This window comes from Camellia sinensis, unplaced genomic scaffold (genome assembly GCF_055761805.1).
Source record: "Camellia sinensis isolate YWXY unplaced genomic scaffold, ASM5576180v1 Unanchor2, whole genome shotgun sequence".
In the NCBI taxonomy this organism is placed as follows: domain Eukaryota; kingdom Viridiplantae; phylum Streptophyta; class Magnoliopsida; order Ericales; family Theaceae; genus Camellia; species Camellia sinensis.
The window spans coordinates 22728675-22835000 of record NW_028129079.1 but is presented as its reverse complement, the minus strand read 5'-3'; the positions used below and the strand labels follow the sequence as shown (position 1 = coordinate 22835000).

The 106326-nt window shown below is 35.9% G+C and overlaps 10 protein-coding genes across 13 annotated transcripts in view; 4 read left to right on the top strand and 6 right to left on the bottom strand.

The window, feature by feature from the left end:
- LOC114292258 (putative hexosyltransferase MUCI70) overlaps nt 1–2243 on the bottom strand; it is a gene marked incomplete at its 3' end in the record, with an annotated part of 3560 nt that extends 1317 nt beyond the window's left edge. Inside the window, exons 1-2 of the mRNA XM_082912232.1 lie at nt 1252–2243; nt 27–98 (exon numbers count right to left, since the gene is read on the bottom strand). Coding sequence (XP_082768358.1) covers nt 27–98; nt 1252–1321 — 142 coding nt within the window. The remainder of the gene's footprint in view (nt 1–26; nt 99–1251) is intronic.
- Nucleotides 2244–2381: 138 nt separating this feature from the next.
- Nucleotides 2382–11128, bottom strand: LOC114292245 (uncharacterized). Its single transcript, XM_082912231.1, has 16 exons — nt 10727–11128; nt 9822–10594; nt 9085–9360; nt 8260–8339; nt 7793–7934; nt 7570–7650; nt 6417–6521; nt 5302–5394; nt 4704–4768; nt 4547–4576; nt 4155–4452; nt 3928–4047; nt 3732–3830; nt 3433–3492; nt 3243–3337; nt 2382–2714 (listed from the first exon to the last, which is right to left on the bottom strand). Exons 1-16 carry the CDS (start codon nt 10872–10874, stop codon nt 2630–2632), a joined length of 2550 nt encoding a protein of 849 aa, XP_082768357.1. The 5' UTR covers nt 10875–11128; the 3' UTR covers nt 2382–2629.
- Nucleotides 11129–13419: 2291 nt separating this feature from the next.
- LOC145815483 (V-type proton ATPase subunit B 2-like) lies at nt 13420–14777 on the top strand. The gene is made up of 4 exons (XM_082912230.1): nt 13420–13503; nt 13884–13937; nt 14031–14114; nt 14216–14777. The coding sequence occupies exons 1-4, from the start codon at nt 13498–13500 to the stop codon at nt 14399–14401; spliced, it is 330 nt and encodes a 109-aa protein (XP_082768356.1). The 5' UTR covers nt 13420–13497; the 3' UTR covers nt 14402–14777.
- A 1322-nt stretch (nt 14778–16099) lies between these two features.
- LOC145815482 (putative hexosyltransferase MUCI70) lies at nt 16100–20408 on the bottom strand. The gene is made up of 6 exons (XM_082912229.1): nt 20211–20408; nt 18986–19057; nt 18699–18898; nt 17680–18095; nt 17122–17306; nt 16100–16718 (listed from the first exon to the last, which is right to left on the bottom strand). The coding sequence occupies exons 1-6, from the start codon at nt 20278–20280 to the stop codon at nt 16345–16347; spliced, it is 1317 nt and encodes a 438-aa protein (XP_082768355.1). The 5' UTR covers nt 20281–20408; the 3' UTR covers nt 16100–16344.
- Nucleotides 20409–21340: 932 nt separating this feature from the next.
- Nucleotides 21341–30074, bottom strand: LOC145815481 (uncharacterized). Its single transcript, XM_082912228.1, has 16 exons — nt 29688–30074; nt 28783–29555; nt 28044–28319; nt 27219–27298; nt 26752–26893; nt 26529–26609; nt 25376–25480; nt 24261–24353; nt 23663–23727; nt 23506–23535; nt 23114–23411; nt 22887–23006; nt 22691–22789; nt 22392–22451; nt 22202–22296; nt 21341–21673 (listed from the first exon to the last, which is right to left on the bottom strand). The coding sequence occupies exons 1-16, from the start codon at nt 29833–29835 to the stop codon at nt 21589–21591; spliced, it is 2550 nt and encodes an 849-aa protein (XP_082768354.1). The 5' UTR covers nt 29836–30074; the 3' UTR covers nt 21341–21588.
- Nucleotides 30075–32378: 2304 nt separating this feature from the next.
- LOC145815480 (V-type proton ATPase subunit B 2-like) lies at nt 32379–33736 on the top strand. Its single transcript, XM_082912227.1, has 4 exons — nt 32379–32462; nt 32843–32896; nt 32990–33073; nt 33175–33736. The coding sequence occupies exons 1-4, from the start codon at nt 32457–32459 to the stop codon at nt 33358–33360; spliced, it is 330 nt and encodes a 109-aa protein (XP_082768353.1). The 5' UTR covers nt 32379–32456; the 3' UTR covers nt 33361–33736.
- Nucleotides 33737–35128: 1392 nt separating this feature from the next.
- On the bottom strand, nt 35129–40871 carry LOC145815479 (putative hexosyltransferase MUCI70). Of its 2 annotated transcripts, none has more exons than XR_014358402.1 (8): nt 40584–40797; nt 39455–39575; nt 39166–39345; nt 37945–38016; nt 37658–37857; nt 36639–37054; nt 35771–36265; nt 35129–35677 (listed from the first exon to the last, which is right to left on the bottom strand). XR_014358402.1 is itself a non-coding variant. In XM_082912226.1 (8 exons), exons 2-8 carry the CDS (start codon nt 39534–39536, stop codon nt 35304–35306), a joined length of 1509 nt encoding a protein of 502 aa, XP_082768352.1. In that variant the 5' UTR covers nt 39537–39575; nt 40584–40871; the 3' UTR covers nt 35129–35303. The 2 variants fall into 2 exon arrangements, 1 of the variants encoding a protein (XP_082768352.1); XM_082912226.1 differs by having other exon boundaries at nt 36081–36265; nt 40584–40871.
- A 4514-nt stretch (nt 40872–45385) lies between these two features.
- Nucleotides 45386–47978, bottom strand: LOC145815404 (uncharacterized). Its single transcript, XM_082912052.1, has 4 exons — nt 47508–47978; nt 46279–46827; nt 45916–46107; nt 45386–45520 (listed from the first exon to the last, which is right to left on the bottom strand). Exons 1-4 carry the CDS (start codon nt 47976–47978, stop codon nt 45386–45388), a joined length of 1347 nt encoding a protein of 448 aa, XP_082768178.1.
- An 8338-nt stretch (nt 47979–56316) lies between these two features.
- LOC114297638 (uncharacterized) lies at nt 56317–61208 on the top strand. Of its 2 annotated transcripts, none has more exons than XM_028242094.2 (5): nt 56317–56596; nt 58379–59073; nt 59172–59357; nt 60503–60587; nt 60842–61208. In XM_028242094.2, the coding sequence occupies exons 2-4, from the start codon at nt 58402–58404 to the stop codon at nt 60518–60520; spliced, it is 876 nt and encodes a 291-aa protein (XP_028097895.2). In that variant the 5' UTR covers nt 56317–56596; nt 58379–58401; the 3' UTR covers nt 60521–60587; nt 60842–61208. The 2 variants fall into 2 exon arrangements, with proteins under 2 accessions (XP_028097895.2, XP_028097894.2); XM_028242093.2 differs by having other exon boundaries at nt 60497–60587.
- Nucleotides 61209–70856: 9648 nt separating this feature from the next.
- Nucleotides 70857–94199, top strand: LOC114297653 (transportin-1). 2 transcript variants are annotated; one of them, XM_082912188.1, is made up of 29 exons: nt 70857–71250; nt 73931–74218; nt 78251–78340; nt 78454–78531; nt 78671–78751; nt 79441–79491; nt 79701–79786; nt 79942–80008; nt 80110–80166; nt 80258–80287; nt 80397–80456; nt 80612–80725; nt 82852–82965; nt 84143–84241; nt 85316–85441; nt 85517–85591; nt 85786–85857; nt 86125–86235; nt 87237–87320; nt 89633–89740; nt 90153–90254; nt 90531–90593; nt 90678–90752; nt 92071–92142; nt 92259–92383; nt 92706–92757; nt 92837–92905; nt 93012–93071; nt 93319–94199. In XM_082912188.1, the coding sequence occupies exons 1-29, from the start codon at nt 71074–71076 to the stop codon at nt 93400–93402; spliced, it is 2670 nt and encodes an 889-aa protein (XP_082768314.1). In that variant the 5' UTR covers nt 70857–71073; the 3' UTR covers nt 93403–94199. The 2 variants fall into 2 exon arrangements, with proteins under 2 accessions (XP_082768314.1, XP_082768315.1); XM_082912189.1 differs by lacking the exon at nt 70857–71250 and adding an exon at nt 74741–74831 and having other exon boundaries at nt 74102–74218.
- Nucleotides 94200–106326: the final 12127 nt, after the last annotated feature.

The following is a 106326-nucleotide window of genomic DNA, read 5'->3' as shown; positions in this document are numbered from 1 at the left end:
AACAACAGACATTGCTGTGATCTTACGGTGTGTTGGTTTTGGTACAAGTCCCATTGTGTCTAACATTACAAATACCTTGCTGTCTCTGTTACAAATAGCTGCAAATGAAACAGAAAAATTATAGTACCATAATTTCAAACAAATAAAATAGAAAAATATGTGAATTTGGGGTAGAAATTTGAATTACATGTGAATTTTCAATTTTGCATCTAGCATGCATAGCCCAATCTCCTAATTCATACAAAAACTTTTAAGAACTAGAAAAAAATGAAGCCATGACAACAGGAACTGACAAAGAAATAACTTTCTTTGTGGCATTTCCTTAACTTTATAAGTTCACTTCCAAACACTTAAAAATCTTTCATACTGCTCCTTCCCAATAACACCAACCAAGAAGAAAAAGCGACCTTCCAAGGAGAGGCTTTGTATGGGCCATCTAACGCTAATGTGGCCAAGTATATTTTTGCCAACTGCCAGGTAATTTACCCTAAATATTAAATGTTTTGAAGAAGGATTGTGTCAGTCCCACGTTCAGGACTGTTAATTTCATAGATACCACAAACAAACGCTTTTGACATCAAACCTTCTAATAAAAGAGCAGACAAAGTCCGCATTAAGGCAGTAATTGCATGTGCACCATATTACCATAGAATCAAAATGGGCAGCTGCTTCTTCTAGCAAATTTTCCTACTAGTGCACATAATAATGACGATCATTTATAAAAACTTTCTTTGATATGTCTGCTTAATTATTTGCCTTCATAATGAAAGCACGGAACCAACTTAAGAGATTGACCTCAGATGTTAATGTCAGTTAAAATATTATGCTAAATATTCTATCATTTACATCCTGCAAAAACTTCCTTTGAAAGGTTTCCATATCATAATATGAAGACAAGACAGTATAAATTGAAAACTTATATTCAATTAATATTACCTCTCCATCCCAAAATATTAGCCCCATTTGGAGAATTTAACTTTTTTTTGTAGTACAATTGTTACACTTCAAAAATATTAACTTTCTAAAACTACCCCTTGGTAGTACAAGTATTACACTCCAAATAATGCTAATGAATTTAAAAGAAGGGTAAAAAAGGAAATTCATGTTATTTTAGTTATTGAATTTTGAAAAGAGACTAATATTTTGAGATAGTGAAAAATAGAATAAGAGACTAATATTTTGGGGCGGAGGGAGTAACAAGAAATAATTACAATTCTTTGAATAAGAGACGTACTGATGTCTCCAAAATACCTGAAAAGAAAGCTAGGGAAGATTGGCAAGACCAAACATGAAACAATAGTACAATGAGAATGAGCAGCATCCACAAGATGCCCCCCACAAGAACCAAACGAATAAAAGCCTTCTTCCAAAGAATCTTCAATGGGTAATCTTGAGACAACTTCAGTCACAAATTGATTAAACAATGACTCCTGAATTCGATCAAAGAAGGTGCTGACATGGAATGAAGACGCGAGGACCTTAACCACGAGGGTCTTCACTAACCATAACAATGCACCAACCAAGAAACAAACCAAAACCTTATTCACAAACAGAAGGAACTTAATGTTTGTCTCTCTCTCAATCCTTTTATCAAACAGATAATGCCAAGCAATCAAAACCATACCCAACCAAATACAATTCTGAACCGGCTTCCTCACTCCATACACGAAATACAGAACCCTTTTTCAATACTATCCTTATATACTTGTATGTTGTAACATTTTCGATACTATCCTAAAAACACAAACCATCCCAATGAGTCAAATTTTATCCTGTGTTTTTTTCCCTTCACAATTATTGTATTTTTAAATTAAGTTTTGTAAAGGAGAATGCTTGATGAAAGTCATTTTGATACATTTGAGATTTTGTCTCCAAATGTGTATTTACATGGTGAAAGCACAAAAGCACTTTATGATTTTAAAGGGCTTCTTAGATGAACATATACCAAACATTCATTTTCTCTAAAAAGTCAAGTCTTATGAAGTTCTTCTATAGAGTTGATAGGAAATGCCACGAGTATACAAGGATCAAACTTTTCAAGAGCGAGTGAATTAGAAAGGTAACAGGCATATTAATCACCACCTTTTCTTTTCTTTTTTTGAAGGTGGTGTGAACTAAACTTCATTATTCCTGTCCTAAGTCCTAACTACCCAAGTTTACCTTGTCGTACACTAGAAGAAGTCAGCAAAATGTGTATATTGAGGTTGTGCTAATTAAATATATAGGCTTTGTTTGTATTTCTATGTGATTAGTCTAACCAACACGTATCTAAAAAATGCTCAAACAAACAAAGTGTAAGAGCAAAACTTCAAATAAAGATGCATACATGACTTGTGCTTCAAAGATAGAAAAAAGAAAACAAGGTAAATAACAATACTAGAGAAATGAATGATTATGAGATAATATTCATTGAAATAGCACACAATTGTGCATATAGCACTACCGTCACTTGTTTCATCAAAATTGCAATTAAATTGATTGCTTTCATATACACAAGGAATATTGGAGACCATATAAAGAAGAAAAAAAAGTTCAGCATTATTAAGCAATTGACAACAAAAAAAATACGCAAAATCTTGATTTTTCCTTCCTTCTATGCATTTCATTGTTGGTGTGTGAACATATCATCTCAACACATGCCACACTTGATCTTCTTGTGTCGTGGTGGTATATGGAACTTTGGCTCTTTGGGTATAGTGCAATGCTTCATCGACCTGAAAATAACCCGAAACAAACAAGGGACATCGTTATGTTTACACCACTTATGCCAATCAAATGATGCATTAGAAAACTTCTAGGTTTGAGGTTTATTTTACAAAATTGGAGATCCAAACAACACCTGATCAATAAAATGTGCTGGAAAAGTTGAGCCTACAGTAAGTGACACCGAAGGGAAAAAAATGTATATAAAAAAAGCAGAAAGAAAGCAATGTATACAAACTACATATTGCTTTTTAAGAATCGTTTGAAGGAGAGGGTCTATTTGAAGTCTTTAGTAGGAGAAGTTATCTGGCAGGTTCAGCTTTCCGCACCCACCAAAATAGACATGATATCTTCTTGTATAAAAAATAGAAACAAGTGGATCATATGTTTTTCTAATATTGAAAAGACACACCATGTGTCCTATAGGCCAAACCTACTAGATAATTTCTCTATTCAGTAGGTTTTTGGTTATCCATATTCAAATGGAAAGCCATGTATAGCAAAAGAAGTTTTTAAAAATTCTGGATTTTATCTGGTACCTTCTAGGGATGAAAGTCCTGTCGAAATAGGGCATGAGTTGAGCTCTTGGAATGAGCTCCTTTCTTAGTCTCCTGATTTCCTCTTCTTCTGCTAACTACAGGAGCAAAATCCAGCATGCACATATATATCAGTAAACTACCAAGACTAATATCACCAAAACACACCCATAAAATTTTTTCTGTCATGTACCTTTTGTTGTCTTTCCCTTTTCTCCCTGTACTGTTCAATAAGGCTCATCTTCTCAGCCAGCTAATATGCAATCACAAAAGCAAAATTAAACGGTAATTCAATAAAGGGAATTTCATTATTGCCATGTAATATGCGCGAGAACGTGGAATCTTGTAGATTCAGTGAATGGTAAAGACTTTAGTAATGACACAATGCCTACTTTATATGTGATACGTGAGTGAAGTTATGGTCATTATGCCCAAAACAATTAATACATGAAAACCCTGAGTAAAAATATTTAAAGAAAGTTAAAAATGCACCTGTTGGTCAAACTCAGCACGCTTCACAGCCCTCACATCGCTATGCAGCACCAAATCAACCGGTCTTGTGATTTCTTTGACGGTAGGTTTTACTAAGCACTGTAATATATAAATCCAGTAAGTTCCCATTTGGACATTCCCAATAATATTTTATTTTTTTCGGAAGTCGATAGCATTTGAAATTAAATGGAATTACCTCTGGCTCATCTGTTGTCAATGGGAGACCTTGTGCGATTGGTATCCGTTGCTTTTCCTTCTCCATCGTCATTTGTTGTAATTTCTTGACGAATTCTTCCTCCTTGAATCTTCCCCTTTGCTGCAATAAAAATCAATCACCAAAATTAACATGATTTCAAGTAAATTCAGGCAAAGACAGAAGGATTTAAAAGCAAAAGTCAATTTCACAAAACCATAAACACACACCTCTGTGCGAAGATTGAAGGGCTTTACTTTTGATCTAGCATTTCCTTTTCGATTTCCATTGCTTGGTTTGGGTTTTATTTTCTCACTGGAATTCAACCGTGAAGATTTACTGATTAAATTCTTGATTGGGTGATGCTTATTTGATGCAACGCCACAGCAATTGCTCTGTCCCCAATCCTTGATTCTGTTGTTTTTTGAGACCGATCGTGGAAGCTTTGGAGAAGATGTTTTGTTTGTATTCCCCTCACCAACACGAGAAAATGCAGAAATTAACTGTCGGGAAGAACTTTGATGGGACCTGAAAGCCATACATTTAGCCATTCTCATTTAATTGACTACAATTAGAAAACACCCCAACAAAATTTACAATATAGCGAAGGTGAAGTACTTACAAATGGCTTATTTTGAACCAGTTATCATCACTGCAATGTAACAGAAGAAGATTACACTTGGATTCAAGATGTGGAGTCTTACAATTGACTTACAAGAAACGACTTTACAAGAAAACATGGAGGAACCATTTTTAGAACCAGTTGTAAAGAAACTCACTTGTCTTTGTATCCAGACGTGGCTTCTAGATCGAGATCTACCCACATGGGAGCTTCGATTTCATCCTGTATATGTGAAAATCAGCAATAATGTAACACCAGACTCTCTTGGAAATTAATACAAACACAAAAGACACATTTTAGATTCTCACAATTATTGGATTCAAAACAAGACAAAATGCAAAGTAGACATGATGAATATTTAAAACAAAAAGGAAGAGAGATGAAGGGGGAAAAAAATTATTAAAGGCTGGAAAAGAAAGAGGAAAAGGGGGTCAATAGTATGAGACAAAAAAAACAACAGATTCAAAACAATAATTAATTCCAAGAAGATCAAAACCTAGTTTTAAACATGAACCCAAACAGACCAAGATCAAGAATCCATAACATATTGAAGTGAATATACCATTCCCAGATCAAAAAATAACCAATCAACAGGAAAAGAAAGAAATAAAAACCTATAAATTTTTTTCTTCAAATCATAAGAAACACTAGTGAGTTCAATCATTTCCAAGATTCAAACCAACCAATAATCAATGCGGGTTGAGATTAGCGAATCAACAAGTAAACCATGAAGAAAATGAAGAACCAGAAATTACCAGAAAAGCCCACGGATCGACTGGTTCAACAACGCTCTTCCTCGGAGGAGCAACTACTGTATCTCTGTTTTCGGCGATTTCTGGGTCTTGTGTCTACATATCCAACATGTTAGACTACCAAATGCTGGACAAACTTGTAACTTGTAAGTAATAAATAATAATACTCATAACATAGAATCATATTCCAAAGTTATATATTCTGCTGGCATGGGCATTTCTCACCCTTTCGTTTTATTTTTAATGTTTACATTAATGTTGTGCTTAGAGAAGAACACAGCTGCCAGAATTATAGATTATAATAGTATCAGACAATCATTAAACCAAAAGAACATTAAGAATAATCACGATGAAATTGTAAAGGTTTTCCAAAGATCATAGCACAATTAACGAGAATCTCTAGACTAATTAAAATTTTAAAAAAAGATAAAAATAATATGCACAGAAGCATCTGGAAAGTGAATTGCCTTGCTAAATCATACTGACATAAAATCAGCCATGAATGAGAGAACTTTTTATTGTGAGAAGATTTTAAAATGATTTGAGGAGCATTTGAATGATAAATAACACAAGTTCATTTTCCCATATAATCAACATTTGCAATGCATGAAAGTAAATGGAAATGGATGTCTTACACCCATCTATTGTACATGTGCACTTCACACCTAACAAGCCCCTGCCCTACTAGGTGCACCTTTTGTCTTTCATATCTCTGTCTGTGAAAACAAAAATGCATGTCCCCATCCAACCAAATACAAGTGCCTCACAGAACCGAGAGAAGGAGCAGCAATAAAAGCATACAACTAAAAAGAGGTTGACTAAAATTTCAAAACCAGTGAGAATATCCATCCAAGAAAACATGTCTTTTTTTTTGTTTTCTAATCTCTTTTTTTTTTTGGTAAGCAAGCAATTATGAAGCTTCAGGTGGTTTTAAATAGATTTACTAAAGGACATCACAATTTTGACAAGAGAACCTTGTGTGCTTATAAGAGTCTACCGGAGAAGTAGCATTTAGGTAGCAAATCAGCTAGGCCAATGAAGGCACATGATGAATTAATGACGGATGGCTCAACATGTAAAAGAATAAATAAAGTTCAACACCTAATATTGTCACAAACCTGATTGACTTTATCAAGTTTGCTTATAATGTTGAGGCGTACATCAGGAAATTCATCTTTCAAAAGGGAAAGGAATATTGGCAGAAGCTGCTCAATTGTTGCATCCTGCATTAACCACCGAACCAAAGTTTAAAAGTTAGCTGCAGTCAGTGCAGCATTAACAAAACTGCATTTTTATATAAATAAGAAATCAGAATATATTGCACAAACAAAACCACCCACACTTCAGCAATCGTGTACACAATATTTTGTTCCCCACACACAAAAAAAAAAAAAAAAACTAAATGATAGACCACAAAGAATTTTGGGGTAATACATGAGAAATTTAACAAACTTCATAACATTCAAAACATAAATGCCAACCTACAAATGTAGATATTTATAGCAATAAAATAAAACCGCAAACTCAAAAGATGAACAGATTAAAACACACAACTGCAAGTGTGATGGAAGATGAAATTTACTCAACCATATCTGTTTCATATAAATATAAGTCAAAGGGGATGGTGATATCAACAATTTAAATCCACTAAATGCCAATCTACAAAATGTAGTTAGATAAAGACAAACCTTCTGAGATTTTGATCAGAGGGTGCCACAAGCACATATAAAATCAAAATAAAAAGGAAAAAACCTCAGATGTTTGGACCAAGTGCTATTTGGTAATATAGAAAACATTCAATGTTGCTAAATCTATAGATAGTGTCAATGAAGAACAAAATATCATTTTGTAAGGGGTAAAAAAGTAAGGAATAATAAAATATTGAACCATCTTTGTAGAATGACAACAACATCCAAGTCAAGGCACTAATTAATCACTTCAGCAACCCCACAAGTGGTCAGACTGACCTGGAACCAAGTAGGCAAGTACAAAACAAAGCAACACAAAAACATACATATTGGTGAAAGGTTTCTAATGCTTTAGTAAAACAATGCCCTCCCCATTATTTGGGGCTGGCAGCACATTTACTACAACTAAAAGATTTAAATCGTTTCTCACAATTAGTTTCTCCGACAAAATTTAATCAATATAGCCATTAAAAAAATCCAAAGTATGCATCGTTATTTTCACCTTTGCATGCACAAATTAGAAACTAATGAATCCCTCCCTAACCGGAGTTAATGAATAAGACTTTCCACAGGAAGTTCTTACCTTTCCTAAGATAGGAGCCATTCCCATTATAACTGAAGCCAAAGCAGAGCGAACATGCTGAGAAGAATCTGACGACAATTCCTACAAAATGTTGTTGCCGAGTGATAAGACACAAGACATTAATGGCACAATGGGTAAGGAGTAGGTCCACAAACAAACAAGAAAATTTTCATATGCATGATCATTTGTGCTTGTGAAGACAGAGAGAGGGAGAGATATGCACCTTTACACAGGGAAGAATGTGCTGAATAGCAAGTTCGGGATTAAGAATCTGGCAAAACTTGGTGACTTTGCCAGCAGCTGCTATACGTACTTCAGCTTCATTATCTCGAGGTAAGCGCACATATGCAGGAACCAAATCCATCCTTAAATAGTAATATGATCACATCAATTAAACATTTCGAGGAAAAAAAAGAGCAAGGAGAGCCACTACTGAAACACCAAGACATAAATAAGACTCAAATCTAAAGAAAACAGGCAAAACACTACATATATATACGTGTCTATGTTATCAGTGATAAAAAAGACCAATAATATAAGTATATATAGCTATTAAATTCTTTCAAGACTGCCCAAGATGGTACATGATCACATGGTGAGTAGAATAAAATGTAAGTGTAGTCAACCTGACAAAACAGAATGAGAGCTGTGTGCAGCCAACATAAGGAAATATTTACAGTAGATAAATACCTGGTAGGTTCAGGCGCCACAGCTTCACAAAGTTCATATAACTGATTTGCGACCATATAGCGGACACGCCAAGACTTATCCTATTTAAGAATAATACAGTGGACAAAATAAATATACAACTAAGAACATATCTTAAGTAACAAATGCTTCTGAAAATCAAATATTTTTTCAGCAATCTCAGTCAAAAATTTAACAACTCTCAAAAGCATCATATAATTAACTACAGAGCCTGGAAGCAACTGACAGCAAAGCACAACGGATAGAAACCCAAGTACTAGAGTTGCCTATAATGGGATTGCATGCATTTAGGACTAGACAATATATCATCATTAAATCCATACACAAAAAGTAAACATGTTTAGACACAATCACTTTAATAGGCATATGACACGTTATTTAGAGTGATTAAATATAACATGTCGAATGAGGTTATAGTCAGCTAACTTAGCTAGAGTAATAAAAGGAGTTTTCACTGTATTTAGCATTATGTTAGAAACTTTTTCGCTGAAAGTGGTGGAAAATAAATCAGCATTCAACTACTCTATAACAGAAGCATACACAATGGTCTCTCACAAATTAGTTTATTAAGTGGTGGAATTCTATAATTGTGTTCTTCAAATACATGTAAATATATGTTTCTTTGGTTCTGATTTTTCTTGTTTAAAAAAATGTTTGTGGACTTAATATGCCAAGTGTTTAGTCTGCTGAACTTATGCAGGATTGAAAACTAAGTAGCAGATTGAAGGTGAATAGATGGATTTCAAACAGAAGTAAATTATATTGAAAACAAGACATGAGAGATCAATTAACTAACAATTGATATACCTTTGGAACAATACTCTTTTGCTTTGTCACTATCTGAACCTGTTGAACCGTGCCTCCAGCTCCAATGTTGGGTCTCTGACTCGTAACGTTCTCTTTACCATTTCCAAGTCTATTATACTTGTTGACTACCACTTTGTCATCTGCTTTTGTAGCACCATTCACAGAATCTTGTGCATTGACTCTATGTAGCCTCATGGCTTTTGTAGCACCAGTCACAGAATCTTGTGGATTGACTCTATGTAGCCTCGTGGCTTTAGAAGGCACAACTTTGTTAACCTGAAAATTTTATGCATAATTCAGCTTACTAACCATGATTCTGGTGCCAAAGTCAAGATTCGTTCATTGTGATTATCAATCCAGAATCCAAATAATTAACAAGGAAAATTTTTAATGATATGATATCAGCTTGTTTTTGGAACCTACTATTTTGGTCAAAAAACTAAAAAATCAACTATTCTCTGCTTTTTTATACGTCTTTTTTTATAAAAAGTCAAAAAACCAATAAAATAATCAATTCCCAAAACAACTAGAATGAATTTGAGTGGGGTATTTTGCAAATCACATTTATCATTGAGAAGTAACTAGCTCATACGAGAAATTTTCTCAACATTCATGGTATTTGCCACTAATCTGAAAGTTTAGAATTGCATATAGTAAAATTGTACCGTGTTTGCTGATAAGTAATTCAACAGTAAGGCTAGTTTGGTGTCATTAATCAAAATGTTGCAGCTTCTCACCTTTGATTTTGCAGTTTCCAGGTGGGCTGACTTTGCAGCAGCAATGATTTTACTTCCACATCCAGATTTAAAAGTCAAATCCCCAGTCTTAGCAGTAGATTCCTTGGACATATTTGACTTTCTTGCTTTGTCGCAATTTGCTTGAGGCGCTCTCGTGGCATTTCGATTATTATCAGGTGTTACATCTTTGTTCAGTGATGCACGAAGTGACGGGCTCTTAACATCATAACCAGGGTGTGAAGAGGAGCCCATACTGGATTGTTTCTCATCCGTCTGATCTGAGTCCTTCGGTATCGCAAGAAGCTTCTCAAAGGCCTTAACCAAATGCATCACTCTTCCAGACCCAGGTTCAGGCATACTCTCTCTTGCTTCTTCCAACAATTTCTCTCTCCTTCTCTTGATATTCGAACTACCCATTTCAGATGACAAAAACCCACTCGTGCGACTAACATCATAACCAGGGTGTGAAGAGGAGCCCACGCTGGATTGTTTCTCATCCGTTTGATCTGAGTCCTTCGGTATCGCAAGAAGCTTCTCAAAGGCCTTAACCAAATGCATCACTCTTCCAGACCCAGGTTCAGGCACACTCTCTCTTGCTTCTTCCAACAATTTCTCTCTCCTTCTCTTGATATTCGAACTACCCATTTCAGATGACAAAAGCCCACTCGTGCGACTAACTGTTTGACTAGATACATTCAACAACTTCCGATGTTGTTGCTCACCACTTTCAGATGTAATCGTGCTTGCTGATTTGCTCTCAACTTCCTTAATTGCTGCAGGAATCGAATTGAAGTTATTTAATCTCTTTGTAACATAGGAAATTAATAACAGTGAATGAAATGAAATTACAGGCAACAAATAACAGAGAAACCAATATACTATCTAATCACAGAAGAGAAGAGAACCTGAAAGTCGAAAGCTATCGCAAATAAGAACGAAGAAGAACATCATCGTCTGAAGACATGTCGAAAGAAGCATCATCTTCTGAAGGAACATCCAAACACCGCAAATAAGAAGCAAGAAGATCATCTTAAGCAATAAGAAATTCTCCATAGCGTATGAATACTGTACGTGTATGCGAGTATATAAATTTCACTGAATACTGTACGTGTATTTGAATGCGAGTATATATACATGCATTTAGATATATATATATATAGAGCGTCGGAGCGAGAGAGAGACATTGCAGAGAGGAATTCCTAATTTCAGGATCAATGAATAAGGAAAGAGAGAGAGAGAGAGAGGGGGAGGAAGATTGCAGAGGATTTGAAGATCAATGAATAAGGAATGAGTTGATTTTTTTCCCCTTTTTTTAAAAAAAATTAAAGAAGTTAAATTTTTGAGATTTTTTGTGAAAAGCCCCTCTTATTTGACTTATTTCGTGTGAAGCCCACAAAATGTGAGTTTCTATTTGCACATCACTTATTCTCTCAATTCACACTATTATCCCAATTTTTTTTAATTACCATTATATCTTTTAATTAAATTACCTACACACCACTCCTTCCCTCTCAATTTACGACCGTCGGCTGCCACCTCCTCCCAACTCCACCAGCACCGATTGCCACCTCTCACTTCTAATAATACCATTCCTACCACCGTCAGTTGCCATCTACCCCACTTCCACCGCCTCCCCCGCTGCCCCCTACCTCTGGTACCATCTTCCCTCTGCAACAACTCTCAAGCGTCTCCTTTGGCAAACCTCTTTCATCGCGACATCTTCTTCTCTTTTTCGCTTGCTCGCTTTCTCTCTCTATTTGATTGATCATTCGTCGATCTTAGTCAATCGCAAGGATTAGGGGTGGCGGTCACTAAGGCTGCGGTAATGGCGAGATGTGGTTGTGGAGGTGTCGGAGTGGGGCAGAGTTGAGGCAAGGAATGGTTGAAGGAGTCTGGATGAGGGACAGTAGCAGTTGGGATGGGTTGTGGAGGGTGGATGAGGACAAGGATGGGTCGCTGGATCTGGTGGTGGCTGGGTTATGGGTAGGTAAGGTTAGGGTATTTTGGGAATAAAGGGTGTAAATTGAGAAAATAATAAAAAAATGAAGATGGTGTGGAGTTGTGAACTAGAAACGGTGTGTATTGAGGCAAACTATGGTATGTAAATAGAAGCTCCCCCACGAAATTAAACAATGATACCAAAAGTCCCTCAATTAAAAAAATATCATGAATTGACTGAAATGTCCTTCCATATAAGTCGGGAAATATGAAACAATTAACAGTAAAAATTTACTATCAATCAAAGTAAATTTTTACTATCACTATCAAAATAAAATTTTACTGACACCACAAGTCCAAAAGTCAATTTGTATTGATAAAATTTTATTGTGGTTTAGTGTAACATTGTACTATATTTTAGAGTTAATTTTTACTATTAGGTTTGCCAAAGATTGACAACTCATACAGTGTGTCACCAACATAACCTAAGACATGAATGCAAAAGTAAAATTTTACTCTGCATAAAAGTAAAATTTTACTCTAAAATAAGAATAAAATGTTACACTCTGAACCTAAGAGTAAAATGTTATACCATGAATTTAAAAGTAAAATATTACACTCTGAAATTAAAAGTAAAATTTTACTCTGTATAAAAGTAAAATTTTACTCTAAAAAACTAGTAAAATGTTAGACTCTGCAAAAAAAATAAAATTTTATTCTGTATAAAAGTAAAATTTTACTCTGAAAAAAGAGTAAAATATTAGACTCTGAATCTAAAAGTAAAATGTTGCTCTGCACAAAAGTAAAAAAAGCAGAGACAGTATTTGTGGTGGCTGAAGTGTTTGGCAATGACCACCTCTTGACAGTAAAATTTTACTGTCATTCTAACACCAGAGTAAAATTTTACTCTAATTCTCTCAAACAAAAAACAGAGCAATAGAACCAGAGTAAAATTTTACTCTCATTATCTGAAATAAAAAACAAAGCAATAGAACCAGAGTAAAATTTTACTCTCATTATCTGAAATAAAAAACAGAGCAATAGAGCCTCTGGTTCTATCAAATGAAATCAGATCAGAAACAACAAAAATAAATCCAAAAAAAAAAAAAACAAATTAATCAACAAATCAACATATTTAATTGAGAAAAAAAACTTCTAAAACTCGATCAACAATCACAAATCTCAATGAAACTCTCGTTTGATTGAGAGTGTTGATCGTCGGCGACGAGATCGTCTATTGTTGACCAAGTGAGAGATCTTTGGCTGCGAGATCTTTAGATTTGGAGATCGTCTTCATCGATTTCATTCCTGATTTCGTTCATGCGAGATCTTCAGCCCAGATTTCAAATATTTCAAATGTATGATACGTATATATAGAAGAGCAATATTGTGATAAAAAAAATAGAAATTATAAAATGCCCTTATTAAGGTAGGCATTTCCTACTCACGGATTTTTTGAAAGAAAATTGATTGGGTTATGCTTTACCCTGATAAAAAGGCCAAAAGGAAGGTTTCACCAAAAATCTCATAACATGGAAGAAATGAACTTTAACATTGAGATGGTTTTTTTCCAAATTATAGAACTTACCAAAATCCATCGAGAAAGCTTGCCTCTGATTCTTATTAATGATATATTGACAGGGATTAGCTTATAAATTTTTAAACTAAAAGTTGCCTTCTTTTTGAACTTGGGCAGATTTACCCACCAATCAATGTACTTCCATCCTTGTCTCGGCTAATGAAGGTAAGTATATAACTCTGTTATTTTATCATTGTTATTACTGTTAGTAGTTGTATGAGAAAATTACACTGACCATCTCTATGGAATGTTGAAAAAAAGTAAAGCACCCTTGTGGTCTCTGAAATTACACAGGCCTCCTCTGTTAGAGTTTATTAAGGGATGGAACTATCAAAAGATATAATTTTAAGCCTTTAACTCTTAATATAATAAGCACTTTAATTAAAGCACAGATTATAAAATAAACCAAATGGATGAGAAGATAACATGCAGAAAAGGTAGTGTAGTGCTGCTTGGCATGCTCGAGGCTTACACCTGAATGAGCAAATAAAAGCATTAGTATAATTGAGGGGTTGCCTTAAATTTTATTTTTGTTATCATTGCAGAGCGCCATTGGTGAGGGCATGACTCGGAGGGATCATTCTGATGTGTCCAATCAGGTTTGTTGCTGTAGTTGTATAAAATCTAGTTCACTGACTGAAGCCATTTTTTTCTTTTCTTCCATTCATATACTTATCATTTTTCACTTTCAGTTATATGCAAATTATGCCATTGGGAAAGATGTCCAGGCAATGAAAGCCGTGGTTGGAGAAGAAGCACTCTCATCCGAGGATCTGGTCTGTCACTTGGCATAATTACCATGTTGTTTTTAATTATAAGAATTGTTTATCATTCTTGTTAAAAATTTAACATTGTTAAATCTTCATGAATAAAACAGCTATATCTGGAGTTCTTAGACAAATTTGAGAGGAAATTCGTTGCTCAAGGAGCCTACGATACCCGCAACGTCTTCCAATCGCTTGACCTGGCATGGACTCTGCTCCGCATATTCCCACGTGAGCTTCTCCATCGTATCCCAGCAAAGACCCTTGATCAGTTCTATAGTCGGGATGCAACTAATTGATGGAGTAAAGGAAATGAGCTCATATAGGCCAGTTTCTTGTTCAGTTGCTTTGGCATGAGTTGTAGGAGATGATTTTTCACCGTAGTTTTCCTTATTGTCTTGCATCTCTCTCCTCCATCAGGTCCCAAGTAATAATGTGTGCTTATCAAGTTAAAAGACTGCAATATTCTTTCAACGATAATCGTCGCTTCAATCGTGTAATCTCTATTTTTCTTATTAATTAAATTTGCGTTATCCGGATATATGAGATGGTTGGGATTTTACATGTGTGTTTCGGGAACAAACAGGCTGCTAGAATTTGATAAGCCCTTATTTTTGTGATCTTTATTTTTACATCTCATTTGAGAAGTATATATATCTTATTTTTGGGATTTTATTTACTATTTATTATTATTATTATTATTATTATTATTATGCTTTCATGGTTTGTGGCTTGTTCTGTTTACATGTTGAAATGCATTTGATTCTTGATTGAGATGGAATGAACATCTGGACAGTCCTATGCTCATTGGGAAACCTTACAGGTGGGGGATGTTGGCGATGGGCAAATCCTGTCAGCACTGTTAAGCCCTGTTTGGTGCATCTTATGGGTGCTGTTTATATTTTTTATGTATTTATATTTATATTTTTAAATTCATGTTTGATTGTTTAATATAGTTTTTAGGTATAGCTTATTAGATAAATTTACTTTGAATAATCTGTAAAAAAATTATTAATTGGCCAGTTGGGAGAGGATTGTTATGTTTTTTTGATTAATTAGCTTTTTATTTACAAAAAAATCGAACCAAATAACTGTTTTCGAACTATGTACATTCTTAATACCCAGAAAAAGTAGGTGTGAGTACCTCTCGGGGGAAGAATTGTGTTTATATTTTGCGTTTTAACCTGTGGAACCTTGAGTGTTTTTTTTTTTTTTTTTTTCTAAACAAGAAAACAATTTAGAAAATTGACTTCCTTTTCAAACTATTTGAGAAACTAACATGTTTTTTAAAATCTAATTTTGAAAATGCAATTTTAAAATTAAAATTACATTTTCAACATATAATTTCACATTGAAATAACATGTTAAAAATGTAATTTTAAAAAGTGAAGTTCATGTCATCATAAATTGTATTTTCAACATGCGATTGGAACCTTACCAAATTGGAATATGTTTGAACATGTTTGTTTTTTGGGATTTATTTTCCATGGTAGAGGGTATCATAAATCCATGAAAGGACAGACAAAATTAGCATGTAAATAACATCAAAACTATTAAATTGAAGTAGAACTGTTTTTTTTTTCTTTCTCAGAACGCAAATAGAACTGTTAAACGAATTAAATTAGTCAAATTTGTCCCGTTAAAAGTTCGGTTGAATTAAGTTTTTAAACCAAACTTAAACTTAAACAAGGTATAACTTGGCTTAACTCCATTTGATGCATTATAAAGAGCCAAGCTACTCAAGCTTGGGTCATGATAGATTGCTTAAAATCAGCTCAGAACATAAACAAATTATGCTTGAATACCATCTGCCCAAGACTTGTAACCTGTTGTACGCAAAAAAGCCTTTAACAATCACAAGATCCAAAATTATATTTTTTTTATTGTCACAGAAAATGATCAACTTTCAATGAATTCATCAGCATCCATAGATTTCAGTGATCCAAACAGATTATTGTGTTACAATTCACAGATAAATATCATTTCAAGGGACATCAGAAGTGAACTCTCTCATTGCCATTTAAACATGATGCAGTAAACAACAATTTTGGAACATGAAATTGCAACTTGAAAAAGAAACATTGACCCAAACTTTTCCTTCAAAATATTATACAAAGATCCTTATAGGGCCTAATTAATCTTCCAAATAAACCAGGATTTTTTATTTTTATTTTTTAATAAAGTTTGTAACTAAGAATGAAAAATAAAAATAAAAAAAATTGAAAGAAAAAACAAAATTAACTCATCCTGCTTTTGATGTTCTTGTTACATGTGGCAGTACAACTGAATCAAGGTTCCCAGGATAAGGAGTCCACAACCCTAACCCTCCCCTACTCTCTTTCAAACCACTATTCTTTCCCTTAAACTCATCCAAGGATTTCACCCATTCGATTTTGGAAGAATGCTCGCGAGTGTGAGGGTGCAACACAAAGATCGAGTTGTACTCGCAGTTTGGAAACATAAAGAATTTGAACGGGTGCCCTAACCTGTAACCGACGTAGCCAAAGCTTAACTGATCTCTCGGTGTAAAGAGGTTGACCTCGTTGAACCACAAGCAGCTAAATAAATCATTCAGCGCTGTATGTTCACGCATAATTATGGCTCCCTCTGGCACATCTGCATTTTACCACCAAAAAAACAAAACAAAACTGTCAATATAGCACAAATATGAGCAGAATACTAGAATAATAAAACGAGTTCTGAATTTACCATTATGTTGTATGGTACTTCTAACGGAAATTAAAGTGATTAGTCAAGAGCATTCATTATGTACAGTGTGCCTCATGACTTTGAGAAGATTATTCCTTCTTTTTCCTCCAAAAAAAAAATACCGCAAAGCCCATATCTCAGCAGAGATCCATGGGCATTTATTTTGAGGTGATCCACAAGTGATAACATTTCTGACCTTCACCTCCCTTGTGGCTTTGCTTAAAACCCAAAAAAAAGAAAAAAAAAAGAAGAAGAAGAAGAAGAAGAAGAAGAACAATTGAACTAAAATACGCTGGGATTTCTTTCTTACCACTGACGGTTTTTTTCTTTGGACTCCATGGCTTCATCCCTTCATAACGGTATATTTTCATGTGAAGATCAATAAGAGGTCGAGCATATCGCTTCCTCCGTTTGTTTGCATCAGCCTCCTCATATATACTGTGATGGTGCTTGTGCTGAGCAATGGCAAATGTGTGCTTTCCGCGCCACAAGTATCTGCGAAATCGTGACAAAATTTGTCTTAATCAAGAGGCCCCATTAGTTAAAGGTTAACTTGATTAGATCATCTCAAAAGTCACAGCATTATTGCAGTTTTGAACACTAGACTAAGATATCAAAACTTTTAAGGGCATAAGCATACTCTTCATCCAATTACATGCATATGTTTTGTTCCAATAATTCGCTTTACATATGCCAATAGAGATGCACTATGCATTAACGCACAATGTGCACACCATTACGCACACATTTGACATTTATGCAATCAATGCATCGACACTTTAGTTTTGTGTTTAACTTAAAGCTTGATTGAATATGAAACATTACAAATACAGATTTGTCCACATTAAACAAGAATAGAAGACCAGACCTTTCTAGCATAAGCAATGGATCGACTATTAGCTCCATTTTACCATCAATCCATATGCTGTACTGTGCTTGAGGAAATAATCTGTGGGTTAATATTTTGGGAACTTTTCCATTCCTCCTGGGTTCATCATAAGGTTGATGTTTCAGCAGAATAATACGCCAAATACCAACCCATTGTCCCCCATCATTGTCCTCTCTGACAGTAACATTCTTCTTGATGAAATCAATGGATATTTCATCCACCACCATAAGAAAACAGAAGAGCTGTTGAGATCGTGAGCTGACATTGGAAGGCTGATGAGGCACATCATATCCATCAAAAATGCCAGATGCAACCACAAACCTACACTTCTCCACATATTTGACGTCTTTTGGAGCCATCTCTGCACCGCCACCTTGAATGAAACCACAGTGCACCTAAAGATAGAAAACACAAGAAACAAGTAAAATCTGATACATATTCAGAAAGGAAGGCAAGAGTGACACTGTGTTCTCATAAAAATAGATTACACAGTAAACAATTAAAAGCTGATATAAGTTTAGAAGAGAAGGCAGAAGCGACGGTGTATATTTATTTACAATAATTCACTCACAAAAAGTTATGGTTGAATCATGTCCAGATCTACTTATCTCTCATTTTTTGCCATTTTGTTTAGAAGCCATCATCAAACTCAGCTAACATTATACATACACATTTAAAGAACAAAGCACATAATAAGCAATAGTACCATAATATTTTAGTTGACTGCAAATTGCCTCCAAGGTTTTTCATTTATCTAGATTGCAGGTTTTTCATTTATCAATGGGCCTTTAAACATAACACATATATCCAAAAGGCAGAACATCTGTTCATTTAATGCAATATGCTCATAACATTTGGCTTAGCTTTGCATTAAGAATGACAAATAATCCTTTTGTTCCAAAAATACTTACTTGACCAAATGATATGGAGATTTGGTCAAGAAAATAAACAAAAATAAATTAAGAAGAATTGAACTGTAAATTGGGGTAAATATTCACCTTCATGATTGATTTTAGTTTAAAACTCTCCTCTCTTTGCAACCAGCTTTGATGCCCTCCAAATAGTGGAGGTGACTGAGATCCATTATTTTCTACCTCATCCTCCAAAATATATGATAAATGTCGAACAACTTTGTCAGGAGTTCTTCTCTTCGGCATAATTATTTTGTCCGGGTCATCCACGATGGGAATACGACAACCTAATTGTATGCCAGCACAAACAATATCACTCGTCTTCTTTACATTGAGATGAAAAATTCAAACAACAGACATTGCTGTGATCTTACGGTGTGTTGGTTTTGGTACAAGTCCCATTGTGTCTAACATTACAAATACCTTGCTGTCTCTGTTACAAATAGCTGCAAATGAAACAGAAAAATTATAGTACCATAATTTCAAACAAATAAAATAGAAAAATATGTGAATTTGGGGTAGAAATTTGAATTACATGTGAATTTTCAATTTTGCATCTAGCATGCATAGCCCAATCTCCTAATTCATACAAAAACTTTTAAGAACTAGAAAAAAATGAAGCCATGACAACAGGAACTGACAAAGAAATAACTTTCTTTGTGGCATTTCCTTAACTTTATAAGTTCACTTCCAAACACTTAAAAATCTTTCATACTGCTCCTTCCCAATAACACCAACCAAGAAGAAAAAGCGACCTTCCAAGGAGAGGCTTTGTATGGGCCATCTAACGCTAATGTGGCCAAGTATATTTTTGCCAACTGCCAGGTAATTTACCCTAAATATTAAATGTTTTGAAGAAGGATTGTGTCAGTCCCACGTTCAGGACTGTTAATTTCATAGATACCACAAACAAACGCTTTTGACATCAAACCTTCTAATAAAAGAGCAGACAAAGTCCGCATTAAGGCAGTAATTGCATGTGCACCATATTACCATAGAATCAAAATGGGCAGCTGCTTCTTCTAGCAAATTTTCCTACTAGTGCACATAATAATGACGATCATTTATAAAAACTTTCTTTGATATGTCTGCTTAATTATTTGCCTTCATAATGAAAGCACGGAACCAACTTAAGAGATTGACCTCAGATGTTAATGTCAGTTAAAATATTATGCTAAATATTCTATCATTTACATCCTGCAAAAACTTCCTTTGAAAGGTTTCCATATCATAATATGAAGACAAGACAGTATAAATTGAAAACTTATATTCAATTAATATTACCTCTCCATCCCAAAATATTAGCCCCATTTGGAGAATTTAACTTTTTTTTGTAGTACAATTGTTACACTTCAAAAATATTAACTTTCTAAAACTACCCCTTGGTAGTACAAGTATTACACTCCAAATAATGCTAATGAATTTAAAAGAAGGGTAAAAAAGGAAATTCATGTTATTTTAGTTATTGAATTTTGAAAAGAGACTAATATTTTGAGATAGTGAAAAATAGAATAAGAGACTAATATTTTGGGGCGGAGGGAGTAACAAGAAATAATTACAATTCTTTGAATAAGAGACGTACTGATGTCTCCAAAATACCTGAAAAGAAAGCTAGGGAAGATTGGCAAGACCAAACATGAAACAATAGTACAATGAGAATGAGCAGCATCCACAAGATGCCCCCCACAAGAACCAAACGAATAAAAGCCTTCTTCCAAAGAATCTTCAATGGGTAATCTTGAGACAACTTCAGTCACAAATTGATTAAACAATGACTCCTGAATTCGATCAAAGAAGGTGCTGACATGGAATGAAGACGCGAGGACCTTAACCACGAGGGTCTTCACTAACCATAACAATGCACCAACCAAGAAACAAACCAAAACCTTATTCACAAACAGAAGGAACTTAATGTTTGTCTCTCTCTCAATCCTTTTATCAAACAGATAATGCCAAGCAATCAAAACCATACCCAACCAAATACAATTCTGAACCGGCTTCCTCACTCCATACACGAAATACAGAACCCTTTTTCAATACTATCCTTATATACTTGTATGTTGTAACATTTTCGATACTATCCTAAAAACACAAACCATCCCAATGAGTCAAATTTTATCCTGTGTTTTTTTCCCTTCACAATTATTGTATTTTTAAATTAAGTTTTGTAAAGGAGAATGCTTGATGAAAGTCATTTTGATACATTTGAGATTTTGTCTCCAAATGTGTATTTACATGGTGAAAGCACAAAAGCACTTTATGATTTTAAAGGGCTTCTTAGATGAACATATACCAAACATTCATTTTCTCTAAAAAGTCAAGTCTTATGAAGTTCTTCTATAGAGTTGATAGGAAATGCCACGAGTATACAAGGATCAAACTTTTCAAGAGCGAGTGAATTAGAAAGGTAACAGGCATATTAATCACCACCTTTTCTTTTCTTTTTTTGAAGGTGGTGTGAACTAAACTTCATTATTCCTGTCCTAAGTCCTAACTACCCAAGTTTACCTTGTCGTACACTAGAAGAAGTCAGCAAAATGTGTATATTGAGGTTGTGCTAATTAAATATATAGGCTTTGTTTGTATTTCTATGTGATTAGTCTAACCAACACGTATCTAAAAAATGCTCAAACAAACAAAGTGTAAGAGCAAAACTTCAAATAAAGATGCATACATGACTTGTGCTTCAAAGATAGAAAAAAGAAAACAAGGTAAATAACAATACTAGAGAAATGAATGATTATGAGATAATATTCATTGAAATAGCACACAATTGTGCATATAGCACTACCGTCACTTGTTTCATCAAAATTGCAATTAAATTGATTGCTTTCATATACACAAGGAATATTGGAGACCATATAAAGAAGAAAAAAAAGTTCAGCATTATTAAGCAATTGACAACAAAAAAAATACGCAAAATCTTGATTTTTCCTTCCTTCTATGCATTTCATTGTTGGTGTGTGAACATATCATCTCAACACATGCCACACTTGATCTTCTTGTGTCGTGGTGGTATATGGAACTTTGGCTCTTTGGGTATAGTGCAATGCTTCATCGACCTGAAAATAACCCGAAACAAACAAGGGACATCGTTATGTTTACACCACTTATGCCAATCAAATGATGCATTAGAAAACTTCTAGGTTTGAGGTTTATTTTACAAAATTGGAGATCCAAACAACACCTGATCAATAAAATGTGCTGGAAAAGTTGAGCCTACAGTAAGTGACACCGAAGGGAAAAAAATGTATATAAAAAAAGCAGAAAGAAAGCAATGTATACAAACTACATATTGCTTTTTAAGAATCGTTTGAAGGAGAGGGTCTATTTGAAGTCTTTAGTAGGAGAAGTTATCTGGCAGGTTCAGCTTTCCGCACCCACCAAAATAGACATGATATCTTCTTGTATAAAAAATAGAAACAAGTGGATCATATGTTTTTCTAATATTGAAAAGACACACCATGTGTCCTATAGGCCAAACCTACTAGATAATTTCTCTATTCAGTAGGTTTTTGGTTATCCATATTCAAATGGAAAGCCATGTATAGCAAAAGAAGTTTTTAAAAATTCTGGATTTTATCTGGTACCTTCTAGGGATGAAAGTCCTGTCGAAATAGGGCATGAGTTGAGCTCTTGGAATGAGCTCCTTTCTTAGTCTCCTGATTTCCTCTTCTTCTGCTAACTACAGGAGCAAAATCCAGCATGCACATATATATCAGTAAACTACCAAGACTAATATCACCAAAACACACCCATAAAATTTTTTCTGTCATGTACCTTTTGTTGTCTTTCCCTTTTCTCCCTGTACTGTTCAATAAGGCTCATCTTCTCAGCCAGCTAATATGCAATCACAAAAGCAAAATTAAACGGTAATTCAATAAAGGGAATTTCATTATTGCCATGTAATATGCGCGAGAACGTGGAATCTTGTAGATTCAGTGAATGGTAAAGACTTTAGTAATGACACAATGCCTACTTTATATGTGATACGTGAGTGAAGTTATGGTCATTATGCCCAAAACAATTAATACATGAAAACCCTGAGTAAAAATATTTAAAGAAAGTTAAAAATGCACCTGTTGGTCAAACTCAGCACGCTTCACAGCCCTCACATCGCTATGCAGCACCAAATCAACCGGTCTTGTGATTTCTTTGACGGTAGGTTTTACTAAGCACTGTAATATATAAATCCAGTAAGTTCCCATTTGGACATTCCCAATAATATTTTATTTTTTTCGGAAGTCGATAGCATTTGAAATTAAATGGAATTACCTCTGGCTCATCTGTTGTCAATGGGAGACCTTGTGCGATTGGTATCCGTTGCTTTTCCTTCTCCATCGTCATTTGTTGTAATTTCTTGACGAATTCTTCCTCCTTGAATCTTCCCCTTTGCTGCAATAAAAATCAATCACCAAAATTAACATGATTTCAAGTAAATTCAGGCAAAGACAGAAGGATTTAAAAGCAAAAGTCAATTTCACAAAACCATAAACACACACCTCTGTGCGAAGATTGAAGGGCTTTACTTTTGATCTAGCATTTCCTTTTCGATTTCCATTGCTTGGTTTGGGTTTTATTTTCTCACTGGAATTCAACCGTGAAGATTTACTGATTAAATTCTTGATTGGGTGATGCTTATTTGATGCAACGCCACAGCAATTGCTCTGTCCCCAATCCTTGATTCTGTTGTTTTTTGAGACCGATCGTGGAAGCTTTGGAGAAGATGTTTTGTTTGTATTCCCCTCACCAACACGAGAAAATGCAGAAATTAACTGTCGGGAAGAACTTTGATGGGACCTGAAAGCCATACATTTAGCCATTCTCATTTAATTGACTACAATTAGAAAACACCCCAACAAAATTTACAATATAGCGAAGGTGAAGTACTTACAAATGGCTTATTTTGAACCAGTTATCATCACTGCAATGTAACAGAAGAAGATTACACTTGGATTCAAGATGTGGAGTCTTACAATTGACTTACAAGAAACGACTTTACAAGAAAACATGGAGGAACCATTTTTAGAACCAGTTGTAAAGAAACTCACTTGTCTTTGTATCCAGACGTGGCTTCTAGATCGAGATCTACCCACATGGGAGCTTCGATTTCATCCTGTATATGTGAAAATCAGCAATAATGTAACACCAGACTCTCTTGGAAATTAATACAAACACAAAAGACACATTTTAGATTCTCACAATTATTGGATTCAAAACAAGACAAAATGCAAAGTAGACATGATGAATATTTAAAACAAAAAGGAAGAGAGATGAAGGGGGAAAAAAATTATTAAAGGCTGGAAAAGAAAGAGGAAAAGGGGGTCAATAGTATGAGACAAAAAAAACAACAGATTCAAAACAATAATTAATTCCAAGAAGATCAAAACCTAGTTTTAAACATGAACCCAAACAGACCAAGATCAAGAATCCATAACATATTGAAGTGAATATACCATTCCCAGATCAAAAAATAACCAATCAACAGGAAAAGAAAGAAATAAAAACCTATAAATTTTTTTCTTCAAATCATAAGAAACACTAGTGAGTTCAATCATTTCCAAGATTCAAACCAACCAATAATCAATGCGGGTTGAGATTAGCGAATCAACAAGTAAACCATGAAGAAAATGAAGAACCAGAAATTACCAGAAAAGCCCACGGATCGACTGGTTCAACAACGCTCTTCCTCGGAGGAGCAACTACTGTATCTCTGTTTTCGGCGATTTCTGGGTCTTGTGTCTACATATCCAACATGTTAGACTACCAAATGCTGGACAAACTTGTAACTTGTAAGTAATAAATAATAATACTCATAACATAGAATCATATTCCAAAGTTATATATTCTGCTGGCATGGGCATTTCTCACCCTTTCGTTTTATTTTTAATGTTTACATTAATGTTGTGCTTAGAGAAGAACACAGCTGCCAGAATTATAGATTATAATAGTATCAGACAATCATTAAACCAAAAGAACATTAAGAATAATCACGATGAAATTGTAAAGGTTTTCCAAAGATCATAGCACAATTAACGAGAATCTCTAGACTAATTAAAATTTTAAAAAAAGATAAAAATAATATGCACAGAAGCATCTGGAAAGTGAATTGCCTTGCTAAATCATACTGACATAAAATCAGCCATGAATGAGAGAACTTTTTATTGTGAGAAGATTTTAAAATGATTTGAGGAGCATTTGAATGATAAATAACACAAGTTCATTTTCCCATATAATCAACATTTGCAATGCATGAAAGTAAATGGAAATGGATGTCTTACACCCATCTATTGTACATGTGCACTTCACACCTAACAAGCCCCTGCCCTACTAGGTGCACCTTTTGTCTTTCATATCTCTGTCTGTGAAAACAAAAATGCATGTCCCCATCCAACCAAATACAAGTGCCTCACAGAACCGAGAGAAGGAGCAGCAATAAAAGCATACAACTAAAAAGAGGTTGACTAAAATTTCAAAACCAGTGAGAATATCCATCCAAGAAAACATGTCTTTTTTTTTGTTTTCTAATCTCTTTTTTTTTTTGGTAAGCAAGCAATTATGAAGCTTCAGGTGGTTTTAAATAGATTTACTAAAGGACATCACAATTTTGACAAGAGAACCTTGTGTGCTTATAAGAGTCTACCGGAGAAGTAGCATTTAGGTAGCAAATCAGCTAGGCCAATGAAGGCACATGATGAATTAATGACGGATGGCTCAACATGTAAAAGAATAAATAAAGTTCAACACCTAATATTGTCACAAACCTGATTGACTTTATCAAGTTTGCTTATAATGTTGAGGCGTACATCAGGAAATTCATCTTTCAAAAGGGAAAGGAATATTGGCAGAAGCTGCTCAATTGTTGCATCCTGCATTAACCACCGAACCAAAGTTTAAAAGTTAGCTGCAGTCAGTGCAGCATTAACAAAACTGCATTTTTATATAAATAAGAAATCAGAATATATTGCACAAACAAAACCACCCACACTTCAGCAATCGTGTACACAATATTTTGTTCCCCACACACAAAAAAAAAAAAAAAAACTAAATGATAGACCACAAAGAATTTTGGGGTAATACATGAGAAATTTAACAAACTTCATAACATTCAAAACATAAATGCCAACCTACAAATGTAGATATTTATAGCAATAAAATAAAACCGCAAACTCAAAAGATGAACAGATTAAAACACACAACTGCAAGTGTGATGGAAGATGAAATTTACTCAACCATATCTGTTTCATATAAATATAAGTCAAAGGGGATGGTGATATCAACAATTTAAATCCACTAAATGCCAATCTACAAAATGTAGTTAGATAAAGACAAACCTTCTGAGATTTTGATCAGAGGGTGCCACAAGCACATATAAAATCAAAATAAAAAGGAAAAAACCTCAGATGTTTGGACCAAGTGCTATTTGGTAATATAGAAAACATTCAATGTTGCTAAATCTATAGATAGTGTCAATGAAGAACAAAATATCATTTTGTAAGGGGTAAAAAAGTAAGGAATAATAAAATATTGAACCATCTTTGTAGAATGACAACAACATCCAAGTCAAGGCACTAATTAATCACTTCAGCAACCCCACAAGTGGTCAGACTGACCTGGAACCAAGTAGGCAAGTACAAAACAAAGCAACACAAAAACATACATATTGGTGAAAGGTTTCTAATGCTTTAGTAAAACAATGCCCTCCCCATTATTTGGGGCTGGCAGCACATTTACTACAACTAAAAGATTTAAATCGTTTCTCACAATTAGTTTCTCCGACAAAATTTAATCAATATAGCCATTAAAAAAATCCAAAGTATGCATCGTTATGTTCACCTTTGCATGCACAAATTAGAAACTAATGAATCCCTCCCTAACCGGAGTTAATGAATAAGACTTTCCACAGGAAGTTCTTACCTTTCCTAAGATAGGAGCCATTCCCATTATAACTGAAGCCAAAGCAGAGCGAACATGCTGAGAAGAATCTGACGACAATTCCTACAAAATGTTGTTGCCGAGTGATAAGACACAAGACATTAATGGCACAATGGGTAAGGAGTAGGTCCACAAACAAACAAGAAAATTTTCATATGCATGATCATTTGTGCTTGTGAAGACAGAGAGAGGGAGAGATATGCACCTTTACACAGGGAAGAATGTGCTGAATAGCAAGTTCGGGATTAAGAATCTGGCAAAACTTGGTGACTTTGCCAGCAGCTGCTATACGTACTTCAGCTTCATTATCTCGAGGTAAGCGCACATATGCAGGAACCAAATCCATCCTTAAATAGTAATATGATCACATCAATTAAACATTTCGAGGAAAAAAAAGAGCAAGGAGAGCCACTACTGAAACACCAAGACATAAATAAGACTCAAATCTAAAGAAAACAGGCAAAACACTACATATATATACGTGTCTATGTTATCAGTGATAAAAAAGACCAATAATATAAGTATATATAGCTATTAAATTCTTTCAAGACTGCCCAAGATGGTACATGATCACATGGTGAGTAGAATAAAATGTAAGTGTAGTCAACCTGACAAAACAGAATGAGAGCTGTGTGCAGCCAACATAAGGAAATATTTACAGTAGATAAATACCTGGTAGGTTCAGGCGCCACAGCTTCACAAAGTTCATATAACTGATTTGCGACCATATAGCGGACACGCCAAGACTTATCCTATTTAAGAATAATACAGTGGACAAAATAAATATACAACTAAGAACATATCTTAAGTAACAAATGCTTCTGAAAATCAAATATTTTTTCAGCAATCTCAGTCAAAAATTTAACAACTCTCAAAAGCATCATATAATTAACTACAGAGCCTGGAAGCAACTGACAGCAAAGCACAACGGATAGAAACCCAAGTACTAGAGTTGCCTATAATGGGATTGCATGCATTTAGGACTAGACAATATATCATCATTAAATCCATACACAAAAAGTAAACATGTTTAGACACAATCACTTTAATAGGCATATGACACGTTATTTAGAGTGATTAAATATAACATGTCGAATGAGGTTATAGTCAGCTAACTTAGCTAGAGTAATAAAAGGAGTTTTCACTGTATTTAGCATTATGTTAGAAACTTTTTCGCTGAAAGTGGTGGAAAATAAATCAGCATTCAACTACTCTATAACAGAAGCATACACAATGGTCTCTCACAAATTAGTTTATTAAGTGGTGGAATTCTATAATTGTGTTCTTCAAATACATGTAAATATATGTTTCTTTGGTTCTGATTTTTCTTGTTTAAAAAAATGTTTGTGGACTTAATATGCCAAGTGTTTAGTCTGCTGAACTTATGCAGGATTGAAAACTAAGTAGCAGATTGAAGGTGAATAGATGGATTTCAAACAGAAGTAAATTATATTGAAAACAAGACATGAGAGATCAATTAACTAACAATTGATATACCTTTGGAACAATACTCTTTTGCTTTGTCACTATCTGAACCTGTTGAACCGTGCCTCCAGCTCCAATGTTGGGTCTCTGACTCGTAACGTTCTCTTTACCATTTCCAAGTCTATTATACTTGTTGACTACCACTTTGTCATCTGCTTTTGTAGCACCATTCACAGAATCTTGTGCATTGACTCTATGTAGCCTCATGGCTTTTGTAGCACCAGTCACAGAATCTTGTGGATTGACTCTATGTAGCCTCGTGGCTTTAGAAGGCACAACTTTGTTAACCTGAAAATTTTATGCATAATTCAGCTTACTAACCATGATTCTGGTGCCAAAGTCAAGATTCGTTCATTGTGATTATCAATCCAGAATCCAAATAATTAACAAGGAAAATTTTTAATGATATGATATCAGCTTGTTTTTGGAACCTACTATTTTGGTCAAAAAACTAAAAAATCAACTATTCTCTCTGCTTTTTTATACGTCTTTTTTTATAAAAAGTCAAAAAACCAATAAAATAATCAATTCCCAAAACAACTAGAATGAATTTGAGTGGGGTATTTTGCAAATCACATTTATCATTGAGAAGTAACTAGCTCATACGAGAAATTTTCTCAACATTCATGGTATTTGCCACTAATCTGAAAGTTTAGAATTGCATATAGTAAAATTGTACCGTGTTTGCTGATAAGTAATTCAACAGTAAGGCTAGTTTGGTGTCATTAATCAAAATGTTGCAGCTTCTCACCTTTGATTTTGCAGTTTCCAGGTGGGCTGACTTTGCAGCAGCAATGATTTTACTTCCACATCCAGATTTAAAAGTCAAATCCCCAGTCTTAGCAGTAGATTCCTTGGACATATTTGACTTTCTTGCTTTGTCGCAATTTGCTTGAGGCGCTCTCGTGGCATTTCGATTATTATCAGGTGTTACATCTTTGTTCAGTGATGCACGAAGTGACGGGCTCTTAACATCATAACCAGGGTGTGAAGAGGAGCCCATACTGGATTGTTTCTCATCCGTCTGATCTGAGTCCTTCGGTATCGCAAGAAGCTTCTCAAAGGCCTTAACCAAATGCATCACTCTTCCAGACCCAGGTTCAGGCATACTCTCTCTTGCTTCTTCCAACAATTTCTCTCTCCTTCTCTTGATATTCGAACTACCCATTTCAGATGACAAAAACCCACTCGTGCGACTAACATCATAACCAGGGTGTGAAGAGGAGCCCACACTGGATTGTTTCTCATCCGTTTGATCTGAGTCCTTCGGTATCGCAAGAAGCTTCTCAAAGGCCTTAACCAAATGCATCACTCTTCCAGACCCAGGTTCAGGCACACTCTCTCTTGCTTCTTCCAACAATTTCTCTCTCCTTCTCTTGATATTCGAACTACCCATTTCAGATGACAAAAGCCCACTCGTGCGACTAACTGTTTGACTAGATACATTCAACAACTTCCGATGTTGTTGCTCACCACTTTCAGATGTAATCGTGCTTGCTGATTTGCTCTCAACTTCCTTAATTGCTGCAGGAATCGAATTGAAGTTATTTAATCTCTTTGTAACATAGGAAATTAATAACAGTGAATGAAATGAAATTACAGGCAACAAATAACAGAGAAACCAATATACTATCTAATCACAGAAGAGAAGAGAACCTGAAAGTCGAAAGCTATCGCAAATAAGAACGAAGAAGAACATCATCGTCTGAAGACATGTCGAAAGAAGCATCATCTTCTGAAGGAACATCCAAACACCGCAAATAAGAAGCAAGAAGATCATCTTAAGCAATAAGAAATTCTCCATAGCGTATGAATACTGTACGTGTATGCGAGTATATAAATTTCACTGAATACTGTACGTGTATTTGAATGCGAGTATATATACATGCATTTAGATATATATATATATAGAGCGTCGGAGCGAGAGAGAGACATTGCAGAGAGGAATTCCTAATTTCAGGATCAATGAATAAGGAAAGAGAGAGAGAGAGAGGGGGAGGAAGATTGCAGAGGATTTGAAGATCAATGAATAAGGAATGAGTTGATTTTTTTCCCCTTTTTTTAAAAAAAATTAAAGAAGTTAAATTTTTGAGATTTTTTGTGAAAAGCCCCTCTTATTTGACTTATTTCGTGTGAAGCCCACAAAATGTGAGTTTCTATTTGCACATCACTTATTCTCTCAATTCACACTATTATCCCAATTTTTTTTAATTACCATTATATCTTTTAATTAAATTACCTACACACCACTCCTTCCCTCTCAATTTACGACCGTCGGCTGCCACCTCCTCCCAACTCCACCAGCACCGATTGCCACCTCTCACTTCTAATAATACCATTCCTACCACCGTCAGTTGCCATCTACCCCACTTCCACCGCCTCCCCCGCTGCCCCCTACCTCTGGTACCATCTTCCCTCTGCAACAACTCTCAAGCGTCTCCTTTGGCAAACCTCTTTCATCGCGACATCTTCTTCTCTTTTTCGCTTGCTCGCTTTCTCTCTCTATTTGATTGATCATTCGTCGATCTTAGTCAATCGCAAGGATTAGGGGTGGCGGTCACTAAGGCTGCGGTAATGGCGAGATGTGGTTGTGGAGGTGTCGGAGTGGGGCGGAGTTGAGGCAAGGAATGGTTGAAGGAGTCTGGATGAGGGACAGTAGCAGTTGGGATGGGTTGTGGAGGGTGGATGAGGACAAGGATGGGTCGCTGGATCTGGTGGTGGCTGGGTTATGGGTAGGTAAGGTTAGGGTATTTTGGGAATAAAGGGTGTAAATTGAGAAAATAATAAAAAAATGAAGATGGTGTGGAGTTGTGAACTAGAAACGGTGTGTATTGAGGCAAACTATGGTATGTAAATAGAAGCTCCCCCACGAAATTAAACAATGATACCAAAAGTCCCTCAATTAAAAAAATATCATGAATTGACTGAAATGTCCTTCCATATAAGTCGGGAAATATGAAACAATTAACAGTAAAAATTTACTATCAATCAAAGTAAATTTTTACTATCACTATCAAAATAAAATTTTACTGACACCACAAGTCCAAAAGTCAATTTGTATTGATAAAATTTTATTGTGGTTTAGTGTAACATTGTACTATATTTTAGAGTTAATTTTTACTATTAGGTTTGCCAAAGATTGACAACTCATACAGTGTGTCACCAACATAACCTAAGACATGAATGCAAAAGTAAAATTTTACTCTGCATAAAAGTAAAATTTTACTCTAAAATAAGAATAAAATGTTACACTCTGAACCTAAGAGTAAAATGTTATACCATGAATTTAAAAGTAAAATATTACACTCTGAAATTAAAAGTAAAATTTTACTCTGTATAAAAGTAAAATTTTACTCTAAAAAACTAGTAAAATGTTAGACTCTGCAAAAAAAATAAAATTTTATTCTGTATAAAAGTAAAATTTTACTCTGAAAAAAGAGTAAAATATTAGACTCTGAATCTAAAAGTAAAATGTTGCTCTGCACAAAAGTAAAAAAAGCAGAGACAGTATTTGTGGTGGCTGAAGTGTTTGGCAATGACCACCTCTTGACAGTAAAATTTTACTGTCATTCTAACACCAGAGTAAAATTTTACTCTAATTCTCTCAAACAAAAAACAGAGCAATAGAACCAGAGTAAAATTTTACTCTCATTATCTGAAATAAAAAACAAAGCAATAGAACCAGAGTAAAATTTTACTCTCATTATCTGAAATAAAAAACAGAGCAATAGAGCCTCTGGTTCTATCAAATGAAATCAGATCAGAAACAACAAAAATAAATCCAAAAAAAAAAAAAACAAATTAATCAACAAATCAACATATTTAATTGAGAAAAAAAACTTCTAAAACTCGATCAACAATCACAAATCTCAATGAAACTCTCGTTTGATTGAGAGTGTTGATCGTCGGCGACGAGATCGTCTATTGTTGACCAAGTGAGAGATCTTTGGCTGCGAGATCTTTAGATTTGGAGATCGTCTTCATCGATTTCATTCCTGATTTCGTTCATGCGAGATCTTCAGCCCAGATTTCAAATATTTCAAATGTATGATACGTATATATAGAAGAGCAATATTGTGATAAAAAAAATAGAAATTATAAAATGCCCTTATTAAGGTAGGCATTTCCTACTCACGGATTTTTTGAAAGAAAATTGATTGGGTTATGCTTTACCCTGATAAAAAGGCCAAAAGGAAGGTTTCACCAAAAATCTCATAACATGGAAGAAATGAACTTTAACATTGAGATGGTTTTTTTCCAAATTATAGAACTTACCAAAATCCATCGAGAAAGCTTGCCTCTGATTCTTATTAATGATATATTGACAGGGATTAGCTTATAAATTTTTAAACTAAAAGTTGCCTTCTTTTTGAACTTGGGCAGATTTACCCACCAATCAATGTACTTCCATCCTTGTCTCGGCTAATGAAGGTAAGTATATAACTCTGTTATTTTATCATTGTTATTACTGTTAGTAGTTGTATGAGAAAATTACACTGACCATCTCTATGGAATGTTGAAAAAAAGTAAAGCACCCTTGTGGTCTCTGAAATTACACAGGCCTCCTCTGTTAGAGTTTATTAAGGGATGGAACTATCAAAAGATATAATTTTAAGCCTTTAACTCTTAATATAATAAGCACTTTAATTAAAGCACAGATTATAAAATAAACCAAATGGATGAGAAGATAACATGCAGAAAAGGTAGTGTAGTGCTGCTTGGCATGCTCGAGGCTTACACCTGAATGAGCAAATAAAAGCATTAGTATAATTGAGGGGTTGCCTTAAATTTTATTTTTGTTATCATTGCAGAGCGCCATTGGTGAGGGCATGACTCGGAGGGATCATTCTGATGTGTCCAATCAGGTTTGTTGCTGTAGTTGTATAAAATCTAGTTCACTGACTGAAGCCATTTTTTTCTTTTCTTCCATTCATATACTTATCATTTTTCACTTTCAGTTATATGCAAATTATGCCATTGGGAAAGATGTCCAGGCAATGAAAGCCGTGGTTGGAGAAGAAGCACTCTCATCCGAGGATCTGGTCTGTCACTTGGCATAATTACCATGTTGTTTTTAATTATAAGAATTGTTTATCATTCTTGTTAAAAATTTAACATTGTTAAATCTTCATGAATAAAACAGCTATATCTGGAGTTCTTAGACAAATTTGAGAGGAAATTCGTTGCTCAAGGAGCCTACGATACCCGCAACGTCTTCCAATCGCTTGACCTGGCATGGACTCTGCTCCGCATATTCCCACGTGAGCTTCTCCATCGTATCCCAGCAAAGACCCTTGATCAGTTCTATAGTCGGGATGCAACTAATTGATGGAGTAAAGGAAATGAGCTCATATAGGCCAGTTTCTTGTTCAGTTGCTTTGGCATGAGTTGTAGGAGATGATTTTTCACCGTAGTTTTCCTTATTGTCTTGCATCTCTCTCCTCCATCAGGTCCCAAGTAATAATGTGTGCTTATCAAGTTAAAAGACTGCAATATTCTTTCAACGATAATCGTCGCTTCAATCGTGTAATCTCTATTTTTCTTATTAATTAAATTTGCGTTATCCGGATATATGAGATGGTTGGGATTTTACATGTGTGTTTCGGGAACAAACAGGCTGCTAGAATTTGATAAGCCCTTATTTTTGTGATCTTTATTTTTACATCTCATTTGAGAAGTATATATATCTTATTTTTGGGATTTTATTTACTATTTATTATTATTATTATTATTATTATTATTATGCTTTCATGGTTTGTGGCTTGTTCTGTTTACATGTTGAAATGCATTTGATTCTTGATTGAGATGGAATGAACATCTGGACAGTCCTATGCTCATTGGGAAACCTTACAGGTGGGGGATGTTGGCGATGGGCAAATCCTGTCAGCACTGTTAAGCCCTGTTTGGTGCATCTTATGGGTGCTGTTTATATTTTTTATGTATTTATATTTATATTTTTAAATTCATGTTTGATTGTTTAATATAGTTTTTAGGTATAGCTTATTAGATAAATTTACTTTGAATAATCTGTAAAAAAATTATTAATTGGCCAGTTGGGAGAGGATTGTTATGTTTTTTTGATTAATTAGCTTTTTATTTACAAAAAAATCGAACCAAATAACTGTTTTCGAACTATGTACATTCTTAATACCCAGAAAAAGTAGGTGTGAGTACCTCTCGGGGGAAGAATTGTGTTTATATTTTGCGTTTTAACCTGTGGAACCTTGAGTGTTTTTTTTTTTTTTTTTTTCTAAACAAGAAAACAATTTAGAAAATTGACTTCCTTTTCAAACTATTTGAGAAACTAACATGTTTTTTAAAATCTAATTTTGAAAATGCAATTTTAAAATTAAAATTACATTTTCAACATATAATTTCACATTGAAATAACATGTTAAAAATGTAATTTTAAAAAGTGAAGTTCATGTCATCATAAATTGTATTTTCAACATGCGATTGGAACCTTACCAAATTGGAATATGTTTGAACATGTTTGTTTTTTGGGATTTATTTTCCATGGTAGAGGGTATCATAAATCCATGAAAGGACAGACAAAATTAGCATGTAAATAACATCAAAACTATTAAATTGAAGTAGAACTGTTTTTTTTTTCTTTCTCAGAACGCAAATAGAACTGTTAAACGAATTAAATTAGTCAAATTTGTCCCGTTAAAAGTTCGGTTGAATTAAGTTTTTAAACCAAACTTAAACTTAAACAAGGTATAACTTGGCTTAACTCCATTTGATGCATTATAAAGAGCCAAGCTACTCAAGCTTGGGTCATGATAGATTGCTTAAAATCAGCTCAGAACATAAACAAATTATGCTTGAATACCATCTGCCCAAGACTTGTAACCTGTTGTACGCAAAAAAGCCTTTAACAATCACAAGATCCAAAATTATATTTTTTTTATTGTCACAGAAAATGATCAACTTTCAATGAATTCATCAGCATCCATAGATTTCAGTGATCCAAACAGATTATTGTGTTACAATTCACAGATAAATATCATTTCAAGGGACATCAGAAGTGAACTCTCTCATTGCCATTTAAACATGATGCAGTAAACAACAATTTTGGAACATGAAATTGCAACTTGAAAAAGAAACATTGACCCAAACTTTTCCTTCAAAATATTATACAAAGATCCTTATAGGGCCTAATTAATCTTCCAAATAAACCAGGATTTTTTATTTTTATTTTTTAATAAAGTTTGTAACTAAGAATGAAAAATAAAAATAAAAAAAATTGAAAGAAAAAACAAAATTAACTCATCCTGCTTTTGATGTTCTTGTTACATGTGGCAGTACAACTGAATCAAGGTTCCCAGGATAAGGAGTCCACAACCCTAACCCTCCCCTACTCTCTTTCAAACCACTATTCTTTCCCTTAAACTCATCCAAGGATTTCACCCATTCGATTTTGGAAGAATGCTCGCGAGTGTGAGGGTGCAACACAAAGATCGAGTTGTACTCGCAGTTTGGAAACATAAAGAATTTGAACGGGTGCCCTAACCTGTAACCGACGTAGCCAAAGCTTAACTGATCTCTCGGTGTAAAGAGGTTGACCTCGTTGAACCACAAGCAGCTAAATAAATCATTCAGCGCTGTATGTTCACGCATAATTATGGCTCCCTCTGGCACATCTGCATTTTACCACCAAAAAAACAAAACAAAACTGTCAATATAGCACAAATATGAGCAGAATACTAGAATAATAAAACGAGTTCTGAATTTACCATTATGTTGTATGGTACTTCTAACGGAAATTAAAGTGATTAGTCAAGAGCATTCATTATGTACAGTGTGCCTCATGACTTTGAGAAGATTATTCCTTCTTTTTCCTCCAAAAAAAAAATACCGCAAAGCCCATATCTCAGCAGAGATCCATGGGCATTTATTTTGAGGTGATCCACAAGTGATAACATTTCTGACCTTCACCTCCCTTGTGGCTTTGCTTAAAACCCAAAAAAAAGAAAAAAAAAAGAAGAAGAAGAAGAAGAAGAAGAAGAACAATTGAACTAAAATACGCTGGGATTTCTTTCTTACCACTGACGGTTTTTTTCTTTGGACTCCATGGCTTCATCCCTTCATAACGGTATATTTTCATGTGAAGATCAATAAGAGGTCGAGCATATCGCTTCCTCCGTTTGTTTGCATCAGCCTCCTCATATATACTGTGATGGTGCTTGTGCTGAGCAATGGCAAATGTGTGCTTTCCGCGCCACAAGTATCTGCGAAATCGTGACAAAATTTGTCTTAATCAAGAGGCCCCATTAGTTAAAGGTTAACTTGATTAGATCATCTCAAAAGTCACAGCATTATTGCAGTTTTGAACACTAGACTAAGATATCAAAACTTTTAAGGGCATAAGCATACTCTTCATCCAATTACATGCATATGTTTTGTTCCAATAATTCGCTTTACATATGCCAATAGAGATGCACTATGCATTAACGCACAATGTGCACACCATTACGCACACATTTGACATTTATGCAATCAATGCATCGACACTTTAGTTTTGTGTTTAACTTAAAGCTTGATTGAATATGAAACATTACAAATACAGATTTGTCCACATTAAACAAGAATAGAAGACCAGACCTTTCTAGCATAAGCAATGGATCGACTATTAGCTCCATTTTACCATCAATCCATATGCTGTACTGTGCTTGAGGAAATAATCTGTGGGTTAATATTTTGGGAACTTTTCCATTCCTCCTGGGTTCATCATAAGGTTGATGTTTCAGCAGAATAATACGCCAAATACCAACCCATTGTCCCCCATCATTGTCCTCTCTGACAGTAACATTCTTCTTGATGAAATCAATGGATATTTCATCCACCACCATAAGAAAACAGAAGAGCTGTTGAGATCGTGAGCTGACATTGGAAGGCTGATGAGGCACATCATATCCATCAAAAATGCCAGATGCAACCACAAACCTACACTTCTCCACATATTTGACGTCTTTTGGAGCCATCTCTGCACCGCCACCTTGAATGAAACCACAGTGCACCTAAAGATAGAAAACACAAGAAACAAGTAAAATCTGATACATATTCAGAAAGGAAGGCAAGAGTGACACTGTGTTCTCATAAAAATAGATTACACAGTAAACAATTAAAAGCTGATATAAGTTTAGAAGAGAAGGCAGAAGCGACGGTGTATATTTATTTACAATAATTCACTCACAAAAAGTTATGGTTGAATCATGTGCAGATCTACTTATCTCTCATTTTTTGCCATTTTGTTTAGAAGCCATCATCAAACTCAGCTAACATTATACATACACATTTAAAGAACAAAGCACATAATAAGCAATAGTACCATAATATTTTAGTTGACTGCAAATTGCCTCCAAGGTTTTTCATTTATCTAGATTGCAGGTTTTTCATTTATCAATGGGCCTTTAAACATAACACATATATCCAAAAGGCAGAACATCTGTTCATTTAATGCAATATGCTCATAACATTTGGCTTAGCTTTGCATTAAGAATGACAAATAATCCTTTTGTTCCAAAAATACTTACTTGACCAAATGATTTGGAGATTTGGTCAAGAAAATAAACAAAAATAAATTAAGAAGAATTGAACTGTAAATTGGGGTAAATATTCACCTTCATGATTGATTTTAGTTTAAAACTCTCCTCTCTTTGCAACCAGCTTTGATGCCCTCCAAATAGTGGAGGTGACTGAGATCCATTATTTTCTACCTCATCCTCCAAAATATATGATAAATGTTGAACAACTTTGTCAGGAGTTCTTCTCTTCGGCATAATTATTTTGTCCGGGTCATCCACGACGGGAATACGACAACCTAATTGTATGCCAGCACAAACAATATCACTCGTCATCTTTACATTGAGATGAAAAATTCAAACAACAGACATTGCTGTGATCTTACGGTGTGTTGGTTTTGGTACAAGTCCCATTGTGTCTAACATTACAAATACCTTGCTGTCTCTGTTACAAATAGCTGCAAATGAAACAGAAAAATTATAGAACCATCATTTCAAACAAATAAAATAGAAAAATATGTGAATTTGGGGTAGAAAATTTGAAATGCATGTGAATTTTCAATTTTGCATCTAGCATGCATAGCCCAATCTCCTAATTCATACAAAAACTTTTAAGAACTAGAAAAAAATGAAGCCATGACAACAGGAACTGAAAAAGAAATAACTTTCTTTGCAGCATTTCCTTAACTTTATAAGTTCAATTCCAAACACTTAAAAATCTTTCATAATGCTCCTTCCCAATAACACCAACCAAGAAGAAAAAGTGACCTTCCAAAGAGAGGCTTTGTATGGGCCATCTAACACTAATGTGGCCAAGTATATTTTTGCCAACTGCCAGGTAATTTACCCTAAATATTAAATGTTTTGAAGAAGGATTGAGTCAGTCCCACGTTCAGGACTGTTAATTTCATAGATGCCACAAACAAATGCTTCTCAAACCTTCTACTGAAAGAGCAGCCAAAGTCCGCAATAAGGCAGTAATTGCATGTGCACCATATTACCATAGAATCAAAATGGGCAGCTGCTTCTTCTAGCAAATTTTCCTACTAGTGCACATAATAATGACGATCATTTATAAAAGCTTTCTTCGATATGTCTGCTTAATTATTTGCCTTCATAATGAAAGCACGGAACCAACTTAAGAGATTGACCTCAGATGTTAATGTCAGTTAAAATATTATGCTAAATATTCTATCATTTACATCCTGCAAAAACTTCCTTTGAACGGTTTCCATATCATAATATGAAGACAAGAAAGTATAAATTGAAAACTTATATTCAATTAATATTACCCCTCCGTCCCAAAATATTAGCCCCTTTTGGGGAATTTAACTTTTTTTTGTAGTACAATTATTACATTTCAAAAATATTAACTTTCCAAAACTGCCCCTTCGTAGTACAAGTATTACACGTCAAATAATGCTAATGAATTTAAAAGAAAGGTAAAAAAGGAAATTCATTTTATTTTAGTTATTGATTTTTGAAAAGAGACTAATATTTTGAGATAGTGAAAAATAGAATAAGGGACTAATATTTTGGGGCGGAGGGAGTAACAAGAAGTAATTACAATTCTTTGAAATAGAGACGTACTGATATCTCTAAAATACCTGAAAAGAAAGCTAGGGAAGATTGGCAAGACCAAACATGAAACAATAGTACAATGAGAATGAGCAGCATCCACAAGATGCCCCCCACAAGAACCAAACGAATAAAAGCCTTCTTCCAAAGAATCTTCAATGGGTAATCTTGGGACAACTTCACTGGAGAAAAGAACCCACCTTCAGCATCTGCATCCACCACCCACAAAATTTTACCCACATTTTGTGCCCTTCATAGATCCAGGAAATATCTATATATATAATATACAAACATATTGTGTGTGTATAAATGACTTGCCTTTAGTTTGCCGGTGTTGATTATGATGTTCTGATCTCCGGCTTGCCCGTAAAGAAACGGAGCGTTGGAAGTCTCTATCCATATTCAATGACTTTGGCTACTCATAATAACAAACGAAATCCTACAAAAGGAAAGAAATCAAACAATGATCATTTTTTCAATATGAAATCAAACAAGGTTCAATCTTTCTTGAAATAAAAATGTCTTTAAAAAGCAATTAAAATATAGTATTAACAAGATCAGACAATACAGTCCTTACAATCTATTGAAACATACAAATTACCAAGTAGTTCAGTGATGGCTTACATTTAGAAACTCTGCAAACTTTCTTGCAAAGTGTTTAAATGTATTATACATATATATATACACTATAAAGTGTGCAAAGGCACGGCAAGTGCAATGAAATCTCAGGAATAAGAATACTACAAACAAACCACCACCCGTGTGAAGCAATGATATTAACCCATTTGTTTCACATTTTGACAATGAATACTATGTAAAACTTTGGAGAGTAACGCTCCGTTTGTTTGGGCAGATTTTTTTTGTCTTTTCATATTTTATGGCATTTAGTACAATAGAAAACGAAAGTTAACGGAAAACATTTTTCATAGTCAACCAAAAATAAGACCAAGACCATTTAGGAGAGAAATATTTTCCACTCTTAAAGAGTTGGAAACAAAACAAAAATCTTACCAACCACATTACCACCGCCACTCTCACCTCCACCACCACACAGCCTATCACCACGGCCACCATCAACGTTGCCATCACCGCCACCGCCACCCTTCACCTTCATCCCACCACCACCAAACATATCTAGAAAAAGCTTTCTGGTGAAAATATTTTCCATTAGAAAATGTTTTTCGCGCAAACAAACTATGCGTAAGTAAAACATTTTGGTGCCCGTTGCATCAATGGCGTCTTCAAATGCAACGAATTTCCACAACAAAAAAATTCAACACAGATCCATCAAATTGTAATCGTAATCAGTTTTTAAGTTTCAATTTCTTTGAAATTGTTAAATTACAGAACCAAACACACAACGCGAATTAAGCTGCAAACAAACAAACAGAGGGAAAAAAAAAATGAAGAGATAATCTGAAAGAGAAAACATATACAGATCTCGTACCTGACAAACGGTGATTTGTGGAATTCAATTCAGCTCCGTTCTCAAACAAGAAAGCAACAGCCTATAATCGACACAGAAACACATACACGAAAAATTACACGCATATATGTATATATACATGATAATGTATCAATTAATATATATAAGAATGAGAATTTGAAGCAATCTGTTCTTGAATCTGATGATTGAGAGAGAAAGTGGAAGACAGGTAAACGAAAGCGAACAGTCCAATTCCAAGAAACCAAAATGTGGTTTTCACGGTTGAAACGACGTCGTGGACATCGCTGTGAGTGGGGAGCATCTATTTACAAACATCAAATACACCCATTGCACTTCTTTCTCACTACACACGCCAAAAAATTAATTCCTAATTAGTTTAGAGTGCTACTATCAGTACCTATTAAAATTCTTTAAACTCCTCATTTCTTTAGACTCCAATCCTAAACTCTAAATTTTAATAATATTTTTTTGGACACCCCACTTATTACCAAATCTACCCATATTCATAATATTTTTCACAATGAAATGCACACCCGCCTAATTTTTCATCCCTCTCCTTCCCTGACTCACTCAATCTTCAGAGTTTGGAGCTTTGGTCCAGTATAGAATTCTTGGACCCCAACCCTCCATCACTCTCATCGCCATCTCAACCGTCAACAGAGCATTCCGACGACTCTCATCTTCTCTGAACGCTCTCTGTATCGCCGAATCAGTAACCTCTCTCATTCTCTTATCATCATCTTCTTCGTTACTTTTTGTATCTTCGTCATCGCTGAGATCGATCAAAGATACTCCAATTTCTACGGGATTTGCATAACCGTTTGCAAGATAAGAAAAAACAGAATCATCGTCTAAATCGCCATCAGAATTCTGAATGTAGCACAAAACAATTTGTTCACCACTGTGTAGCCGAAAAAATGTATTTTGTTCAGAACTTTTTTGTCGAACAATAATGATCATGTCAGCACTGTATGTCCGAACAAAATTCGTTCATCACTGTGTAACTTGAATCCATTCCAATTCACAACTTAAAATAACATGAATTAAATCCATTCAAAACACATAACTTAAATCCATTCAAATTCACTCTTTTCCATTCTAAGTTAGTTTGACAAAGAAAATTACATAACTGACTATCTGCATTAATGTTCGGAACCTATGTATTGAATGAAAGGATTATGTTTAGTACTGTATTACCGAACATAATTCTAACAGTCAGCAAACCAGTACTGAACAGCTCGAACGAAACAAAAACGACTGAAAACGACCGAGAATGTTAATACAAGACAGATAAACTTATCAATGGAACACCGCTCTCACTAGAATTGTTGTCATTGTCCTCCATTGCTTTACACAGTGAAATAAGTGATGAAGTATACGTTATACTTGAAGCAAAACTTTCAAGTTCAATAGCATTGATGATGGTGATGAAGATGACACATTCAGGATTTAAGATTATTTGAAAAATAATGTATTTAGGGTTTATGTTAGTTGGTTATGAAAAGTAATAGGTTTAGAGTTTACAAACATGGAATACATATAGTTGGAGTTGGAAGTGGAGGTGGGGGTGGGGGTGGGGATGGGGGTGAGTGTCCAATATTATAGAGTATTAGTTCTTATTGATAGGTGAGTGTTCCATTTAATGATGTCTTTTAATGTAATTTTACTTTAGGATATAATTGTAATAAAAAAAAATTATAAAATGGGGGGTCCAAAAAATTTTGCCAAGTGCTCATAACAGCACTCTTAGTTTATTCACTGCACATACGGTTCATTCCACATCTACCCTCATACACACACACACACCCCTGACCCCAAACCCAGCTCTCCCAACGGTGCAAATACACCCATTGAAACTGAAGCTACATCTTCAATCCTGAAGCTTACCGTGTTGAAGACATTACCCCATAGCTGAAGTTTACCTTATTGAAGACATTACCCCATAGTAGAAGCTTCACACAACTTTCATCCCCAAAGCTGCATCCATCAAGACATCCCATTGAAGCATTCCAACACATTTTCAATCCTTATTTTGTATTTAGGTGAGTTTACTTTTCAATCCCCATTCCTATTTAATTTGCAATGTAGAGTTTTGTTTTTATCATTTTGAAAACAAACGAAGGCCCAGGAATGTAAACAAATTGTTCGAAATTGGTTTTCTGAAATTAAGGAATTTGTTCGGAAGTAGGAATCCAGTAGGTTTCTGAATTTTTTTTATTATTTCGGCAGTCAACTTTTGAATATTTTAAATTCGGACAACAATCAACTTTCGAAATCAATTTTTTGTTTCGGTTTTCAACTTCCGAACATTTTTTTTTCTCCCTTCTTTTGTATATTCTTTTTACATTTGTATAGTCATCAAACATATTAATTTTTGCAGATAATATGGATTTTGAATATCAACAACGTGTCCCACCTACTGCTTCAAATAGACGACGTCATGAATTGGATATTGACCATGAACGGGGACGGTGGCGTGGGCGAGAACGAGGTCGAGGTCGTGGTCGAGATCGTGATCCAGTTTCGATAGAATATGATATCCCCAGTGCCAGACAAAGTCGAAGTCGAAGCCAAAGATGAGTTCAAGGTGATGATATGCCTGACATTGCTATGGATGACGTCTCTTTACCCGATTCTCTTACTGTCCAGGAAGAGTACCTTACTCATGCTTTTCCAGGTGGACTGAATGATCCATCAATACTGCGGAGTTTCAATAATCATGTCGTTGCAGCTATTTGGCACAGGGAGGTAAACATTCCTGAGTATAAGTGAAATTTATTTGTATATGATTTTTTTTTTTTTGTGTATGTGTGTGTTGTATGGTAGTTTCTAATGAGATATCATTTGTGTTATAGGAACGAGAGCCCCTAAAGTGTCATAATCACTCTTCGAAGATCCTTGCATGGCCATGGTGGTCAGTAGACAAAAACACCAAATTCAAAGCCATTATTGAGCAGTCTGGGCTGTCACAATTAGCTCGATGCACTTATCGGTTCGTCAACAAGCTTCTAACCTCCAGTTTTGTTGAGAGATGGCAACCTGAGACGAACACATTTCACATGACAATTGGTGAGATGACATTGACTTTGGATGATGTTGGCAATATTCTTAGCCTTCCCATTGTAGGCAGATTAGTTGGCGTACCAAATGTGACGGATTATCATGGAGTTACACTACTAGTTTTTGGCTTGGGGATTACTGAACTTGTAGCACATGAAGAGATTTCTACTACTGGTGTTAATTCAGTCAGGCTTGAGTGGTTACGAAGTCAGTTTGTTGGTATCACAGATTCAGACCCCAATGAGGTTATACAGTGCGCTGCTAGAGCTTATTTGTTGTTTCTGTTGGGATGTACACTTTTCAGTGACAAGAGTGGCGGCAAGGTTCCTGTTGTTTACCTTAGCTTATTAATGGATTTGGGATCCATTCGTACTTATGACTGGGGTGCTGCTACATTAGTATTTTTATACAGGCAATTGGGGTATGCTAGCCGGTCCGGGGTTAAGCAGATGGGTGGTTATATGACTCTTTTGGAGGCATGGATTTATGAGCACTTCCGAGCATTTCGACATCACCAAAACATGGGCTAAAATGAAGACATGCCACACGTGTAACATTGGGCATCTAGGAGAGAGGCAGGTTCCTCCATTGATCATTTGAAATCTTTTCGAGCCGGGCTTGACAGTTTGGTAGCGACTGATGTAAGTTTACTCGTCCTGAGATAATTTTAACACTTTCCATTTATCTTACCCTTTATATACTTTAATTTAAAAACACTTTACGTTTACAGGTTATTTAGGATCCATACCACAGTTACAGAGACCGGCATCCATGTAACCCGGTTACGTTCTACCGTGGATGCTTAAAGTGCTTAGACGCGGTCAAACCCTATCATCCAGATAGAGTTCTGAGGCAGTATGGCAGGGTTCAAACCATCCCAGATACACTGCTAGCTCCCAGTCGTAGTGCTCGAGACAACATATCTGCACGATATACAATCATGTATAGATACTTGGATAGGATTTGGGAGGCTTAGGATAACCACATGTTATCTGAGCAACGGAGGAGCATACCAGTTCGTCAACCTTAGGAATGTATACCGGGTTACATGGATTGATATAAGAATATCACGTACCTTTATGTTGAGCACACTGATGAACCGCGTGTCCATGACCATCAGGATTTCAGCCAACATGCCGATGTAATATATTATCCTCTTTTATGCATTTGTAACTTACTTTTTATTTTCTAATATGTTCCTTAAAATGTGATATTCCTTTCAAATGCAGCGTATTGCACGTGTACTACAGATTTCACATTCTATTATTGACGTTGGTTATGAGGAGGGGATTTGACATCCTTGTTGACTTTACCAGGCTATCGAGAGTATAATGCATGTCCTTGAAGGTTAGCACATTGACAAAACTGGACCTAGTTCTGCTGGACCTAGTTATACTGGAGGTCACTTTTCATCTCCGACATTGACATATAGTCGTAGGCATACAGCTGATTCGTGACATGTTATTTGTTAATTGATGAATTTTTAGTGGTGTTTTTTGTAAGCCGATATTGTTGTAATGGTAACAGTGGTTAATATTTTCTTATTAAATGATATTGTTGTAATAATATTTTATTATTAGAATGGAATGGTAACAATGGTCGTTGATTTTGTAAATGATATTTTCTTATTACAATAGAATGGTAACATCAACATCAAAAACACATCCATTAATTTCTTCCATAATTCTAACATTGTCAAATCCATACAAGTGTCATGCGACATCAACAACATCAAATGTCTCTCAAGTAGCTACATTATCATGAATAATGTCCTTGAAATGTTGAATGCGATGCACATATGCATCATTCCAGTCGACAGCGCAAGGGTGATGGTATTTTCGCCAATTAGTGGCTATAGGAGGAACTGGATGACCTGACTACAACAAAACCTGCACCAAATATCAATTGAGTTAGTGGTCATACCTCATAACTTCTTGTACATGCACAAATTGATAAGTTTCTGTTATACTTGGACGAAATGATTTCCGTTGACAAACCCAATGGCAATCTCACGTCTATCAAGTTAAGGTACTAGCACTGTTCTAAGAGGTAAGGTGAGACATTGCTGTAATGACAAGTGGTATAACACAAGATTGTAGCACGATGCAACAAGATGCCCCATATCTGGCATAGTCATTCAATGTGAGTATCCGAGACTGTCTTCAAAGTATGACAATATGCTTGTCAATTCTTCAAACCTTTCGTAGGACCCATAAAGTGAAATGTATTCCTCTTTGTGTGTGTGCAGCTCACCCAACAAATCGCGCCTAACCTGAGCCCAATCATCTTCTATATGACCAATTGAAGCAGCTATAGCCCTGAAACCACAATTCCCATCTGCAGCTTCATCCTTGACAAACTTAATGTATGTTTTCAACCCAGAAAGGAAAACATCAACATATGCACCAGGTTTCACTGTTCTAGTAATGTATACTTTCCCTTTCGCATTCACCTTCTCCTTTCCCTTAACAGGTCACTTTTTCTTGGTTTCCAGAGTACAAGCTAATGTAGTGATTTGAGTGTCCCTAGGTGAGAAGGAATCATGTCCAGATTGCACCAACTCAAATGCACACAGGTCACGACGGGTAAAAACATTAATCTTCTTATGATCCCGAGGACGTGTTTTGGGCTTCACCTCCGGCTCAACAAAAAAAGTGCTTCCCGGATATACAATCTCTTTCAACTTCTTCAAAAGCTCTAACCGCATGGTTCTATCACTTTCATTAAACTTGTTCACAAACAACTCTACTTCTGCATGACAACTCATCTCCGTTTCCTCTTCTTTCTTGCATATGGAGATATGAAGTTGCCTCCACTGTGAGTGTATGGTAGCAAGTGGTATAGGACGATATTGTCTGATATAGTCAGCAATCTCATAGGCACAAGGTAAACCATAAGTGTGGTGAAGGACGCATCCACAAGCTTCCACGTGAATACTAATGGAATTGGCTCTCTTACTCTCTACAAGCAGATACTCCAATGTAGAAATAGACACATTACCCCGTAGCTCCCTGAATTGAGAAGGTTTAAGTTGATGTTGCACAACAGTTAGACTTTTCTCAAATGAAGCCTTGATATCAGTGTGTTGCAACTCAAGCAGACTGTGTATTTTCTCAAATGATGCCTGAAATAAGACCTGACATGAACCCAATTGTCTTTTAAGTTTTGCATGTGCACTCTCAGCCTTGTTCAATTCAATGTAAGTCAAATTAAAATCAAGTACATGGCACTTATTAATAACATATTGAACAAAAGTAATCTTACCGGTTCGTTGTAACATTGCCACAATGCATACACGTGTCTATCCATGCCGCCACAAATTTCCACTTGTAAGGAACCAACCAAGTATCCATAACGTATTTGATTGCATCAGGATAACTACTGAATTCCTTGAGTAATGATTTAAGACGTTCATCGCATTGAATTTCAGAAGATGAATACACTAAAGAGTTCTACTCATGGTTGAACTTCTTCCATTTCTGCTGTGTCTCAAACATTTTCTTGCATTTGGTCAATACATTCTTACTAATATACCAATGACATAATAAATGTCTGTCACTCGGGAATATCTTCTGTATGGCATTCATCAAGGCTAGCTCTCTGTCAGTAACAATAATTGTTAGCACAACAAAACCATCCATGACATCACGCAATGTAGCTAACACCTACATAGTTATCGACCCTCTCATACTGTAAGTATACGAAAGCTACAAAGAAAGTCATTTTAGTTGATGTCACTCCCACAATTTCAAGAAGAAAAAGACGATATCTGTTGGTTTTATATGTGCAATCCATAATTAATATACGCGGGAAAGATCGAAATAAGTCTAAACTGGTAGGATGTGCCCAAAACAAGTCTGTCACAGTCTTCGTGGACCCTTCAGACCGATGGCGCTCAATGTAATTATACTTGGCCAATTCACCCAATAAGTGTTGCATCTGTGATCTTCCAGCTCTCTGTACCACCCTGTTTCGATGGCGTACATTGTAAATGGTTTTAAGTGTGCATACATTGAGGGTATCTCGTTGTTTCAAGGTTACTAGGATTTCTTTTGGCCGAACCATGTTTTTTAACATATCCATTAACAATGCTTTCTCATCCTTTGATAGCCTCTTCGCATATGAATGTCCCTCAAGGTGCTCTGCTGGTGGATGGTTATGCAACCCGCATACTACAGTCAATGTCCATTCATCATGTGTGGTAAACCTGTGAGCCCTCATATCAAAAGGACAACCACACTTCTTCGTACCGGTTATTCTTGATGTATTGTTGCCATCATGTTTTAACTTCTGTGTCGCTTTATATTGGCCGCTCCTTTCACAAGCAAGATACATCCTGGGTGTTTTTTTCCCTCCACCATAGTCTGATGTTTTGATTACAATAACCAAACCATTTCTCTTTTCAACTTCACGTACCTAGTTGAGCAATTCATCCTTACTTTTGAATACCTACAAAGTCAAATAAATATTATCAAACATTTATATTTGTTGAGCAATTCGAAACATAATCATTATAATTTTGTAGAGTGAACCTGTTCAGTTGTGAATTGAGTAGTGTAATCCAATACAAAATCCGCGCAAACTTGACTTCCTTTAGTTGACACATATTCTTACATGTTTTGAACAACATTACAATTTTTTAATGGCATTATAAAGATTAATTTGCAATTCGAAACTGTAAATTTGGTATGCAATTTGCAAATTTGGAATATAAAATGAGAAATATTTTTTTTTTACTTCATTCGGAAGTAGTTGTCCGAATTCATTTTAAAATTTCGGAAGTTGAATGTTGTAAAAGTTAACTTATTTCGGACAACAACTTCCGAAATTAAATACTTTTTTCGGACAACAACTTTCGAAATTAAATACTTTTTTTGGACAACAACTTCCGAAAATAAATATTTATTTCGGTAGTAGATTTTCGAACAAAATAATATAATTCGACTCTGGTTATCCGAACGACGCTGGAAAAAAAGAAGAAGAGAAACTCACATTTCCTTCGCTATGTTTCTCACAAGCATTTATTTGTTGCTTTTCAGAAGACAAATCCTCCATAACAATGATGAATGAGGAAGAAGCTACGAATGAGGAAGGTTGATGCTTTCCCTTCTAGCTTAATGTATGATGAATCAGTGCATTGAGAAGCTACGAACCTGGAGCTTAATGGAAGAAGTTACGAACTTGGAAGAAGCTACGAATGAGTGAATGAGTGCTTTCACTTCTAGCTCAATGGAAGAAGCTGAACTTGTAGCTTCAACGTGAAGTCTGGATGGATGCGTGCATTGAGACGTTTTGAATTGGGTAGATGTTTAAAATAGTAATTACACTTAGGGATAAAATTATAATACAAAAAAAATATCATTAAGTGTGTGTATAGAGGGGGTTTGGTGTGTGTAGATAGAAGCTCCCCTGTGAGTGCCGACAATGTAGCCTGGAAATGACAATTATACCCTTACGCTCTGGATAAACTCTCAGAACTGCCCTTCTTTCTTTTTAGAAAAAAAAGTTTTGATTGGTTTGAGAAGTATGTTAAAAATTAATTTTTTTTAAACGTATATAAACGTAGATAGGTAATGTGATTCAAAAGAAATTAAAAACTAAAAAAAAATTGATTTATACGCATCTTACCCAAAGTTTAAGGAAAAATATAATGAGTCCCACAATTTTTTTTTATATATAATTATATTACCATGTTTGGTTTCACTTTTTCAATTAATTTTTAAAATTTAATTTTGAGAAGTGATCATTGTTTGGTTGTTCTATTTTCTTGAATTTTGTAAGTTAAATTCGATAATCTCTTCAGAAAGTGCGCTGTTTGGATTTTGGGTCAACACACAATAATCATTCACCAATAAAAAAAAAATTTTTTTGATTAAGTCACATCAAAATATATAGTGAAGAGGAAGAAGTTTGGTTGGATGAGACCTAGAGGTGTTTTGGGAAGTTGGTGAAAAATTAATTTTTAGTTTTTTATCAAATTTTTTAGTTTTTTGAAAAGTGATTTGGGAAGTTGGTAAAAAGTTGACTTTTTATTTTTTAGTTTAATATTTATTTGTAGTATCAAAATCAAATTAAAATGACCAAAATACCCTTACCCAACATAAGAAACTTTTTTTTTTTTTCATAGGTCATAATTTGTAATTTTATACTTGCGTTTTTGGCACTTCCCTGTTAGATAATGTCTCAATGGGACCACATAATTAAATGTGGTGTTATCATTTATAAGAAGTCTACAATTTAAGTGATTCAATTTAGTTAATAGGCTTAAGGGTATATGTGTTATGGACCTAATGTGTAGATACTAGTTGTATAATTTCTATTTCTATGAGGGGCAGAAATAGAAATTAAAACATATTGGTTAAAGTTGGTTTTCATTCTTTTTGAACTTCCACAATCTTTCAGTTTTGAAAACCAATAAATAGAAATTAAAACCAATAATGGTTAAAGTTGGTTTTCATTCATTTTGAACTTCCACAACCTTTCAGTTTTGAAAACCAATTACAACCTTTAAAAGGTTATGGTCCCTATTCCTTCCCAGGTGAAAAAAATAAGAACACTGCCATTTTTCCTAAATCCTCTCAAGGAGAAACATAAGGCACCAAAGGGGAAAGGATTAGAAGGCAATAACATAATCAATAACAAAGAGTTCATTGATAATCACGCTTCCGTTTAACCGTTCATCAATGCATTCAGGTATGTCATTTTGTCTTGATTTCTTGATAATACACATGGTAAATGATCCAAAGTGTAAGGTTTATGTTCTGAAATTTATGTTAATAATTGGTATCAGAGCATGCATATCATGTGTTTTATCAGAATTGATATGCTTTATTCATTCTATTTAGTTTCCTGGAATCAGATTCTGAATTTTCTTATGGATGTAAATTCTGTTTTTTCCTGTTTTGTTCTGTAAAAATGGCAATCTGTCTTCTGGAATTGTAAAATGATTCGGTGGGCAGTTTTTTTTTTCCTCTCAAATGGATGAACATCATGTATTTATATATATATATAGATATATCTTGCGATTTGATCGGTTTAATTTTGAACATCATAAAAAAAAAAAAAAAACTATTTGTTTTTTGACCCGTCAATTCTATTTATATATGTATATATATAATTGGAATTGCTGCAGATTATATAACATATACGGAGTCACAAATTTAGAAATCTTTAAATTTAATGTAATTTCATACAACGTCTACAGAAATTTAATTTTCTAACATTCTCAATATAAGTCAATTCAAACAAGATGTCACAAAAGTGATCTCTCTTGTCTAGATTGTTTTATATGGAATGTTTTGAAGTTCATGTCTGTGTATCTCATGCGGGTATTTATTGGTCCAAAGACATGATTAAGACTTGGCAGAATTACACACACATTTTGTGGTGATAAACATGTGCCAATTGTCAAGAAAACCTAATGTGAATAATAAATCCATCAAAAGATAGATTTGTTATTTGACATAACTTATTGTCAATGTTTGATCATTACAACAAGAATACCACTTACAGTTAATATCACTACCCAAAGGCTTGGTATTAATGTTGTGCTAGGTATCTTGAGATGTTGTCATTAAATTAATTTATTTAGAGATTATCTGTTTGGTAACTTAATGTGACTACTTCAATCTCTGCCAACATGAACAATGTTCCAATGTTAAATGGAACAAACTTTAAGGACTGGAAAGAGAACATATTGATTGTTCTCGGCTGCATGGACATAGACTTGGCATTAAGGATGCCAAAACCGAATGCTCTCACTGCACAAAGTACTCCTGAGGAAACTGTGTACTTTGAAAAGTGGGATCGTTCTAACAGGCTAAGTCTTATGATCATGAAGCGTGGGATTCCAGAAGTTTTTCGGGGTGCAATAACAGAGGATGCTACCGTTGCCGGTGAATTTCTTTTAGAAATTCAAAAGCGTTTTGCTAAAAACGATAAGGCTGAAACAAGCACGCTTTTAGCAAGCTTGATTTCAATAAAGTATAAAGGCAAGGGTAATGTTCGCGAGTACATCATGGAAATGTCTTATCTTGCTTCAAAACTTAAGGCACTAAAGCTCGACAAAATTAAAGCATATTGATATGAAGTTCCTAGTTGTAAAAGAAAGAGTGCAGAGTGGACAGATTTCCATAGAGCACATTGGGACAAACTCCATGATAGCGGATCCACTTACGAAGGGACTACCACCCAAGGTCTTTCATGAGCACTGTCACGACCCAAACCCGGCCCTATGGGTTTAGCACCGTAACCGGCCAGTAATCCGAGATTACCGAAGGCCTGCTTAACAGAAATACAGTAAAACAGAGTACAGGGCCTGGCGGAAGCCAATACAGTAATTAAACAATGTCCAATGAGCTGTGACAGTCTGTATGCAAAAGATTTTCCATGCATTCATACATAAACGGTACAGAACAGTATGAACAATATTCACATCCATTCAAACTAGGGACTCAACCCTACATAACAGTACAGAAAACATTCCGTCTGTACAAAGCAGTACGGTCTATACAAAATTTACAGTCACACAGTACAGGGACCTAATCCCTGTATATCAGTACAGTAAACAGTCAGTCTATACAGAACAGTTAGACAGTACAGAAGACAGGCGGGGGAAAACAACCAAAACACCCCCAAGCCATAGCATGGCAACTCGGAACCTCGCAGTGAGGCGCAAAGGCTGGCTTGACAAAACTGGAGTTACCCTGACGCTCCTAGCTCCGATCTGGTGCCTGTACACCTACATATATATATGAGCAGTGAGCTAAAGCCCAGTGAATAACATAAAGCGTAAAGGGGTTTAGAATGAATGTCCTTACAGTAATGAAAACAGTTCAATTCAATCAGTATTTCAGTTGTTCAGTACAGTAAACAGTCATATGTGGTACATCCATTAGCACAACAGTAACAGTAGGTCTTAAAAGACCGAACAGTAATGATGGCCATCAGTCAATAAACAGTAGTGGTTCCACGAGGGAACCGGCAGAGATCTCTGTAACAGTAACAGTAATAGTAAACCGTAGGTACTAAGGATGCCACAGTACAGTTCAGAAATAAAGGACATACATTCATTCAGTAATACCAGTTCAGTAAACAGTTCAGTTCAGTATTCAAAAGATATCAGTTGAACATATCTTTACACAATTGTTACTCACAGAGTTCTGGGCTACAGTATGCTAGAGCGTGTCTCCCCAGTTGCCAACCCTACACAGTTCACAGATTGAACACACTAAGCTACACAGTTGGGAAATCTCATAACTTAATCCCTAATTTGCCTTGGTGTGTTCTACAATGATATCCTCATCAAGATGCCTTAAACTAGGCCTAAGAATGCCTAGGATGGGATGAGGATGCAAAAATACACTTAGAAAATATTTCGCAAAGTTTGCTGAAAATAGGATCCTCGCTCGAGCGAGACTTTCTACGCTCGAGCGTAAGCCCAAAATCAAAGGCTTCGCTCGAGCGAGGAATCCTTCGCTCGAGCGGTCTGCAAAACAGTAAAAGTACTGGATGTTGAAATTTTACGCGCGATCGTCGCTCGATGGTCGCTCGAGCGGGGCCCTGGACAAAGGTTCTCGCTCGAGCGGGGAATCCTTCGCTCGAGCGAGGAAGCCAAATCTGGAATTTCCAGATCTGCCTCCCAAGCTCAAACCAAGCATTCAACCACTCCAAACTCGACCTCTTGGGCCCAAATTCTGGAAAACATCATTAAATTCAATGTATAACAAGTTTCAAAGCTCAATTTATGAATTCAAGCCCCAAAGGTGAGTCAATTAAAACCACATTCAAACCCATTTTCAAGAACAACATTCAAACATGTCATGTATGAGTTTTAAACCAAATTAAAGCTCCAAAGCTTGATCAAATGAGCTCATTTCTTTTCAAACCAGTTGGAAACATGGTCTATAACAACAATATGAGCATGCATGCACTAATGTCCATGTAATCAACCTCAAAATGCAACAATACCAACATGCATGCAAGAAATGATCTTCAATCCATCATTAATGAACCAAATCATGACTTAGCTCTACAAATTAACATGAATCATGCAAGAATGAACTCAAGAACAGCAACAAGAAGATGGATGTCCTACCTTAGTCTTGTAGAATTAGGAGTGAGGGAGCTCAAATATGCAAATACACTTCAATTACCAAGCAATTCTTCAAGTTTCCAAGGAATTCAAGGTGAATTCACTCTAACTCCCTACCTCCCTCTCTCTAGTCGGTGGTGTGCTCAAAATGAGCTGATGAAATGTGTATGTGTGAGCATAATGAGAATCAAAGATGATCCAAGTAGTGGGCCACTTAAGTGGCAAAATGGTAATTAAGTCCAACTCTTTAATTAGCTTAATTTAATCTAATTTAATCATACCTAATCAATTTTCAGATAATTATACTATAAAATCACATAAATTATGAGGGTCACAAAACACTAATCGGTTTCAGATTCGGCCGCCGATAAGGCCTTCAATTAGCAGTTTAAACATATGAACATGAACAGATAATCATACAGTCAAACAGATATAATGCAATTTAACTAACATATACTCAATCAATTCGGTTTCCAGTTTCAGTCAGTCAGTTCAGTACTTTTAATCAGTTCAATTATCAGTCAGTTATCAGTCATTATCCGTTTCGTTTAACAGTAATCGGTGATTATCGGTAATCAATCAGTCCTTAATCAGTAAACAGTATGAGGGTTGTTACAAGCACACTGCTCAGATGGGTGTTGTTCTATTTGAGAACATTCTGGTTTAGTGGGAGTTTGTATTTATATTACTGCTTTATGTCAGCCTTGGGTTTTATCTATGTAATTAGATTAATTTCTGTAGAAATGAAATATTCAGTTTATTACGCTCTGTTACGTATTGTGAAGTATTGATCTCCATGAAGTTAAGTAGGACCAGTTGGAAATAGGCATGTATGGATCACATCACATGTAATTTCCATGCTACGTATCCATGATTGATCTATGTCATTTAGCTGTATTAGTATACGTGACCATTGGTGGGTCGAGTTACGATTGATGTAACGAAGACCGCTTTGATCCTATATTAATATAGTTAATGGACAAGATTGTTTGGATACCCTCAAGTTATGATAACAAATTTCTGAGCTCACTAAAGTTAAGCACATTTTTCAGGATACATATGTGGTCCAGTGGGAGATTGTTAGATAATGTCTCAATGGGACCACATAATTAAATGTGGTGTTATCATTTATAAGAAGTCTACAATTTAAGTGATTCAATTTAGTTAATAGGCTTAAGGGTATATGTGTTATGGACCTAATGTGTAGATACTAGTTGTATAATTTCTATTTCTATGAGGGGCAGAAATAGAAATTAAAACATATTGGTTAAAGTTGGTTTTCATTCCTTTTGAACTTCCACAACCTTTCAGTTTTGAAAACCAATAAATAGAAATTAAAACCAATAATGGTTAAAGTTGGTTTTCATTCATTTTGAACTTCCACAACCTTTCAGTTTTGAAAACCAATTACAACCTTTAAAAGGTTATGGTCCCTATTCCTTCCCAGGTGAAAAAAATAAGAACACTGCCATTTTTCCTAAATCCTCTCAAGGAGAAACATAAGGCACCAAAGGGGAAAGGATTCGAAGGCAATAACATAATCCATAACAAAGAGTTCATTGATAATCACGCTTCCGTTTAACCGTTCATCAATGGATTCAGGTATGTCATTTTGTCTTGATTTCTTGATAATACACATGGTAAATGATCCAAAGTGTAAGATTTATGTTCTGAAATTTATGTTGACATTCCCAACCCACATTTGTTACGTTTTTGGCACTTGTATTTTTAAATATTTTATCCAAAAATATGACTTTTTATTTTGTTCCCAAAATGACACGCAATAAACATAGCAATAGAGAATTGCTTGATGCAAGTATAGGTGCCTATTCAACAATTTAATCACTTTTGAGAAGACATAACATTTTTTCCAAAATTGGATTTTTTATTTTTATTTTTTGACTTTACCAAACAAAAACTCAAAAATTTTCTAAAAATTGAGCTCAAAAAGTGGCACCAAACATGGTGATTGATTTTTCTATTTGTAAGGTTTAACTAATTTGAACTAATGTAAATATTGAAATAAATAAAAATAAATATACATTTTAGTAGATAAGAGGTGCTAATGTCAGTTTTTATTCATACAACTAACAAATTATTTATAAACATTTTATCCATATATATATGGAAAATGCTATAAATTTCAAATAATCTACTAAATATTTTACGAAATCTCTCACATGGGTGTGAGACCCACATAATACCAAATCTCTCACACGAGTACCCACATGAACCCACATGTGTGTGGGTCTCACACCCATGGGAGATTTAGTAAAACATTTGATAGATTATTTGAGATCTCTAGCATTACTCTCTCTATATAAATATTAAGAGAATTTATAATTCTTCACATTTTTCTTCAATTAAATTTAAATTTGATAAAAAAACATTTAAAAATAATTTTAAATTTGATAAAATAAATTTGTTTATCAAATTTAAATTTGATAAAAATTAGAAACAAAAAAAAAAATTCTTTATATTTTATGAAAAAAAATTGAGTTAAGAGATATTTAAAAAAAAAATTCAAAAAATTCAAATCAAAATTTGTATTTAAATTAACAAATATAAGTTGATAGATTTGGAATACCCTCACCATTTTTAGTTCCCCCAAATCCATCAACCAAAGGCATCTTAAGAAAAAATAAAAAATAAAAAAATAAAGAAATAGGCAGGCGATTTGGGCATCGGGTGGGGTGGGTAGTGCGGTAGAACGGTTATATCAGTTAGCTTAGCTTTGCTTTGCTCTCTGAGTCGTGCTCCTAGGGTTTTAATACGCGGACTTGAAGAAAACTGCCTTGTGATTGAAGTCTAATCCGCACTCAACTCGCCCGTTCGGCGGAACAGACTTTGAGTTTTAGAGGTATGTATGGATTCAAATTTTCATGCTTTTTACAGATTTTGATTATTTAGTCAATTCAATCCAACGCCTTCAATTTCTGATACGATTTAGGGGAAATTTTAGGATTTTCAATTTTGGGTTATGGGTTTTCAAATTCGTAGGAATACTGGTGCCTTTGTTGTTAGTACTGAAAAGAATGGCGACTCTATTGAACTACACTAGCGTAAACACAGAACATAGCCTGATGATTTTACCCAATTGCCTTATAACCCCATTGCCTCATATATGCATTAGAGAGAGGTACGCAGTGACCTACAGTTGAGTTATCAAATCAATCCCAACAAGATGAGCCCTCGGAAATAAAGGCTATTTCCCTATACATATTGTTATCCAGACTAATAAAATATATATTGTTACATACATTAAAAAATGAAGAAAGATTACTGGATTCCCCAAAATCCCACCAACCAGAGAAAATTATAAGTTAAATAGATTGAAGACCAATGGAATAAGCATAGTGCTATTTGTGCTCCCTGTAAGTTATATGTAGATGGGTCAAGTGTAAATCAATCTATAGACTTTTCTACTTCCTTTATAGTTCACAAATCTGGAAAATAAACCCAACCCAAGATCCCTAAAGAAAATGAACAAAAAAAAGTAAAGAGAAGTATCATAAGGATTTACTTGAGAAGTATTTAGATCTACAATGAAGATGAATACAATGAAGAGCCACATGATTAGAACATGCTGGCTCCTCTATTACCCTAAAAAAATGGAACACAACCCACCAACCATACCCACTCCTTCCCTAACTTCCATTAAAGTGTTCTTGTTTTGCTGATTTGGGTAATTGGGTCCCCATTTGTGTCCTTTTTTCAGTTGCTTGATTGGTACCATTCTTTGTTTGGTTTCCGAGAAAATGACTTGGATTTGAGAAAAATCAGAGGCACAAAACCAAGTTTCTTACAGTCATATTAATTGAAGATGAAGATCCCCCAGTACCCTTAATAATCGAGTTGGTACCAGTTAAGCACTGATTTAAGAACAAACAAAAAAAACCCAGAAAAACACTTGAAACTAGAATTTCTTTTAGTACTAGTAGTGGGGTTGGAACTTGAATTGTCTGGCAATGTAGAGGAGGGCTTATCCGCCATTAATGCAACTAATTTTGTCAGTTACAAAAAAAGAATCGATTAATATACTGTGAATACACATACATATATATACAACTCGTATTCTGGTCCGCCATTGGAGAGACTCTGAAGCTCAAAGTAAAAAGAGTGAGGGAGAGAATAGGGAGTGAGTGTGATAAGTGTGTTAATATATACAATTCATAGTGTGGTTAATATATACATGTACAAAGATTACAATTGTATAACCTTTGTATGTAAGATCACAGAAATTAAACACAACCATCGAATAAAGCATTGGAAACTACTTTGATAAAACAAATCCCAAGGTTATATAGTTGTCATGGCTAAATAATCAATACAAAATAAGGAACAAGATTTGCCCATGGTTGAACCGGAATCAACCATTATTGATGAGAACTTCATGAATCTGCCTTGAAAGTTTATCTTCTCTACCTTTTTAGCCGTTCTCTATGGTTGAAGCGCCCTTTTTTTCCTCTTTCTTTTGAGTTTGGAAACCATATATATAGTCTCCAGCACATTCAGGTCACTTAAAAGCATGAAGCATGCTTTTGGAGGTAGATCTGCACGTGCGGTGCCCAGCCTCTGCTCGAGCGGATTTGCAATATTTGTTCAAGTGGGTCTTCATAAACTCCCATTTCTTGAATTGCAGTGCCGTAATTAGCAGCGAGAGATATGGATGATGCAGTTGATCATTATGTTATCCTGGGGCTACCATCGGGTGAAGAAGGGGCTAAGCTTTCGGAGAAAGACATTACAAAAGCATATAGAAAAATGGCATTGGAATTACACCCTGACAAGAGGCCTGATGATCAGAATGCACATGCTAACATCCAGAAGCTCAATGCATCATATGCGATTCTCAAGGATGAGAAAGCTAGGAAGTTGTTTGATGATCTCCTCCGAGTCAAACATAAGAAGGTTCGCCACCAATCACAACAGGATCCCAAGCGTAGGAAGATGATGTCTGATCTTGAAAAAAGAGAACGGGATGCTTTTGCTCCCGATTTGGAAGCAAAAGCTCGACAAGAAGAAGAGAGAATTGTTAGGAAATTTAATGAAGAGGTTGCTAGAATTCGGGCAACCTTTGCCAATAAAGTTGCATCAGCGACCCCAACCCCAAGGAAGGAGACGGCTGTAAGAGGAATGGAGGGTACAAATGGTGGTGGGAGTGGGTTGGACAAGGAGAAGGTTCTTAAGGTATCGTGGGAGAAGATTGGTGAGGATTATAGTGCTCAAAAACTCAGGGAGTTGTTTGAGAAGTTTGGTGAAGTCGAAGATATTGTAATCAAGAATTCCAAGAAGAAAGGTTCTGCACTTATTATGATGGCATCTAAAGATGCAGCAGTAAGTTTGTTATAAGCTTGTTACATCTTTTGACTGCTGCTTGCAGTGGTACTCCGGATGTTGTTTTACTGTTTACACAAAATTGTTTTATTTTGCAGGTTGCTGCTATTGGAAGTGTGTTTGGGGATCTCTCAAATCCTTTGCTCGTCGTGCCTCTTGAACTAGCCAAAACTACTTTTCCAAGCACCCAAAGAAGTGTTGAACCTGATGATCCAAAGACAAGTAATCTTGTTGGCATTGGACACCAGGTGTTTGAAGATTCAGTGTTGAGTAAACTCCGAAAGGTTTGGATATGTTTAAAGAAGTATTTTCAATTCTTTTTCCACCTTAATGAATTTTGTTTTTTCCTTTAGTCGATTGCTTCGTGAATAGTTGGAACATGAGCTAAAAGTTTATTTCAGTTAAATATTTATTTGTTTTTTCTCCTTCTTCGAAAAATTGGGACATGAAATTATATTTTTGTACTGAATGATAATACACTAGAAAGTACATAATTACCTTAATCTTAACTGTGGATATGACACTTGAACAGAATCAACGAAAGAAATGGATCGTATATGCCAACCTCAAGTAATTGGGATCTTGTTGAGTTGAGTCAAGTTAAGCATTTTGGGTGATACATTATTCACATCTTGGGTTTCAGCCATTAATCTTAGTTGTTAGTATCTTACGATTAAGATGCACCATTACTTCTAAGAAGGTGGTGTGTGCGTGTTGGACATTGGCACTCATCCGACAATGAACACTTCCTGATATGTGTCAGATACTCATCCAATATGTCCTTTTATTTAGGGCACTTAGGGTAACATGTGTCACATAAAACTAATTATAAGTTTGAACTAAATAACTTAAGATACAATGATAAAAGAAAAACAATGTAGATCTATTGGAATTAGTGTTATGTCGTGCATTTTTTTAAAATTGTTGTGATGGCGTGTCTGTGTCCATCATTAATGTATCTTATGATACATATACAATAAACAATATGTGATACAACTGATATGCTCACACTTTGATTTTTTTAAAACTGAAGCAAAACGAACTTGCTAAATAGAATATCATTATAGTACAGCAGTACATTGAATTTAAAAGTAAACATTTACTTTTCTTTTTTTGGCCTTCAAAGTTGGGAATATTTCTTTTGGTATGTGTGCTGCAATCCATTGTACTTAAATTCTGATGCAAAATTTGTATTTTGTATTGAAGTGAACCATATTTTATATATACAGGCTACATATATGAATTTTAGCCTGAACTTTTGTCACGATATATGGCAACACATTATTGTGTTTCAAATATGCATTGTGCATCTTTATTGTTCTAGTCCAAGTTTGCATTCTATTCTAGATAATGGGCCAAGTTGGTTGGTTTCATTTTCGTTTATTTTCTCTTATTCTAATTATTATTCTTTCTTCTGAGCAAGCTGCAGAGGAGCCAAAAGGAATGAGAGAAACTTTTAACATACCATTTAAAATGCAGCACGTGACTTCGAATCTTCCTGGTTTGGAGAAGAGGTAATAATGAAAAGTATTCTATTCATGTCCATACTTCAATTTCATTATAGTTTCTCTTAAACTTGCCTTCAACCATATTTGAGATTGTGAGGCAAGCACACTTTGGGTTGCACCTGAACTGGGCACTATATTCCCTTGTGATGGGTAATAAAATCTTGGATCATTTTAATTTTTTCAGCCCTTTTATTTTCAAAGCTGTGTGGAATTATATACAGTATCTTGATAGTCTAACATAATTTATTCTTGAAATGCAGACTATTGTGTCTATTGTCTTTCTGGAGCCCATATTTTCAGCAGGACCCGTTGTAGCTTCGATTGTGGGAGAGCATGCCTTTGTAACTTGCCTTCTGATTTGGTGTATTTCTACCTGTAAAACCAATAATTAGTGTTAGATGTGAACTTTGTCATGCTTAGCAACCCTTCAAACTAATGAGGGGAAAAGGATTATCATAAACTTCAAACTTCTATTTGAATTTTTCCAGCACACTAGATTTTTTAGGTAAAACTCAGAGTTTGCTTCTTGAAATATAAGCGCTGAAGTAGAAGAAATATTTGAATCGTGTATGTAGCCATGTATAATGTGGTAATGTTTCAATTGAGATGATTTTTTACTTGGCAAAATCCAAGTTCTTGTTCCCTTCTATAACGCTCGTTTGATGATTTTCTCATATTCTGTGTTGAAGGCATGCTAATAATGAAATATTGGAATTTGTTGATTGATTAGGGTTTCATTTTAAAAAAAGGAATATAAAGTGCTTATGTGGGTAGTATCTCTGTTCATTATTTAAAGGGTAGACGAGAAGCTATTGAGTTGCAAATGTAGGACTTCTTATTTGATGGTATTTTGGAAGGGAATGGCTATATTTGTATCGAATCCACATGCATTGCAAATGGTCTTTGTCACCTAAAAGATGTGATAGCTCATTTTTCTTCTCCATTTTTAGCTTTGTCATGGTTTGCTATCATATTGGGGAGATTGGATTCATAAAGTAATTTGATTGGCACTTTTAGCTACAGATAGATGACATCTGGGCAAGGAGAGAGAAATTATCAATTGGGTATGGTCAAGGAGCGAAGGAAATTATCAATTGGGTAAGCAAAATAGTAAATTGACATTCCTTTTTAAACTGCATCAATTGCATTTGGCATTTATGTACTTGAAAGGGTAAAGTGTATTTTAAAATATTGGGTAATAATAGGGATATCAAGTTTTTTACTAAATAAATAACCAAATATTTGGGGTTTGTAATTTTATGGACTCTACATCCATGTGAGATATTTAGTTACTAGTGTATGCCCGTGCCTAAAGGCACGGTGTAAATAATATTGAGATCGAAATATATTTATAATATATATACGTATCATGTTAAAACATGTGAAGGCTGTAACATTTTTTCTTCTTAAAGAACTTTTAATAATTTTGCTTGTACCATACCCTTTACAGAATTCAATTAAAAATAACAACTCTCCCTAGTCTTAATGCAAATTAAGAAATAAACATATAAAATTTATAATGTTCACTAAAATTAAAATGGTAAACTAATGTTCTGCAATTATAATAAAATAAAATTAACCAAACAATGCACACCAGCTAATATTCTACAATTCTACAAAATTAAAATTAGATGCCAAACAATGCATGCTAGTGCTCTGCGATTCTAAAATAATTTAATTAAAACAAAACAACAAACAATGCACACCAACCAATCATCTGTAATTTAAAACCAAACAACAAACAACAAAATGCACACCGGTGCTTTCCAAATATGAACGTAAGTTCAAATAGTCATGTGGGGGTGTATTCATTCTGAAGGCCAACCTCCACTAAAGCCTTGTAAATGGTCTCATACATCATTTGCATTGTTTTGTTCTGTACAATAAATGAGAGATTATTTCAAAATCAAAAATTGATCCTTCTGAAGTATATACACTGATGGGCAGATTAATAGAATTTTTTGATTTCCCATATTAATCTAATGAAAAAAAAGGCAACAAAGTTATCCATCTCTGAAGCTGCCTTTAAAATGCAGAAGCACAATGCTATGCATTGAAGTCATAATTGGTTCCTACTTGCCAAAATAAAATCCTTTGTGTAGCAGCACCTGTTGGATTGCCTTCTGGCCACATCAGAATAACAATATAAGCAGCAAACCTCTCACGTGCTCTGATTTTCTCAGCAATTTTAAGTGCAATTTCCATGGGAATCAAATTGTTCGCACCTACAGTAAGAAAATATGCTCACAATAAGTATTCAGTAAAGGAATTTCAGGCATAAAAGCTTAGGAAAGCATTTATTTATTGTCATATCAAAGGTCACTTCACTCTCAACTAAAACACGATCTAGCAAATCAAAAGAACTACCTAATCTTATTAAACCGTCTACCATAAGTAAAGACACAGAAAAAATCCTCAACCAGTCTCCTTGTTTGCTACAACCAAGCAAGTTTCACTACCATCACATTGAAAGCTTATGCTGTTAGAGAAAGGAGTAACTGCATCAAGATGTATGGGTAACTTCATTATATGTATCCTTAACACTCCCACTCACATGTGACCATACTCTCATTCATTAACAGATAGAACACCAGTTATCCCAAAAGCTTAAATTGTCAATAGATGAGCCCAATAATGTACGTTAACACTCAATAAATAGTGTTGAAAAAAAAGAAGCATAGTAACATATCCTCCTCCCATGGCATCCCAATCAGCCTTTTTTCTTTCATTCTTAGCTAAAACAGTAAAGCCCCAATGCAAGGGCAATTGAACCCACAATTTTTAAAAAAATATGAAGTTATCACCCCAATTAATTATTGAATAGGTCCTTAGAAAATCAATATTCTGTAAGTCACTATTGAACCTCACCTCTGAAATTCATTAGACATTCCACCATAATCTACTCCATATCCACCTTGATAAATGAGAGCTTGCTCTGCAAAAATTGGCTCATAGTTTAGCATCCAAAATAATATGCTATAGTCTAGTACTTGCAGGGAAGCAATTAATGAAGCTATGTTGCCATATTAGCGTTCAGTACATCACAATGTGTTCTAAACAGAAACATGTATTGAAACTATATAAAGCTGGCCTTTTTAAATTAAGCAGTGAATCTAATTAATTCAAATCGAATAGTCCATGTAAATAAAACCCAGTAGCCTAATCAACTATACACTGCCCATAATCACTTCAAGCAATTGTCTATATGCCTAAACACTTCATTCGTGACTCCATTGTTTTACTAATCCTTGGTGAATGTAGCTCAAGAAAACAAATAATTTAAAACACCTCTAATAGGTCAGATTTGTAGATTGCTGCCAATTTGTTTTCTTTAGTTTTTTCTTGATTTTGATTAAAATTTAGCAGAGTGATGCTACATTATTGAGAGATTTAACTCACATGTGAGTTGCAAAATTCCTTTCTAATCCCCCTGTTTTTTCATTTCTTTTCTTTTCTTTTGCTAGGCTAAGAAAATGCAAATTCAGGGAGGCCAAAGCTAACAGTAAATATCATATCTCTGGCAATGTTAAACATAGGGATGAGATCAAAATCCAATTTGAACCATAAAACTTCCTCAACCAGTGATTTAGTAGAAACACCAAATTCAACACTTGAATCGAACATGTTTCACTGTTTAGTGAATCCTACCAAACACAACTTTCCTTTCCTAAAATGCAGCAACAAAATTCACAAATTCTGAACCACAAAACACCACCCAAAATATTTAAAAGCAAAAAATATCAAAACTTTCTTCTGGGTATTGTAGTAACCAATTGTTAAAACAAAACCCTCTGCTGGGTTGCTGAGATTTCAATGTAACATTAATCTGTACTGTTTCTGTGATTGTTCATATCTATATATATGCCAAAAGTGACTTCAACTATCTAGTTTTGAGATAATCATTAACCATGCTCAAGTCCACCAGGTATTCTTAAATTGCATCAATTTTTTCACACCATAATATCTAATATTGCATAACATAAACAAAAATGCCAGATAAAACTTTTTTAAGTTTTGGTTGGGTAGTCTTCGGTCTATAGAAGATTCTATCATTTGTCCTTTTAGAAAAAGAAATATAAACATCATGATTTTTGCATGTGAGGGAATAGTTCCTTACCTATGTCTTTATGGGAGCTCCAATTGTATGAAGACCCTATGATATATTGATTTACAATATAGATGAAATGCTGAGCAGCGCCAATAGCCTTTACATATGCATGGCTACTAATAGAATTTTTATTTTATTTTTTTAAAAATTATAGAAAAAAAAGAAGCAAAAAATCATATGCATAAGGTAACCATTCCCTTTGGAATTATACCACCGGGATTTTTATTAACCCAAGAAAGACAAATTTAGTGATGTACTAAATTTGTTGTTAAAGTGGCAGATAACATCAAATTTTATTGCTAAAAATATAATTGAAACTACAAATATCTTCTGTTTATTCTCTACTACAAAAGTTTCTCTTTCTTTCTCCGATTCAAATCTTAGGAAAGTAAATGCAACATATCAGCCTATACCCATTTTTTATATAATAGGGATATGAAAACAGAACAGATAATTTCATGAAGCAAAATACCCATGAATGGCACCTTAAATTTCACAAAAACATCAAAACAAACAAAACCCAGTAGAAATTATAACCCGATAGATATATATGAAATAAGAGGAGGTGAAATATGGGGTTTCATGAAACTAAGAAGAAAACAATTTATACACTGGACTATACATGAACCTGCTAAATGACACATAATATACTGTCAATAAATTCAATATAACTGCATCCATTAACAGCTAATGAAAGTTAAGTAAACATAAAGGATAACCTGATAATCAATAAAGAAAGAAAGAAAACAAATAAATAAAGAAAAGAATAGGTTCAGCTCTTGTACAAAATAAGGGATGATTTTCACCCAACGAAACTAAAATATATTGAGTTGAGTCACAGGGGTAAAGGGAAGAAAAAAAAAATTGACTTTAACCCATCCAATCAAAATTTTAATTTATTATAATCATATTTGTTTGTCACCAGCCAGTGCCTAAAGGCACGGTGTAAATAATAATCTAGCGTATACCCATACCTAAAGGCACGGTGTAAATAATATTAAGATTAAAATGCAGTTATAAAAATATATTTAACAGACTGTATTCTACAATTCCAAACAAATCAAATATAAAAAAAATTAAATATCAAATAATGCACACCAGCCAGTGCTCTGCAATTTAAAAGAAATTAAAACTAAAATGCACACCAGTTAGTGCTATTGCTGCCAATCAAATTGGTATCTTATATATATACATATATGCATATATCTAATTGAAACAGGCCTAACTAAAGTTTTCATAATTGGTATCTTATATATATACATATATACCTGTGGGATTGCAAGGCTTGCAATGGTGAGACCAGAGATGACATCAGACCTTAGAAGATTTAGACTATAATTGGGTCCCCACTGAAAAACAGGGAAGAAAAATTGAAGACCCAAAAGCAATTTTTGACAGCATGCTTGGTTCTTGAACCTGTGAAGAGGATCATCTTGGAAGAAAATCTCAAACAGTCTGTCTCTGAGTTTCTCAAGGGAGGTTTTGTGGGGTGGCAAGCATACTGTGCAATTCCCAAAGATGATATGAATAAAATTTATTGATACAAAGAAATTTTGTTTGATAAAATTTGATATGTGCAGATTTTATTTTATAACATATCAAATGTTGATCAGAAATGATGATAAACAGAAATGAACCCAAGTCAAGGATTTCAAAGCAAACTCAATATGTTCGCAATTAGAATCTCACCTAAAAACTTTCTGCTTTCTTCGCAAGCCTTTCAAGCCAAAATCTGAAATTTCAAGCAGAAACTGGAATCATTAGATTTTATTTTTTAACATATCAAATGTTGATCAATAGATTTATACTATATAGCACAAAGAATCCCAATTGTTGTGAATTCTCTATGGTTATTTGCATTGAGATTGTTTGTTCATCCTATTGTTGCTTTAATTATTGAAAATTTAGTTAATTGTTTGTGGTTTTGACGATTTCTGATTGTGATGCGAAGTTCGGTGATTCTCTGTAAATTCATGTAAACTATGTTTGTAAATTCATGTACACTATGTTTGTAAAAATATTTTGAATATCGTTTAATTAAAACCGGCTACTATGAAGAATGAATAATGCCTCTGCTCTCATGAGTCATACCCCCAGTTTAAGGTGAGTACACTATGAAATCTATTGAAAATTTTATTACGCATGTATAGACTGACTATGCATTTTTGTGGAGGAGTATTTGAAAAAAAAAATGTGACAATTGTTGCTTTTGTTTTCATTTTTATATTTATTTTTTCTAAACTCGAACAATGATCATTAGGTGAATCATTTAGTGATTTTAAAATTTGAGTAATGAGAAAGACTCAAAAACTGTGATCTAAGACTCAAATATTGATTAAAAAAATGAACAATTCAAATCTTAATATTATTTTAGTCCGTTATTATGATAATTTGAATTGTTCATTTTTTCAAATCCTATGTACAAATTAGTTATGAGAAAAATTAGATTGATAAGATAATTATAACTACATTATTTCATCATATATATTTATCTTAAAAAAATAGACGATAAGTATAATTTTAAAAATAATCCACAATTTTTTTTATATATAAAATCACATAATTATAATTACTAAATTAATATAATTTTGTTTATGAATAATTTACAAATAACAAATAAACAAATTAAATAATTTTATGGTATATCTATACCCCTACAAAGCCTCCAACTCACACAGTGGATTGGGAAGAATTCTCCCCTTACTATAAATAAGACAATAAAAGACTAATAAGGAGATTCAAACCGAAAAGCAAGTCCATTAAAATTATACTCACACCATACTAATAGATGCCGTTATTGTGTATCCAATTGTAACACCTATGAGATTACCATACTGAGCTATTCCACATAGCTTCACCTGGATGCCTCCTGAGAAAAACAGAAATGACCCAAATCCATGAATATTTGAAATTTCTACCTTTACCCATATCATAGTTTCAACAACAATAAAACTAATCATAAAATTAATCACAAAAGATACACGGGAAAAAAATATAACTACAGATATTAAACATTGGAGCTTGTCATTGAATAATTATAAACTACTACACTTAAATTTTGCCCCTCATAATTCTAAATTGTAACTGTATTTTAGTGGTCAATTCTGTATATAAATAAAACAGTACTTTTCTTTGCATAGAAACCAATTTAAAAATCAGAGGCAATCGCTATATGATTAGTTTCTGTGTTTCTAAAAATCGGACATAATTTTCATATGATCAGTATATGTGTTTCTAGACTTTTTCATTAATAAAATTATGGAATTGAAATTTGAGAGGTGGGGCTACCCCTCTATTACAGCCCATTCCATTCTATTTGCTTTTGTGTTGGAAAAATGTGAGGTGCCTTCAGATGGTGTTCCCCTGTGGGTACATGACAGACCTGTCATTGGCTAACTGATTGTCTAACTGATCCAAACACCCATGTCTTCATCCCAGATGCTTCCTTTGTGTGGTATTGCCAACGAATTTGATTTACTATCAATCTGGATTATGTAGTTTTGAAAGTAGTTTGGGACAACACTAAAAACATACCTATAAAACCCATGAAGAAAAACACCTTTACAGAGTGTTCTTTCTTTGGCCATCACATTATTCACCAAACTTTAAATTTTCCCTCAGTCACCAAGTTATATTAAATCATAATTGAAAATGGCAAAAATGAACAGCAAGAGAACCAAATGTTGATCAGCAGATTTTTTGCCCCTCAATCAATGATATTTTTTCAATCAATGGCATTTTAATGGTCCTGATTTATTATGATATTTTTAGGCAAAATGGCAAGAGAAGACAACGAAGGGGAACAGAGAGAGAAGGGGAATAGAGACATAAATCTTACATTGCACAGATGATATGAATAAACTGTGAACCAGAAATGATGATAAATAGAAATGAACCCAAGTCAAGGATTTCAAAGCAAACTCAACATGGCATTTTGTAACATTTCTGTTATGGCAGTTTGTGTGTTGTTGTTGTGTTGATGCATAATCTATAATGACTATAATGGCCATAAGTTAAGGCAGTTTGTGTGTTCCTGTTAAACTACAAAATGCCATTACAGACAGGGGCCATAAGTTGATGCAGAATCTTCATAAACAGGGGCCACATAACAGGAACACAAAAAATGTGAGCCATTATAGATCTGCAGCGTACCCCTAGTAGCCCAATACTCCAACACCTGCAAATAATTGATTGAAATCAATCCAAGATAATGTGAGCTTTGTGATAAACCAAAGGGTTTCCAAGCTAAGGCTTTACCCAAAACTTGGCATGCAAAACCAATAACTACAGCGTAAGCTACGACGATATGTTTCATGTAACCGGGTAGCAAGTGAATAGGTTTTATGAAATTTGTAAAATTTCCACTATAATCTCATGTAACCAACCAAGATCACCTTCTGAAGGATAGTATGAAGAAAGTGAAATCTGGACATTCAAATTTCATACAATTTTGTATTATATGGACATTCAAACATTTTGTATGTTTCATCTCTAACATTTTGTATTATATGGACATTCAAATTTCGTAGAACAAATTAAAATCCAAAATTAGAAAGTAAACCTTCTAGAACTTGATGACGAATCCCCATTCTGTCTCGACAACGACCACGAACATTGCAATCACAACCGCATAGCACCGAAATATGCCATCAAATATCTACAAATATCCACAAAATAATAAATTTACATACAAATCCAAAGAAATATATCTAGAGAGAGAGAGAGAGAGGGGATTACATACATCAGATCCATCTTTAAAGGAACGAATGGCAGAGAGAATGTTGACAGAGATGCAGAGAATGACAGCCGCAGAGGTTACGATGCTGAAGCATCGACAAACGACCAAGAAAGGATCGGGTCTGGATCTAACTCTGATAGTGGCGGAAGCGGAGACGGAGGCGGAGATGGAGGCGGTTGAAGCGCCGGAGTGTTGTTTCTCGCCCTGTGCGTTGTTTCTCGCCATTTTCTGGGATTTTCTCAGCCCCGAGAAAATTTCTGTGTAGCTCTCCCAAACACACACGGTAAAAGAAACCCTAAGCTTGAATCGAAGCCATAATATTTTAAATTTCTGTGTAGCTCTCCCAAACACACACACTCACACACAACATCACATAATATGAAAGAGATAGGAGGAAGAGAGAGGCGTATGTGGGTAGGTGGAGAGAAGTCACGGGCGGGAGATCTAACATTGGAATTAATCTGAGCCATATATTTTAAATTTGGAATTAATTTCAGCCATTGGATCAAAATGTATCTCTCATATATTTTATACATTTTTAAAAAACTCCCTTCCCTTATTATATAGATTTGTTTGATAGAAAATTTGAGGCTTATAATATTTTCTGAAAATATTAAGGAGTAAAGTGCAAATATGCCCTAGTCAAAAGTACGAGTTCTATTTAACAATGCCAAAATCCCTCAGTTTTGGTATGTGATGAGCAAGATTAAAAACTATGGTAACGATATTAATATTTACGTATATATATGAACTACCACAAAAATTTATAAAAAAATAAAAAATAACAATAAAACATATATAAATAAGTTTATTTTTTTTATTCAAGTTGAGTTATAAAGAGTAGAAAATAGTAAAATAATCTATCTCCTAAAAAATAAAAAGTGAGGCACATATTAGTTAGGACCATCTTATGTGTTATTAAAAGTATTATGATAAAATTAGAAATTCTAAACAATAGCTTTATTAATAAATATGATTAAATAACTTGTTGAATCCTCCTCCACCATCATCTTTTTTTCATAAGCTAATACTTATAGTTGACATTAGGTATGAGAAATTAATTTATTTTATTATTTTTATTCAAAATTATAAATTTATAAGCTAATACTTTGACGTCTATGGTTTATAGATACATGGATTAGTCTGCATAATTCAGAGATAGTTATTAATTAATATTTAATACTACCACGGTAAATAAGTTATTTGAAATCGTAAGGGACGATCGCTCCCTCTTGCTGTGCAGTTGAGGGGAAAGTGTTATTGTATTTTAAATTTTAATACTATGTGATTTATATAAATATAAAAAATTGAGACGTGTTATTGAAATTTACCTAAAAAATTGAGCCGCCCACATATCGCGGCGACCAATAACAATACACGGTCCTTGATTGGGTCTACAGTCATTATACGGTAGACCCGTGTCTACTTCATCCAATCCCACCAAGAAAAAAAAAAAAAAATTCTCTCTCTCTCTCTCTCGCACATTTTGAACAGTCATTGAAACACAGCTTTCTTCCCTAAAACTTGTCTGTACTGTGTCCGAATTCTCAACCCTAGCCAAACCCTCGATCACTCTTCTCTTTCTCTCTCTCTCTCTCTCTCTCTATACTCACTCTCCAAAAGTAGCACTGAATCCACCGGAAAACATGGCGGCGACGGCGTCGTGGCAGCCCCAGGAGGAAGGGTTTAGAGAGATCTGTGGGTTACTCGAACAACAGATATCTCCGACTTCTGATAAGTCTCAGATTTGGCAACAACTCCAGCACTACTCTCAGTATCCCGATTTCAATAACTACCTCGTTTTTATCCTCGCCCGTGCCGAGGTACGCTACCCCCCACTCTTGATTCTTCTTCGTTTTCTTGAGAAAATATCTGATTGGATTGATTTCTTGATTGGCTGTCAATTGTGTCTGAACCCTACAAGTGTTGGTTTTTTCTTGTTAGATTCGCTTAGGTTAGTGTTTATTGGATGATGGGGTTTCTGGTTATTAGAGTGTTTCTTATTGATTGAGTAATGATGTTACTGGATTGGGTTTCTTCAATTGGCAATGCTTTCTTCCAGTTTTCTTCATGTTCACTTCAGGCCTAAGAAAACTCTATACCTATATCTATCTCTCTCTCTATATATAGATAATAGTGATATTTTTACTCCACTTTTAACCTTTTCCATTGTTGTGAGAGTCTAAATGACAAAATGACAATGTGAGTGTTTGTTGGATATCGGCATTTGGAGTGTTCATGTTTCTGGTGGATATTTAATATTTGGAATATTGAATGCATCAAGCCTCTTGGAATCAGTTTTTATGTCGTTTATTTATTCTTAGCGTTCGCATTGCTTCTATAAAAGGAATCTCTTTGCATCGTTGCCTCATGCTTAGGTCTCAGGAGGCCTTGTCACCTCAGATCACTTTTCGTTTCGCCTAAAAATATTACATGGAACATAATGGTATATCTATCTATTTATCTATCTATACTTATACTATGACAAAGTGAAGGCTTCCCGATGGTGTTGAAACAATGTGACATTTTCATTTCCGAAAATGCCCTTCTAGCCTATTAAAAATACAAATTTTTTAAAGAGGAGGTGGGTACTCGAACCCAAGACCTTTGGTCTAGAAAATAACATGTTTACCAATTGAGCAACACACAACATATATACTTTTAAATAAAAATCAAATTTATATTTTACAGATTTATAGGTTAACCTTTGATGTCTTTTCCTTCAAGCTCACAAACTTAAACTCTACTTACAAGTGGCTCTGACCTAGTTAGACTATTTGGATCCAATAGCTCCCCATGAAGCTCCTTGCTCCGATCTCTATACCACTGGTTCCGTTACTAACGACCAAAGATTGATATGAAAAAGTAATGTGAGTGAGGTTTTTTGCGCACAAAATGCAATCTTTGTCATATCGCTGGATCTGGCCGCTTGAGTGCTCTGTCAAAGCACATAGCAAGTGTGTTTAAAAAACTTTGATATATATTTTGATTGTAAAAAGAAAAAAACTCTGATTTTTAATGTCATTTTATTTTATCGTTGAAAAACATTCAAAGTAAAAGGAATACAAGTAAAATCTGTCTCCTAAAGATAATGCATATGCTAATGCAAGGTTATACATTTTATTTGTAACGGACTGATTACTTTGCGTCAACCACTAACATGTCTTGAACTTGAATGGTTCTGCACCAACAAGCTGAACTCAACAACCTTTAAAATGTAATCCAAATCCGATAAATAGACTCAATATGTTTTGTGTTATGAAAATTGGCAACCTAAACTATACTCTAATATTTTCAACTATGAACATATATGCTCCTTTCTTTCTTCATCTTCAACTGCTATTGAAAAAGTCTTCTTTTTTGTTTTGTTTTTTTAAATTTTCTTTTTGGCGTAGTACCATATTCGATAGCTTGTGAACATTGCTATGCTGTTAATTGACTACATGAATGTATACTATGTATATGCGTTTTTGCTGTTCTTCATAGTTTCGAAGAAAATTGGTACAAGAATGTTCTCACCAAGTAGAAGTTTATAGGAAACTGCGTCGTTTTATATTAATTTTAGCTGTTGCCATATCCCTACATTTTCAGTTTGAAGCATGAGGTGTCATCAGCGTACCTAACGTAATATCTCCGCACTAGGTTTTGTCACATGCCTATAAAACTGTTTTGGCAGATTGATTGGCTTTTAATTTTCTATTGTCTTCTGTTTGTACTGGTCCCTTTAGTAGAAATTCAGTGTCATCCGGAATTTGCTTCATTTGGAAGTAGTTACATTGTTTTTCTTTCTTTTTGCGATGAGCCAAAAGAAAAGAACAAAGGGTAATCTACTTGTTTGCATGCCTTTTCTGTTTTTTTTTGGGGGGGTCCTATTTTTGAAGCAAAAGTGATAATGTGTTTGGTAAATTTTTTTGATAGAAAATGGAAACAGTATTTGCTGAAAACTAAAAAGAGTTGTATTCTTGCAATATTGCATTGTCATTGAGAGTGGATTTGTGGTCGAAATAATGTTCATGATGTGGATATTGTGATGCCGCTGATTTAGGAAGAAACATAGAGTTATGCTCCAAAAAGAAGTAGCATTTTCCATTGATTGAAAGTATTTTGCTCAGGAAGTGGAGGTCCCCAGATGCCAATGGGTGCTCTTTTCCAGATCTCTTGTTAGCAAAAAAGGAAAAAAAATAGAACGTAATTTTTTGTTTTGTTTTCTTAAAAACACTCCTTTGTTATCCTCATGGAATATATTTCTTAATCTTCTTCGGCTTTTCCTACTCATTTGGTTGCCCATTTTACTTCCAAAGCAAAATGACAGTTTACAATGCTAATTAGATAGCCTCTTTATTGTCAGTTACAAGAGCGTATAGGTACACTGGAAAAGTTTTTATATTTCTTCTTGTGTATGTACTAGGAATGAGTTTTTCACACTGATGATTCCTCGAATTTTGGTCTTGATTTGTTTTATTTCATTCTTGTTGTAATGAAAACTCTTGAACTTTTAAACAGGGTAAACCAGTGGAGGTTCGCCAGGCTGCTGGACTGCTACTAAAGAATAACCTTAGATCTGCCTTTAAGTCAATGTCTCCTCCATATCAGCAGTATATAAAATTGGAATTGTTGCCTTGTTTGGGAGCATCAGATAGGCAAATAAGGTCTACAGCTGGGACCATTATAAGTGTACTTATTCAGATAGGGGGAGTTTTTGGATGGCCTGAGCTGCTTCATACCCTTGTTAAGTGCTTAGATAGTAATGAATTAAATCACATGGAAGGTGCTATGGATGCTTTGTCCAAGGTATGTCCTGCTTCTGAATAATTGTTTACATGGTCCTCACGATTTTTTTTTACCTTACTTTGTTTTTATAATGGTCAATTAGAGCGAGCAATTATTATTGCTATGGAGTTCTTGTGTAGCAAAGCGTAGAATCTCACAATGGGTTAAGAGACGGGATGTATTGGAACTCCATTACTGTGGAACATGAAGATTTTGAAAAAAATAAAAGAAAACTTTTTTTATCTTCCCTTAAACTAATATGCTAGAGTTGCTTTTTTTTTTTTTTCTTTCTTTTCCTCTTTCCCTAAAGAATTCAATCTCTCTCATTCTAAATTATCCCCTGTTAAATGGGTGTGGGGAAATTTCCAAATGATACTATATTGTTTTCAGTTGCCTTGGGTTGTATGTCCTCATATGACATTTGCTATTGAAAACTGACAATCAAACCATTCTAAAGTGATCAAGGCCTAGATTGTAAATTTTGTCAACATCATTAAAAACATGAATATCTAATTTTTAACCTCTTTTTGTTTGCATATATAGGTATGAGCCTCTGTTCAATTGATTACGTCTTCATACACTATTTTGTTGTGATCTTATGCTTACTTTGAACGTTGAGGGGTTGATTGCACAGGTTCTCTTTATTCATTTGATTGTAATTTGCAATGCCATTTGTTACTAGAATTTGTTGTTTCTTTTTGTTCTAATTCGAAAACATCATTTATTGATTTTGGTTGTTATTAAGTGCCAATATGACTCTTCTACTAAGAAGCACATACACTTCTAAAAAGGTGGCATACCCGTGTTGTGTCCGTTTCGGACACTGACACTCATCAGACACGTCCTCTCGACACGTGTCCGACACTCATCCAAATGTGTCCTAGTTTTTTAAAAAGAATTTAGACTCGGACAGTTTTTAGACACTCTTTGGACACTTAGAGGACATGCGTGTCCGTTGCTCAACCACACGTGTCCATTGACTAGACACACACAACTAATTATAAGTTTGAATAAAATAACTTAGAATAAGATGGTAAAAGAAAAATAATGACAATTTATAAAAGTTAACCAAAGTGTCACAACAACATCCAAAGGTTGCCTTTGTCAACGCTACTAAGGACCGGGGTGAGCGGAATTTAGTAGAGGCTCGAAGAGGGGCTTACTAAGCGAAGGACCAAAGGCGGCTTTGCTATCCATCCTACTATACCATTGAAGGGCGGCAAGCAAAGCTGCAAGGAGATAGTGCGGCTTTCTCTGTTCTCATGGCAGAGTGAGGGGCGCTATCCATTTGCCAATAGAGCCGGCTTTTAGTGAAGATCCACTCATATGCTGCATGAGGGGCAGCAAAAGACGGCTTTGCGAGTTAGCGGTCAAGCGGAAAAGGTCTTTCATAGCTTGATGTGGCAACAAGACTTTTGTGCCTATCCATTAGTAAGCGGGTTCCCTCGAAGCTCGGTAACTCAGCCATTTATAGTTAGCCCGGTCGGTAAGCCCGACAGCTTCCTTTCCAACTCAATGATCTGCTCCTGCAAAGATGAGTGGGCGGTCTTCAGATCCTTGCGTACAGCGTGGCATGCATTAGGCAAGTTACTCTTTTCCTCCAAGGTCTTCTAAAGTTCTTTAGCTTGAGCTACTACCTCTGCCACGATGACGTTCTTCTTCTCCAAGATCACATCCGGATCGAACTTCTTCCATTTGTCTCAAACTCAACACTTGCAATGAACAAAGGAACGACTCTACTTAGAGAATGGCGATGGATCGAAAAAGGTGGCGTATTCGTGTTGTGTCCGTATCGGACACTGCCACTCATTAGACACTCTCCCGACACATGTCCGACACTTATCCAAATGTGTCTTAGTTTTTTAAAAAAAATTTAGAGTCGGACACTTTTTAGACACTCTTTGGACACTTGGGGAACATGCATGTCTATTGCTCAAACACACGTGTCTATTGACTAGACACACGAAACTAATTATAAGTTTGAATAAAATAACTTAGAATAAGATGATAAAAGAAAAATAATGGCAATTTATAAAGTTAGTGTTTTATTGTATTCATTTATTGTCTTAAAATGATATATTCATATATATGATTTATAATAAACATATAAAATTATATATTATGTGCGTGTCCCCAACGTGTCTGTGTGTCCGTGTCGTGCCACGTGTCTGTGTCCGTGCTTCTTAGCTCTTCTACAAGCTGTGAGGCTAACTTTGATGTATAGCTGTGGAAAAGTATGGCTTTGAGGCTGCTTTTAATTGGGTTTTATGGCTAAATGGGTAGTAAATACATAGTGCTTAAGGGTTTGTATGGGATAACAAAAGGCTTTGAGAATGAGAGAACAAGGTTTAGGGCATGTTTTGAGGCTGTTCCCATGATAGCGAACAATGTTTTTGTAGCTTTGGGTTGTTTTACTTGCACCAGGCTGAGAGAATTAGGAAGGGAAGCGTCATGTTATGATCCCACATCTGTTAACAATAGACTTGACCGTGTGAATATAAGCCTTTTGGCACCCTTCCCTTGCAAGCCGATTTTCAAGGGTGAGTTCTATGCAATAGGATTGTGTCATTTGGTATCAAAGCCAACCACAACATCGAGTATGGGATTATACGTAACCTATACGAGTATGGGATCGGATGGGATAACTTTGTGGTTTGAGCCTATGTTACCAGAAAACGCTAATATCCTAGCAAATTATGTATTGGTACGCATGTTCCGAAACATGGTACACTTTCATTCCAAAATAGTAAATTTAGTGATTCAAAGCGATCCCAAAAGTTTTTTTTCTTTCAATATATATCCTTAAATGTTATCTTAGGAGGAAAAAATTCAAATATAATGAACTAAAATTTAAGGTGGGTTAAGATTTGACAAGACAAAAAATCAAGAAATGGATCATAATGCTCATAGAAAATATTACATTTTATTGCATATCTAATAGTTAAAAAAAATTACTCGAATTACTTAAATTCTTAAGTATAATATATACAAGTCTACCCCAATCATACCACATTTTAGAGCATGTGGCGTACCGCGTTCCCGTTTTTGTTTCACGTACCGGAACGATCCACATTCCAGGTAACATAGGTTTGAGCAGCAGTGGGGGCAGCCTATAGGTTTGATTAACATACTTTAGTATTGTGTATGGGCATAGTACTATTGTGTTGAATACTAATAGGTGAGTGAAGCTGCCAAAAGGGTAAGGGCTATCATTGAGTCAGTGTCAACAGATTGGACCGTCGCGGATGTGGGTTGTGGACTATGGTGCTGGTATGTTATGATCCCACATTGGTTAACAATAAGTTTGGCCATGTGAATATAACTTGTTTGGGCATCCTCCCCTTGTAAGTCAGTTTTCTAGGATGAGTTCTACTCAAAGCGATTGTATCCATTTGTGAAAAAAAAAAAAAAAAAAAAAATGAAAGAAAGGGAAGAAAAGAACCGCTTCTCTGGCCAATGGAGACGACGGTCTCCATTGTTGTCTCCAACTATGTTTTCGACAAGCTCTGATGGGAGAGAAGGATCCAGTGAGTGACAATAACACTGTATGTTTGATAAATGTTTGCTCTATTACCAAAATTGGTGTAGAAGACAATAGGGGAAAGAGAGAGAAGACCACAGAAACAGGCTGCTGCCTAAAACTCTCACAATATTATTAAACCAAATCTGAATTATATAAAGCAAAGCCTAATATTTAATCGCTAACAATCCTAGGAAACTAAACCTAATATTATTTGGAAATATAATCAAAATATCCTACTAATGTTTATTCATTTATATCTATCTAAAATACTAATATTAATAATCTACCAATTACATTAATTGGACAAAAGTATTCGGTCCTCACAACGGACCGTTGGGCTTCACCCTAGGCTGCCAAAGCTTATAATCGGCCTCTAGTCTAGTCAGTCAAGAGCTGCACTTTCTTGAACAGAATCCACTTTCTTAAATAGTGCTCTTCAACAGAATCCACTTTCTTGTACTGGTTATAGTATTTTCTTCTTTTTCATAAATGTTTTGTCTTTAACACATGGATGATGTGGTGTAATGCAGATTTGTGAGGATATCCCTCAAGTGCTTGATTCAGATATGCCTGGATTAACTGAGCGGCCCATCAATGTTTTCCTTCCTAGATTACTGCAGGTGACAGAAATATTTCCTTTGTCAGAGTCGCATGTTATAACTTCAAAGTTTGCTATAAGACTTGACCTTCTTATTTCTTTTTTGTATTTTGACATGGTTTTTTTTTCAAGCAGTTTTTTCAGTCACCACATGCCTCGTTAAGAAAGCTTTCCTTGGGTTCTGTCAATCAATACATTATGTTGATGCCCGACGTGAGTGCATCTTTTTGTTTATTTATTTATGTACTTGCTTCAATTTATTTTTTAATAAAGAAAATCTCTGTTCACATGGGACCTAATTCAACTATTACCAGAGGGATTGATACTTATTATGAAGTTTTATTTCTTCTAGGTCTTATACATGTCCATGGATAAATATTTGCAAGGTTTGTTCATTCTTTCTAACGACCCTACTGCGGAGGTGCGGAAATTGGTAAGTTTATGCAATTGGTATCAACTATAATTGTTGTTGTTGTTACTACAATTTTTATTGTTAAAATTCTTCCTCGTGGGTTACACTGCAAGCCACTTGACAGGCATACCTTGCTTTCTTGTTTAACAATGCATTTGTATCCATTTGTCCAGGCAGGTGTGCTGATCACTTATTGCTCACTTGTTTACTTAAATGATGCTTTCCAGCAATAAAGTTAGTTGAGAATGACATGTATGATGGTTTATGAGCATTTACACTGTTTAATTTTAGAAATGAATAGAAGCGTTAGTGTATAGTATTTGTTCCTTGGGGTTGTGTTGGTGTAATGTGATTCTATCATTATTGGAGTCATTGGACACTGTTGAAATTTTATCCACTTTCATTTTTCCCCGGGGAGGGCTGGGGGTGGGAGGTGGTTGCAATTGGGGCTAGGCATTGGTTTTTGGTATTGAACTACTATGATATCTGGATTCTTGGGTTGTTTTTCATCTTTTCTACTAAAGAAACTGAATGGGTTTTTGTTCTGTAGTGGTCAACAATTGCAACCTAAGAAGCACGAACACTTCTTAGATTGCACCTTTTGCTTCTTAGTGATTCTGCAAATTGGAATGGTTATTGAAATCTGTTTTGTTTTATGCAAGGCTTTGTCGGGATTTCATCTATTTGTTGCTTTCCTGTTTGTTAAATAGGTCTGTGCGGCATTTGTTCAGTTAATTGAAGTTCGTCCATCCTTCATGGAGGTTTGCATTTCCTGTTGTATGGCAGTCTGAATAATGTTTCTTGCTTTGTTATAGCGTTTCTTGTACTGCTTCTTCTGGGTGTCAATAAAAAATATTGAATTAATACAATTCACTTCTTTTACATCTTACCTTCTACATTATACTATGTACTCTCGCCTCTTCCTTGTTTCTTTGTTTGTTGCTCCTGATGTGATATTTATATTATGCAGCCACATCTGAGGAATGTAATTGAATATATGTTGCAAGTCAACAAGGACCATGATGAGGAGGTTGCCCTTGAAGCCTGTGAATTTTGGTAATCCTCTTCTTTGTGAGCTCTATTTCTAAATGATTTGGGAAATGGGTAGCTGTCATTATTATTACGTGCATGACTGGTAGTTTGCTTAAGTCAACTTTTGTATTTAGAGTTGTTTCCAAAGCTGTTTTTCTAATATTGATTATGGTTCACAGGTCTGCATATTGTGAAACTCAATTACCACCTGAGAACCTAAGAGAATTCTTGCCACGTCTAATTCCAGTATAGCTCAAGCTGTCATTCTTATTTTTTTTCTGTTGCTAATCATGTTTTAACTGAGAACAATATTCAATGTTGGTGACATGTCTGCCACAATTTTCTAGGTTTTGTTGTCAAACATGGTTTATGCTGATGATGATGAGTCCCTTGTGGACGCGGAGGTTTGGTTTTCTGGGTCATCCTGTGTTTTCAAATTTTTTCTCAGTTGGCACGTGAATTCATTCTTGACCTGATATCAATATATAATTGCAGGACGATGGATCTCTACCAGATCGAGATCAGGTATAGCTTTCATTGTTGATTTTGTGGTTATTCTCCTTTAATCATCTCAAAACAGCCGTTTAGTTTATTGTATTTAAACAAATATTCTCATTGAAACCCTTCCATACAGGATCTGAAGCCTCGCTTTCATTCATCACGTTTTCATGGATCTGAGAATGCAGAAGATGATGTACGCTTTCAAGCACATTTTGTTTTCTCAGCATTTGAATGAACTATTTGAATCAATGGATGCAATTCTAATTGTTTTTTTAGAACAATGTTAGGTAATCAAGGTCATGAAATAGTATTTCTTTTACTAAATTGTTTGAGATTTTGTAATTACAGGATGATGACATAGTGAATATTTGGAATCTACGGAAATGCAGTGCAGCTGGTCTAGATGTCCTCTCAAATGTGTTCGGAGATGAGATTTTACCAACATTGATGCCTGTAGTTCAGGTAATTATCAATTTGTAATTAAACTTAAAGTTCAATTTGCTAGGTTCCCCCAGGTAATAATTATCAGTTATGGTATTGATTTCTAGCACCATCATCTCCCAGTTGTGTTTTCTTGTTCTCATCCCTATTGGCTGATGTGAAAACTACATGGTTTCATAATCTGAAAACTGCAAGTTTGGATTTACAGCCCGTAAGAGGGGTTAACTTAAGCCCATTAAATTGATTAGGTCCAATTGGAGCCCAATTAGAAAGTCCAAAATTAAAGGATCCAGACAAATTGTAGCAAAATGGGCCCAAATGAATTCTATTGAATGGACCCGCGAGAAAGGCAACCAGCTGGGCCGGAGAGGCCCGACAAGATTATATTTTTGAGAAAAGTCCAACAGGCCCATCTGAGGAGGCCCAGATCATACGGGCATCCGAGAAGGTTGATCATTGCTCTCAAAAGAGATGAAATCCTCAGAGGAGATCTATTCTCCGAGGTATTTGCTTAATCTCGAAAGGGCTCGGAACCACGAACCTAGAGACCTATTTGAGTTCGAACTCGAAAGGATTCGGATTCACGAACCTAGAGATCCGAAGCGTTTGGCTTCGAACGGATTCGAACGCAATCTAAAAGTCGCTCCGTTAATGAGTCTCAGAACACTTGTGGGCTTGGATCTTTCCGGGATTCACGCACCAGAACTATGGGCGTGACGGAGTTGGAACAAAGGACCCGATCCCGAGGACGGTGAGTGGAGATGAATTCACTCTTCGGTTAAACTAGCCTATACCCAGTCGAGGTGACACGATATAAGGGATCCCTGAGACTCAACAATATTTGCGGTAGGGTGTTCTCTTGAACTACCCCTAACCTTTCTGCGGTAGGGCATCTTCTGGGACTACCCTCGACTCTTTGGGATGATTGTGGATTATTGGTTAGGCGTGGCTAAGAAGAAGGGTTCGGCAAGAGATTGATCTTCTCTTCAGGATTTTTCTCATCCTCGGAGAGGTCACATTTTCGGACAAAGTGGTTCGAGAGAATATTCCCCGTGTGCCTTGCACATGGGCTCTATCTTATATCATGAGGTGCCTATAAATAGCACCTATCCATAGTTTTATAAGGGATGGATTTTGGAGAAACAATTTTTGAAAGAGAACTAATTTCCCTTCTCCATTATCTACCTTGAGACTGAAAGTGGAAGATTTATGGGAAAGCCTTACCATTATTCTCTCTCTAACTATTTTGCCCTCTTCTTCACCCAATTTCTTATCTTCATCATCTCTTTGCTATTGTGTTTCTAGTTGCACCATTGAAGCAGCTAAGCCTCTCATCATTTCTAGAAGATTCGAAATTTCCGATGACATTCGAATTTTCCGGTGGACGTTCAAAGATTCCGCCAACTTTTCCGGCGTTCTTTGAATTTTCCGGCGATCTTCCCGGACCCTCTCATATACAGCCAACATATTTACTACTCATAATGTCTGGCGCTCTTTCAAAATTTTAGTTTGCAAACCTGCTCCTACAGTCCAACTTAAAGTCAATGGGAGTGCTGGGTCTGGTTAGTATCAACTATCAAGATACAAGATATCATAAGAGGATTTTACATGTGTGATAGATGCAGATTATTCAGATTAATTAGTTGGAAAAAATTGAGAACGATATGGTGTTTTTGGGTTGATTTGAGTTGAAGGTGTTTGTAGTAAACAATCTTGAATTTAGTATGTAGATATGAATCCGAACAGTGAATTAATATATATCTGAATGATCCCAACAGTGTCAGTATCAACTGTAATTTGTTGTTCTAATACTCAAACGCTGGTTATTTGAAGGGATGTGAAGGGAAGCTAGCTTCCTATTTTACTATGGAATGGAACATATGGACAATTTTTTTGTTTTTCCCGGATCATCATCATTTTTTTTATTTATAGATTTGTTATAAGATCACATAAAAGTACAAATAAAAAGTAAGCACTGTTGCTCTTTTTCGTTGGATAGATGTGTACTGATCAGGAATTAAACAGATATTAATGTGATTCAGTTTTGTTGATTGCTATGCCAGCTGTGTACTTGTGGTTGAAATAGTTATTTCTTTATCTTGGATGATGGTTTTGAATATTTATTGTCATTTTTCGAGTCTCTGCAGGCTAAATTATCCACTAACGATGATGAAACCTGGAAAGAAAGGGAAGCTGCAGTTTTAGCTCTTGGTGCTATAGCAGAGGGTTGCATCAGTGGTCTTTATCCACATTTATCGGAGGTAATCTTGATCTTTTAGTTAGATGTTTATTCACTTACTTTTGGAGGTGGCAATCCATGTGTTACACAGTTGGGTGCAAACACAATGTGTCTTCTGGTTTCAGTCACATAGTGTCCTTTTCTTCTTTGAATATATAAAATGGGGTTTTCTAGGTGCTTATGGTCTTCAGAGAAGCCATAGTTATTCTGGAATTATTTCTGTATATCTTGGACTGAAATACAGGTACCCTGTTTACAGTCAAGTTAGGAAAGCAAAGTGGCACGATTTCCAAAACTGTCAGCCCACTTGAGCGGCCTTTTAGTGCTTTTTGAGCACAGCCCTCTGGACAACTTGGGAGCCAAATTGTTACCACCCGCACTAAGGCACTTCGATTGGGAGCCGTAGGACTTGGGAGTTTTTCTTTTGTAACCCTCGTGGTCCGCTGAGCAGGTCTCAAATGCACTTCAAGCAGGGCCCTTGATTTTGACCAATCAATTCTGTTTTCAACAATTTAAAGATACTGACTCTACAGGACTAAGTATAGGTCATCCTAGGTCAATATTATGACATTGAAACATGTTTCCTAGGCTAATGCAGTATGCTTAGGCAGTTATACTTGAGATTATCAGAGCATGCTCTGTGTTGTCTTTGAAGATCTTTAATCTTCATTACTTGGACACTTTAACCTATACATCTAACCTAGACACCTAGCACATGTTTTGTCTTCCTAAATTCTCCATCAACTAAATCCAATAACACAGTTTATGGGCTTTGTATCCTCCTATTTGCAGTTAATCTTATTTATGTATGCATTTGTGAATATTTACTTGTTTGGTGCTTCTTAGTTTATTGATGTTATTGTAACTGAAATATCAGTTGTTCCTGTTGCTTAAGAATCTAGCCTTTTTTTGGTTGCAATTGATGTGTATTGTGGTGCTTAATGTATTGCATTTGTCCTGTTGTGTACTCTAATATATTCTATTACTGGCAACAATAATACTACGGTGACCAAATTTAGTTACCATATCATGTTTCACCAGTGCATCTGTTTAATGAGTCCTACTTTGCATGTCTTACACTGACGTATTGGTGACACATTTGATGGGATCCAAAATTCGGTACTCAAACTTGGTCACCATAGCACTATTGTATTATCTTTCATTTAAGATTCTAATTAACATTTAAAAATCACACGCAGATTGTTGCATTTCTTATTCCACTTTTGGATGATAAGTTTCCTTTGATACGAAGTATCTCATGTTGGACAGTTTCTCGATTCAGCAAGTTCATTGTTCAGGTATGAGTACATTGTATCTCCAAGCACATTTTCATTCTTTCTGATTCATTCCAAGTGTTTATGATTGATGCATTTCAGTTAAAAGACCTGAAGTAGTATTTCTTTATGTAAAAATAGCACTTTGTCATGGTTGTTGCACTTAAAAATGATTTATAATTTGTTTTTGAAATATGTTACAGTATGAATAATTGAGAAACTCCTTGAAAGGAAGATTAATGATTCACACACAGATTAATTAATGGGGAATGCCCTGAATAAGGCCAACAAGTGACTAATAATCCTGCTATACAGAAAGAAGTTGCTATCATGCATCAGTTTTAACGAGCCTTCTTCCACTTCCAAATCAACATCATTGCTAACATCCTACCATAAAACTCCATGGCTTCCTTGACCACAAAATCCTGGAAATCCCATGCTATTAATAGCCACCCCCTGCATCAAACTTGGGCACACTATCACTGCTGGGCTGCCTCACCTAGAAAATTCCACTTCCAGAAACCTTCCTCTCTTATTAGTTTGGCTTCCATCGACCCCTTCGGATTTGCCTTCATCCCACTTTGATGATGCTTCCATGAGCCAATTACTGACCCAACGAACCTCCTTCTTTGTCAACATTAAAAATCATTTGATTTCATTGCTCCTTTCAATAAGAGAGAAATTTAGCCTTAGATTTGTTTCCTCAGCACACAAACCGAAAGATTTCCAGCCTAGTTGTACAAAATTGTACATCATCACCTTGAGACTGAAGCCATGCAAGCCTGGAAGCATCGCCTGTGATCTTGATTCAAACCTATTTGTTTTCCTTGAGTTTGTCTCCTGGTACTTAATAACTAAAGTGAGGAGGGTGCAGTTATCTACATTTTTTTACATTACTTGTAGCCAGCAGGCCCAACACTATTAGCTGCAAGTAACACAATTTGAAGTGCATATTTTGTAGTCTGGTTCCTATGTGGGTCTAACTCTAAAGTTTCTTCCTATTGTCTATGGTCTATACACTTTCAAGTATCCTTGAGTTGGATTGAATGTGTCAGAATTATTTCTGAAGTCAGTTTTTTGTTTGGGCATCTTTTCCAGGGTATTGGTCATCAAGAACGCCGTGAGCAATTTGATAAGGTTTTGATGGGGCTTCTAAGAAGAATATTGGATAATAACAAGCGTGTGCAAGAGGCTGCTTGTTCAGCTTTTGCAACTCTTGAAGAGGTTCTTACTGAAAATGGAGCTTAGAGATTGGATTTCTGCATTTTAAATTCTAATAGTGGTTTATTTTATTTGCAGGAAGCTGCTGAAGAGTTGGCGCCACGCTTGGAAGTTATTCTACAGCACTTAATGTGTGCTTTTGGAAAATATCAGGTTGCTTGTGGTACTCCTTATGTTTACTGAACTCATCTTGATTCATCATTATGTAACAATTGTTTACATACTGATTAATCACATCCTTGTATTATTATTGGTGTTGTTTTTGTTTTTTCTTTGTACATATGATCTCTTCTTATTCTCTCCCCATCTTTCTCACTAGCCTACTTTTTATACGTGATTATATCTAGAGGCGGAACCTCAGAATTGTATATGATGCTATTGGAACTCTAGCTGATGCTGTTGGAGGGGAACTAAATCAGGTACGGTCTATTATGCTTAGTACTTCTTGTATGCATGTCACATGGAGTCAATTGTGTGCTTCATTTTACCATAACCCTGCCTATCAATTTAATAGCTTCATGTGTGTGCATGTGTTTTATCCTATATCTTATATGGATGTTGCATACATGCATATGCTCTTCTTTCCAGACATGTCTATAAGTCTGGGGTTGCACAGAAACCTTATTCCATGCTGCATTTTTGTTAATAATGTAGTCTTGCTGATTCTTTGTCATGATGATTTGCAGCCGACGTATCTTGATATTATGATGCCGCCATTAATTGCGAAGTGGCAACAACTTCCAAATTCTGATAAAGACCTTTTTCCACTATTGGAGTGCTTTACATCAATTGCCCAGGTACGTGTATTGTTGTACTGAGTCTATGTTTTGGTTATTCAAGATATTTTGATATCTGGTTTAAATTAGTAGATATTTTCTCTCAGAATTAATCTGGTTGCTTTAGGAGAAATATACAGTTAAAGGTTTGGCAAGCTTTTAAATCAAGTATTAGCCAAGATATATCGATTTTGAACCTGTGCCTGAAGTGGTATCTTCATTGTACAAATCAATGAAGTGTAAAGCACTAAGTAGTTGGCAAACCAGTAGGTAATAAATGTCCTGTATATGAGATTTAATGATTTTGAGACACTGGGTTCATTGAGGGCCTGCAAGCAGCAAAATGATGAGAACAATTCTTCCATGTGGTGAGAAAGGACATGAACCTGGAAGTTTTTCTGTGTTCAATATAATAGAAATGCGTAGTTCTCCTTATTCCTTGATAGATCAATGAGCTTTGATTTGAGAATATTGTATAAAATATATATGAAAATTGGCATTTTTTTAGATGGATTATATATTGATATCATGGTTATCAAAATCATGATCTAGGTTGTACTAGATTGCCCAAATGATCCAAACCGGTATAAAATCAGTATCGTAACAGAAGTGCAAGTAGGATCCTATAGGATCACAAGTATTTATCCAAAAAAAAAATAATATATAGGATCACAAGTAGGATTGTTGGATTGGTGATTTTTCACCTTATTTTAATATTCATCATCATTATTGGTGACTTTTCAGTTTAGTTTGAGAAGCACAATTCTTCAATAGTTCCTTTGGATTCATATATTTTTAAGATGCAGTGAGTTGTTTTTTAAAGCTGTCTTAATATCTCTTAAGTATCTTGTGTTGTAGCTGCTCTAGTTATTTTTTACTGCACCATTACTTGTGCTTGTACTGTTCCTTATCTTTCAGGTCTGTGATCAGCAAAAAAAGCTTTATTTCATAGACACAATATCTAGGAATTATGCTAAAATAGTAATAAGTGGTAGAATAATGTGTTTTATACTTTCTTTCAGGCATTGGGTACCGGATTTTCGCAGTTTGCCCAGCCTGTATTCCAGAGGTGCATAAACATCATCCAGTCTCAACAATTGGCAAAGGTTTCAATAAATTTGATTGTTTTATGAATCAGTTTTAAAATTTTACATCATTGAATATTATCATAGTTGTTCTTTGTTTGAAGATTTGCTCTATTCAATGTTTTTGTCCGTGTGTAATGGCATTTGCAATTTCCGTCATTATTTTATGCTTAAATGTTCTTATGCCCTTGTGTTTTAGCCTTTTGGACAATGTTACTTGTAGAGTAAGGTGGACATGTTTCCTTGACGGGTTGTACATATTCTAGGCAGAAAGAAAACATTGTTATCTGGAATCTTGAAGGCATAGTGTCTTATCTATCAAATTATAAGTTTATGTGCATGGAACTTGCTTTCACTGTGTAGTAATGAATTATAAAGAGCTTTTTCCTTTACCATCCTTTTTTTTTTTTTTCCTGATAAGTAAAATTAAATATATTAAATGAGCTTTCTTTCTCTTCCTATCAATGGTGATGGGCTACAAAATGAGGGGTAGCACACTCCTTCCCCATGAAATCTTAACTTGGATGAAGGCAGGAATCAATCCCAGATCTCTGATACCAGGCCACCAGACTTTACCAACCAAGCTGGCTGGAAATTTACCATATTGGTGTCAAGTTAACCATCAAGCAAGCACGTTTGAGGTTTTGGAATCCCCCCCCTTCTCTCTCTCTCTCTCTCACAGCCCAACCCTTCCAAAATCCCTTAAATAGTAGTGTTGACTTCAAAGTGAGTATCTGTGACATTTTATATGAAAATGGAGAGAAAACAACAGACAGCATTGTCACTAATGATGAAACGTCTATGTTTGTGCAGTGCTCATGATATGTTATTTACTCAACATGTTGAATTGATAAATGTAGGCTATGTGCAAACATCAAGCTAAATTGTGGTAGATGCTTTATAATTTTGAATTTTTTGGATAATATGTACATGCTAGACATCCTTGCAAATATGTAAAATTTTGGCATAATCAGATGCTCCCTAAAAAAATTTAGGTCACATTCTTGGCATCAATCTTCAGTCATCTACTGTCCATATCAGATAGTGCTGAAAAGTAGGAAGTTTTGGGTTGGACAAGGCCTTATATATCTGCGATATAGAAGTATATCCTTAATTTGACAAAACAAACCTTACGTAGTACTATAGTAGAGATTACGATGGGGCCTGATTTGTTGTGTCATTCTCCTATCCAAGCAATAAAATTATAGTCTTGTGTGATGTTTAATTTTAATGTACTAGCAAACTCATCATATTAAGGTTTCTTGTTTGCTTTCGTGTTTAATGTGTCATGGTCAGTTAATCTAGGGATAGATAACAGAGAAGCTCTATTTTGACACTTTTTTTTCTTGTACTGGAATATTCAAGTCATCCTCCTGATGTTACAATATTTATATTTTAATGACAAACAGGAAAGAATATTTTGAAACTGTTATGTGGATGTTGCTGTTATCACTTATATTTTGCATTTCTCTAAATAGCATTATATCCATATTTGTTGTTGAGAGACTACTTTGCTTGAGCTAGGGCTCTGTATCACGTTTGTGTTTTTTTGTTTTGTTTTGTTTTGTTTTGAGTTGCGAGGGAAATTGATGAAAAATTTATGAATAATTTGCCACAAAAATGTAGCATAATCAATCAATTTCTAACAAAATCCTGTGTATATTGTGATGCATCCATTTGTTTTTCTGGCAATTATTATTCTCTTGCACGATAAAAATGTATCATAATGTTCATTTTTTGTATTGATAGTTTTCTACAAAAATGTTCCCATAATTTCAATCAGTATTGTTAAGTCACCAATTCTCCCAGAATCCTAAGCTGTTAGGAAATGGGCCCAACAATTTATATCAAGCTATCTAACAAGTATATCTATCAAAATTCTGTGTGTATATATATTGTGATACATCCATCTGCTCTTGGGACAATTATTATTCTCTTGCATATAAAATATGGGCTCCATTCTAAGTTATTTGAGTTAACTCTAAAACTAGGCATGAAAACCTCTATTATGATACCACGTGAACACCATTTTACCCTTTGAAATAAAACAAGTTTATTAAGATATATGAATATTATTTCGTGTCCCCGTGTCCTTGGACATGACATGAGAATTAGATGAATCAGGCATTTAGATGCACACACTAGATACCCATACCTGAGTTCATGGAACATAGGCTCCTTTAATCTTCATTCGTGGCATTGTTAATAAATTCTGCAGTTTGCTTTGCTGGTTGCATTCCTTATCTTGGTTCACGAACACATTTTTTCCCTCTGAAACTTGAATTCTTATACTGTGAGCATCATTTACGTGTTGATTGACACTGTGGCTGCAGGTCGATCCTGTTTCAGCTGGGGTTCAGTATGATAAAGAATTCATTGTGTGCTCTTTGGACTTGCTCTCTGGACTTGCTGAAGGTCTTGGTAGTGGGATAGAGAGTTTGGTATTCCCCCTTCTCTAATTCTCTCTCTCTCTCTCTCTCTCTCTCTCTTGCAATATGTTTTTAGTTTTTGCTAAATGATGCTCCATGAAAATGAAATGATGCAAATAAATTCTGGGCGATGGTCATTTATATATTGTTGCACTGTTGTTTATTTGTTTTTTACATTCTCATTTATTGTGTCGGGAAAAGACAAACCTATTGTCCCTAGATTATAGTAAATCTGTCCATGTGTTCATAATTTTATCTTCATAGACTGTCATTATGGAGGAGTCTGTTGCGTTGCATGTGCTGTAGATGTACCCTGTGCATTAAAATTTGTTGGCCAGACATAGCCTTGTTTCAACGGACTATCGACTATTATGTCTTTTATATTAATTATCCTGTCCGTGTTCTGTCGTGAATCATTCTACAGGTTTCACAAAGTAGTTTGAGGGATTTGCTTCTTCAATGTTGCATGGATGATGCTCCTGATGTCCGACAAAGTGCCTTTGCATTGCTTGGTGACCTTGCAAGAGTGAGTCAAAAGTGTTTATATACTATACTGTATGACTTTCTCTTGGTCTAAACAATAGGAAAGCATTCTTGCCTCTATCATTAGCTCATGTAGTCCCTGTTTTTGGGGGTTGCAATTTGAGACTTGTAGGCTACTAGATATGATTGGGCCGTAGGGCCAGTTGGTGCCTCTGGAAGCTCATGCTCAATTTTTTTTTTTTCTTTTCATGTTTATATACATATTTATGTTGCTTTTTATTGACAATGAATACTAATGGCCTTCGTTGTATTTCATTAGGTTTGTCCTATTCATTTGCACCCGCGTTTGTCCGAATTTCTTGATGTTGCCAGTAAGCAGCTGGTAAGTAGAATGGATTTCTGATTTCTGAGATCCGTTCTGATAGTCTTATTATTTCATAGATTTACTTATACAAGCTTTCTACAGAGCATCCCTAAGCTGAAGGAAACTATTTCTGTGGCAAACAACGCATGTTGGGCAATTGGAGAATTAGCGGTTAAGGTAGTTTCACCTCTCTATTTGCATCAGAATGAATCTAGATAATATTGCATTTTCATGCACCATTCTCTGTTCTTGAACTAGCAAATTCTGGCTTAAAACAATTGTGACTCACATTGAAGTGTGGGTTCTTTTTATGACTTCCAATTTTGCATGGTTCTCAATTTTTTGGCATAATTCTGATTTCTGATTTTATCTTTATGCTCCATATCATTTTGTGTATTGACTGGAAAAACATCATTAATGTTCATTCTGTTTTAAAATGAGGAAAATTATTAATCCATGACCCTAAAACAAGATGTCAAAGGTGTTTGTCTTCATAGTTTATGTGGGTATGTTGATCTTCTTGATTTTGCGCTTGAATATATAAAAAATATGTAACATGAAGAATGATCCTGTTGTTTAGCAGGTGCAACTTAATTGAAAAAAAGGCAAGGTCTAGTTGCTTTGTACATGCTACATGTCCTAAAACTGAGTGGGATGTAAATCCATGAGCCTGGACATGATCCTTTTCCACATGCCATACATCTGAAAGTTCTGCCAACTTTATAGTTCATTTTTAGAATGCCAATTAAATTTGCTTCAAGCAGCTTCTTGACATGGTGAAAGTTGTCTTATCCAGACAATAAAGCTACATATGCATTTCACTTCTGATACTCTTATTACAGTCTTTGATGCTTGGAAATGTTATGTGGTTCACTAATTGTTTGCAGGAATGACAGTATTCTTTGCCAAAAAATCTAGTGAATTGTACAAGTAAAATTTGATGATCAGAGAGCTTATTTATTTATGTGTGTATGTTTATTCTTTTTAAAATCTATCTGCTGTCTACTTACATTTGACACCCATTTTGATACCTCCCTTTTTTTTGAAAAAAAAATTATTTTTATTTTTTCCCCTTTTCCTATGTCCATATATCTTATGGAGTCAATTGTCTGGACAAATAAATTTCAAAATGTTAAATTATTCTATGTTTTGGCATTGCTGGCTAGCTTAACTGGTAAAGTCTCTTGGCAGTTGTACTAAAGACCTAGTTTGAATGATGCCTTCATCTGGGTTGGGGAGGTCTACCGAAAAAAGGAAAAAAATAGTGCAGTGACCATGTTCAATCTATGTATTTTACATGCTAACATGAGTTGTGTTGAGGTTTCATTTGATTGCTAATCATCTCATTTCTTTCATGTCTATGTTTATTGTTTGGGGCATGTGTTTCTTGTTGGTTTCCTTTTTGAATCAATAGTAAATGGGGTGCACAAATTTATCAACAATGCCCTTTCATAGACTAGAAGTATTTTGACATTTTGTAAACTAATAATTTCAGGTTCGTCAAGAAATTTCTCCAATAGTGATGACAGTCATTTCTTGCTTGATCCCGATTCTTCAACATGCTGAGGTGATTGTTTCTTTGCTGTTTTCCAGTCATGCATGTGTATGCATGCACACTTGTGGGCATGGGTGTATGTTTCGGACTGTTATCTCTAATTAATTACATTTCTTGATGCTGAGCAGGAGCTCAATAAGTCACTTATAGAAAATAGTGCTATAACGCTTGGTCGAGTTGCCTGGGTTTGTCCAGAGGTTGTATCACCACACATGGAGCATTTCATGCAATCATGGTGTATTGCTTTATCTATGTAAGCTCTTGTTTTCTTTTTCACCACTCCCCATTGAAAGACTTCTTGATTTACTATTTGCAAGTACCTGGAAAATGGTGGTATGGGCATGCTTTGTGTCATCTTAATATTACTAATTCTCATTTAGTGACAGAAGCCGGAGATAGGATTGATGTAATTAGTGTTGGGAGCATTTAGGTTTTCTATATTATATAGATTACTATTAAATCTGAATTCTCTTCTACATTAGTTATTTGTTGGTTTCAGACACTTGCCAAGTGTAAGCGTTTCTACATCACTATCAGTCTACTTGCAGCCTTATGTCATTTGCAAATTGTGGCAGGATACGTGATGATATTGAGAAGGAGGATGCCTTCCGAGGCCTATGTGCCATGGTATGCCTATACTTTCTTCATCTTCCAATTAAACTGAGATTAGAAATGTAATCCTAGTTTGGTGTGCAATTGTTTGCAGGTTAGAGCAAACCCATCAGGGGCTTTGAGTTCACTTGTTTTCATGTGCAAAGCTATTGCAAGTTGGCATGTAAGAATGGCATTCCTGAATTAATTTTTTTAAGTAGAAAATAAAAACAATGAGTTAACTTGTTTTCACTGTTTATGATTTTTTTATTTTCTTTATTTTAATACAGGAAATAAGGAGCGAAGAACTACACAATGAAGTTTGCCAGGTGTTGCATGGTTATAAACAGGTCAGTGGTGTTTTGGTTCCCTGTCATGCTACTTTGATTTCTATTTAAATATTTTTTTTGGAACTTTATGCCTAATTTTTTTTTCTTTCATGGGGGTTGTATAACTCTCAGAATAGAATCAGAAAACCAATGGTTGCATTGCATGGTGAATGATGTACTTGTTTTTATTTGCAGTTACAAAATTAGAAATTGGACATAGATAACAAATAACTGATGTAATAAATGTATAAAATAATTATCTTTACAGATGCTTAGGGATGGTGCGTGGGACCAGTGCATGTCTGCTTTGGAGACCCCGGTGAAAGACAAGTTGTCAAAGTATCAAGTATGAATATTTTCCTCATAAGAGAGTTGTCTTCCGTACTGGTGCCCTGTCTTCGCCATGCTGCCAGAGTTGTGTACCTGCTTGTGTTGTTGACACTTTGTGCGTTGTTTAATTTTGAGCGAGAAGACCAAACGGCTTGGTGATGTTTTTCCTAGCACAGGCCGAATTATTCCCTAGTTTTCATTGAAGCTTGAAGCTAATTTATTGTAATCTTCAAGGCTGCCCATGGATTGACTGTCACAACGACATTTGGTTTGGACTGAAGGTCGAAACTGATGATTGCAACTTAGATATTGTGTACAGGGGTGTGATTTTTCTAGCATTTTCCGTGAGTTTTTTTCCCTTATCCAGGTTTTGAATTTACAAAGAGTTTACTACATCTCATTCAAGATCTAGATTTATATTTTTCCCAGCTTGGTCAGAGTCTTGTATACACCTTATTGGCAAATAGATTCCAGTCTGTGATTTCCATAGATTTTGTTGAAGAGGTCAAAATGTTGATTATTATAATTTGTTTTTCTTCATATTTCACATTTGGGCATGGGGATCATTATTGCCATTTGGAGGTGGAGCGGAATTATTGTTGTTGCTGTAGGATTTGGTTGGTGGAACCTCAGGTTCCATGATTTTTTAGAAATTGTGGTCAGCTAAGGTCAATAGTCAGAACAAACTGCATTGTGTCCTTTTTGTTGTATTATTTTTCCATTTTAACTCTATTCCGAGTTTATTCTTTGTTTAGTACATCTCGTTTAGTTATGAAGGTACTTGTGATGAGGCAATGCTGAGTGGAATATTTTTTGGCAGCTTTCTGCGTGTGTATTATAAGACTTCATTTCATGCTGCCTGTTGGTTACTTGGTTGTGTATTTGGAACAAGTTTATTTCATAATGCTGGCTTTGGCTGTGGGTTTGGTTGTGTTGAGTGTAATGTGTTTTATGTTTTTATTTTCCAAAGAACACATCACTTATCGTGTTTGATGGTCCTCTGTGTTCGCATGAGAGGATACATAATCAAAATATGACACAAACTAAACAAAAGATACAGAGTTAATGACCCATTTGGCCCCTAAATAATACCCTTGTTTTAAAATGGGCCTTGAATTTAATTTTTTCTCAATTTAGTCTCAACTTTTTAAATCTAATACTTATGACTGTTCCCATTTATACTTTAATTGATAACAAGATAAATATTTCAAAGAATTGCATTTGGCTGCAAAACTAGTCCTCTCAAGGCCCCATCGACGAAAAAAAAAAAAAAAAAAAAACCCTTTTCAAGGGAATGAGTTTGATGCTGGTTAAAAAGTTGAGGGATTAAATTAAGATAAAATGAATTGCAGGGACCATTTTAAAACAGAGGGAACGGTTTAAGGGCCATATGAATCATTAACTCAAATAAATATATACCAGAGAGGAAGCCAAGCAATGAAAAGTATGAAACAACAAAGAATCACTGTGCTACCAAGCTAACAGCATTCATTCATAATCATAAATAAATGCAGGAAATACTAAAGCATTGCTTCTTTCTTTTCTTTTTTTTTTAAAAAAAAAAAAAAATTTCACAAAACCATTGTCATAGATAGAGAAACAACTTTAATCAGTCCATGGAACATTTCCTGCAACTGTTTACTCACTCAGAAGCTATGGTCGCTCTCTGAAAACCACCTCTAACAAAATGTTTTGTTTTTTTGGGATGCCAATGAGATTTAACCAAGAGTTATGCTCAGACTGCCAATGGGGTAAGCTACGAACTGCATCTGGAAGTATTGAGCTTGACCATATACTATCAACCAGGGATTTCATCACTGCTTGTTATGGGGTCTTACGCAGAAGCAAGGCCAACGGGCAACAGAGGGAAGAGTCAACTGAGTCGAGTGCAACTATAAGAAGTGCCACGAGGAGAGTGAGAGAAGCTGTCTTCAGCTGCACACACACACACACAGAGATCAGAAATGCATGAGAAATAGAAGCACATGCATGTTAAAAGCAGCAAAGATAATGAACTAATTTTTATTTTATTTTATTTTGGCATATTTGCTATCATGCATCTGATTGTAGCCAGCATCCTAAAACCTATTTGTTGACATGTATAAGAGAACGGACATGCCAACTACAATCAGCAAATACCCTTATTTTATTTGTTTTAACTCATCCATGTATACATGTTTATAAGAGTCACAGTTCAGAAGGGTATTCAATTCACACGAGTCGAATAAGTAACAGAAAGTAGAGCAAGAATTCTAGACAGTAGGAACTAACCTTGTTATGGAAACTTGGCTACTCTATGTACTTCAGCTGGCTAGGCTGCTCATGGAGGGAGGTAGATAAAGATTACAAAGCCCTGAAAAAAAGATCATCAATCACTTCATGCAAGCTAATCTTCTCCATCCTATATAAATGTCGACAACACTGCTCCTATTGGCTGCCGCCGACATGTAAATTTGAGGTAACTCAACATGATTGATTTATTGCAAGTACAATACCACAAAGCTTCCTTTATAGGAGTTAACCAAATGGGCTCTTCAAGGAAGTCATCGCCAAAGCTCAATTCATGATGATTTCTTCCTGTGGATGTAGTATATCTGGTGCAGAAACTTGGGGCAAGAAAATAATGAATCTTTGCTCTAGGAATCTGACAAATATTTACAAGTAAATAATCTTCAAAATCAACATATGAGTCAACATATACCAATTAAAATCAGAAAGAAAAAAACAAAAGAAATACTTAATAAGTTACTGTGTGGGTGAAAATCTGACCACACTGCCTGTTTGGTGATCAGCTGGAGAGCACAAGCAGAATAGATGGCTTAAGTAACCTGAAACAGAAAGAAAAAGCTCCGGCGGTGGTTCTTCCACCCGGGGGCATTCCGACGATCAAGTCAGTATATCTCTCAAAGATAATCAAGTACTAAATGAATACTCAGAATATAAATTGCATACCTTAGACCCACGGGGGTGCCTCTCTTTTATAATATACTTAATCCAAGTCCCACTAGAAGTATGACTTCTATGAATTCTAATTTACTGTTTACTCTGGACTCTTTAAGAGATAAAGATAAACTCCCTAAGAGTTTTATCCTTATTTCGGTTAAGTCCCCTTCTTGCCTTAGGACTCTTGCCCCTTATCTCGGATTCCGATATCTTCGGAGATGACCTCGGCTTCCCCTTAATTACCTCGGCTTAACTACCAGGGCACGTGGCACCTCGGCTGACACGTCGGCGTCACCATGCCACGTGTTGGTATTCAGAAAATATATCCCCACAACTGCCCCCTAAGTTCTATTACCTCGGCATTCTGAGGTGATGGAACCTATTCCGAAATTTTGTCACTTCTTTTCTGAGTAATGGCTCAAAAACTATTTAGCCAAGATTATCTACTTTCAGCCGACGTGTTCTTTTCGGAGAACAAGGCTTCGGTCGTACTCTCCCATGCGCATGAGCTGTCATGCATATCTAACTGTTTCTTTTACGTGTTTCGTCTTTATTGGAGCGTGTCAGTGACGCGCCTGAAGCTGTCTGTTCGTTTGTCTGCGCCGTCTGACGCGTGCGTTACCCTAGGCGTAATGATTGCCCTAATTTTGCCGCCGTTTCACATTTTTGACAAAACTTTTCTTTTGCCTCTATCTTTTCTTCACTTTTTCATTCCGTCTTCTTGCTCTTTCTCTCTCTGAAAGCTCATTCTTCTTTGAATCTGTCATCGCTTCAATCTCTCTTCTGGAACTGCGCTTAATCCCTCATTCTTGCAAAGCCTTCTTTTGCTGTTGGAACCAATTTCTGGGTTCAGCGAGCATTGCCTTGGCTTCATTTGTCCTGGTAAGACCCTTTCCTTTAATTCTTCCATTCTCTTTATGTGCTTTTGTCTGTCTGTCGCCATTACTGATCTTGTTCGAGGTCTTGGATTTATTCATATCTTGAATTTGTGGCTATACCTTGGACTTCTATGCTTTTTCATCATTCTCTTTACCGCTGTTCTTGATTTGTTTCTGTATCTCTATTGTTTCTGAGAACTATACCTCTATTCTTGAATCTGAAACTTCGTCTTTGTTTTCTCTTTTTTGTGTCTGCCCCAGATCTGTGCCCTCGATCTTTATCTTCATACTTCATAGATTTGGGATTTGTCTGTAGAACCCTTAATCTTTAGGGAAACCTGAAAAACGCCAATCTTCTGAAACATATTCCTCTTAGTTTAAGCCGACATAATGGGTATGTGGAGGCATAGGGTAAATACCCCAACAAAACTTGAATACTTTAGGCAAGAATTCTCTATCCCAGCCGACGTTCATCTTAAGCTGGCTGGGGATAATGATACCATCGTGCCCACAGACCACACAATGCCTTTTCCAATAGTTGCTTTTACCGAATGTGGACTTCGGCTTCCACTTGATCCCCTTTTTCGTCAAGTTCTCCATTTCTATAAGCTGAACCCCATGCAACTTACTATCAATTCCTATAGGGTAATTAACGGTATTATTGCTTTAGCTAGGCAAGAAAACCTTAGAATCACCCTAGCCGACCTTCAATATTGTTATACCATGTGCCCTCTTGATCTGAAAGATAGGGGTTTTGTCTATTACCTTAAGCCGAGATCCACTCAGTACAAAATTATAGCCGACCTTCCAGACTCCAACAAGGGGGCTGGAGATGATTTTCTCATTGCTTCTGGAAATTGGGAATTTGGCCCAGATGAAGATGTCCACCTCTACCCTCTTCCTCGAACAATTACAGAGGGCAAGAGTAAGAGCCCTGAGTCAACACTTAGTTGTTTTTATTTAAGACTTTAATACTTTTTGTTTCTGACGTCTGTTTCTTTGCAGATCTTCATCAGCCACCGAAAAATTTTCGCCAATCCTTCTTCCCAGGAACAGATCTGAAAACACTTCTTGGCCTTCCAATTCATAAACGAAAAGCCCCAGTATTACTAAACTTCATCCCTACATACAAATCCACCTTAACCGACGTCCCAAGAAAAAGGAAGAAGAGTCTTTCTCCACCCACAGCCACAACCTTAACTGCTTCTACATCCCGAACAGATCAAGAGTCCACATCTGACCCACCCGGTTTTCCATCAACTTCGGCCCCCTACTTAATACCAATTCCTGAACGTAAACGTCGACGAAGGCTTGTAAAGACTGCCGAAATGGTTCGTCAAAGGCCTGTTGTCCAAGACCTTCTCGCCGATCTCCCAACTGACGCCGAAGCCGCACCAACGCAATCAATGCTCCCACCCAAACCAAAGAGAGTTAAAAAGGCTCAGCCTAAGGCCAAGGCTACAGATGCCGAGGCTGAGGATGCTTTGCCGATTTCGAAACTAGCTGAAAGCAAAAAATCAGCCTCTACTTCAACCAAGAGGTCTGCTGAGGGCCAACCCTCAGGGTCTACACAAACAAAGAGGCCAAGGTCATCGTCTGCGACGACCTCGGCGTCAAAGAAGCCCGATGTTCCATGGGCTCCTGAACTAACCCTGGAGGACAGGCCTATCATGGCCAGTGAAAGTGCCGACGATATTAACGTTGGTGTCGCCCTTAGCACAGCTCTTCTCCTTCCAAATGATTTGGAGCGAAATGCTAAGCTTAGTGCGTACGAGAATTATGCTCTCATGCTCCAACATTGTGTTCATGTAAGTATTTCTGTTTGTATTTGCGTTTTTTCCTGCTGTTTCTTTCTGAAAAAATTTTCTGACACTTCTGTTTTCATTCAGGCTATTCAACATGCCCATTCATTTTCAATGCAATCCTTTGAAAATCGTCAAAGGTTGGTTGATATGAAAAGGGAAGCATCTTCAATGAAGAGAGAGATAAGGGCCCTTGAAGCAAAAATGAAAAAACTGGAGGATCAGGTCGAGGCTGCAACGAAAATCCAAACTTTAGCTCTTGAGAAGGCCGAGGCTGCTGAAGCCGTTAAAAAAGTAGCTGAAGCCGAGAAAAGAGAGGCTGAGGCTAGGAAGGCCCAAGCGGAGAAAGAACTCCAGCAGGCTCTGGCCACCAAAGAGGCCGAAGTCAAAGAGGCCGATGAAAAGGCCTATGCTCAAGGTATGGCCGATGTTGCAGAAGACTACAAGCTTCAAGTCAGGCAGGCATGCAACAGGGGATTTTCCCTTGGTTGGATGTCCTTGATAAAGAAGCTTGATCTTCCTGTTGACTCGCCATTGCGCCAGGCCGACGCTATTCCTTTACCATTTCCTCCACCTCCTCCTGAAGGTGAATCAGAGTCTGAGGCCGATGCTGTGGATGAAGATGAAGAAAAAGATGATGGTGACGCCTTGGTGAGAAAACCCAAGGATGCTGCCGAAGCCAAGTCCCCTCCTCCTGCTGAACAGGTTATGGACTTAACTTTGGATGAGGAGGGTGATGAGGTTGAGGGGGCACCCAAGGAGACTGCCACTGGGCAGCTATCGTCCAATCTTCTATTGGTAGAAAGAAGTGTGGAGAATACAATCGCAGAGATCGATGCCGAGATACAGGCGGAAAAAGTAGCCGACGAGGTACCACCGGAGTCGTCCGAGGTCCCAGTCCCTGCAGTGGCTAATAGTGAAGAATCCTGAGAAAATTGCCCTTTGTACTTTTTCCTTCTTTTTTTTTTTTTTTTTTTGGTACTTTGCACTTTGTACTTTTTTACTTTCTGGATAATGCAAAACTCCTTCTTTTGGCCGACTTGGTTTTTGCAATATGTTACTGTAACAGTTCTTCCTCTGGATGTTTTAATCTTGTGATATTCTGTTGACTGCTTCTGCATAGTCTTGTACTTAAAATTTTTTTGCATGCTTCCTCATGTTGCTTTCTTTGTGTAATCTTCTCGGGATTACATATCTCGGGTATAACCGTAAGACTTTTACTTCGGCAAGATACTAACCTGCAAACTTTTCATAAATTTCAACAAATATAGAACATATATTTCGGAATGCAAACTTTGCAAGCTTCTGCTCAATTCTTAACAAGTACTGAATGGTAATCTTAGTCTAACCTATTTGTAAATTGCTACAAATTTCAACAAGTAATGAACAATATACTTAGCCTTTATTTTAACTTGTAACTTTCTGTATACCTCAGCGGGTGGTCATATGTCGGCTTAACATGAACTTGTAAATTGCTACAATTTTCAACAAGTGTTTAGCATCTTCCCTAGGGTTTAAATAACCCACATATTGCTATGAGAACTTTAAGCAATAACCTCGGCCTATCTTCGACTTGTAAATTGCTACAAATTTCAACAAGTGAAGATAAAGAATCAGCTTAATTCCAACTTGTAAATTGCTACAAATTTCAACAAGTGAATTAAGGAATAACATCGGCTTAACTTCAACTTGTAAATTGCTACAAATTTCAACAAGTGAAGATAAGGAATCAGCTTAATTCCAACTTGTAAATTGCTACAAATTTCAACAAGTGAATTAAGGAATAACATCGGCTTAACTTCAACTTGTAAATTGCTACAAATTTCAACAAGTGAATTAAGGAATAACATCGGCTTAACTTCAACTTGTAAATTGCTACAAATTTCAACAAGTGAATTAAGGAATAACATCGGCTTAACTTCAACTTGTAAATTGCTACAAATTTCAACAAGTGAAGATAAGGAATAACATCGGCTTAACTTCAACTTGTAAATTGCTACAAATTTCAACAAGTGAATTAAGGAATAACATCGGCTTAACTTCAACTTGTAAATTGCTACAAATTTCAACAAGTGAAGATAAGGAATAACATCGGCTTAACTTCAACTTGTAAATTGCTACAAATTTCAACAAGTGAAGATAAGGAATCAGCTTAATTCCAACTTGTAAATTGCTACAAATTTCAACAAGTGAATTAAGGAATAACATCGGCTTAACTTCAACTTGTAAATTGCTACAAATTTCAACAAGTGAAGATAAGGAATCAGCTTAATTCCAACTTGTAAATTGCTACAAATTTCAACAAGTGAATTAAGGAATAACATCGGCTTAACTTCAACTTGTAAATTGCTACAAATTTCAACAAGTGAAGATAAGGAATCAGTGTTGCCTGAGTTTGATATGTCTTCAATAAACATCCATGCATAACTTTATCAATCATACGTGTTGAAAGGATTCTGAAAAGACTTTATTGATGATATCGGCTGAACAATGATGTTTATCTAATGGTAGAAAAATTTCAAATTACAAGTATTCCAAGGTCTGGGCAATGCTTTGCCCTTATTGTCCTCAAGCCGATATGCTCCATTGCCTAATATTGAAGTAACTCTGTAGGGTCCTTCCCAGTTTGGGCCAAGCTTGCCCTCCCTGGGATCCTTCTTGTTCCCGACGACTTTTCTTAGGACTAGGTCGCCAACTTGAAAATCTCTTGGATTAACCTTCTTGTTGTAAGCTCTGGCAAGCTGTTGCTGGTATACTGCGAGCTGAATCGCAGCTTTCTCTCTTCGTTCTTCCAATAAATCCAGGTCTCGGGCTAACAGTATGTCATTGGTGCCATTCTCTACTCCCTGGGTTCTGACCCCTGGGATGCCGATCTCCAATGGGATGACTGCTTCTGTGCCATAGGCCATGGCAAAGGGGGATTCTCCTATTGATCTTCTCGGCGTAGTCCGATATGCCCAAAGTACGTTGGGCAATTCGTCCACCCACTTTCCTTTTGCTGCCTGGAGCCTCTTCTTTATTCCATCCAGGATTACTTTGTTGGACGCCTCTGCTTGTCAATTGCTTTGAGGAAAACTTGGTGTTGAGAAATAATTCTTGATCTTGAATTTTGCACAAAAGTTTTTGATAAGTTTGCTGTCGAATTGTGTTCCGTTGTCGGAAACTATTGCTCTTGGGATCCCAAATCTGGTGATTATGTTTCTCCAAGTAAAATTCTTGACATCCACATCTCGAATTTTGGCAAGAGGTTCTGCCTCTATCCATTTTGTGAAGTAGTCTGTTGCTACCAGCAAGTATTTTCTTTGCCCAGTTGCTTGGGGAAGTTGTCCAACCAGATCCATGCCCCATTGGGCAAACGGCCAAGGGCTGGATACTGGGTTTAGGTCGGCAGCTGGCTAATGTATCAAAGGTGCAAACCTTTGACATTGCTCACACTTCTTTACATAGGCTTCGACATCCTTTTGCATGTAGGGCCACCAATACCCCTGGGTAATGGCCCTGTGGGCTAACGATCTGCCCCCAGTATGGCTTCCACAAATTCCTTCATGAATCTCGTAAAGAAAGTCTTCAACCTGCAAAGGGTGTATGCACCTTAAAAGTGGTCCAGTGAACGACCTCCTGTAGAGATGGCCTTCCGCTGTTAGACTGAATCTGGCCGATTTCAGCCTAATTTTATGTGCTTCTTTATGGTCTTCTGGCAGCTTCCCCTCTTTTAGGAATGCAATGATTGCATCCATCCAGCTTGGTCCAAAGCCCACGCACATTGCTTCTCGTTCGGTGCTCTGTTTATCTATGCTCGGGACCGACATGTAGTCGATCATAATTGTCCTTGTTTTTCCAGTTTGAATTGAGCTGGCCAGGTTGGCTAACGCGTCGGCGTGGGCGTTGTCATCTCGGCTAACTTGGAGTAATCTGCAGTTCTGGAATAGGGCTGCCAGTCGGATGACTTCCTTTGCATATGCCGACATTCTTTCGTCTCTGGCTGCAAATTCTCCTGTTGACTGGTTAACAATCAGTTGTGAATCACAAAAAACAATTACCTCGTCTGCCTCTGCTGCTGCTGCTAGCTTTAGCCCTGCAATTAATGCTTCATATTCTGCTTCAGTATTGGAGGCTTTGAACCCCAGACGGATGGATTGTTCTACAATTTCTCCATCTGGAGATATCAGCAGTACTCCTGCTCCTGCTCCTTGGCGGTTTGAACTTCCATCGACGAATAGTCTGAATGAATCGCCGATGTAGATGCTGCATGGTCTGAGCTTTTCTTTCTCTTGCTTTTTTGTCTTTGACTGGGATTCTTTTTGCTTGTTGGGGTGGTGCTCATCTTGGCTCGACGGAGCCCGAGGTGTGATGGCTTCAGGTGTGAGTTCTGCGACGAAGTCGGCCAAAACTTGGCCCTTTATTGCTGTTCTTGGCCTAAATTCTAGGTCAAACTGGCCCAGTGTTACTGCCCATTTTGCTATCCTTCCTGTTAAGTCTCCTTGATGTAATAAGGACTTCAGTGGGTGCTCTGTTAGGACCACAATCTTGTGTGCCTGAAAGTAATGGCTCAATTTCTTTGAAGCCATTACCAATGCTAGCATTAATTTTTCCAGTGGTAGGTATCTTGTTTCTGCGTCAGCCAGAGTCTTACTTACATAGTAGACAGCCTTCTGCTCCCCTTTTTCCTCACGGATTAGCACTGCACTGACTGCGTGCTCAGAGACTGCTAAGTACAAAAACAATTCCTCCCCTGGAATTGGGTTAGAAAGGACCGGGGTTGTGGTCAAGTATTTTTTTAGGTCGGCTAAGGCAGCTTCACATTCTTCTGTCCATAGGAAGTCTGTGGCTTTTTTCACCAGGTTAAAGAAGGGTTTGCACTTGTCTGAGCTTCTGCTGATAAATCGGTTTAGGGCTGCGGCCCTTCCAGTGAGCACTTGAACTTGCTTTGCCGATGTCGGACTCTGTAGTTCCAGGATGGCCTTGATTTGGTCTGGGCTGGCCTCAATGCCTTTTCTTGTTACCAGATATCCTAGAAATTTACCTGACCCAACTCCGAAGGCACACTTCGAGGCGTTGAGTCGGAGCCGATATCTTTTGAGTATGTCAAAGACCTCTTTTAGGTCGGCAAGATGACCTTCTGATTTCTTGGTCTTTACGACCATGTCATCGATGTAAACTTCTACCGTTTTGCCAATTAGATGTTTAAACATCTTTGTCACTAACCTCTGATAGGTTGCTCCTGCGTTTTTCAGCCCAAAAGGCATTACCTTGTAACAGTACAGGCCTTTCGGGGTGATGAACGCGGTCTTTTCCTCATCTGGTGGGTACATAGCAATCTGGTGGTACCCTCTATATGCATCTAAAAAACTCATCCTTTCATGTCCCGAAGTGGCGTCTACCAGTTAGTCGATTTTGAGCAGAGGAAAGCTGTCTTTGGGGCAAGCTTTGTTGAGGCTGGTAAAGTCTACACAAACCCTCCACTTGCCATTCTTCTTTTTTACTACTACTGTGTTGGACAGCCATGTTGGGTACTGAACTTCTCGGATGGCTCTGGCTTCAAGGAGTCTGTCTACCTCTTCTTCTACTGCTTCGACGTGCATTAGCGTCAGCCTTCTGGCTCGTTGAATCACAGGTTTTGCCGATCTGTCGACATTCAGGCTGTGGCAGGTGACCTCGGGGTCAATGCCAGGCATTTCATAAGGTGTCCAGGCGAACGCCTCTATGTTTGCCCTTAAAAAATCTTCCAGCTCTTTTTCCTCTTCTCTAGCTAGGCCTGTGCCGAGAAGAAAAAATCGTTCTTCGTCGCCCTCCTGGACGAGGATTTTCTTTAGCGCCTCTTCGCTTTTCTCGGCTGGTTCTTTCCCGACATCTTCTAGGACTTCCATGTCCTCATCTTCAACTTCTGCTTTCTTTGGCTCCTGTATACTACAGGTGGATTTTATTGCTGCCATGGAGCAAGTTTTGGCTTGTAGTTGATCCCCTCTAACTTCTTCAATCCCATGCTCTGTTGGGAACCGGAGTAGTTGATGCAACGTTGAGGGAACTGCCCCCATTGCATGCAACCACGGCCTTCCCAAGATGATGTTGTATGGTGAGGGCGTGTCAATTACCAGGAATTCCGTCCTGATCTTTTTAGTGCTGGCTTGTACTTCTAAGCTTGTTGCACCCAGTGGCCATGTCGGCGTTCCATTAAAGCCGACCATCGGGCCGTTTGATTGTTCTAGGTCATCGGGGTGCAGGTCTAGCTCTTTGTAACATCTGACATACATGATGTCACAGGAGCTGCCTTGATCTATTAGGATGCGTTTTACTTGGCACTCCCCAACCTGGAGGGATACTACCAAGGCATCATTATGCGGATGTTGGACCAGTTCTAAGTCGGCTTCGGTAAAGGCTATCATTGGCCCCTGGCATTCTTCTGGCCGATGTCTCTTTTCCCCGACTTGGTAGATATGCTGTAAATGTCTTACCCTCTAGGTTTCTCCTCTGACTTCGTTTTCGTTGACCCTTGAGTGGATCACATTGACCACCCTCGGTTCTCCTGCTTGTGGTAGTTGTGCTGGGGGAGGGGGTGCTGCTGGGGCTTGAGGCAACCTTGCCTGCTCTTCCCTTGTTCTGGCCTCATCGACCAGGTCCCTTAGAAGGCCTTGTCTTACTAGGTCCTCCAAGTGTGCTTTTAAGGCTCTGCAACCTTGAGTTGGATGCCCTTCTTCATTGTGGTAGGCACAACGTCTACCAACGTTCCTTCCCATGAATTCCCCCGGTGCTCTTGCCGGAGCCCTGAAATAAGGTTGATTTCGAATTCGATCTAAGATTTTATGGATTGGGATCCGGAATACCGTTGTTACCGCCTATTTATTTCTCAATTCTATTTCTTGTTTGATCGGTCCATTGTTGACTCGGCCTCGCTTTGGCGAGCCGTTTCCCTTTTCTTGTTTCACCTCATTGTTTCCCGATGTATCTTCCTCGGCCATGGCGTATTTCTCAATTCTTGCCATGAGTTCTTCCATGCTTTTTGGCAATGTTTTTGCCAAAGATTTCCGTAGTGGGCAGTCATCTTTCAGGCCGTTCTTGAAAGATACGACTGCTACTTCCTGGTTGCATTCGGGTATTCGGTTGAACACCTCGTAGTACCTCTTCGCATAGGCCCTAAGGCCTTCTTCCTTGGTGATTCTTAGAGCCATCAAAGCATCAACCCTCAGGGGTTGCAGCTTGTTGGTCACGAACCTGGCCACAAACATCTCGGCCAAGCCTTCCCATGTCTTTATGCTTCCTTTTGGTAACTTATGGAACCAATCAGATGCAATTTCCCCAAAGGATGAGGGGAATACTTTGCAGAGC

Coding starts and splice junctions, on each gene's coding strand:
- LOC114292245 (XM_082912231.1), bottom strand. CDS start 10,874: ATGGAGAATTTCTTATTGCTTAAGATGATCTTCTTGCTTCTTATTTGC. Junction 7,651..7,792: donor ACATTCTTCCCTGTGTAAAG/GTGCATATCTCT, acceptor AACATTTTGTAG/GAATTGTCGTCAGATTCTTC. Junction 6,522..7,569: donor TGGCTCCTATCTTAGGAAAG/GTAAGAACTTCC, acceptor TGGTTAATGCAG/GATGCAACAATTGAGCAGCT.
- LOC145815483 (XM_082912230.1), top strand. Junction 13,938..14,030: donor ATTCTGATGTGTCCAATCAG/GTTTGTTGCTGT, acceptor TTTCACTTTCAG/TTATATGCAAATTATGCCAT. Junction 14,115..14,215: donor CACTCTCATCCGAGGATCTG/GTCTGTCACTTG, acceptor TGAATAAAACAG/CTATATCTGGAGTTCTTAGA.
- LOC145815482 (XM_082912229.1), bottom strand. CDS start 20,280: ATGCTGCTCATTCTCATTGTACTATTGTTTCATGTTTGGTCTTGCCAA. Junction 19,058..20,210: donor TTCCCTAGCTTTCTTTTCAG/GTATTTTGGAGA, acceptor TTTCATTTGCAG/CTATTTGTAACAGAGACAGC. Junction 17,307..17,679: donor CCATTGCTTATGCTAGAAAG/GTCTGGTCTTCT, acceptor ACGATTTCGCAG/ATACTTGTGGCGCGGAAAGC.
- LOC145815481 (XM_082912228.1), bottom strand. CDS start 29,835: ATGGAGAATTTCTTATTGCTTAAGATGATCTTCTTGCTTCTTATTTGC. Junction 27,299..28,043: donor AAAAGAGTATTGTTCCAAAG/GTATATCAATTG, acceptor ATTCTTAAATAG/GATAAGTCTTGGCGTGTCCG. Junction 26,894..27,218: donor GTGGCGCCTGAACCTACCAG/GTATTTATCTAC, acceptor TTACTATTTAAG/GATGGATTTGGTTCCTGCAT.
- LOC145815480 (XM_082912227.1), top strand. Junction 32,897..32,989: donor ATTCTGATGTGTCCAATCAG/GTTTGTTGCTGT, acceptor TTTCACTTTCAG/TTATATGCAAATTATGCCAT. Junction 33,074..33,174: donor CACTCTCATCCGAGGATCTG/GTCTGTCACTTG, acceptor TGAATAAAACAG/CTATATCTGGAGTTCTTAGA.
- LOC145815479 (XM_082912226.1), bottom strand. CDS start 39,536: ATGGATAGAGACTTCCAACGCTCCGTTTCTTTACGGGCAAGCCGGAGA. Junction 39,346..39,454: donor TCAACACCGGCAAACTAAAG/GCAAGTCATTTA, acceptor TGGTGGATGCAG/ATGCTGAAGGTGGGTTCTTT. Junction 35,678..36,080: donor AAAGAAAAAAACCGTCAGTG/GTAAGAAAGAAA, acceptor GGTAAAATGCAG/ATGTGCCAGAGGGAGCCATA.
- LOC145815404 (XM_082912052.1), bottom strand. CDS start 47,978: ATGTATCTTGCTTGTGAAAGGAGCGGCCAATATAAAGCGACACAGAAG. Junction 46,108..46,278: donor CTTTTTTTGTTGAGCCGGAG/GTGAAGCCCAAA, acceptor TGACCTGTTAAG/GGAAAGGAGAAGGTGAATGC. Junction 45,521..45,915: donor TAGAAGATGATTGGGCTCAG/GTTAGGCGCGAT, acceptor GTTTTGTTGTAG/TCAGGTCATCCAGTTCCTCC.
- LOC114297638 (XM_028242093.2), top strand. CDS start 58,402: ATGGATGATGCAGTTGATCATTATGTTATCCTGGGGCTACCATCGGGT. Junction 59,074..59,171: donor TGGCATCTAAAGATGCAGCA/GTAAGTTTGTTA, acceptor TTTATTTTGCAG/GTTGCTGCTATTGGAAGTGT. Junction 59,358..60,496: donor TGTTGAGTAAACTCCGAAAG/GTTTGGATATGT, acceptor CTTCTGAGCAAG/CTGCAGAGGAGCCAAAAGGA.
- LOC114297653 (XM_082912188.1), top strand. CDS start 71,074: ATGGCGGCGACGGCGTCGTGGCAGCCCCAGGAGGAAGGGTTTAGAGAG. Junction 80,288..80,396: donor CTCTACCAGATCGAGATCAG/GTATAGCTTTCA, acceptor CCTTCCATACAG/GATCTGAAGCCTCGCTTTCA. Junction 89,741..90,152: donor GTAGTGGGATAGAGAGTTTG/GTATTCCCCCTT, acceptor ATCATTCTACAG/GTTTCACAAAGTAGTTTGAG.